The sequence below is a fragment of the Seriola dumerili genome, unplaced genomic scaffold (assembly GCF_002260705.1).
Source record: "Seriola dumerili isolate Sdu_G_001 unplaced genomic scaffold, Sdu_1.0 BDQW01000169.1, whole genome shotgun sequence".
NCBI classification, from domain to species: Eukaryota; Metazoa; Chordata; class Actinopteri; order Carangiformes; family Carangidae; genus Seriola; species Seriola dumerili.
In genome coordinates this window covers 2602317-2721666 of record NW_019174424.1, presented here as the reverse complement: position 1 = coordinate 2721666, position 119350 = coordinate 2602317, and the positions used below count along the sequence as shown (strand labels likewise).

The 119350-nt window shown below is 41.2% G+C and overlaps 5 protein-coding genes across 14 annotated transcripts; 3 read left to right on the top strand and 2 right to left on the bottom strand.

Annotated features, from left to right (window-relative positions):
• Positions 1–3270: 3270 nt before the first annotated feature.
• On the top strand, positions 3271–31435 carry sun1 (Sad1 and UNC84 domain containing 1). 7 transcript variants are annotated; one of them, XM_022752484.1, is made up of 24 exons: positions 3271–3407; positions 8626–8746; positions 9197–9294; positions 19548–19742; positions 19924–20171; positions 21012–21275; positions 21452–21586; positions 21951–22079; positions 22895–22978; positions 23915–24025; positions 24194–24313; positions 24467–24560; positions 24767–24825; positions 25677–25873; positions 26071–26346; positions 26459–26551; positions 26925–27016; positions 27157–27301; positions 27426–27752; positions 27909–27993; positions 28795–28910; positions 29136–29303; positions 29408–29500; positions 29603–31435. In XM_022752484.1, exons 2-24 carry the CDS (start codon positions 8735–8737, stop codon positions 29717–29719), a joined length of 3258 nt encoding a protein of 1085 aa, XP_022608205.1. In that variant the 5' UTR covers positions 3271–3407; positions 8626–8734; the 3' UTR covers positions 29720–31435. The 7 variants fall into 7 exon arrangements, with proteins under 7 accessions (XP_022608205.1, XP_022608211.1, XP_022608208.1 ...); XM_022752490.1 differs by lacking the exon at positions 9197–9294; XM_022752487.1 differs by lacking the exon at positions 21951–22079.
• Positions 31436–32831: 1396 nt separating this feature from the next.
• Positions 32832–47043, top strand: iqck (IQ motif containing K). Of its 2 annotated transcripts, XM_022752628.1 has the most exons (9): positions 32832–32895; positions 32984–33111; positions 33187–33337; positions 33685–33782; positions 34620–34672; positions 34822–34899; positions 35203–35287; positions 41355–41466; positions 45984–47043. In XM_022752628.1, exons 1-9 carry the CDS (start codon positions 32844–32846, stop codon positions 46148–46150), a joined length of 924 nt encoding a protein of 307 aa, XP_022608349.1. In that variant the 5' UTR covers positions 32832–32843; the 3' UTR covers positions 46151–47043. The 2 variants fall into 2 exon arrangements, with proteins under 2 accessions (XP_022608349.1, XP_022608350.1); XM_022752629.1 differs by lacking the exon at positions 41355–41466 and having other exon boundaries at positions 45984–46073.
• Positions 47044–50541: 3498 nt separating this feature from the next.
• Positions 50542–64434, bottom strand: gprc5b (G protein-coupled receptor class C group 5 member B). 2 transcript variants are annotated; one of them, XM_022752542.1, is made up of 4 exons: positions 63824–64434; positions 54305–55336; positions 53946–54091; positions 50542–52209 (listed from the first exon to the last, which is right to left on the bottom strand). In XM_022752542.1, exons 2-4 carry the CDS (start codon positions 55332–55334, stop codon positions 52165–52167), a joined length of 1221 nt encoding a protein of 406 aa, XP_022608263.1. In that variant the 5' UTR covers positions 55335–55336; positions 63824–64434; the 3' UTR covers positions 50542–52164. The 2 variants fall into 2 exon arrangements, with proteins under 2 accessions (XP_022608263.1, XP_022608264.1); XM_022752543.1 differs by having other exon boundaries at positions 53970–54091.
• A 7853-nt stretch (positions 64435–72287) lies between these two features.
• Positions 72288–78593, bottom strand: LOC111227083 (coagulation factor X-like). 2 transcript variants are annotated; one of them, XM_022752472.1, is made up of 9 exons: positions 78420–78593; positions 76557–76701; positions 75613–75767; positions 75450–75474; positions 75259–75372; positions 75027–75161; positions 74827–74942; positions 74562–74679; positions 72288–73267 (listed from the first exon to the last, which is right to left on the bottom strand). In XM_022752472.1, exons 2-9 carry the CDS (start codon positions 76633–76635, stop codon positions 72732–72734), a joined length of 1278 nt encoding a protein of 425 aa, XP_022608193.1. In that variant the 5' UTR covers positions 76636–76701; positions 78420–78593; the 3' UTR covers positions 72288–72731. The 2 variants fall into 2 exon arrangements, with proteins under 2 accessions (XP_022608193.1, XP_022608192.1); XM_022752471.1 differs by having other exon boundaries at positions 78447–78593.
• A 6190-nt stretch (positions 78594–84783) lies between these two features.
• Positions 84784–97224, top strand: gpr139 (G protein-coupled receptor 139). The gene is made up of 2 exons (XM_022752674.1): positions 84784–84931; positions 96230–97224. The coding sequence occupies exons 1-2, from the start codon at positions 84784–84786 to the stop codon at positions 97222–97224; spliced, it is 1143 nt and encodes a 380-aa protein (XP_022608395.1).
• The last annotated feature ends 22126 nt before the right edge of the window (positions 97225–119350 follow it).

Below are 119350 nucleotides of genomic sequence, written 5' to 3'. Positions count from 1 at the left end.
AGTTTGTAAGGAAACAAGAGCGAATAGTGAAGGATGAAATGGTGACAAAAATGGCACGAGATCTTTGTTGAACAGTTACCTCACCATTTCGGTCTTAAATCACCTAATTTGTGAAAGATTTAATAGGTAAGGCTTCATGTTCACGCCCCCTATTTAGCATTTTATACATAGCATATTATTTAATTTCACGATGTAGTTGTACGCAGCTACGGGCACATTTCTAAATGTTTGTTAATCTACAGTTTGTCAACAATTATGACTTCTCTAATTAAAATAGATTTTGTTTTACTATATCATTATCTGTTTATACACTAGCTTTAATTTATTAGTGCTCACGGGAGGAGTTATACATAAATAAATACTTTACCACGACTACATTATAACGTGTTATAAACCATTTATGTGTTTATATACTGCTTACTACTACTATACCGGTTTTTACCATCGAAAGGATAGTTAAATATTGTTCATTACAAGTTTAATCCATAAGGACCATAAAAAAATATGTGAGGGGCCACTCCCTGTGCATTGTTTAGTATTCTGGAATTTCACATGGCCCTAGTCCTACTGATTAAACCCAAATTAATTTAAGGATTTGCAAATTCAAGTCACTAATGCTTGCCTTCAGAGTAACTTCTGGGTCTGCACCCATGTATTTGAAATCAATAATACAGCCTTATGTTTCTCCTTGGCCACTGCTTTCCTCCAAGGAATGTTGTCTGGCATTGCCATTCCTGCACACAAGGCATCCATAGTCCAGACTGTTCTCATTTGTGGTTCCCCAATGGTGGAACAAGCTACTGAATGCTATCAGAGCAGGGGCGTTCCTCTATCTTCAAGAATCTCTTGAATACTCATCCCTTCTGAGAGCACCTCCTCTCCTAACACCCTTAACACCCTAACATGTCTAACTAGCACTTACTATGCACTTTAGGTGCGCTTCTTTACTTGATCTCCTTGCACTTATTAAATAGATGGAGTACTTACAAGTTCCAGTTGGTGGGTTTAGGGGACAAGGGGGATCAGTTGAGAATTGGAATTGGACACAGTGTATTCAACAAATGGAAAATATTTTCTCTGAATAATTCTAAAATGAAGTATAGCGAGTCTGAAGCTTATCTCGCTGATTTTACACTGCAGAAAGTTGAGGCCATGTGCAGTTCTACAGGCTGTAATGGGTACAATGTACCGTCCAGGTTTTCAATAAAATGCTTTTCTATCTTTCCATAATATCTTTATTATAATGACACATAACATAGTGACATCATGACAACTAGCCATCACACATTCCAACAGTGGCAAGCAAAATTAAAGTTGCTGCTTTCATAACTCATCTCTTGAGTGCACAGGTGAACCTGAATATGTAGGCTTAGCAATGCGCACATTTTCCTTGTTGTCCTGAAGCAGATCGTGAATGTCACTTTCTGTGAAAGTGGTTTTGGAATCCTGTCACAAAAGTTAAACAGTGTTAGTTGTCATAGGATAGGTTGTCAATTTATTCTAATTACATAGATAATACTTTCTCAATCTGCAATATACCCACAGCCTACCTGAAAAGACTGGCGTTTCACCCCTACACATGCTGTGGACTGCTCATAACACAGGACTATGTCCAGATTCTTTGGTTCTTTATTCACCAAAGCTGCATGGAACTGGTCATAATGAGAATCTGAATGGGAATTCACGAAAAAAAGGTTCATTAAACTGTAAAAATTCAATCACTGTGCAAATTCATTGTTATTTCATCCTGACCTTACCTAACAAGTGAATGCAAGAAGAAATCAGTTTGTCGTTAGAGATATGGTCATGTTTGTAGGACAGCAGTTTCTCACACACACCCCCACTGATGAGGTTCTTAGCTACTGTCTGTCTGCTCTCAGCTGGGACTTCCTTCATGGCTTTCTCAATCTCTGAAGGGCAGTATGCATGTGTTGTTATTTACTTTCTATGTCTTGAAGAAAATACAAAGTCATATGAGAAACATTGAATTATAAAAAGTGATAATTTGGTCTTGATCATTTTTAAACCATTGCTTTTAAGGCAAGCTGTTATCCACCATACCTTGTGCTGCTGTTAGACAACTCTCACAATAAGTATCTGTTAAAAAGAAAACAGTCAAAAGGCTAGAGCCACTATCCAACAGAGTCCAAGACTAGCCAAACTACAAATACTATCATGACTGGTTAAACCAAGTTAACCGAAGTGTAATGTTTCATGTACTTACAGCGATTCATGTCTTCAGGTTGCACAGGAAGAAGATAGCACATATACATTACAAAAATTAAGAATTTCATAGTTAGTAACTGAAGATCAAACATGTAGCTACACTGTGAACCTACAGGGCTCTCACTCTAAAAAGAGATGAATAGTCAGAGCAGTTAGCTGTGCACAAGCTAAATCATCTTCCCTTTCACATAAGGTGGTCACGTGATCTCAGGGACAATAGGATCACATCACCATCATTCCACAAATGACAGGTGTCCTGTTTTTCAGGTTTTCTCTGACCGTCTAAAAATATTGCTCAGAGACTGAGTTGCTTTTGGTCTTTGAACAGGGGTCTCAAAATACTGTGAACTCAAAGTCTTGACAGAGACATGAAACAAGTACACGCAGACTTCAGAGAAGCAGTATTTTTAGTGTTAGTGTGTGTGTGTGTGGGGGGGGGGCACATATAGTCGTTAATCCAGGTGAAATAAGCAAAACCAATTAAATAAGTGGAAAACAGATGAAAGACAAAGAAGGGGCACAAAGTAGGCTACAAATAAAATACACATTAATGCAATGTAAATTGGAAAGCACATTTTATTATTAAAAAAAGTATGAATATTTTCATTCTACGATGTTTATTTCTTTACATACATTAAAAAGTGAGACCAAAGCTTTCCTTGGTAATTATTAGTCTTTGCAATTAAAATGCCAGTGTATAATTTTGTAGGAGCCTATATAAATTAGCCCACTGCATCTCTTACTGAACACCCTGAAAGATTCTTATGCAAAAAAGGAGGCAGTAATTTAGTGAGTAAATTGAGTGATTGACTGATAAGGTAATTAGTTGCGCGGCTCCTAGTGTTTTAGTCTTCATTTATTCAGTTAGTTGTTGTTTATGTCAGTGGCCACTAAGCGATGCTGTTCTATATAGAAAGCCAGTTTGGTTTCAAGGCGTTGCGACTGGTCCCATATTTGGTCATTTTTACCAAATAAGGACTGACGCATGTGACGTTGGGGTCGCAACGGAAAATATGACTGTGTGCGGGAAAGGCGAACGTTGGAGCAAGGTCCTCTTTTCAGGGAAGTAAATGTGCAACTGTTTGTGAAGCTTTAACCAACTGGATGTACCTATCTACTTGATAAACCAATCTGACAGTCTCCGGCGTTTACCCGCATTAATCCGCAGTCAGAGTCAACATGTGAGTAGTTTAAACTTCTGCATTGATAACTCAATTAAATTCACGTGTGCTATCCTGAACTGTCATGAAAAGCTGCTACAACTTCTTAGGTTTCCTGATTATATCTTTAACGTTTTGGTCTATGATGCCGTATTTTTTTTTTTCGTTGAGCACGTGTTGTGTCTTCCTAGGGTTTTTGTACAGTAGGTCCAAGTCTTATCTGCAGAGGTTGTACTGATAAGAAGCATATGAACATACAGGAAAGCATTTAGACAAGGCTAGAGATTGAATCCAGCTTTTGTTTTTCCTGACCGGTGCAGTAGCAAGACGCTAGGTAGGCTAATTTCTTTCTATCTATAATGGTCTCTTTTAGAGAGAAAGACTAGTTGAACACACTACTTTCACTAACTGTATTAATAATGTGGAGGGTTATTATTTGAGCTGACGCCTCTTGCCTGTTGTGGTTATTTCCTTGAGCTCTACATCAGAGAGGGGAGAGCATCCATGCGAAGCTTGCATACTTCCTTTTTTGTTTAAATCTGTCACACAAACTTTGTGCTTCAGGGCAGCCTATTTTATTTATTTATTTTTTTACTTAAACGTGTACTTGCCTATGTGTAAACTGTGATTATAAATGTCTTGCATACATTTATGGCATTATCTAGCTACCGTCTTGCATGTGCAAAAAGTTTTCTCCAGGGTCCAAGGTCCTTGGCTGTTAAAGACATAGAGTGACTGGCTTTAAGAAATGCATGATGGATACTGAATGAAAAAGTGTTGCTGGGGCTCTTATCTTGGCTGAGACACAGGGTGTGAGCCTTTTTTATATACAGCCTATGGGTGTGAACAATCCTGTTGTTTACTCTCTGGCACAGGGATAGCCCGCCTTCTGCCACTGACGTCCAAAGGTTGCAGTGGGATTGGATCCAAAGTCTGTCTAAATCTAGTGTCCAGACTTCTGTCCAGCAGGTGGCGCCTCACCCAATACCTTATTTGCTCTCATCAGTTCAATTATAGAATTCAGATTCATGCCTGTGTGTGAAAAAAAATTCCTCCTTCAGCTGCAGAGAGGTCAGAGGTCGGTTGCAAATCAGTGCCCCTGGTGCTGACAGGATTCAGATCGGAGACATCCAGTTTTAAGCTGTTTTGCCATCCTGCTGCACACCACCCATGTATAAATATCATAGGACATTGTCGAGCCCTCTAAGGAAACTTTACTTAACTTGACTTGTCATGTTCCTCTGACAGTGGTCTTTCTCTTTTCCTGTGAATTGTCTGGGTAGTTTCTTTTTTCCCCAGTATTTGTTTGTTACAGGCCAAATAAAGAAGTAATAAGGGTCTTAGCAGTGTGATTATTCTCGATCCGGATTTGATTGTAAAGGAGATTGTTTGATTTGGCAAAATGATTAACCTTTTGGTTGTGATACAATTTGAATCTGTCTGCAGTGCTCTAGTAAATATTTGTTTACACATTGTCTGTGTGAGTTATCAGTGAATGGTGTTATGCCAGCAGCTGTCTGTTAATATTTTCAGTTCCTTTCATCTTTTGGCCAAATATGAAGCACTGTGTTGAAGAGGGGGGAAAAAAGCTTTGGGCACAGCTTGTACTGTAGCCAAGAAGTGCTGAGGGAAATGTGTTGCTCTTGTCAGTGTTAATATAAGATCTCTTATGTTTTTGTGGGTTCAGTTTGCGGCCTCTACCACAAACACTTTTATTGAGTTATGAACATTCAACCATTTATTCACATTCCATACGTCTGACATGTCCATGATATCAAGCACCATTGATCAGCATGTCATATCAGTGGTTGGTATATGAGCTGTGCTTTGTTGGCATCATTGCATTGTCTTTGCTGCTTCTACCCTTTGCGTATCCTTAAACAGAAAGGGTAAACTCTTTATCTACTCCAGAAGCAGAGTTTAGGGCCAATACGTCATACATTTTCAGGTTTCCAACAGGCAATTTCTCAAAGTGATAGTTGCTTTATCGACAAAAACAGGAAGGGTTATTCTGCTTTATCTAAGTTATCACACGCTGTGGTCTACTGCCTTTCTCTAGCAATACAAGGAAATCCCGAAATACACTTACAACACTGCAGACTTTTTTGAGTAATCAGCAGTACATTACCCGCTGTTAGGTTAATTAACACATTTTTGTGAGTTCATACATCTTTCATTGTGTTGTTTCATAATGACTGAACTATTAGAGAGGACCCTAATAACTTTTTCTGTTACATTAGTGCAATGGTTTATTGTTTGTAACAATGTTGCAACAATACTGACTAATTTTTCCCTCTTACTGCAGTCTTAGATTGGAGCCAAGTATGTCTCAGTGTTTAATGGGGCACAAACTACACAGGGCAGAGCTAAAACTAAGGCCTTGTCCTGTTTTACTTTAATTCTATTAGGCCAATTTATTTATTTGGCTGAAAACCTGGGGGTTGAGGGACCAGAGGGAGTTTATATTCTACAACTGAAACTTAAAAATTTGAACATGGTGGGTCCCCACCGTGTTCAAGTTTGGTGGGTCCCCACTGTGTTCAAGTTTTTAAGTTTCAGTTGCAGAATATAAACTCCCTTCAGGTAGGGGTTTTATAGAAAATTATGAAACAAACAAATAATTGAAGATTTAGTTAGTAATTATAGAAATGTATTTAATAAATAATGTGATTGGGTGCCTTCACGTTCTCACAGGTAGAAGAAATAGATTGGTAAAAGAAATAAATTGGTGAGCTGTATCAGCTACTTACTTACATGCCATAATCATCATAATAATATCATTAATTAGGTTGTTGTTGTTTTTTTGGTTAGAGATGTGATGCAGGGACGTTCAGTATGAGTTCAACGTCAACTTAAACAATAGTGTGATTCCTCTCAATGCACGGAGCCCCAGCAGCTGTCCAGTGCATGCGGTTACAACAGTGTTGCTTTCCTCCAATAGATTTAAAGTGTGCGCCCTAGCCGACAATAGAGGGCCTGGAAGTGGGAGGATCAGATCGGCAGCGATCCTTCTGGCTTTGTTACGCCCGGGAAGCCATTTTGGAAATCTGCTTGTTGTGCACTAGCATAACATTCACTAGCTACTTGCAAACTTTTTTGTCTTTCTACTAGAATAATAACGTTTAGGATCTGTTGGTCCACAGGAATAAACAACCATTGGGTTTCCGTGCGTCGGGATGCTGGCGGAAGTTTGCGCATCTTCCGTGACAATAATGTGTGGATGTTGTTCATTAGGATTACGCTCTTAAAGAATAACAACATACATGGACTCTAACCACGCGGGCAAGTTGACATAGCCTACTACTATAAATAACATCCTATAGGTTAATGTAGGGGTAATTCTATGTAGTGATTGTGTCATTTCCTTTAATTTTGATATATTTTGTCCTTGCTGAGCTCCTTTACCCACAGCTGTTTTGGCAGCGAACGCTTTCTCAGGCCTTATTTTCAACAGTGATTTTTTACATAACCACACATTTAATATGTTATCCGTCATTTATAGATACCGGGGACTGTGTGTTTTAACTTATAAATGCTGAATGCACCTGTTATGATAAGAAATGTGAATAGTGCGTCGTTGCACAAGCCTGTAAGTCAGTGCTTTCATGAGTGACGGCGTTGACTAAATACATGGTGTCTAAATTTAGCACTGGGCAGTGTGAGAATGTAACGACTTATATGTCATTTGGCCGGACAGTATGTGCAGTTATTATTAAACTAAATATGTGTTTCAAACAGCACCGGTCTGAAACACTGTTTTGACAGTAGGAGTACTATTAGTCGCAGGACTCCGTTGTTTGCGCTGTTCGTCGCAGGTAGTTTGCGTAAAGGAGCCAGCAAAGACGTGCGAGGTGAAATACAGGACTGTAAAATGTGTCACTGTGTAGCATGTGTAGACTGTAGGTGTGTGTGTTTGTGGGGATGTCCTCATGGTCTGTTATTGTTCAAGCTTTCTCCTGAATGATGAGCTCAAGCGTCAAATGCCATATTATAACTAAAAAAGATCCAGTCACATGCTGAAATAAAAGCTGGAGAACACAGATAGCAATTCATTGAGTACATGTGGTCGGACTGCAGTTTAATTAGGCTGATGGTTAGGAGTGCTCTCCCTTATTCTCAGTCCATCCTGCAGCAGTTCTAGCTCAGCTGATGCACAGTAGGAGGTTGGTATTTAATTTTGGAGTGCCCACATTGAGCGATTGCATCATGATTCATTGCACCAGTTGACAAGTCAAAAAAACTAATCCTGGCTGAATTAAAGCAGTGCCCATGGCTTTTGGATATTTGTTTATGCTTATCCCTCTTTTCGGCTGGATGCGGATTTGAAACATGATTAAGATTATTATGGAGATTTCTGTGGTGGATTTTAGGAAAAGCCATCTGTTTTTTTGTGCCGCGCGGTCTTTGCATCCTCCCTCTGTTTGATTGAATAGCTGTGAAGAAGTTGAAGCTGAAGTTCGTTTTTGCTCATGATATGTTAGATATCATAGTGTGGTTTTACATGGTTTCATTGTTTACAGCTTGTTAGGACCAGAAATGTAAAATCAGTCAGCCATAGTTATTTCATGCTTAATGTTATGTAGAGCAAGGGTTAAACCTTTTTCATAAGAACTGACTATAATCACCTCATTTCAACCTGCATTTCCACAGCTGACTTTTGGCAATATTGACTGCTAATATACACTCAGTTGCCAGTTGAACTGTATGATTTTGGAGGATGTAGTTTGTTGTGTTGTTGAACTGTAGAGCATTACACAGAGAGGTGTTTCTGTTGTTCAGCCTACCTTCACTGATGTAAAAAGGGAAAGCTAAATAATAGAAACTGCTGTCACTGTAACTAACGGTATAATTCAACAGCACCACAAACTACAGCCTCAAAACGCGGTATGAAGTTGAATCAGCACCTCTGTAACAGTTTCAACAGAAACTGGGCATTATAACTTTCATGAAGGTAGGATTATTTCAGGAGTTTTATTTGACTGTACTAGGTTTAGCTAGGCGTGCCTAATAAACTGAGTGTATCATGGTAACATAGTATTTGCATAGTCTGGAGATTTTTTCCCGCCCATTACCTAAAACTCAGCCCCACCCCTAGCTGTTTTACTTGGTTTCATAATACTGCCTTTTCTGTGTGTGGAGCTTATCCAAGCGTCACTGTAGGAGTAGCTGTCCCTGTGAGGAGTCTGCTTAATACAAAGGCAAGAGAGGATCGTCACTGTCTCTTTCCTTTCTCTACCAGCCATTCCTGTCAGTTGCCGCCTGTTTGCCGACCAGGGGAGAAGAGACGAGTCATTCATTACAGCTCCAGTGGCGTCTGTGGCCTCCGTCAACTACCAACCAGAGCAAACATGCAGGAAGAGGTCGGCCAGCTCTTGTCCACAGTAGCATTGTTGTGTTCCTGGGGAAAAGGAATGTCCAGAGTCCAGCGGCTCTCGTCAGGGCCTGCAGGCGCTGGGCTTTCTGACATGGTTGTACAGCATAGCAGTAACTGGTGTTTGTGTTTTTTTTTTTGGAGAGCAGCCCAGTGAAAAGCGCTAGAATTGATTTGGGAAGAGGCAGGGAATTTTCCAGTGCTGTATTGCATTTAATGTGTAGATGCGGCTCTGAATCTGTTTTTAAGATGCAGTTATAGTGGCAGAACTTGAGCTCATTATTAGAACTAATTTGTCTGCAAGAGACAGGCTGAACAAGGCAGTGCATGCATTGTTGTGAGTGTGTATGGAAGTTAGTTTGTGCTTGTTACCCCCCCCCTTTCCACCATGTCAGCATTGGCTTAAAGAGTTCTGTCCCTTACATCCTGACTCTTGCAGTCTAAACAAAGAAGAATGACCATGGATTTTTCACAACTGCACACATATACGCCGCCACAGTGTGCTCCAGAGAACACCGGCTATACCTACTCTCTCAGGTGAGACCTCAGTGCTGTGCTGCTGTACACTTGCTGCAGCATCCAACAGTCAAGCCTATGCCAGTTCAGTTACACCCTATTTGTCATTTATGACCCCAGGCAGTTCATAGCATTAACTCAAAATGAGGCTTTGGAAGTTTGGCATCAACCTGCTACTTCATTTTCCATTTGCTCTTGTCTTGTTTATGCTGTTGAACACTGTTAACCTGAACTGCTATTATAATAACTGGTCACTTTACTCATGTCATTATGAAGGTATCATATAATGAAAGCCAAATTATTCCAAATGTTGTTTTACATTCACTATTTTTGTGTTGGTTTGTTTGCTGTTTAAAGACAATATCTTTAAGAGCAATGACTCGACTATATTCTTTTAGGATGCAGCGTTCTTTGATAGTCGAGCCTCCTTTCTCTCAGCTGACTCAGAGCTGCAATTATATAGATTAGATTTACCGTTAAATTGGCAAGAGGCTGCAAATACTGTTACAGCATGAGATTACTTTAGTCAGATTCCATTGTTATTTTTTTTTACTTTTAGAGCTTTTGTAAATCAGTTTAGTCTCCTCCAAAAAAAATCATGTGGTTGTGGTTTTGATGAGTCAGCCTCATGATTTAGTTGGTGTGTGTGTTTCTATGCTTAGAGGGGAATTGGGGAGGCTTGCACAGGGTAAAATAAAAAAAGCATGTACCCTAGATTGCTTTATACATACTTTTACTACATTGTAGAATCGAGTTGCCTTAGCTAACTTCTACTTTTTTGCAGCCTTTGAGGATTTAAAGGCGTCACGATCAGTTTTGGATTGAACATAATTTCTATAACAATAGCCCCTCCCGTTTTGCTACTCATCTACGCATTGTTTCTTGTTTCTCCTCGTCACTGCAACTCATACTGTAGGTGTGGCCGACACTTCATCAGGAAGGTCTGTGCGTGTGGAGGAATGTTGTTGTCTCCAGTGCTGTCACTCTTGATGCCGGCAGCTTTCAGTACAGAGAAAGGCATTTGGGTGTGTAGGTCAGGAAATTAAGTATCACCTTGCCCTGTTTAACTCACTTTCTAACTTTAGGGAAAGGAAGAGTTATTGCGTACTTTCACTTAAACCATCGTTTAAGTGAAAGTATGCATGTGTCTTGTAAAAAAAGAAAAGAAAAATCAAGTTTGAACAGAGCCCTGTCATTAGGTTTACAGCTGTGTCTTGCAGAAATGCAGAGCACATTGTGAAAACTGCAGTCAGTACTTTTTGCTCTTTCCCATCCAGCTGAGTTCAGGCCGCAGTCTCTTTAAGTAATTATGTGTCATATTATGTGACAGTTGTACACATTATTTATAGGTTGTGGGAATGGTATTGATGCACAGTGGCCTGCCTGGCCTGTTGGGCATTTTCATGTTGATGTAGAATAGCAGGTAATATAGTAGCGACTGAGGTCGATGTTGTATCACAATATAAATGGCAAAAAAATTACAACTTCATCTCCTCATGATTTCAGGTCAGCTTTGTAGCAAAGTGCATTCCAGCTATGTGAAATCCAGTCTTAGTAACTAGTCTTATGAGTCACACTGGACTGAGGCACAGTGAGATGAAAGCACAAAAGCTTGTTTGACACCCGGCTGGAATCTACCAGGTAGACTGAAAGGCTGGAACAAGCTAATCGTGTTCCTTTGAATGCAGTCAGCTGAGAAGCTATTAATGAACCTCACAGTCACAACGGTGGCCCTGATCCCAGGATTAGACTAATAGTTTACGCTTCTTGACTAGCTAGTTGAGAGATCTGTGTTTTTTATTAGCCTGCGTCTATTGCAGCTGAAAGGCTAATGAATTATCAACTCTCACGAGAAACAAACTTGTTGAACTTCAAATAAGTTGAAGAAGACATTTACATGTCTTTGTCTCATCTTATATTCTAAGTAAATGTAGTTGTATTTGCTTCTTGTTCAAAGCTCAGAAATATCAACCCTTCAGAATCTGACAGCTGATTGTGTTGAGACTAAAGAGGGTGTCTGCATACTATATGTGTGTATGGCCCACAGTGGATCCAAGTGAGCCTGCAGAGACGGGGGGCGTCAGGTGACAGAAACCGTTGGCCCATCTGTTGTCAAAACTCAAAAGAGCAGTGACAAGTTTTGTGGCATTGAATGGTCAAAGAGAAAGAGGGAGAGGAGGCCAGCCAATCATGTTCTGTTTCCATCTACACTCAGAGCTCTTTGGAGACTCCCACACCCCAGGGAGAGGCCGTTACAACCCAGGCCACCAACATGAAGTTAATATAATTAGTACTGTAAATACAGCCACAGAGATGCTTTTATTTATTTGTATCCCTATACGGTTTATTTTAGTGAAGAAGAAAGGAGAGTTCTGTGCACTCACTTCCTTACAGCTGCTCTCACTCTAGTTTCTATAAGTCTGATTCAGTGGTTTCAGTAAGGGAGGCTGCAAGGTTTCACCCCACATTCTCTTATAGCCTATTTTTGGTAGATAGAAGGTAGATTCAAGAAGTACGGCCTTGTTGTTTGATCATTAGGTTTTGGAATGTTAGTCGGACAAAACAAGCAAATTCAAAGTGTCACAATGGGCTCAGAGAAACGAAATAGCATTTTAATCCACTATTAACATTTCCTAGACTAACGATTAATAGAGAAAATAATCTGCACATTAAATGATAATAAAAATAATCAATTGCTTTTTTTTCCACAAAATACAGCTTCATTGAGGGGAAAAATAAAAATTAATTTCTTAGTGAAGCTATTTAGACAAAACTACAACCTATCAACCGAGAAAAACCCTCAGAGAAGAAGGTGGATTGATGTGCCTGAAACACCGTCAATGCAAAAAAAAATATCTAGAATTTAGAGAAGTACTGCATTGATCAAGATTTGTGATTTTTGCATCCCAAAGTGATGCAGTGGTTCTTTACACTCTGCAGTTGAATATTGAGATGTAGGCTGAGTACACCTATGTCCTCACAGAAAGCAGGCATGTGTGTGCTGTGTATTGACTCACACAGATCCTTCATATTTTATGATTGAGGAAGTGGGTCATTGGAGCTCAGGCCTCTGGTTGGAGTGTATTTCCCCCACAAGTGATTGCTGAACTGTGACAGTAGTAAGCAGCAGCAGTGATCGAGTTACTTTATGTGGCTGACTGAACAGCAGCAGCTGATAACTCATGTAAGAATTTTTTTTTTTATTATTGCACAAAAGCAAAAAAGTAGAAGACGTATAAACTCAACCTCCTCACCCTGAGGAGCTTTCACATTTGTATATGCTGGTCATGCTCTACAAGACAAGGTTCAGGGATGCAACCAAAGCAGGCCTGAGCTGAGTGCCAACTGAATAGCTGTTGTTCACGGTGCTGTCGCAGTTGTTTTGACATCTGGTCTGGGTGTGTTGCAGTACATGCACCACTGGTCAAGTGCCAAGCAAATGACAGCAGCTGGATTTTGGACAGTTGTCCATAGTTATTCCTTGTGAGGGTTAAAGTCCCAACAATGCAGGTGTTTCTATAACTGCTCTACTTTTCAAGCTGTCAGTACTACAATGAAAGGATTGTTGGCAAATTATAAAAAAAAAAAACAGACTCCTTGCATGCATACGGCATGTGCTGACTGTATTGTACATGTCGGAAACATTTCTGTTTCTGTATTAGCCAGGACTGTGTTTTTTTGTGTTACAGCATCTGTCTGTTGGAAGTGGTACAGTATACATGTACAGCTTCTGCTACTGATCACAGCTTCTCTCAAGCCAGAGGGCTGTTTAGTGTGGTTTCCATAGCAACCACAGCATCATGAAACAGCACACTATAGTGCCATAGTGTGGCCATCACAGAGATAGAGTGGGGCAGAAGGGAAGTGCTGTCTGTGGGAGGGAAAATGAGGGTGGGCTGGAACGATCCTAGTGACAGTGCCAAATCCTATCCACCCAGAGATGGTTGGATGGAAATTCGAAGGCACTCCACTTGGTCCCAAACTCCCAGTTCCTGGCCTCTGGTAAATATAGGCCTCAGCATCTCAAGGGAAAGAAGACTCTACTCTCTCTACTCTGTAGCAGTCGAAGGAAACAGGAAGACAGTTTGTGGTACGTTTGTGCTCTGATCTGGTATTTTCCTCAGAGATTTCCAGAGGCTCTCGCAGCTGAATTTCAAAAAAACACTGAGCACAGTATAATTTCAGTAAAGGCAGTGTGGTCCCAGTGTCCTAGGACGGAGATGTAAATCAATTGTTGATAATAGGTGAGCAAAATACTCAGTGCGCCTCAGCGAAATTACAGCATCCCAAGTCTCTAAAATTATTTGTTGTTGGCACTGATCTAACCCGTGAAGATTTAGATAAAGAGCCGGTGCCTCACATTTGCTTGTGCCTGCACTATTTTCCATTCTGTGCTGTGTATTAGATGCAGGACAAAAACAATGTTGTTGTGATTGGATTATGGAGCCAACCAAACAAATTCCATTTTATGAGATAGCAGTTAGTGACTCCCTGGTAGAAAATATAAATGTGATTAAAGAGCTGATGTCTGACTCCAGGCTGTTCACATTTGGATGTGTAAAATGTTGTAGTATATAAATGGTTTGTGTTTTAATCCGTTGAACAAAGACGTGCAGTACACACTGGCTAACCAACAAATGTTTCTCAGTAACTTGGCAGTTTTTGCTCCATTGGCAACAACAACATCACCCCCTGTTTTTCTTTTTTCTTTTTTTGTGCATGTGAGGGTAAACGTTTATTTGCAAGCATTCAACCTGGCTTTTGTAACCACGCTTCTGGTTTTGAAGCTTTGTGAGGCACTTGTGTTCCTAATTGCACTCACTACAATAGACTTGCATCCCAGAACTGCAGACTGGGCCCTGTTGAGATCAGTTTCTATGTATGTGAATGTGAATTAACAGAAAGGCATTGTTATATCTTCATTTTGACTGTTGAATTTTTTTTTTTAATTTGTCAAACCTTCATAAAGTTATTAGAGCTGAAATGATTAGTTGATTACCATAAAATCATTTTAACTAAAACTGTTTTAATTGATCAAACAAATGTTTCCTAGTTCCAGATTAGCCCTAGTAGTTATGCTTCCAACATATTAGAGGTAAGGCATATCTGGACCAGCAAGCCAAAGAGAAATATTTCTTATGAATCTAAATGTCATGTTGACATGTTCAAATGCAAACCACATCTGCTGTGTAGATGTTAAAGAACTAGATCATTGTCCTTGCATGTAAACCTGATGTTTCATTGTGTCAATTATGATGGAATCTCAATTTTTTTTTTTTTTGCATACGCTATGCAAAGCAGGCAGTAGGTGGGTGGATGGCAGTTCCCTTTTGTGGCAGCAAATCAAACTGGAAGTGTTCTGCTCACAAGAAGCGTTGTTACTAGAGTTACTTGTTCTTTGTCATGGAGGGATTTGTCTTCAGTGGCACTCTGGGTAGATTTGAAAGAAATGATGACAATCCGGTTTTGCCTCAGCCGTTTTGGCACCTGCTGTGAACCCCACGTTACTGTAAAAATCGTTTCTTATTGTCTTCAGGGTACGAAATCCTGAGGAACTACTAAAGAGCAGAAGCTGAATTGATGGTGCTTTCACCCCAGGGGCAGATACTTTCTCAATGATTTGAACACATTCATCATTGTTGCCTTTACAACTGGATGAATGGCTGAGATCCAATGACTGCATCTGGAGGCCGTCTGCAAGATCTTATTCCATTCCAGTTGTGCATGTGCACTTTGAAGTGATGTAAATTTTTTTGTAAGTCTGACATAGATCATATCTGGCATAAATGAGACTTACTTTCATACTTGTTTGTAAAGTTTACCTGATCATATTTTATTATCCTTGATTAATCTTCCTATTATTTCCATTATTAATTTATTGGTTTATAAAATGTTATAAAATAGTGATAATTGCTCGTCACAATTTCCGATTTAAAATGACTGATTTTGACTGACCAACTGTCCAAAACAGTTCAGTTCAGTTTCAGTTTGCTATCTTAGAAGAAGATCAAATATAGAGCAAATATAATCGATTAATTGACTAAATGTTTTACAGCTTTCAATTATAGTAATTAGTTATAGGTAGGTTATGAAGTGCACTTGAATCTCAGTACTTTGCTGTTTATTGCAGGTCACGTATTGTAACAATGTTGTATCTAATGTGTGTGAAATATCAAAAAACAAAACATAAGCTGCCAACATGTAGAGTTCTATCTGATCTGATGCTTTGTGTACTTGTGCGTTGTAAGAAAGCCGGCTGCGCCCACTGAATGTGGGAAGAGTATCAAAGCTTTAGTGTTATGTAAGGAGAGCTTCCAGGAAGCTGAAAGTCAGGATGGAAGGGTCTTCTTTCCCTATACACTGTCTGTCTTTTTATCTGTCTTCTCCTCGCACTTCTGAAAGCGTAGTGTCCATCTCTATTTATATCATTGATGTGGGCCGTGAGAGCCACCTGCAAGAGTGGAGCACAGATCAATTTGAATGCCCAGAACAACTGAAAAGAGTTAGGAAACTAATTAATCGTCGTTTACTGCTCCTGAGACAGACTGGGATCTGCCCACTCATTGTCATGCCTCCACACCGCCAACAGCCAGGGCCAGAGGCATTATGTGTTGGTGTTGTCGGTCCGTCCATACGTCTGTTGTGAACGCGATATTTCAGTTCTGGCTAGAGGGAATTTCTTCAAGTTCAAGGTACAAATGTCCATTTGGACTTGGGGATGAACTGATTATAATTTGGTGGTCAAAGGTCAAGGTCACTGTGACCTCAAGATATGTTTTTGGCCACAACTATATTATTATAATATTATGACACAATATATCATTTTTCCTATCAGACATGTTAAAGTGATAATATTTTATATCCAAAGGTCAAAGGTAAACTTCACTGTGACATCATAATATTCTGCAAAAGCTCTTTTGGTCATTATTAAATGCTGTAACTCAGGAAGGGGAGATTGTGACCATATTTCCTGCAACTTGGTTGTTTGGCAGAGGCATACAACTGCAAGACAGTAATTCTAGTTAAACATTGATTTAGTCTGTTAAAGGATCACATGGTTGCCAGCACCGTGAAATACAGATGGAGGATTGGTGGTTGTATAGTTGAAATAAAGATCTATGTGATTCTGTGTGAGGTGTCAGGCAGGGCAGAAAGTTACATTAGACAGGTGTTTTCCTTAACACACACACACACACACACACACACACACACACACACACACACACACACACCCTGCCCTTCCCTGGACAGGGCTTCAACGCCCCAGGCACTCGGTGTCTCAGGGTAATGTCAGTGACATTACCAATGAATGCTGAGTATTATGTTCTGGTACGATTGTGTGTTTGTTTGTATACACAGGAAGCCATTGCACAGTGAAGTTGGTTTTGGCTCAGGATGTAAACTGGGTGCAATCTTTATTAACTGTAGTTACTCAGCAGTGTTCCCTGCAGCTGTGTATTGTAACCCAAAGGTTTTTTCTTAAGATTTTGTTTTGTAGCACTCTCATTGTCAGCTGGACTCACTGGATATTTTACACTTTTCACTTGACACTCACTTGGAAACTTTAACAGTGTTTTTATAGCATCTAAACCTGCTTTGTAAAAGACATGGGAATCTCACTTTCTACGTGAGACCTTTAACTGCTTTTTGACTCATTTGGCTATTTTATAATATTTGAATTTCAAATAAGTTGAGCAATGTGATGTGATGGAAAATTGATTGTCCTGTTGATATCTGGCCCACCTGTGTTTAGCAACACTGCTTTGTTTTCTCACTCGTTTGCTCAGACTTTGTCCTCAAGGGTCCCCATGTTTTCTCCTGCAGGGAGTGGCAGTGACTTCACTTCACGTTAAACGCCCTCTGGTTCTGCTGTGAACTGGCAGTGTGTTCCTCTCAGTACATATCAAGATGCATCGTCTACAGTTTGCTACCTTTGTAACAGTTGCCTTAAATCTCGCATTTTACTTAATAGTTTAATTGTACATAAATTAAAATTTGATGTTTATCTGTGAGTAAAGCAGCATGAGTCGGCATTACTTTCGTTACACTGCTCCTGCAGGTAGCGCTAATGTCAGTGTCATTTACTGCCTCCTAGTTTGGTGGCGACATAGATATATCGTATGGTAACGCTGCATGTTTACAGTCCTTCTGGATGAGATTTTCTTTTTTTTCAGGGACTGACTGTTAGCTCCAAGATATGTGACTGAGAACCCTCTGGAGAAGAGTGTGTCACACACAGACACCAATACATATACACACACCCAAGCACAGAGCAAGAGTTTCATAGTAAATGGAACTGCAAAATCTTTTTGATTTTATAGGTTTGTAGATCAACGGAAAATTGTCAACTATTTTGATTATCAAATAATTGTTTTTGTCATTTGTTCACCAAAAAGGTCGAACATTTGCTGAGCACAGCTTTTGAAATGTAAAGATTCAATGCTATTTTTTTTTTTTTTTTTTTTTTTTTTTTTGTCATACATGAGCACAGTCAGATAAAAGACAGTCAAGACATCACCTTGGACTGTGGGAACTTTTCTAGGCATTTCCATTATTTTTTGACATTTTATGGGCCGAACAAGTTATTGATTACGGTAATCAAGAAAATGATTGGCAAATGAATCAATTATGATAATTGTTGGTTGCCATTTCAATTTTTAAAGCAATGAAGCCATATCACTGTTGACTGTTGTATTGGTTTTCCAGTACGCAGTGATTAATCTTGCAACTCCAAGGTATTAGTTTTATTTTTGGGGGACAGACAGACATCAGTAAAGGGTTGTGTTAAACTGTTAAGGTGATGATAATCTATTAGCTTTGAAATAAATAGAGGTATTGTGATTGTAGCTTAAACAGCAGATATTCTACATAAATACACATGATAAGAAGGGCTGGTACGTTTCCATTCACACTCCTCGCGGAGCAGTAGACGCTACCTCTGCTCGTCAGACCCACAGGATGCAGAGGGAAAGGTGCTGCCCTGGTCATGGTTTCAGAGAAGTGCCAGTTGGAGCAGGAGGCAGAGCAAGGACAAAAGCACATAATTGGCTCTCGGTGGGAGTGTGTAATCCTCAGGGTTTAGAGCCGGAGGGAGGGCCAGAGAGCAACATGCACAGTACGTGTACACATGGACACATGCATGTACATACTGCTGCCCGTGCTCAATCTAGAGTTTGTCCTTTGTGCAAGACTCTGCCTTGATGTACTACTGACAAGGGACTCTGTGCTTGTGCCTTAAACCAAACAACTCTTGTTTAAACAAGGATGTTCCCCGCTTTCCACAACAGGAAGTTTGTTCTCTGTCCTCCAGTGACAGATAAAGTGCTCTGCCCCTCCCCTTCATCCACCCTCCCCTGCATGTCTAGAGTTATTCTGCTTGACCTAGTTGAACGACAAGCTGACATGCGTACACAGCCTGCAAAGAAAGTGCAGCATGGTCAGGTCATTTCAGTTCAGTTTGTCATATGATAAGTCATCACACATCACCAATATTGTAACCTGGGAGTGAACACAACTGAATAAGAAAAAAAGAGATTGACTTTGCAAACTTTTACCTGCTTGTCCACAGCAGGGAAAGGAGGCAGAATATGTCTTTTTTTACATCAACAGAGCAGGACATTAGAAATATTTTCTATAACAGCTCCAATGTATTTCACAGTTGCTGCCCTGTCGCCTGTTAGTCATGTTGGCCCGCTCTGCCAGGTGGGTGTGGCCCTGTGAGTCACAGCTGCACAACGCATGGCAAAGTCAAAATTTACAACAGTCATGGTGTGTTTCCACTTACGGTTGGCTTTGGATTGCAGTGAGTGGAGTAGGTTCTTTTTTTCTTTCAGCCTTGCATGCTTTGGGGTGTTTATGTGACTCGTTTTTCCAATTTGACTGTCAGAGACACAGTGTACTTTTTTTTTTTTTTATTGTTTTCTCCCTTCCTTGTTACTGACTCACTTCCTGTCAGGCCCACTGCTAGTCCGCTCCTGTGTTTTGTTTGTTTTTATTTAAAAAAAAAAAAAAAAAAAAAAACACACACACACATCAGAAAAAGTACAGGATATCCCCATTCAGTATTGATTTGAGGTTGAAATTCGCTTGAGGCCTGTTTGTTGTCTCAAAATGGATTTCCGTGCAGCAGACATTAAAAACTTACCCCACCCAGTGATTAACTATGTTGCAATGCCTCCTCTTATCAAACTTTTTTTTTTTCTCTTCATCTTCTATCCCTCACTTTCTACCTTTCCTGCTCTTTCTACTCCATTACTCCCTCCTGTATCTCTCAGCTCCAGCTACTCCACAGCGGCGTTAGAGTTTGAGAAGGAGCACCAGATTGCTCCTGTGTACGAATCGCCCAGGATGTCACGGCGGAGCCTGCGTCTGCAGACCAGTGCCGGTCACTATGGCAACGAGAGCCTGGCTGATTACTCCCAGAACCACAGCAACAGCAGCGGCTACACCAGCACCAGGCGAGAGACACGGTGAGACATGCAATGGGTACTAACGCACTCGGCTGGCCAGAGAGTATCAGTAAATGTCTGCATTCTTATTTATTTGCGTCTCTTTGAACTTGAGTCTAAACATCATTCTACTCGTCTCAACCCGCCTCTGTCACACAACGAAACTCACATCTCTATTCGTGTGCCGTCTCTGCTCTCCCAGGACACTGCGGAGCAGAAAGCAGCCATCCAGCTCACTGTCTTTATCCCTGAGCCAAGTCGCCACTCCAAGGAAAACCCTCTCCTTCTCAGCTGTTAATACTCCGATTAACAATAGCAGCAGCGTTCAGGAAAGCAACACAGTGTCTGATGGCTCCCTGCACAGCTCCATCCTGGACCAGACCCAACTGAGACAACGCACCATCACTACAACCACCACCACCACTTCCATGTCTGTGGATGGACACTGGGGTCAGTGGAATAATATAGATTCCATCTCAAATGACCCATTAATGATTTTGCAAAATGCTGATGTTATTTGAGCATCTTTGAGCATTGACTTGATGGGATTGAGAGAAACATAAGCTGCATATCCTGCCTGTTTTAGCTGACTCATATGTTACTGTAAAGTGTTATGTAGTGAATAAACTATTCTGTTATTCTTGGTTATTATTGAATTATTTTAAGGGTCTCAGTTCCCCTACATTTCTGAGGGATGTTTTGTATTTTTTGATTTAGCAGCTGTAGTTACTAGTTACTTTTGCAGATGATTTTAAAACCTATAACGATGATATAGTGCATTGTTGTACAGTAAATGAAACCACCAAACAACACATAAAATAGCTCTACCAGCTTACATGTTACTGCATCAATAAAAATCTAGTAGTACATAATGCAACACTGAAAGCCCATTTTGGCTTTATAGTGAGTAATTATACAGTGGGACCCAAAAGTCTGACTATACTTTATACTTGTTCTTTAGATATTAGAACATTTTTCCAACAATATTTGCAAACTTTTGCTGAAGTAAGATTATCACTTAGTCTTTGTTCGTAATAGTAACAATGGTACAATTTAAAAAAAAAAAAAAAAAAAAAAAAAAAAAACACTTTTACCTAAGTAAAAGATCTTGATACTTATTCCACCACTGTAGATAATGTCTGCTGCTCATTGTAACTCCAGCAGAGTATTCCAAGCAAAGCAATAGCATAGTTAGTAATATCTTTGCATTCATTTTCTATGCATTTAACCACTTCCTTGTGTTTTGATGAATGGCTCTTATTTATCTGTGTACATGCTGTTCTCCCTCAGGGAGGAGCTCCACCGCTGACCACAGTTCATCAAATGTCAACGGTGACGCCAGTGTGTCAAAGTCCCACACCTCGCTCGCCAATGGTTACATCTGCAAAGACTGCTCTTTACACTCTCAGGAGATGGACTCATTTATTACACGGTCTTCATCATCAACATCATCATCATCTCAGGCTGCAGAAGCGTCCACTGGTGCCCTCTCCTCATCATCTTCACCTTTCACAAGTATATACTCCAGAGACAGGAGTCAGAGGAACAAGACAGGTGAGAAGCGTGAAGTTGGACTGAAATGTCATACTGGAATTGCAGACTGTTGTTCTTTTTAACGTTTGTCCTTCTGTATGCTAAAATTATGGGAACTCAATGATTGAAAACCAGTATGTCCATATCTTACTCCAGCTGTGATAATGAGAATATAATTAGTAGTGGTCTCTCTCCAGGTGTCCTGGTGTCTATGTCTAACACGTGTATACGCTACAGCAAACGAGCCCTGGCCCCCATAGTGTCCTTAGTCACCCTGGTCTTCAACAATGTGCTCTGGCTGGGTTCAAGGGCCAAGAGCCCTCCAGGAAAAGGTATACAACAAGAGATGTTCTTTGCTTGTCATCCAATACCTGTCATTCTCCCAGATTTCAGACTCATCTCTTTTTTTTCCAGCTATTTGTAAATCTTCAGCAGGCTTCTCATCATCATTCTTAATGTTTCTGCTTGGGTCTATTTCTATTTCACATGTAACCTTATTACCTTTTCTCTTATTGGGCTTTCCATGGCTTCCTGTCGTTTTTCTCTCAGGGTCTCTTCAGGAGATTTTAGGAGGATTTTTCTGTCATCCACTTCACTTTCCCCTCATCCTATCCCCAATTTTTATTTGTACTTCTTTGTGCCATGCCTCAAGTGTGCGTTTTGACTAACAGTATGTGTGGACGGCTGTGTCACCAGGTGTTGTTGCTTCGATGTCGGACTCGATGAGACAAGCGGTGTCCTCCAGTTTGTCCCAACTGTGGCTGTTAAAGCAGACCACTCTCCACAGGATGATGGGCCACAGGGCTAATGGCTATGAAGGAGAAGGTACCAGGCGTTTCTTCAAAGGGCAAAGATCACGGGTCACAGCTCCTGACCTCCTCTCCTGCTCTTCTATTAATAAACTTTGTTGTTACCATTTTCTCTCCTCCTTGAGCACTTACTTTTTTGTTTAAGGAGGCACGAGTCTGACATTGGGATAAATATGTAGGCTTTCTTTTAAAGAGGAACTGACTGTGAAGGGTCACTTCATCTCTCTGTTTCTCTCTGTCCATCTAGCCTTTACTTTCACACAAAGCTTTCTATTCCTGAAGGAGGAAGTGTACTAGAGATGAAATAAAAACTGCACCGCCCAAAACACCATTTCCTGAAATTGGACAAAACTGTCAGATGATAAGTTGCATTTTGGTACAAGTCCTTGAGCTCTTATGAGGTTGTGAAGAGGAACTGTGCACGTAAATGACACCTCAAACAGAACTAGAAAGATTACTCAGATGTGGTGTACACTGGGTAAACAAAAGTCAAGTTTTGGCTAATATGCACCTATTTCCATGTCCCACAGTGTTTGACAGCAGGTCAGTTTTATTTCTAGTACACTGCTGATTTCAGCTGGTTCCTTTCACAGCTGCAGAAGAATTGTATCAACTCTGTAGCATGAGGTTTCACTGCAGTTCTTTATTCTTGTTTCTAGCAGTTGTGTGTTTATCCTGTCAAGTGTTTTCATTCTCCTGTATTCTCATTTTCTTCATGAAGAAACAGTTGTGCCGTTACTCTCCTCTTTTATCCATCACTCATTTTATCATAACCTTTCACACGCAACATGTTTTTGTTATGTAAATAAATGTATTGTATGTATGTTGCAGCTCATTCAAGTTTCTGTGGGAGCATGAATGTGAAGGATCTGGTGACTGAAGATACATCACATCTTAATCTCAATGGTTCCCTGTGTAAGCAGACGCACACACAAGCCACACACATGTTCTCTCTTTCTCTCTGTACTTGTGTTCTTGTTGTAGCCGTGATTGACAGAGTTAATAATATGCGTGACCCGTGTGAGGAGAAGCGAGCAGAGGTTGTGTGAACTGCTTTGACTAGTCAGCAGCATGTTGACCGTCGTGACCTGTAAATGATTTTCTTTCGCTCAAGTTTGTCGCCAGTTTAGCACCAAGACTTAAACTACTGGGGAATTATTCCAGACCTGAAGAACTGCTTGCTTTTAGTCTGTTGTAGTTTTTTGCAGTTGCTGTACAAACAAAATAAAAACGGATAATAGAAATGACACAGCTATGACAGAAGAAGTCAAGTAACTTTTACAGTGGACCCAAATTAATAATAAATATATATATATATATATATAATGGATATATATATAATATATAATGGAAATGAAATAAAGGGAAAAATAACACACAATATGAACAGAGCAATGCAGCTCCAGTCAGCTGACAATAAAGTCTGACAATAGAGTTCACTTTTTCCCACTCTGAACAAAGCCAGTGTCACATTTGAATAATGAGGCCAGAAACTGAGCAGTTAAAGTGCAGAGGAAAAAACAAGAAAGGCATTTGTCAGTCAGTAGAGACAGCTGTGGAATGACAACAGGGATGAGGGCTTTTCATCAAGCTTTGCATGGTGTGCCATCACACATATTGCAAAATGGTGCAATGTGCGTGCAAGTGGCCCGCTTGTGTTTTTTCTTTTTTCATTGCACACATATAATTTGTTGTATTGGTTTGGAGTCATTTCAGTTTACTCTCTTTTGATCATTTGTAGAATTTTGTTACTTAGTTTTTTATTCTTCTAATATGTTCACAAATTATTTCACACGTCCTTTGTTTTTGTGTTTTCTGTTTGCTTGCCACCCATCATTTTGGCATACACAGGTGATGACTGTAAAGGGAAGCAGTATTCTGAGACACACACCATCCTCCTCACACAGTCCTCCAGGCCTCAACGCCTAGCGGGGGCACTGTGGAGCGTCCTAGCTTATGCAGGTTAACCACCACTTCTCTTAATGATGCTAACAGTCTGTTATAGAAATATACTGTTACAAGGATAAGTGTAGTACTGATAAGCTTATAACTCAACCCTTTTTAATAGGTATAAACCACTCGTGCTGCAACTCATCAGTTTGAATTTTTTCTCCTCATTTTGTCTTCCAGGTTACTGCCTCCTCCAGCCAGGTTACTGTGTGGTGAGAGCAGGCAAAGCTTTGGGATCAGGGGCTGGGACAATGGCAAAGAAGCTGCTTTCACTGTTCTGGATGCTCCTTGCAGCTCCAGGTTAGTGACACTCTTTTCTCACCTTCTTAGAAAAATGCCTTTTCTGCTTCTTTCTTGGGCGACATGGTCTGATTGTGTTCTCATTCTTGGACTGAATGTGTTTTCTTTTTTTTTGTTTTTTGTTTTTTTTTTATATTTTTTCAATCTGCCCAGTGAAGGCAGGCAGGGGACTTCTGTGGTTTCTTGCAACAGGATGGTACCAGCTGGTGTCTCTCATGTGTCTCCTCAACGTCTTCTTTCTGACACGGTAAGAGTCCTTCCTCCACTTTTCTTATGAGCAGGAGGGTGTTGCAACACACAGAAGAGAGATATAGATATTTTTAATGACTAAGTGGTTTCAAAAATATGAAAGCTGCTATAATTGATGATTTCATAACAACACTTTGTTAAGTGACAACATAACAGTCTATAAGGGGTCTTAATCAATCTAACCAGTGTGTGACTGTCTTTTAGATGCCTTCCCAAACTCTGGAAGCTCCTGCTGCTCCTGTTGCCTCTTCTGTTCCTCCTTGGTGAGTTTATAAGAACTCAGCAGTGCTCCTTTGCTTCAAAAATCAGTCTGTAGGGAGGCAGTAGATGTTACAACCAGCACGCATCCCTAGAGTATCGTGCAAATCCAGTACTAGATTCAGGTCAGCCTTTCTGGGCTTCTAGTGAGTTACTCCATTCTGTGATTCAGCCCTGCTCACACACATTTACACACCAAACACATGCATTTCTTCTTTGTTTACCATGTTGCTCCACTCTACACACAGCATCTATTGTTGCATGGGTCACTCCGAAGTTGTTCTTCCTGATGTTCTTTCCTTTTTTCTTTTCTTTTTCTTTTTCTTTTTTTTTTTTTTTTTTTTTTTTTTTTTTTTTTTTTTTTCATTTTCATTTTTTTTTTTTTTTTTTGGGTGGTGGGGGTTCCTTTATCTGATTCAAGGGTCAAAGGACAGCGGATGTTGTAAGCTGTACACATTGTAAAGCCACTTGAGGGAAACCTGTTTTTTATGATATTGGACTACATACATAAAATTTGACATGACTTGATTTTGACTTGGTAAACGACTTACATACTGGTCCCTTGAATCTTGATTTTTATTTTCCACTTTTCACCATGACAGTATCACAGTGTATACAGTAAATTTTGCATGTGCTTGTTCCAGTACATGTAAATGTAAATACCCTAGATATTTGTGTGTTATTTTATACAGATTTACCCACAATTCAGCCTGTTTGGTATCTATGATCTTCACTAGAATTTACATTTACATTTCTGAAGGGTCTGATAAAAGTTTATATATATTATGAGTTTTTTATGATTGACCAACCAACAGTGAGTGAGGTTTAACCTCCACTATCTATTGTTTATATGCAGCTCTATGGTTGTGGGGTCCGTCCACTGCTGCCCTGCTTGCCTACCTCCCAGCCATAAACCTAACTGAGTGGCGTCCTGCGTCTCCCTTTGCCCTCCTGTCTGACTTGGTGCCAGCTTCGGCTCCAGTTCCTGCCTCTGTCCCCACACCAGAGACTCCACTGGAGCCGACCCCAGCCACCCCAGTCTCACAGGCACCAGTAAGTTAAATGACAAAGTATTATTATAAATCAATGAGTGAATGTGAGTATAATGTGAATGACCACATTACATGAACTATCTTTTTCTATTTTCAACTGAAGACTTTTTTTTTTTAATGACCATAATGCTTTTGCCGTGATTACAAATGATTACAAATCCTCTCTGTTCACTCCGTCATTCTTCTCCTCCGCCTCAGCCGATCCTTCCACCAGTGGCAGTCTCCACTGTGGACTTGGAGCGTCTTGAACGCGTGGAACGCCAGCTAGCCCTCCTTTGGGAGCGAGTCCAACAGGGTGATGAAAAGCAGGAGCAGCGTCATGGGGACGTTCTTGGTCTCTACAGCACCCTGAGGGAGCAGCTACACACTCAGACCGACAGGGAGAGCCTGGGATTGTGGGTGTCCTCCCTGCTGGAACAGAGGCTGGGTGTGCTGCGTGGAGAGCTGGAACAGGAGAACACACACAGGGCACAGGTAGGAGAAGAAGGACACCTGTTGGTTCTGAAAGTTTAAGGGCTGAGTTACAAGAGCACGCCTTTGCTTAAGATGCATCTCACTGTTTTCTCTTCATCCCTGGTTCATGCAGAGCGCAGAGAAGCAGAAACATCAGCAAGAGAGTCAGGCAGCACGGCTGGCTGATTTAGAATTGCTGCTGAACACTCTGGCAGTCAAGACTGAGGTACATACATCAGATTCACAACTTTTACACTGAAAAATCATGCCTGCAGAATGCATGAGGAAATGTGGGAAGATGGCTTTTTTAAAATTTATTTTTTGTTAGTTATTTTGTTATTTTAACAGACTAAGCGCCCATTGATTAACATCACAGTAAATGTGCCAAGTCTGTATACAAAGAAACAGCTGTGCTACATCAAATGTTTATTTTAAGTGGAGTCATTGTGAAGGCTGACTAGACAAAGCAACTTTTCCTTCTTGAGACAATAGTGTCTCATGTTCATCTGTCAGTGGGTTTTTTTCTGAAATTATGAAAGTGAAAGTTTCCCTTTTTTGTGTTTATCTTCAGTAATGCTTATCCATGATCTGTGTTGTAGGAGATGCAGCAGAAGCAGCAGCACTATGAGCACGAGAAGGCGGAAAAAGAGAAAGAGGTTGTCATTTCAGCAGCAGACTCAGCTCCTGTCAGGTACAAAAACAAGAGAAATAAATAAACTGTCCACTTCACATTTGGACTGATTTTTTTGTTTTTCCAATTTGCTAATCACATTTTGTTAAGCAAGTCCTTCAAGATTATGGTAGCTCACGTGGATTCTGTCTTTCATTCAGTATTGGTGTAAAGCAGGAGGACCATGATGCTCTGCTAGCAGAGGTGAAGAGACTTGAGCTGGAGCTGAGTAAAGTCAGACAGGACCTGCAGGGTGTTGTGGGATGCAAGGGCAAGTGTGAGCAGCTGGATACGCTGCAGGAAGCGGTAAGAAACACAAATAATGACTCCTGTAATGTCAACTTAATCTGCCACTAACTGCAAAGTTTTTCATACATCCAGTTTCAATTAAATTTCTTTTCTTCGCTATATTTCTGTACCTCTTTTCCAGATAACAGCACAGGTGTCCTCACAGGTATCCTCACAGGTGCGTAAGGAGTTGCAGGTTCTGTTCTTTGGCAGTGGTGGGTCAGGAGAGGAGCAGGGAGAGGTGCCTGAGTCTCTGATCTACTGGCTGTCCCAGCGCTACGTCAGCGCACCTGACCTGCAGGCGTCCCTGGCCTCACTGGAGCTGAGCATCCTGAGAAACGTGTCCCTGCAGCTGGAGCTCAACCGAGCCCAGACCCTGGGTGAGGCCGAGTCTCAAGCCAAGACCATCATTAACACAGTAACTGGGACTGTCCAGCATACTGCCTCTGCTGAGGGACTGACAGAAGAGGTAATGAATGTATTCTTCCTACTGTCAGCATCATTATCACTGCAGACCTCTATCTTAATCACATAATCTATGATGAGCTCTTTAAAAGTGTTGGTTTTCCATGTGTTTGAGGCTGTTATTTAATCTCCAACTCTTGTGTTGTGGTCTCTACCCCAGCAAGTGAAGCTGATCATCCAGAACGCTTTGAGGCTCTACTCCCAGGATCGAACAGGCCTGGTGGACTACGCCCTGGAGTCTGGTGGTAAGAAGGAAGCCTTGCATTGATTTCAGGGCCTGTCCATCCTGGGCCGTCATACAAGTCAATGTGTAGAAGGGATTAGCAAACTAGCTGTTCCATAACTCAGTACTGTGCTACACAACAAGGGGTGCAGGCATTAGCCAGGCTCTAGGACAGCTGGGTATTAATGGGAAAAGCTCAGGGTCCATTGTCATGTCTGTCACTGAGCAGTCTGTTGACCTACATGGGAGATTGAGTTCACAACAAGTTATGACATGGAACGTAACCCTAACCCATGACCACCTTGGTTTCATTTCATGTCCCTCTCACCCATCCCCTTTATTTCCTGTCACATCACGTAAATAAAGTGCATCATCAGCATCAGAATAACTCGCTGCACGTTCACCAGCGGGTGCAGGGTTTCCCTCAGGCAACTGCTTAGCAGAAGGATTGGTGGTCCAACTCATAATCACACAATAAAATAAAATGTTGTTCTGAGTAAGTACTACAAAGTGTACATAATATGTTATCAATCAATCATGTGGGAAACCCTGGAGTGTATGTTTCTCTGTGAAACTAGACAGTTAAAGGAGAAATTAAGGTGGCCAGTTCTATAGCTAAATAAATTCCCAAAGTTGTCCTGCAGCTGCCTTGAAAAGTGGAGCGGTACACTACACACACACACACACACACACACACACACACACACACACACACACACCCAAATAGCGTTTTGATCTTGCCTTCAACTGATTAGTGACTCTGGAAATGAACATTTTACTTTTCAGCATAATAAGAGTTTTCTGTTTCCCTCTGTGTTTACAGGTGGCAGCATCCTTAGTACCCGGTGCTCTGAGACGTATGAGACAAAGACAGCCCTCATGAGTCTGTTTGGTCTGCCACTCTGGTACTTCTCCCAGTCTCCACGTGTTGTCATCCAGGTGAGCCTCATCACAAGATAATCCAAGAGATATCACAATGGGAAAGACGTTAGATCTTGAGTGGGGAGACATCTTATGTCACTGATGAACTGGATTACTTGTTTAAATATTATCATTTAATGGTAGGTGGGAAGTAAAACTAATTCATAAGAAACCTTAGTCACAAGTCTTGGCAACTATTAAATGACTCATTTTGGCATTTGTCACCTCACTTCCCTTCTCCAGCCCGACGTGTACCCGGGTAACTGCTGGGCGTTTAAAGGCTCTCAGGGCTATCTGGTGATCCGACTGTCCCTGAGGATCTTGCCTACATCCTTCTGCGTGGAGCACATCCCCAAGGCCTTGTCCCCAACTGGAAATATCACCAGTGCCCCTCGCAACTTCACTGTTTTTGTAAGAAACATAGTGGCATGACACCTTACAGCCGGACACTTTCTAATTCAAAGCAAGCATCAATGATTAATGTCTCTTTTCACTGGATGTTTGTTTATATTCAGGGTCTAGATGATGAGTACCAAGAAGAAGGGAAGCTGCTGGGACAGTACATATACCAGGAAGATGGGGAATCACTGCAAACTTTCCCTGTTACGGTAACTGTAGAGGCACCTCCTAACCTATTGGAGATAAAGTTTCATCAGTTCAGTTCGATTTCCACGACCATGTGTTAAATATTTTCCCCTCTTCTCTTTCAGGAAGAGAATGACAAGGCCTTTCAGATCATTGAGGTGCGGGTGCTGTCTAACTGGGGTCACCCAGAGTACACCTGCCTGTACCGCTTCAGAGTACATGGAGAACCTCGGCCCCTGTGACACAACCACTACCATGCCGCTCATATATGACATATCACCCTATCTGTACATAGCTCTTGCCAACTTCTTAAAAATGGAGGGGACTTGGTTCTACTTTGTGGACGTTTTTGTATGTGGATGTTTTTGTATGAAAGCCATGAAGAGACGGAAGTTTTGGATTGTTAAAGGAATGTGCCCAGACTGAATCACGAACATGTTTTGTAATCTTGAAAGAATCACGGGAAAGTCTGTATGCGGACTGTCGATGTCACAGAAGAAGAACAGAACCACGGAAGAAGCTAAAAGTACCAGTCCCCTTTTTGTAAAAGGCCTCTTGCACTGAATTAGCCCGTGAGGGCGCCAGGTTCCACTGAGCGGACATATCCATCCCCCTCTTGGCACGTTCCACTTCTACAGGAAGGTGGATGCTTGAAATGGGGGATTAAAGACTCATCTACACCATTTCCTCACACACTATCTCAGTCTGATTTGGTTTTTGTTATTAATCATCTGTATTTATCTTTATTTTCCTGGTAGAGACTACAGTACTATTTTCAGGATTGAAGCCACAGCACCTTTTTCTGTGACGCTGTCCAGGCATGTTACTCCCTTTGTTGCTGTCAGGTGTCTGCAGTGACCTTAACTGAGCTTTGTGACGGCCTGCTGGACTGGAGGACACTCACAGGAGGTTTATACTGGACATATACGGTTCACAACATTCAAGGCTTGGCATCATGCATCCACATAGCCATAACTAAGGTTTTTTTTTTTTTTGGAACTGAACATGCTGCCTATGGACAAGCTCTGAATGTTTTCTCAATTGGAGGCTTGATGCAAGTCATCCTTCAACTACACCGCCACACTATATAACCACTGACCCACTGACCTGCACTCTGTGTTGAGAATATTAGGAGGCTCTTCTCTATGTACATTAGACAAAATATGTGTATGGTTAGGGATGGACTCCAGGATTAACACTAGCATGTGACTCTTCCAGAACCATTACTGTTTAACTTTTACATGCATCATGGATTTACATGGAGCTTTGAGTCCTGTGCCTGGATCTCAAATTATAAATCAATGTTGAAAACTAAATATAACTTCTCCTGTAGACAAGAGTGTGATTTTTCTTTTCCGTTTCTATCAAGAGGAGACTCTCTGTGTCCTTCTAGCTCAGTTATAAACGTCCTCATGTGGGCTCCCTCTATTCTGAAACCCTGAAGGAATGTAATCTGTATATTTTATTGTTGATAGCTGGTCCTTTATAATATCTGCTTTTATCAGTGTTGCTTTATAAAAAAAAATCATTCTGTCATTATCATCATTATTGTTGTATTACTACTTTTATTTCTACTGTTACTCATTTGCTTTTTTTGTTTTGTTTTGGGGGGGGTTATAATGTCAGCGGATGCACTGCAACAACTTGTTAGAGAAATGTTTGGCACAGGTCTTCACAATTTGTTTAAACATTGGGGTGTTCGTAGTCACCTATTTTAGTTGCAAATATGGGAAAGTCTAACATGTTATGTATAAAAAAATGTTCTTCACAATCTTATTTATTAACAAGTCGGTTAGTTCCTACAAGATATGAGTTACTGCAATGTATATTTTGTGAAAAGCTGTTCAGTGCATTTTGGAACCATCTTGGGACTTTTTTTTAAGATAAATGGCTATTTTTGTTCAGTCATAAGATGACTTAACTGCTTTGGAATATATTCCAATAAAGACTTTAATTTTGAAGAACCTCCTCTAAATAATGTAATCATGGCTAGAGAATATTACCATGCCATTATCATCGTTTGCTTTAATATATTTTTAGAAAAAAATCCATTTACCTTGCGATACTGGTGTTTGTTGTCATCGGTGGCTGATCCTTCATTTAGAACCATCAGTAACAGATCTGACTTAACCTTTTTCCCCGATAGAGAGCAAGAGTATCAGGAAAATATTTTGATCTAAAGTACAACAGCCAACAAAAATACAATATGACAAACACTTGTGTATTTAAAAAGAAATGCTAAAACACATGAACTAATCCTTAATTTATCCCAGAAATCACAACATACTCCTTGAATTTAGATTAGGGCAGAAACCTTAAACTTAAAATTTAGAGATCCGTCATAGTAGCCAGAGAGCCTATAATTTGTTAATTAATTTGAAATGGTGAAAATCAAACACTAATTTGAAAAGCCCTTAGTTAAGAAAAGGACAATGTAAGGGGTAGACATAGTCATGTAAGAGTTTCTAGTGCAGTAAATGTTCATTTAGAATGTGTATCTCTTTGTTTAATTGAGTTAAGTAAAAGTAGAAATGCCAAAATTTTAAAATTCTTTGTTAAAAGTCCTGAATTCAAAATCTTACCTAGTACATAAAAGTACATATCAAAAAATGTACTTAAATGTACTTACTATACTGTCAAAAGTAACTTATATAAAATATATACATATAAACTAAAAATATTAAATAAAAGTAGTGTAGTACAAAGTACAAAATTTTAGTTTCTTTTCAACACTGGTATTTAATATTAAGAAGCCTAATTAATTGGTTAAAGTGAGGCAAATGTAGTGCTAAATGTAATTATACTGTGTCGATGTGTGTGCCTTTTACTCATTTATGTAACCATAATTCAGGTCCTGCATCGATCTCAAAGGTTTAACATACAGTATCGATGGTTACCTGCTGCTCTCTACTGGCGAATACGGGAAATACAGAATTAACGGACTAGTGCTCGTTATATTTTTTTTCCACATAGGAAACGGCTCAAAAGGGGAATTTGTTCCAACATTAAAAAGCTCAGGAGAAAAAAACACGACTTTATTAATGTGGCCGCGGATATAAAGCAGTTAGAATGCGGTACCCATCACCCACCATTAACAGCATCAGTAGGCTATTAAGAAAAACTACCGCTCAGGTATGTTTTATTAAGCAACTAGTAACGCTATAATAATCATTACACCAAGAGTATAAGAAGAAGGTGTGACTATATCATTTGTCTGTTCATTTTCCCTTTATTATTTCCCTGTCCAACTCATAGTTTTCTCCAATTGTTTTAACTTTACACCGGAAATTAGTTGCCAAGGATGCATAACTACTTCCTTGGCAACCAACGAGTCATTGACGACCTCTGGAGAAAACGAGCAGAACAATGGCGAAGATAATCGGTGACAAAAAATCCCTTTGGCAACAAGTGTGTGAAGGTAAGATCATAATTGCTCTATCTGTTTAAACTTTTGTGAATTGAAAAATAATCAAGCTAATTTCTTTTGTTTAATGTGTTTTTTGGAGAGTATGAAGCTGAGCAGCCTAGTCCTCCCAGTGCTGTGTGGACAGATAGCAGCTCAGTGAGCACCCAGTTCTCCCAGTACAGCGCCAGTACACACTCCCCAGTCTTCTATGGACTCACCACAGCCAAGGTTAGCTGTACAAATCTGCCACATCGGTCTGCTGCATGTTTTCAAAGTAATTATGACAGTCTCTTGTTTCATTAGGTGTCTGTGGATGATGAACCTCTGAGAGACTTTGACCCACTTCTTTCCCACCCTGCTCTTGCTGCCTACTCTGTGTTGGCAAAACCCCCTCCACCAAGCCAGAAGTGCCCATCAGCAGCTCAAAGTACATCGCCTCCACAAATCCATGAATGTAAGACCCATGAATCTAAGGAGGGCCTAGTGCAAAATTGGTGTTCGGCTCCACTATATTGAACTTTAATTAATTCCTCAGACCCCCAGAAATGAAAAGTACCGTAGGGCTGAAATGATTATCAGATCAACAGAAAATCAATTATTTGTTCACTGGTACCAGCTTCTCAAATGTGAATGTTTACAGTTTCACAGTTCTATTGTAGTGAACTCAGCATTTTTGTTTTCTTTAACTGTTAGTAAGACAAAATGATTTAATGGAATATTAATTTTACACAAATAATTGTGGCATCCTCATTCATATATAGTATGTCTGTCTGTGTGGGTGTGTTTCTGTGTTTGTGTTAGGTCCTGTCACCAGTTTTATGGAGAGGAATTTGTTTCCAGTGTTGTTGCCTGGACTGGAGGCTTTGCTGAGAGACGCTCAGAAACACGGCTGTTTCCAGGTCTAAATTTCATCTGATCAACATCCAACTAATTATGAAACGACAGGCAACTGTTGAAATGAAAACAGATTGATTTAAAACCTGAAATCAAAGGAATTAGTGTGTTTGGTGGGATTGTAGGATAAAAATGGTCAAATTTGCTCTATGATGCCTATGTATGTTTACTTAAGTACAGTGCTTAAGTACAAATTTGATGTACTATTCTACAACAGTGGAAAAACTACCTGCCATTCAATTGAACAACTTCACTGAATTGAACAATTAAATGGCAGCAGATCTATTGGTCCTCATTGACACCCAGTACCCAAGTATTGTGATTAAGTACAGTTTTTAGGAACTTGTACTTAACTGGAGTATTTCTATTTTCTCCTGCTTTATATTTTATTCTGTCCACTACAAATTATTGCTTTTCTTCACCACATTCTTTTCACAGCTGTATTTATTAGTTACTTTGCAGATTAAGATATATATGATCATTTTATGAAATATGTTGTAATATACTAGATTACCAAATAATACATGAAGTAATTTAAATTTGCTTCACCTCAACCAACTATAGACAATAAAATGCTTACACATACGCATCAGTAATATAATCCAATATAATATTATAGTACAATAATATAACACTTGCACTGACTGTTGAGTTTTAATTATACATTTGTCCTTGCTTTTACTTAAGTGAGATTTTGAATGCAGGGCTTACTCACTTGAACTGGAGTATTTTTACATTGTTATTTACAGTTGTACTTTTACTAATGAAATTTGTACAAGTAGTGCTGAATACTTCTTCGTCTGCATGTTACATAGCATTGATTACTTTCCTTTGTGTTGCAGAGGAAAATGACAACATTTAACCCATGTGACTTCCTAACTGAGTGGCTATACAAGTAAGGCCTTCAACTCTCTCAACAACTCTCTTTTCACTCCACAGTACTCACCTCATCCCATAAACTCTCTCAAATGTCATATTGTAAGGGTTGTGTGTGAAAAATTGTGAGTGTGTCATGTGTTTTCATCCTCTCTCACTCTTCCTCAGCCACAACCCCCGCAGGCAAGGACAGGTGGCAGTGAACTTCCATAACATCCCCTTTGTCAAGGACTGGCTCAGCATGCAGTGAGTGTCTCATCAAACTGTCACCTGTCCCACACACATACTACAGTGGTTACCTGCAAAATCATTTGTTTGTCAAGAAATGAAACTATGCTTTATTTGAAATTTTGTCTTGTCACCAGGTTCCTCTCCAATCTCCAGTTTCTAAAGTGTTAAACAAAATTAATTTCATGGAAATTAATTATGCAAAGACCAGTTTTAAGCTATGACATGCACAGATACATGCTGTGAGTTTGCATGTTGCCATGCTGCCTTTCTTGTCTCTTGTCACACATTTTCTCTTTTTCTCTCTCTCTCTATCTGAAGTCCCAGACGTCCCATCCCCCTGTTTCTATTGCTGAGTGAAGATCAGGCTGCTCTGCTCATCCAGGCTTTCTGGAGGGGATACAAGGTACACTGGACATGACTGGAAGCAAAATCATGTTTACAGGCTTTCTGTCTAACACTTTATAAAAGTACTGGAACAAGGAATGCAGACAGAGTTAATAGAAACTTGATTGCAGGGGTGTGAAAGGAGTTGTTAAATAAAGAAAATACCCTTGAAAGAAATCTGGGAAGAGAATGCCAATGTTATTTAAACCTTGATGCCAATAACATTACAATGTTTTTGAAACTACACTTCACATATATACATATTACTTTAGCTATGCTTGCCTGGGCTAGTGTGTCCTGTCCACTCTAATTACCACCTCCCAAACTTTTAAAATTGATTTTAAGAAGTTACACTCTAAAAAAAAAAAAAAGAGGTTTTTAAGGTCAAAAGTTTGAAGGAAACCTGCAATTACCCAACACGCCACAGTAAGTCTGTCTGCGTGTGTGTGTGTGTGCGTGTGTGTGTGTGTATGGGCCAGTTATGATACAATAGGCGTCCTCCTGTGTGTGCATTGGCCCACAGTGCAATCTTGTTGTATAATTCCATCTCACTGAAAAGCCCCTCTTCCACGGGGACTGCAGTTTCATTCAGCAGCTTGATTATGTCATCAGTGATGCCGGGCTTTAATTCCCTCCTGTGTGGGCGTTGTGGTCTGAAGTGTTCTGTACTGTGATATAAATAGACATACACAGACACTACCAGGGGCAAACAGCCACAGTTTCTCCACACACAGATAACTCAGTCTTCTATTGTGTAAGGATGCAAGCAGGGGTCATGTTGTTGTTTGTCTCACCAGAAGCTCTTATTTTTTGCTTATCCTTCCTGCTTGTGGGAGGATTCAGCTTCAGTCTTTCAACAAACCATTGAGAGGGAAAGATGCCAGCTGTGCTGTCACGTACAATTACATTCTGTTTGAATGAAAATATGTTTTTGCATGCAATTGAATTTGTGGGTGTGTGTATTAAAAGATGGACTGAATGTGTGTACACGTGTATCCAGATTTGGAGCATGTGTACACCAGCAGAGGGCAACACCTCCTCTCTTTTTTCTGTAACAACACAAAACTCTAATTGACCTGTGCTCACATGAGGTGGCAGCAGCGAGCCAGCTGCCCATCACTTCTCACTGTGTTTGCTCTGAACTGAGAGTGAGCTTCAGTAGGGCCACTGATGGCACTGTAGCCAGGCACCCCAAGGGATTTAGAAGAAGAGAGACACAGCCAGGAAGAGATGGAAAGTAAATAAAGAGAGAATGGGAGGATATATCTGGAAGGATAAAGCTCAGGCTGTATATGGAACATTTTTGGATGGATGGATGGATGGATGGATGACAAGAAGGGAGGAAAGGCAAGATGATGTTGTAGAGTGGCTTTGGATTAGGAATGGGGCAAGATGAAATGCAGTATTGGGTAGGAATAGGGAGAGAGATGGAGGATGAAGCTTCTGGGAGACACAGACAGGCTGTGAACGCAGCACAATCAGGGTCCTAAGTTGAGGCTTGGCCTCTTAGACACACTGAGGATCATGACTTATTTAAGGTACACAGGGAGGAGTTATTTTGGGTAGGCACTGAAGCAAGGTCCTGACAGGCGTTATAGTGTCACGGCTGCTGTTACCTTGGCTCTAGAAAAACAACAGTTTAACAGCACAGTGGGCAGCAGACCAGAGACAAGGACATCAGCACAAACAGTCAGTTGTGCAACACTGATGCGCTTTAAAACCTCGTGTGTGTATAACATTGTTTGTTTCTGCGTGTGTCTATTGCCATGAGAATGTGTACATGCATGTTTGCAAACAGCATGTGACGATTCAGTATTGTCATTTATTTTCTCCCATTATAAATGCATTCTGATCAAACTCTCAATTCATTATACTGCAGTTCCTGGATCTCACATCTATGTGAACAATAACAAACTATATTTCCCCATAATCTGTCCCAGTGTGATGTTTTTAAGTACTTGAGAATATCTTCGAGGGTTTTATGTGAGTATAATAGGATTATTATGGGTTACTGCTGTAGAAAAACACCCTAGAAAAAAACCCATTTGACTCAATGATGAATATGAGTTTTCTATGTGGTTTTTATTGAGATAATGCCTTGATAATTATGCTGATATAAAAATGTATCCAACATTGCACACCTTCCTTTATCAATATACTCTGTTCTCTTCACCCCCCTCCACACACCCTCGTTTTCCCCCTCACTCTTACACATTCTGCTGTTATATAACCTGCCTGACGCAGCGCTGACTGCAGAGTGTGTGTGTGTGTGTGTATGTGTGTGTGTTAGAAAGACAGACAGACTGAGGGCCAGGAGGCAGGGAGAGAGGAGAGTATTTTCATAGATTGGAGTTTTAGTGCTCCATTATTAATCTCTTTCATCAAAACATTTTGAGGAGTGGAGATGAGCAGCAGCAGAGATAATACACACAGACACACACACTGACTCACATCTATGACCCAGACAATATGATTGTCTGTTGTTTCACTCACGTAGAACTATAAAGAGCTGCTAGGCCTAAACATATTACATAATCTTCTTTACACTGTGTGCCTTAGCCCAACTCTAATCCATTCATCCATGCCTGCTAGTGTAATGCACACATACAGTACGTACGTGCACACAGACACACACCACTGATCACTAAGACTTCTCAGGCTCTCTCAGGTTTAGTCAGCTGAGTTAGAGTAATGTGGTAGCAGTGTAATAAATAAGAATTACACTTAGGTTGTCAATATTAGGGGGTTGTGGTCAGGTAGAGAAGCAGACATCTTAATCATTTCCAACGTCTCCATTTGCAGATTTATTAACTGTGCACACACTGTGGTTAGCCACATCCTGGCTATAGTCTACCCTTACGTAGCATGAAAACTTAAAGGAAGAGTGTGACATTTTCAGAAATATGCTAATTCACTTTCTGGCAGAGCGTTAAATGAGAAGGTTGATACCACTCTCATCTTCATCCTGTAAATACAAAGCTATAGCTAGCAATGGCTAAATGACAAACCTTTGCTCTAAAGGTTAAGTAGTTTTCATTTTTATGATCATTTCTGTGAACTGCTTGTACATTTTATTCTGACTAGCATTCAGTTTGTCTTAGATCTGGGTTAAACTTAGGGACTGATGTAGATTTTCTCACCTGAAATTGATCCTTTGTTTCTAAAGGTAACTACTGTATATAATGCACAATAAATGATAAGTTGTTTTTAAATTTCATTTGTTAAGTCATTTAGACTGAAGTGTCGGTCCTGTTACAGTCCCAACATGTCTGGGAAAAGTACTCTTGGACTCGCCAGCCTGTTTATTGTTAAGAAGTGGGGCACTGAGAGTACTGAGTGGTATTCCACTTGACATAAACTAATAAAGCTGGTTGAAAGAATCACAGACACACACACACACACACACACGCACAAACACACACGCGCACACACACACACACACACACACACACACACACACACACACACACACACACACACACACATACACACTCTGAGCTGTATAGTCAGCTCAACAGTAGAAGTAGGTCCTTGATTCCAGCTGAATGATTCGAGCGCAGAGATAGACGAATGGTTTGGATTCAGGTCCAGTGTTAAGTCAGTGATGGGTCACGAGCAGTGACACTCATGCAGAAAATATGTCACAGGCACTCAGGACATCCAGTAGCCGGTGGCTCTGCTTCGTCCTCCCTCCTGCTGCAGAGAGAATGTAGGGGCAGAAATATGGATTGGTCATAGCATGAGGGGCCTACACAGGTAGCCCTGTTATATCCACCTCCATCTGAAATATATAGACTATGTTCTATCTTATTTACCTTTAAGTGTTCTTACAAAGAACAGTATGGTCACAGTGCAACCACTTACTGTGTCTGAGTCTACAGAGGCACAAATCAGATCACAGGATGCTTGGCCAGTTAAGCCTTGATGAAGCATCGGTCAACAAAAAGATGATGGATGGTTGGGTGGATGGATGTGGAGGGTAACTGGAGTAGACTATGGTGGCTGTGTCTTTATGCAGCCTGTCAGTATGGTTGGTGATGCAACAGCAGCCAGTCCCTCCGAACAGAAGCCATTGTGCTGCTGCAGAGTGTGAGACTGGGAGAGGAGTTCAGTCTCACAGCCAGCTTTGCACAAAAAGGAAGGCAGCTTGAAAGGCTGTGCAGTGGGATGTGTGTGAGAGAGGGTGAGGAGGGCATACTGTGCACAGTTTGTGTTTCCGTGTGGTTGTTGAGTGTAGGGGGTTCTGCTTGCGGTGCTGATGGTGTGGGCTTTGAGAGATAGAGCAGGATGGAGCCCCTCTCTTAAATGTTTTGTGCTGCTGTGTGGTTTTTCAGCACGTGTGCATTTGCTTGTGGTTGTGCTTTTGCATGTCAAATAATGCGTGTGAACGCATGCAGCCTTGCAATGTCTTGCTAATTTTTCCTGATCACTCTAATCCCAACCTTCATGCATAGACACAGCAGGAGAGGACTGACTCACGTGTACACTGAAACATGACTCTATCACATGTGCATTGACATTGATGATTATAGCAACAAGCTATTGTGTTATCAAAGGGTAATTAGTGATTTGCATTAGGAAGAATGAAGAAAAATATAAATTTGTGTTATAAATTAGGTTCAAATGTATTCATTCTCACACACAGCGTAAATACACATAGAGTCTTAGACCCGCTTCATGCACACAGTCAAAACAATACCTCACCCCTGCTAATCAGTTGTGCTGATGCACACAGACAGGCTTCAAAATGCTCACACACACACACACTCAGCTCAGCTCTTTGTCTCCTGCTGTCACACACAAACTGTCAGTGTCCTGTAGAAAGCTTGTATATTCACAAAGCCAGCTTTTGAAGAACTGAGAAAAACTGTTTTTGTCTTTATGAGTGTGACATATTATAAAGCATTGTCAGAGGGGTCCCACGGGTACAGCCGTCAAATATTTCTGTCATTTAAGCAATGCTGACAGCAACAGAATTAAAACTGGAGGTTTGAGGTTTTTGCAGCACACCAACGAAAGTGACACAGAGTACAAAATGGCCACACAGACACGCACAAACGATGGTGAGTAAACACGACAGACTCTAGCTCCCCCACCAATGCTGACCCTCACCCCTCATTTCCATTTCTATGGTTTGCTCCCATCAGCAAAGGGGCTGTTGCAGCGCTGTGACACCCGGTGAATTAACTATTGGATCTCACCATTCCTCAGCCCACTACCAGGCATATATAACAGGCCCACTTTCATATCCACTGCTAATAGCAACACTATTGTCCCCACACAAGCAGGCACTCATGGGAGAGTGTTGGAGAGGGAGGAGCAGGAGGAAAACAAGGAGGAGAGGTGGGAGAGAGTACTGAGGAGAGAGGTGGATGGAGTGGGATGAAGCATTGATGTGCTGGAGAACAAGAGAATGAGGTGTTTGTATAAGAGACAGTATCTGAGGAGAGGCACACCTGGGTAGTGAAGGAGAAGAGAGGAAAGGAGGGAAAAGAGGAGGAAAGGGAAAAGTAAGGAAAAGGAGGCCCAGTTAGTGGTAAGCAGGGAGATAATGAAGGGAAAGGAAAGTGAGCTCTTCAGGGATATTTTTTATTAATCTAAAACAGCAAGTTTGTCTAGCAATCTCTCAGGAAAGCCAGAAGCCCACACACAAACACACACAACAACTACAGGGAGTTCGTCTGATAACAAAAGAGCCAAATACAGATTGAACAGGGAAAAGAAAGAGACAACTTATTGACAATTAGACTACGCAGATCTGAATTTCACCAATTTACCCACCTACAACACATTCTGCAAACCTCAGATCCTCAGGCAAAGAGGTCCAAAGCTGAGGGGCCCTGACAGCAATAGCCTGCTCACCTGTAGTGTTTGAACACAACAACGATGATGCAACATCTAATGGCATGTTGATGAAGTTGTTTCACCTCATTTAGACAATACTGGTGGTGTACAAGTACTGGTCAGTTTGAAACTTAATTAAGTTATTGATGATGTTCGCTTATCCGATTTCATCCATGTGCTGACTTTGCATGTGTACTGTGCGTGTGTGTGTGTGTGTGTGTGCACGTGCATGTGTGTTATAGATCAGGGCTCGCCCAGATGTGCAGGAACTACGTCAGTGGCAAAAAAAACTGAGAGAGAACCACAACATTGCCAAAACAGTCGAACAGTTCTGGGCCCAACAAGAGAGCCGAGGTGAGAGAGCGTGCGCGCGCACACACACACACACACACTCACATGGTAGCACTAAATACCAGGCCTCAGGCTTGCAACACAATAGCATTGATCTTGAATTTTCCCCTGGTGGCCAATGACAGCTGCTGATAAGCAGGCAGGATGCCAACACACTTTTTTGTCACGGACTAGAATGCATAAATATCAACCTACACAGTACTACACACATTTCCACAAATACACACTTATATCAGCTCGTGCACAGTACAGTCTCAGACACACACACATGCATAGAAACTGATACAGTATTCATCTCAGCGTGGCTTTGAAGTTAAAGCAGAGAGATGAGGATTCTGGGAGCACTGACACAGAGAGAGAATGAGGCCAGTGACAGATAGAGAAAGAGCCAAGGAGAGAGACTATGAGGAAGAGAGAGAAGATTGCAAGTGAAGGAGAGAAAGAAAATATCTGCAGGGCTCAGGGTGTGTTTGTGTGACAGAGATAGAGCAGAGGATCAGGGCTGGGGATACATGTGAAGAAAGAGACGAGCTTCAGAGCGAAGAGTATGGGAGATGAAGACAGAAGAGTGAGTGTGTGTGTGTGTGTTGTGGGTGTACTCTGTGCTCACATGAAGGACGGAGTGGAAGGACAGCTGAGAATGCAGATCCATGTCCAGTGTGACTGACCTGCATTAAAGCTCAAAGAGAGAGACAGAAATTTGTCCTTGAACACACACACACACACACACACACACACACACACACACACACACACACACAGTGGTACAATGTGCAAGTGATACCCAAGTACCCCATAGCAAATGAAAGCACACACAGCAAAATTTTGATTTTAATATAAACCACAGAAAACACACTCAAATATGATTACAGATTGTTGTGATGCTGATTATAGCTCAGGGGATTGCAATGTCAGTCCATCTATCTTTAGTCTGTTGGCCTTCCACTTTTGGTTCAGACTGAAACATCTCAACAACTCTTGAATTAAATTTTGTACGGAATGTTTTGGTCTCCAGAGGATGAATCTATTGGTTTATTGGTCTTTCTGTGAAATCTCAGCACCAGGATTTATTGTCATCTGTTGGGTGATGTACCCACTTTTCCTTTAGCGCCATCATCAGGTCAACATTTTTATTTATCCAATACTTTGATTTTGACAAAATACCCGCAAAACTAGCTAAAAAACCAACATTCACGTCAGCTTCAATTGTATGCATTTTGCAATGCTAGCATTAGCATTCAGCTCAACACACTGCTGTACCTATGCCCAAGTAGCAACAATCTCACAGAGACACTAGCATGGTTGTAGACTCTGTCTTGATACCTAACATATGTAAATGTAATAAACTTATACCAGAAGAACTGTAAGGCCATGAGACCTCACTTATGAGACCTTATTTGAAAGGTAACATTTTCTAGTTTCTGAAAATGTGCTTGTTTTGCATGTGACTACAGCACAACCAAAACTACATCAGCTCATAAATGGTATTTATTAGTATTTTTCAGTCCTCGTCTCTAAAAGAGTCATATTACATATTTACCAACAGGATATACTTTATACAAGAACAATGAAAAAGCTCCACAATACTTCTACATCTTGTCAAAAACTGCTGTGTGAAGTTCCAATGCCTGTAGGCCTATTAATTTAGTTTAGTAGGCCTTTATAGTTAATTTTTTCACTGGCACCGATAAACCGCTCTAAAAGGAAAACTGGGAGAAATGTGCTTAACTCTTTAATATAAAATAGAAAACATACTGAAGCATTTTGATGCCATTTAAAACAGAGCTGATCCTTGTCTCAGGCTGCAGGCTGTCAGCTGCTCTCACACCTCCCACATCCTATTGGTCTTGCCTCTGAAGTGCCCACCCCCTTAGTTTGCGCTGATCGGTCGGTGGAGACGTCTATCTACAAGCTATTGGTTATGCGCTGTCTTCCCCCTACCCAGAGTAGAATAGATTAATAGATAATAATTAATATTGAATAGATTCAAGGGCTCTGCCCCTACCCCCCTGAAGTGAAATCTGATTGGATCTTTACAGGAAGGCCTCCATTTTGAAGCCAGAAAGCTAATAAACCATAGCAGACCCGCTAACACAGCCACAGATGAACCTGGATGGAGAGAGAGGGAGAGAGGAGAAGTGATACAAATCGCAGATACAAATCGCTCGGTCGTCTACTTTGGACTTTTCGTGATGACATTCATAACCTAGAATACTTGATTTTTGTGATCTGTGGACCCTTAAGGACTAAAGGAATAAATACAATGGAGGAGTGGAGAGAGAATCGGAGTTCTACACGTGGAAATGGTAGGTAGTCACCACGTTCCCTGGTATTGAATGCTGGTAGATATTGATACATCATATTTATGTGCTTATGGTTAGAGCAAAATGAACTGAATATTTGAATTCTATAGATTCTAACGATCTAACGAGGTACAGCCTCTCTATGTTGACAAACGTTTAAGCATTTACTCCTTCAGAACACGTTCAGAACCTTCTAATGGGCCCCTGGACGGGCCGGCGGGCCGTATGACGTTATTCCCAACTAACAACTACAGTAGTCATTTCAGATATCTTAGCTTAATCTTTATGTTTTATTAAAGCATGTTTTACTACTTTCCGCTAAAAAAAAAAAAAAAAAATCTTATATTGTTTGCCCTGCCACATTGGGGCAATCAGATGACTGCTTTATTAAACAATAATAAGTAGTCCTGTAGGTGTAGTTATGATGACATTGGCTTTAATGCAAAGTGTATTTTAGCTGATCTGATAGGACTGTAGTGGTACAACAAAACCACACTGCATTATACTACCATGATACCAAGGCAATGTGGATGGACATGCTACAACCAGAGGATAGGCTGTATATTAATGTGCATACAGCTGATGACAAACACGCACACCCACACTCCAGCATGCACATCCAAGCTTGTCATGGTAGCAACTCTGTTTTTGGTGCTCGCAAACAAAGAATGACACCATCATACATGCGGGTTTGTTTCCACACTGACACATTCCACACAACAAAGGCGTTCACTGCAGCCGTGGCAGACCGACGAACATTCTTCCACTGGGGTGCCACAGTCACACAGTGCTGCTGCTGCTATCTACTGCTACCGATACTGCACCACTACTGCTGACCTGACATTCTAGCATGGAGCCTGGGGATGTGTGTGTGTGTGTGTGTGTGTGTGTGTGTGTGTGTGTGTGTGTGTGTGTGTGTGTGTGTGTGTGTGTGTCTTTGTTTGTTTGTTTATTTGTTTGTAAGAGAGTGTGTGAGTGTACAAGACAGTCTACCCAGACTGTGTCCTGAATAGAAGCCATTTTCTGACCTCTTCAACAGAATCTGAAATGGATGAGGATGGGAGAGAACCAGAAATGTGTGAGACAGAAGCAGGGAGGGAGGGGGAGGGATTGGTGCTGAAGTTGCAGTTTGTTTGCTGGTTTTGCCTCTTGTTGTTTTGGATGTAATGAAGCAAGCACTGCCCTCCAGCACTGACAGACAAATGACCCATGTTTGGAACTGAGACAGAGGTAGAGAGAGGGTGAGTTTAGGGGCGGCCCCTTTTTGCTGTATACAGGCTCTTTAAGTTGATCCAGCAACAGCTGCACTTGTCTCATTTGACCCAAAGAGATAGCATGTGATACCTCTTCTGCCATTTCACGTTTCACAGTCTGAAATTGGAATTAGTTGGAGATGGAGAGAAGAACAATAAGGCTAAGAGCAAAGTAAGAGAGCAGATGCACGATGATACTTCGAGGTCAAAAGGTCACGGCTCATTGGACAGGTGCAGATCTCAGCAGCTCATGAATCACCGTGCGACTGTCCTTGACTGTAGCCTGACATTTTGGATGTTTACCATCAGTGCAAACTCTGTCCAAACAGAGTAGTTAGCTAGAACAGAACAGTTTTCCTCATAGTGGTAATGAAAATAATGAGTCAGAGTACTTTCATCATAAAGTCATGTTGCTGCCCATAGTATATCAAGAAATAAAACATTTACATAAATGTGTCAGTTACATTTAATTATTAACTCGTCTGGCACAAGTTGCATTTGAAATATCTTCTTCCTTTATTATGAAGATCCCCAACTCCATGTTTATGAAGAGCACATTATTGGTATTTGAAATAATAAATATAGCAAATCAAATTTCACTACTGTTATTTATAATCTGTTAGTGGTTCTTGTCATGGTATAAATGACCAAATCTAGCAGTTTATTCATCATAGCTTCATGTCCATAAAGTCAAAGTCATTGCCTTTTACTGGCCCAGCCCAGGCCTCATTAAAATATTGTTTCCTGTCAATCATAATTGGAATTAACTAAAATGATTTGTTGCTATATCTCATTACAACATCCATACCAGAAACAGAAGGTTGTGTAAAACAAAGTCGAGGACAGAAAAATTCTCATGGGTATGTTATGGTAGAACATTTAAGAATATGTCTGACACTTTAGTGAGCTTTTAATTTTTTAAAAACCTTTTCATATTAAGGATGCAGTTCTTGTTTTTCTCCAGTGGGCTCAGCTATGACAGATATTCCAGAAAGCCCCCAGCCTGGTAACTCTGATGTGTCGATCCAAGTGGTTTCCCCCACCCCCCAGAGCACCATGGTCCACACCCCTACCACCCAGACGACCCCTGAGGCTGGTGAGTGGCTGACCTCCAGCCTGTGCAGCATGTAGGAAATGGCCTGCGCACCACTACTGAATAATATCCTGGCTGAAGCCAAGCCTGGTGACAAATCCCTGACTGCAGCGTCGCCGTCATTACCAGGACCTCACAAACCGAGCTAGACTGGTGGTACTTTTAACTGAATTCAGTATCTCTGTGTACAAGGTTTTTCTGGTTTTAAAGGCTATTACACTCTGTTAGGTTGATGTCAAACTGACCAATGTGATCAGTCAAACATGCCATTAAAAACGCCTGTAATCAGCTGGGTATGATCAGGCAGGGATTTATTGTCTGAGATCTGTGTGTAATTAGTTGATTGCTTTCACTGCCTTTTTGATGGATCACTTCCTTTCACGAGTCTCACCCAACCAATAAACACCATATAGTACAGTTCACATATTTTACTGTCAGGAGTGAAACCTCTTGTAACAGACTTAATGTTTTCCTCTGCACCTCAGCTCACTGGAAGATAACCAGTCATATTTCCTCGACTTGTCATTTCCTTTTTCTTTAGCAGTACATATCTCTCCACAAAAAAGGTCATAGCTTTTCCATTCAAGTCAGGAACTGAGGCCGAAGTGAAAGGTGACTGACTGTATGGGGCAGCACTTTCTCTCCTGTTTATCAGAAAATGAAATTCTCTGTCAGGGAAACAGAGAAGGAAAAAAGTGTTCACACATTGGTGACAACTACACAAAATAACAATAACAAAAAGAAATGATGTGATAATAAAAGTGATAATAACCCTGTTATATAGCTCATCTTCAGTAATGCAATTTGAACATTATGCCCTATTTTATTAGTGCATACTGTATATATCTTGGAAAAGCTGCTAAATGTCACAGATGAAAAAGCAAAACACATAGTTAGCAATTTTGTTTACCTGTTACCATTAAATGAACATTTCCACCATATGGACTTTTGGTAAGATATGAAAGTTGTGTGATAATTTGTGGCATAAATCACCCTTGCTCAGTCTGGCACCTTCAGCTGGATGCAGAGATGAAACATTTTAAATGTCACGGATCAGCCGTTGAAGGTTTCATGAAATTCGATTTGCAAAAATATCCTGGATAAAAAGACTGCACGTTGCTCAACTGACTCTGCAGTTCTTTGCTCTCCTTCATGCGAACTTAAAAGGCTGTGCAGGTTGTAATTGTCTTTTCCTGACTGTGTGTCAATTAAACTGAGGGAATAAAGTGCACTCCTGGAATATTTCCATCACTCCTTGAACCCAGCGTACCTGAGAGGATACTTCTGGTTTCCTCTCCAGTGACTGCACAACAGTGAGGCGGCGGTCTTGTGATGGATGGCTTTCCCGACCATCCCAGTCACTGATGCACACCGCCTCACAGTGAGGTATGAGGAGGGTCATGTATCACCCTTTGCAGGTATGTGGATGCCTGGGAGACAGCTGCCACTGGGTGAGGTGATAAAATAGACCATTTCATTCTGGGGACATCTGATAGTGCTGCCAGCTCCACAGAGTCTGGCAGCAATGGGCCTGACTGAAACTGGATCACACAGCAGCAGGAAAGAGTGGGCACCAGGCTGTCAGGGCAAAGCCAGATAACAACTGGTTCTGTGCTGCCATTCCCGGCTGAAGGTGAAAGTGTAGAATACAACTGTGTTTACACATAGAGATCCTGAGTGAAACTGAGGCATTTCAGGTCTGTGGGGGCTTTGAGTACACTGATTATAAATGATACTAAACATTGTGCTGAATATTGTTCAAATCCCTAAAACACATAGGATCTTATTGGTCTATATTAAAGGCAGTTCACAACAAGTCTTAAGTATATGAGCTGCTGACTTGATCTGAAAATGGCCCAGTAGAATTACTACATGAATTGCTGTATGATATATTGTACTGTTGCTCTCTTACTCTTAATAAACTCCCAAACTGCATCCTTTGAGGAAAACAGTCAACATTTTGGGAAATACTCTTACTCACTTTGTTACTGAGAGTTAGATGAGAAGATACTCAAATATCTGTACGCTAAAAGAGAGGTTACTGTGAGCAGCTGGTTAGCTTAGCTTAGCATAAATACCAGAAAGCCTGGCTCTGTCTGAAGTTAACAAAATCGGCCTACCAGCACCTTTAAAGCTAGAGCACCAGTAAAACTCCAGTCTATTTTTTCACTTGCCAAGAAGTAGTCCAGCACATAACACCCCAGTTTTTGTGCTAAGCTAAGCTAACCAACAATTCATACTTTATATTTACCAGACGGGAAAGTGATATCAATCTTCTCATCTAACTCTCAGTAAGAAAGTGAATAGCACATTTCCAGAAAGTGAACTACAAATAGATTACATATAGATTAGAGTACACAATGATGTTTGTTTCAAAATATAATGAGGATTTTTGCATTGATTTTTTTTTTTAATTCATGGTGATTTTGACTAAAACCCAAAGTTTATTCTTCAGATGTCATATTATCACAACAGTTGTTTAGAAAAACAAATATAAAGGATTCTTATAAAAAATCTTTATTGTATACGTTCTGGCAAAGTCAGTATTCGACTCTTATTTTGATGCTCATCAGTATAATCCTATTTCACTACTTGGGAAAAAAAAAGACCCCAGCACATCCAATTAAAATTAACTACAAACATGACACTTTTATTGAACTTTTTTCCTGAATCAGTTACAGAAACAAGAGAGTTAACTGTTTTTTTTTCTTTTTCTAATCAGGGGAATCAAGTTCTATACATAGGCATGCTGCGTCACTGCACAGTCTCAGCTGTGAAAACCAATATCACCCCTGTCAGCTGCCCCGCTGGAACAGTCTGAGGGCAAGACAAATCAGGCGAGGACAGGCAAGGACATGTCAAACCAAGGGAGGATAGGTGTTCAAACGGGCTGCCCAGGGATGACAAACTTAACATATAGAAGTTTTGTGCAAATTTCACCACAGTTTATTTGATTTTAAACACAGAGACGATATCAGTCGGAAGATTCTCTTTTTTTCCCCTCGAGTCTTCAAACTAATAGAGGAAGTTATTATTAGGTCCAGTGATGTTGGCATTTTGTTCCTGTATTGGACCATTTTCACCTGACGTTAATCTCTTTGCCTCTCAAGAACCAGCTCTCTTTTGTGTTTAAGAAAGCACAGACATTAAGTGTGTCATCTGATATACACTGAAATTATGATTGCTGTCACATGACCTTTACATAAATAGAGTTAGTATTCAAAAGTACGTCTGAGAAAGGTCTTACATGTAGAAATGGTGATAAGCATGCACAGATAGGTAGTCGACAAGTGCAAAATCTACGTAGTCACATGTTATTCTTTTTTTTTTTTGTACTCCACGTTGAGTGAAAACATCACAAGAATTGAAACCTCCCCCCCTCCAGGGCTTTGTTTCATTACTGCTGACCATCCAAAACCCTCAGGTCAGTTCTTCTTCATGGGCCACAACTCATGGTTCCAGGGCCCAAAGCCTGTTTCTGACCTGGGTCGGCCCAAACAAAGAGCTCTCGCTGGCTTGCTGGTACCAGTCTATTTTAGAGTAGCCAGTGGGTAAGACATAAACATACAGCAGCAGTGAAGGGTTGATCCTTAATCTTTTCTTAGTCAGGGGTTTCTGTAAGACCAGGGGTCACCAGAATGACTATTGGTGGGCTGCTGTAAATTAATTTATTCTGCCCTCCCTGCTCTGTTGTTATAACTGTATGGCAGAATAAGTCACTGTTTACGGCATGAAGTGCCAAAAATTATCCAAAGCCAGTGTCATTTTTCTGAAAAAATAAAAATAAGTATGTATCCCCGTGACTGTTACAGCAAAGAGTGGACCACTGTTTTGACTGAGAATACTGCGCAGGAGGTACAAACAATATAAATCCCTCTAAATGACAAATCATATAATTTCCTTGAACATTAATCAAACAAAAAAATAAAAGCATATCTAGTGTTGGCAAAACATTTCCAAAATTCTAGTTAAAAAAAAAAAGACACCAGCAAGAGAAAAATGAAAGCATGATGTAACAACAAGCAAATGTATGAACACAAAGCAAACCAGTTAAAAAAATATCCCCAGATAAAAACGTTTTGCAGTAGTCAGTTCTCCAGTGAGTCATATGACACTGGTGTCTAAATTCAGCCTACAGTTTTAAAAAAAAGTAAACAAGCAAGCAAAGCTTTACAGCACTACTATGTACACAGCTTCTCGGGTGAAAGAGAGAGCTGGTGTCACGATGAAGGGAAAGGGTGTGAAACGGAGACTCCAGTGAAACAAGAGTCCCTCTTGGCACAGGGACTTGAGCTATAGCCGACCATGGAGAGACAGGAGGAGGAGGAGGAGGAGGAGGGAGAGACGCTTCACCAGATAAAGACGACAACCACACAGAGCAGAGCAGCACAGCCGCCCCCCCCGCCCCCGCCCCCCCAACACACACACATCAAACACAAAAACACACACAGTCAGACCAGGGAGCCATTTTCTCACACAGATCGGAGGCCGACTGAGGGAAGTCACAGAGATTTCACTGTCGCATGGACTCCCGCCGGACCGTCTCTCACTCTCTCGCTCTTCCCACCCCCACCACCCCCTTTCTCTCTTCTCCTCCTCTTACATTTCATCTCCTTCTTTCTACCTTGCACTGTAAATCTGATCTTTCTAAGGCTCTAGGACATCTCCACACAGCAGCCACAGCTCTATATATAGTCTGTCACTCACAGATTGACTACTGTGTCTACATCAGTGTTGCTCCTGCAGTTCTGTGCCTCGCTGGGAAGTTGTGTGTGGGAATATTTAGCACCAGAAAGCAACCTTGACTTTGAATTTTCCCCGACAACTCTCGACACGCATAAAATCACAACACTCACGTACGCACACATAAACACAGACAGAGGAACTAAGAACGGGAGACCATTTCATTTCCTCGCTCTGTTTCCTGCTGATATAAAGTGACAGTTTCTCCTGGCTGGTTCAAACCGCCAGTGGCCACCGGAGATGTGGGGAGAGCAGCACAGCAGTCTGACCTAGATTCATGAACCAGCGCCTCCCCGTTGATGACTGACGCCCTCCTTGTCCAATCAGAATCCACTCTACTCCATCGCATATCTAACAGCAGTTCATTAGCAGCTTGTAATCCCTCTGCTCAGGTGCTCCAGGCTGCTTTTGTTGTGTCTGTGTCACTGGGAACTTCTTTTCCCACCGCAGTTCAGGGTTTCACAGTTTGTTTTCACAAAGTGTCCATGCAGGTGGGAGGATGAGGCAAGGTGAGAGGAGTTATGTGTTATATTCACAGCGAAGTGCAGACCAGAGACAGAGATAGCGAAGGAGGAAAAAGGCTGGGGAGGAGGGAGGGGGTAACAGTCTGGAGAGAGAAGGTTTGTTGGAGTGGTAGAGTTGAGATGGAGGAACACACACACACTCTTTCCTCTCACATACTGTACATACACACCCACAGAGGCTGGATTCTTTTTAAGCGGGCGGTGCTCAAGCTGTACAGTTGCCCGTGTGCTTTGTCTTCACCTTGGCTGTGGATGGATGGAGGACAGAGCCAAATGTGTCCACATGAGCGCCAGCATTGTGAGGAGCAGCAGAAAAGACATCCTGACTGACAGGAGGAGAGATAGAGCAGGAAAAAGCAAAAGATTTCACAGTTTTCGAGGATGATTACAGTGCTGCAGTCTCAGGGGAGCAAATCAAATAAAAAGAAGAATACTGCATGGCGATATCTTTAGATCTGAGTCAGCGTGTGTTTTGATTTGCTACTTGCTGGTCACACTTTGAGTTTTTGAACCCTTCTACAGAGATTTGAGTGCACGCACACTTTAGCTCTGTCCTCCATGCCCTACTTTCTCTCAGTCTCACACACACTCATACAGCATAATAGTTAATTGGCACACAGTCAGTGTTAAAGTCTGTACACGGAGTGGAAGGGCCCTGTTGGCGTCCATGTTGTAAGTCCAATCCAACCAGGCGGTCCCCTCATCCCAGACCCCTCCCTCCTCGCCCTCTCCATCCTCTTCTTCTCTTCATTTTCTACTACACGTCCTCTTTCCAGTCCTCTCTCTCACCACAGCTGCCTCCCCGTGTAGGTTGGAGGGGCAGAGGGCACCTGTAGAAGGAAAAAATAAGTTTGTAAACGATATGGACAGCATCGTATATTCAGACATGCATCTTTACATGCATGCGAAACCGTAGCTGCGAGGCTCCCATGTACACTTTTTACTCATGTTTGTCTACAAATCTCTTGGCAAAGACAAAATACGTCTCTGACTGCAAGGGCATAATTTGCACTGCAATGTACTTTTCAAAATCCTATTTTTTGCCCCCGTCACTATTAAGGTCACAATTTTATTTACTTGCTCTCTGCACAGGATCTTCAGACTTCTCAAACTGCCAAAATCCAGAGGAGAAAAGGAGAGAAAAATGTGATGTTTATTAAGGTCGCTCTCAAGTGTCACTGCGTGAGTGATTAGTGGACATTTTCTTGTCCCGGGTTTCTCCTCTCAGGCTACAAAGAGGCCACTGCTCGACCCCCTGATTGGTGGAAGTTGTACCTGCGGCCAGAGTGACTTCTTTCTTGAAATTAGACCACCGTTAATTTGGAAAACCTGATAACGCATTCCGTTGTAATATATTGTATCATTTGCTCGATTGATTTGACTCAAAATGGCATTCACACATTCACAGTTTGTTTGTTTTTGAAGAATCTCTGACTTTATGAAACCAAACCTTCACCCCATTCTACCCTTGTTTACTTTAACATAAACAGTCTCTCATCATCTGGCGGTGGTCTGTCCCAGATTTTACACTTTGGAGAAGCAGTATGTAATTATAAGGCTCCGCAAAACTGGATATAATACCTGCCCAGACTCTCACCATTTTTGAACCCAAGTTAAAATGTTTTATGCTCTCCATTCCATGTTAAAGCAGTAGTTAATAGTTGGGAGCAGAGCTTACCCTTAGCTTAGTATTTACCGTACAGACAAGAGAGCGGTACCGCTCTTCTCATCTAAAGTGAAGGTTTGATTAAAAGTCTAACCATTCTGTTAACTCAATGTTACAAACACACTGCAGTCCTGCATTGTCTAACAGTTAATTCTCTGCGCTTTCATCTTTTTCATTAGTTTTATAAAAGCTCAATGTCTCATTTAATATCTTATACAAAGCACTTTGTTTTAAATATGCAGTATAAATAAGCTCACCTTTCCTTTCAAATGGAGGCACAAAAACATTGTTCGTGCACACTGATGATATTCTATGCAGAGCAGCTTAAGGAGAACTCTGTATTTCCTTTGTCGGCTACATCAGCTACAATCTCTAGGAATAGTGACTACAAATGATCTTTCAGTCAGCAGAGTGTTGATTCAGCATTTTACCCGCCAGAGATGTGTGGATGGGGGTGGGGTGGGGGGGGGCGCTGTGCTGTCGTGGGGCTTAATTCATAACACAGTGGCTGGAAAGTGGTTCACCTGTGCCAGCCAGAGTGCCCATTCATCCTGCATAATGAAGGGCGTGACAGGCCCGGCAGACAGTCGCATCACTCAGTGGACAGATAGCATCGCGGCTTATTTACACACACAGGAACACATGGACGTTCTCTTGCACTCACCCGTACATAAATCAATATCAGATGAATGACCGTTTGTGACAAACCCATCCATGCATGTGTCCACGAAATACAATACACACAGGCACGTGAACATACACTCACAAACTGATACTGCACGCAAACACTCACACCTCTCCCTCATTCTTGTGCAATGGCGTACGGTCTAGAACGCACAAATGTGCATGCAGTCTTGTTGGCATGGTCGAATGAGAGAGCGGCGTGTAAGCGGCGTGTACCTGTGACTGGGAGGATGTACTCACCGCTCCCCCGTTCAGGATCATGGTCATCTCGGTGGGCTGGTAGACGTTGCTGCGGAAAGGAGCGCTGGGCCTGGCGCCGGTGTTACTGTTGTGTTGCCCGGCGCCACCACCGCTCCTCAAGCCTGGCATGGAATAGACAGAGTGGCAGACAGAGATGACTCACCATATCACTCTTGAAGAAAGAAACACTTGCTGTGTAATCCTGCCCCACATACATTTCCTCCTGTACTTATTTCTGGCCTGGTGTTCTATTACTCACTTTGGCCTATATTCCTCCTGCAGCCTGTCTGCACATATTACACCTGTCTGCTTTAACACATTGGACTGCACTGTACCTGCAGTGTTCTCGTCGTTGTATCCGTAGCCTTGGTTCTCCACAAACTGCCTGTGAGAGAGAGGGATGTCTTCATCGAAGCTGGTCTCCCTCATCCGTGTTGAGTTCTGGGAGGTGTCGAAGTAATCAGGGGCAGTGGGCTGTGGCGGGGGTCTCAGGCAGATGTGGGATTCAGGAATGGCATGGAAGATCAGCAGCAGCCAGCCCTGAGCCACTAAAGCGATGGCCAGTGCCGGGTCATTCCAGTCCGGGGCCCTCCCCAGCCAGTCATTGCCGTACAGATAGAAGCCCACCCAGGCCACCCACAGCAGCAGCGACAGCAGGCAGGTCACCAGCAGCCAGACGGCATTGCAGCGCCACTGACGTGTCTTCCCACATAAGGCCAGGGAGGCGGCAGTCAGCGCGGCTATAAGGAGAGCTAGCACGTAGCTGCAAGCTAGTGAGAAGTCCAGAGGCAGGTACTGACAGGCGGCTCGTCCCTCCCGCAGCACGGTCAGAAGTAGCCACTCTGCAGCAATGATACCCTGCACAGCACTCAAACCCAGCGCCAGGCCTGTGAGGGCACAGCCACCAGGGCTCCGCCGCTCCCGGCCCAGCCTGCGCAGACGGACACCCTGCACCAGCAAGCAGGAGAAGCAGACGGCAAACAGGAGACCCCACAGGGCCCTGCGGAGCAGACATAACGACTCATCCTGCTCGATCAGGTAAGCAAAGCTCAGGCCGAACAAGCCAAGGATGCCAAGGAGCAGCAGGAGGATGGGTCCCACGCCGCTCCGCTTCTCAGCCTCACTGATGTGGCGTAAACGGCACACCAGGACTAGGGCTAGTAAGATGGCAGCCAGCGCACCACCGGCAGCCACAGACTCGACAGCTACACCCCATATGGAGTCCAGGTCGCAGAGGAGGGTGTAGGGACGCATGAGGCCCCAGCCACAGCCTCTTGGGAGAGCCTCAGAGTCCTCGGCATCCTGACTGCTGGCACGGTGAGCAACAGTCAGCAGTAGCAGGAGGAGGACCGGGAGGAACGCCATCTCTGAGAGAGCAACAGAACAGAGGACAGAGAGAGAGATGATGAAGAGAGCGAGGAGCAAAGATGGAACAAATGGAGGGAGTCAAAGAAATGGAGTAAAAGGGGAGAGAGAAAAAGAAAAAGAGTGAGTCATTCTGGTCATAAATGTTTGGAAGGCTACAGAGGTGAGCGCTCAGTCATTCCCACAGCAATCATCCGGCCTGCGAGTGACAATACAGACAATCAGCCACTGCTGTGTTGCAGAGAGGAAACAAAGGACAGTAGTTCATGCAGGGTGAATGACTGAAGCCTTCCCAAACACAAAACACACACACACACACACACACACAAACACACACACACACACACACACAAATCCTGTTTCACCAAGAGCAGCCTATAGTCCTGCCTGTTTTGAAGCTTTTAAAGGCTTCAAGGTTTCACATGGCAGAAAAAATACCCCGAAACCCAGAAAAGCCCAGATCAGCTGCCTTCAGTTCATTCACAAAGCAGTGAGGTCACAGCACCCACAACGCTTCCAAAGAGATTTTCAGGTGTATTATTTGTCCGGTCTCGTCCAGTGAGCCGGCTGCCAGAGCTCTGACAGGAAAGCTGCAACGTCATGCATATTTTAATGAAAAAAAAACAAAAAACAAACAGAGATACAGAGAAAGGAACTAGTGTGTACAAGCAGTTTGACTCACTATCGGGCATCTAAGGGCGTCTAGCAAGGCTTGAGACGATGCATAATACACTGTACACAAATACACAGTGCCTCCAGTGCAACGTACAAACACTCGTGTACTTTTGAGAGAAATGTCCCAGCAAAAAAGCAACAGCATGCGTGCCAAATCGATGCTGTCTCAGTCTACCTTTTTCTTTATTCATGACAACTGTCAGATAGCCAAACACCCACACACACACACACACACACACACACACACACCCACAGATACACAGTCTTTCGTTCCATTGAGGTCTTTGCAGAAATGATCAGTGCCGTCGTTTCACCTGACAAGCTGTGTGTTTTATGGGGGGATGATCTGTATTTAAAGCCACCACAAACACACACGCGCGCGCACACACACACACACACACATACTACAACACATCTTGCCAGGTTACTGTCAACTGTCTCTCTCCTACATCTCTAAGCTTTCAGAAATTCTTTCCAAGCTGGCTCAGACATTAGTGTATTAAACAATGCAACACACACACACACACACACACTTTTCCATCAGGCTTGAAGCCACATGGACTGTTTATTTCAGAGGAATACAGTCTCGCTGTAGTTTTGACATTAAAAAATCTCCCGGTGTCCACAAATAGATTGTACCACAATATTTACATACCACATAAAAGACAGTGGATATCTCCAGCTTCATATTCTCTCTCTCTCTCTCTGCCAGTAAGTCAGTGGTTGTTACATGGTCAGGCCATCAGGGAAGAGTGCAAGGTTTAAATACACATCAGCCAGGGCTAAAGGTCACACACAGTCCTTCCAGCATGAAGCTTATTAAATGGGCCAGACAGCCAGAGGAGACAGACCCTAGATACTTAGATTTATTTTATCATGAGGAAAATAGGGACAGAAGTGGGAGGAGGTCCAGTGGATCTACAAATCTAAATATACTAGACTTCAGCTGCTTTTGATAGTTTGATTTGTCCTTTTGACTTGTAACAATGTATCGTATTACAAAATGAAAACTGTGTGAAAGTGTGACAGGAGCATGGGACTCTAAAGAGGATGTCACCTGAATCTGCAGCTTCACTCGGCTCATTGTTCAGCTGTCCATCAACCACTTTGCTGTTCTGCTTCACCGCTCTCATAGTTGTTTCCTGCTGCAGCAGGCAGCAGTTTTCAGTGAAAAATCTCTAAAACCTACTGTACACTACCTGCTCAGCATCAAATGATTGACAGACACAGTTAGCAACTAGCTAGTGAACGTGTTTCCCTCAGGAGATGGTAGAGACCAAAAACAGAGTTTAAATGAGAGGGAATTTTGGTCTTTATTCAGCACGTGGCCAGATATATGACTCCATACCTGCTGGATGTGTATAGCAGCAGATGCTTGCTAACATACTCACAAGACCAACTTAAAGGGTGAAGATAAAACCTGTTTTCAGTGCCCCCAAGCATGCAAAAAAAAATCTATTATCACAAATTCAAACATTATTTTGGCACAATGTGGCTCCAATCAGGCAATCTTTTTTTTTTCATCATCATTTTGCATATGAAAATGATTGATCTAACATTTGGCTCACATCCAATAAGACAATATGAATTCAAAGACTGGCAACCATCCAGTGGGAATTGTTGGGTCTCTGTAACTAATATTGTAAAGAGTATGGTCTTCACCTGCCCTATTTTTAAAAATGCCTTGAGCTAACTTCTGTTATTTGGCGCTATATAAATAAAAATCGACTCGACTTGACATCCGAATGGCTTCTACGTCAATTTTAAATCAAGGCAAGTGGTTTAATTCATCCCCAAATGTAGACAGATACACTGCCGATCCACTGGTCCATCCATTTATTCACATGCCTTTGATGTGTCTTTCTTCATATCCATTTAAAAAATAAATATTTCAGGCTGCAGTTGTTTACAACTTGTGAAATATCATTATTTATTTCTTTGAGCCCCAAGAGGGTCAAACAGTGAAAGAAAGATGCATGTGTGCATATATATGCATCTTTATTCATTTTTACACACACACACACACACACACAATCTACGTGGTTCGTGCATATTTATTTGTTTGGAGCTCTTTCATGTATCCCCTCAGAGATGATTTACACCCTCCAAAATTCTTCACGCCTCCTCATTACTAAAATTCTTCACACCCTCATTTCCTGCCATTATTTCAGGCTGTTGTTTCCTGTCATCCCCTTCCCTTCTTCTCGCAGCAGCTCACAGCCGCTGGTTATTATTGGTCTAAGTTAACATCAATCAGTGCTTACAGAGGGATGAGTCACCAAAAAACACATGCAAAAAAAAACACAGTGCTGGAGCTTTACGCACACACACGCACGACATCCTACCAAAATGCATGCTTGTTTAAGTGGCACAAAGACAAACACACACACACACACTCACACACACACACACACACACACAGATGAACTGCACAACCTTCCACACTTCCTGGTTCTGCCAGTTCCTCGCAAGGTTAGAGGCAAGCCTTCCTTTGCTGAAATCAGTTTTTATGTGAATGTTTNGACATCCTACCAAAATGCATGCTTGTTTAAGTGGCACAAAAACAAATACACACACACACACACACACACACACACACGCTCCTGAGCTTACTAACATCATATTTTTTTTCTATAGAGCTCCTAATAACCATGGGTACACCCCATCACTAAATGACAGGAATAAAACAAAAGGGAGAGGAGACAAAGAGAGAAAGACTCACTCATCCTCATCAAGCGGAGCAGATTAACTACTCCTCCGCCTTTTTTTTTTTACTTTCCTTTTTGTCTTTCTTTGTCGCCTTCTTTGTCATTTTCTAGTGATAGAGCCTGTAAAACCACATAGTAGAGACAAGTGAACATTCTCAGTTAGAGACAAGGAGAGACTGGAGGGTTGTGTCCTGCACACTAGTGACTTTTTCACTCCCTCACCCAGTCACTCCCTCTTGCACAGATGGTTGCCCTGGCTGCTTTTTTGAGTGTGACTTGGCAGACTGGTAAGCTGAAAGCTGAAGGATGCACACAGAGGGCTGCCAGTGGCCACGTGTGGTCACATGCACACAGTCAGCCAGACATGCGTGTGCAAAATCACAACCGCTCGTGCAAACGTGCGCGACGTACAGTACATAACGCACACCTACAGCACACATGCCACACACTGGAGTCCTCTTCCCTGCATCTCACTAATGAGTCATGTGAAAAGAGAGAGAAAGAGTGCCCCTGGCCTTCCGCTTTGTGCAGCATAGAGGATGCTGCCGCCGTCTTATCCTCCCTACACCCCCCCACCCCCAGATTTCTAGACATGTTTCCCTGTCTGTCACTCCCGCTGTATGCAGCCATTTCTGTCCTCTCCTCCATTTAAAATCCTCTATTCTCTTGGATTTCAATGCCACCTCTCCTCCAGAGCAGCCGGAGCGGTCTCGTCTCTCTGCTACATTTGAAGATGTGCTGTGAAAGATGAGTCCCACACATCTCCTCTCCCCACATTTTCTCCCCCCCCCCCTCGTCTAATCCCAAACACACCCCTTTCCCCTTCCATTTTGGCTTCTCCTTCCTCCTTTCTTGTGCCCCTTCCTCCTCCTCTCTCACCCCCACCCCCTTCCCTTTATTCTTGCTGTGTATCTTATGTAACCGGGGGAGGGATCCAGCTCCTGCCAGTTCTGCTGAATGGCTTCTGTTTCTCCGGCATCATCTTCCTCAGTGCCAAGCAGCCTGCTGGCACTCAAAGGTCCATCTTAGTTTTGTATTCTGCATATAGCCGAGTTACATGCACTCATGCTGCACGTGTCACTCTCACACACGTATGCACAGACTGGCACAATGCCCATGTGCACCGGCTCTATTTGCATGTAAATATAACATTCAGTTTGGTGGCATGTATTATGCATGTGTGTGTGAAGGCACCACATTCTCACACAAAGCTGAACGTGGCAAGTATGCAGCATGCATTCCTTATGGCACTGCTGTTAACACACAACAGGAACACAGGCGTGAGAGTGCAAATGTGCAGCACTGCAGTCATTCAAATGTGCTCCAGGCTGGATAGGCAGGGATCTGTACAATTACAACCTCCTACACTTATCAGACGTAACACACAAGCAGATGCTGTCTAATTACCGTGGTGATAATTGGGAGGATTATTGCATTTTGACGACTCGCTTCAGTTCTCATTTTTTCTCTCCTACTGTTTGATTTGGATTTCTGGGGACGATAATGGAGAAAGTGTGTGTGTGTGTGTGTGTGTGTGTGTGTGTGTGTGTGTGTGTGTGTGTGTGTGTGTGTGTGTGAGAGAGAGAGTCTATATGAGAGTTTATGCTGGCATTTGTGCTGACATCTGCTTTCTGATGACGCCTTTTTGTGACTTATCCACGTCTTCTGTAATACTAACAGACATTTCCTTCTCTGACAGTGCACACATTTACATCTTACATCAGTAGCAGGGCTTACTTACCGCCTTAGATATCAGTCATAAATTAACCCGAGTCTGTCTAGAAGTCCCTTCTCACAGTATGAGATTTACCTTGGATTAAAAGCACGTCTCTGCTTCAAAATAAGCTTGTATGCTCTAATAGCTAAATTGTTTGTTGGAGCTATTGCAGACCGGTCTTTTAAACTTTTTTTTAATGCTTTTATAACATCTGTCTCAAGCTCTTCCTGTGAGAATAATTGGCTTGAAATCGCTTCCAGAGTTAGTCTGGTCTGAATCAGCATTTTAAGAGGAGATGAAATACAGGGCCAATAAAGGTAGCTGTCTTACCTGAGGTATTAGATATGTTACATATACAGTATACAGTATGTCTTTATTCATTTCTTATTTGTGTTTTTCTTTGACCAGCTGACCATGCCTCCTTTAAATGAACAATATCTGACATCAGCCTGGCTTTTTAAGATTCATCTTAAAACCATTTCTCTGGTTGAGAAAAATGCAGTTTTGGTGTGGATGGAGGGCTTCACCTGAGGAAAGAAAAGATTTTTTAAAGTTAACCTGGCATAATGTTGATATACTCTTATCCAGAACAGATAGGAGGTCTTTTTCTCACTCAAGGACACTTTGACAGGACACATGGTTGGTGTAAACCCTGCACTTGTGACTTTCCAGAGATAGCCTTACAGATGGTGCATTCAGCAGTCGGAGACCTCCTACGCAGAAAATCACAGCAGCTTGGCCAATTTACATGAGATTTCCAGGTCTGCATTTTGAGAACGATATTTCTAGCACAACAAACCTGACATCACAGCTACTCACACACGACGTGAACTTTTGATACTTTTCTGTGCATAGATTTACACACAAAAACACAGCTACAGTAAGTTGGACCTTAAGTATGCCATCTTTTTTTTTTACCTGCATCAAGGGAGTTATGTTTTGGTCGTGATTGTTTATTTGTCAAATTACAGAAAAAGTAGTGAACCGATTTGCACTGAACTTGGTGGAGGGATGGAACATGGACCAAGGAAGAAGCCCTTACATTTTTGGGACATCCAGGTTATAAATCTGATGGATTTAAGATATCAGACAGATGTGTTTTGTTTTTTTCTTGAACAAATGCAAAGGAATGCATTTAACTCACTACTGAAACTTTAACTAAAACAACCATGAAGTGCACTTTTTCGCCAGTCTCTGCACATCTCTAACCCTCCAGAGTGATGCCAGCAATCCCTCACAGCTGGTAGTGACAGATAAAAAGATGGGGGGGTGAAGAAGAAGAATGAGGGGGAGAGAGGAACTAAACGTCACTGTATGACGTGTGGATGTGCTGAAATATTGAAAAGGTGGTTTTAGGAAAAAAATAGACTCACAGACACAGAAGGGGGAAGACGGTTGGAGAGGAAATAAAATAAAAATATACTGAATGGCTTGACTAAAGAGGAGTTCCATTCACTGCATCAGCCTCCTGGGTGTCATCATGAAGAAATTGACAGAGGAAGTATTTTCCCCAGCCTCTTCAGACATCCCTGGCCGTCCTAATTAGGCCTCATTACCATGTGACTGGGCTCACAGCAAGACCGTATGCTAATTGACTTGGCAATTAACAGTGCCAATGTTTAATCCCACCCCACACACACCTCCCTGCACTCCCTTTTTCTTTCTACATCAACAACCGACGAGGTGATCGGTCAGATGTGAAGGCATCCCGAGCCCAAAAATGCAACCTGAAACCAGAGACACAAACCTCCAGTGTCATGTGTTCTGCCTCCAGTGATATCAATAAACGAAGTGATGGGATGAAGGGGTGATCACAGGAGCACAGAGAGATCAGATTTGGTTAGAGAGTGTGATAGTGATCAGAGGAGCGAGAGAAACAAGGAACAGCCGGATGTGCGCAGGAAGAATTGGAGCGAGTCTTGTGCCTGGAGCATGTGTGCATGTGTGTGTGTGTGCGTATTTGTGTGTGTGTGTGTGTGTGTGTGTGTGTGTGTGTGCGCGTGTGCGGGGAGTGGGGGGGGGGCATGAACACAAATGCACATATGAAAGGAGAAGCAGGGAAGTTTCCATGTATGTGAAATCTGCACTCCAGCTCATAGACTCAGCTGTGTCATGTGTACATAAAGAGGCCACACACACACACACACACACACACACAATCATCGAAACACGGTACATATGGCATCAGCCCCGAGGAGATACTGTAGCATCCTCTTTTCCCCAAAGGAAGCTAACTAACTCATGAAAGCGCAGCCTGAGAATAAACAGCTCCATTCTGCTGAATATTGATTAATGATGGAAAACAGAACACTCCAAAATAGGCCTGGGAGCTTTCAGAGTACACAAACGCTGCACTGACAGTAGCTCAAGGCACATGTATCATCTATCTATTGACCAATCCATACATTGACATCCATTTCCATACTAACTTCCTTTGTCTAATTGGACCCAAGTGGGCATTTAAGTGCAATTTCTTGCCGAGTTGGACCAACCTGTCGGGGGCCTTGCTTGTGGTGTATAAGGATAATACGGGAGGGACACGTCTCCTACAGGGGACACCCTTGGCTTTAGCTGACCTAAGGAGCAGCTTAATGCCAACACACATGTGGAGAATGCTCTTTTTTCTTTTCTTTTTTCAGCACCCCCCACCCCCTTCTCTTAAACAATACCGGCCACATGGGAGGGTCCCTGGGGAGTTCCAGAAGAGTGTGTTTGTTTGAGGCAGCAGCAGTAAGACCATTGTTGCTGAGGAGTGTGTGTGTGTGTGTGTGTGTGTGTGTGTGTGTGTGTGTGTGTGTGTGTGTGTGTGTGTGAAAGAGAGAGAGATCCAAAAATAGAGAATGACATCTAACCTCTAAACTAAAGAAAGAAAGAGTGATTGACACTCCTAAAATATCCCAATGTATTGTGGGATGAAAATGGAGGCGCAGTCACGAAAAGGGACCAACCTTTTCATCCTCGTGAGAAAAATGTGCCACAGCCAATCAGTCGTTTCACACAGGTCAAAGTCCTCCATAGACTTGTCTATAGTTTAAGCTTAACACGGTTTTGTCAAATGCTGCTTGAGGTCAAGGCCATGTGTGCCAAACGCTGAGCGTAAATGTCGTAAATGTATATTAATGCAACATGTATACAACAGTGCGTGCACCCCCCCCCCTTCACACTTCACACACCTATGCATTTGGTGCATCGACATCGCATTTCTCCCAGAGCTGTCAGTGATGCAACTTCCACCTCGGTGGTGATAAGCCCCCGAAACAGCCACACATCACAACACAAACCGAGAGATGCATTCACATTCACACACACGTCCACAAGGATACCACACTCCCCAGCCCCCCATTCCTATTAATCAATATCCTGTGGGCTACACGATGAGCAGCACGTACCTTTATCGATGTAAACAAATCCGATCGAGAACGAAGGCAGGTGCACAGTTGTCAGGTATAATGGGAGAAAGAATTTTTTTAAAATGTCACATTTCGGAATGAGCTCCGCTCGCCGTGTTTGCGTATTCTCTCTCCATCCACATGGACTTGTACGCGATCAGAGCAGATGATTCCTCCTGCTCCAGGTTTCAAACCAGAGGAACCCGGTTCTTCAGCCCGTGTCCGCTGTCCTCAAAGGCGGAATCGGCATGAATTCCCAGTCCTGATCAGTCCAAACAGGAGAGACGAAAAGCACCGGGGTGTCAGGATTAAAACGTGGAGGAGATTCTTTATCGTTTTCCCCTAAATCCTTTGTTCAGCGGTGCGCATCTTTTACTTTGACTGCACCACTGAGGGAGCAGTCATCAAAACAAATAAAACACACAGTTAGCTGGAAATCCTGTGATGTGCACAAACGGTGCCTCCAAACCTGCCGGATCCCCTTCGCCTGCTACTGGGCTGATTATGCCGCTGAACGCCCGCGTTGACGCTCACTGCTCCCCGCTGCACATATCCCGACTGAATGCATCACCAAAACTGCGCTCCGCATAACGTGCGTAATGGTAATCCCTCTCCGCACACACACACACACACACACACACACACAAGCTCACACACACGCACACACATAGCCTACACACATTACACACAGAGAAAGTGACAGCTCTCCAGAGCCGCCACAGTCCCCACTGACTCCTCTCTGTCCTCCCTCCCTTTACCGTAACTGTTTTACTCTCCGATAAATTAATTGGTGCCTGACAGGGAGGGGGGGACACTTTATTAAATCCTTTTAGACGTAGGCTACAGCGTCTCTCTCTCACACACACGCGCAAACACACACACCTATTGTCTTGATGTCTCTGTCATGGACTGTTCACACAATCTGGACTTGTAAAATGCTGCTCCTGCTTAATTCCAGCTGTTTTTTACTCGTTCAGTGCGCTAAGTCATAGAAAAATTGCCAATATCAAGTCAAAGTAGACTATTGAGACCCAATTTCCGGTTGCATCTTTCAGAATAAAGTTCTTAGGATTTTGTTAACGCCAGTCTACAGCGAAAACACGCCACCTCATTGTGAAAAAGTGAATACAGATCTGCTGCCCATAATGGCAAGTTGAATAAATGCAATGGTAAATGGCCTGCATTTATGTAGCAATTTTAACACTTTACAATTTCACACACACACACACACACACACACACACACACACACACACACACACACACACACACACACACACACACACACACACAGGGAGCTACCATGCCAAACCACTGGATGTGCTGTCATACTAGTGCATTTTGAGTATATTCAGCAAAGTCCCACTGTCATATTATTCTTTCTTACTTTGTAGGGTAATTGTTTGTTTGGATAGCCTAACCCTAACCCTAATCCATTTCCTGCCTCTCTTCTTCCAAGTCTTGACTCTCTTATTTTGAAAGAAGTGTAGCCTCTTTTCCGGAGTTGCGTTGCTAATCTCCAGGTACTTGACACAGCTACAAACTGCCATGATGCTTATTATTTCTCTCCCTAGTCACATGCTTGTCGCCTCAGCTGCTCCAGTCCATCTACCAGGGAGGCTTTCAATGGAAGAGACCTCCCCCAAGCCCCCCACTCCACCCCAACCCCACCCCACCCCCAGGACTTCCATCCTGCCTTCACCCTGGTGCATGATGTGAGCTGGTGGAAGTGATTAGTGGCAATGTTGTCACAGTTTCTCACAGGCTTCCAAAACTGTTTTCCACTGCAGTCTCAGACAAGCAGGAGCACAGCATGGCAGCCATGACACCTCTGACCAGGTGATCAAAACAGCTGCCAGGGTGCTGTTGGTCTAAAATATTATCAGACACTAGAGCTGCAAACCTCTCTCTCCATCCACTCACAGTTAGGTCTTATTTTATGGGAATGCAAATGATCCAGTGATTTGGATGTGTTTGTTTGTGCATTAATGATATTGAGCCACATCCTGCTGCAACATGAAGGAGACACTGGAAACCAGCAACCACACTCTCACACCCACATTTTGCCTGGGATTGCACTGCGTCTTTAGTTTCCCCTTTTCACACACTCAGAGACGCATAAATACATGCAAAGTGAGATGACATGCCGGCTCTGGGCAGTAAGGAGGCGTATCATATGGAGTGGCAGCTGAGGTTGTGAGACTAATCTGACAGGTGCAGGCTGGGAGAGTGACAGCATGGGAAGAGGGGGAGGAGGAGGAGGAGGAGGAGGGGGAGGAGGAGGAGGGGTCATTGCTTCAAAACAGGACAACTGAGGAGATTAATGGTTCTCTCACTTTATCAGCAGATTGATGAGTAGAATCATGCTATAGCTCTCGTCTGTATTGTTGATATGTAGCTGTGGCCAGACGCTAGTTACCTTAGCATTAAGACTGGAAACAGCTCCAGCCTGGCTCTGTCCAAAGGTAATAAAATCCACCAACCAGCATCTCTGACGCTCAGTAATTAACATTTTATATCTCTCATTTATTTAATCCGTACAAACACGAAAATGTGAATATCACACATTGTTGGGGGTTATGTGCTGCACTATTTCTTTGGCCTGGTGTAGTAGCCTTACTTCCTGGGTTTTACACCGAGCCAATAAACAGTCCAGCAGATAATCCACACATTAAACCACAGCATGTCATTTATACAGCTCAGTTTGAATATTAAACAAACAACATATAGCATGTTAATAAATTGGCTTTAGAGTGATGTTAAGTAGGTTTTGTTATTGTTGTTTCTCCCTGTTTCCACTCTTTATGCCAAGGTAAGCTAACTGGTCGCTGGCTTTAGCTACATATTTATGGTATGGATGTGAGAATTGTGTCTCTCCTTCTCATCTAACTCAGCAAGAAAGCCAGTTAGTGTATTTCCCAAAATGTCAAACAATTCCTTTAATGTCCATATACACATATATTATACATTATACTTTACTGCCATTATCAGCTTGAGGCTCAGCTCAAAGCAATCAGTGGAGGACTCCTGCTTCAGTATTTATAGAGGGTGACAACGTAACGCTGGATCAGTATTATTATGTGTGGAGCTCAGTCACTGACTAATATAGTTTTACAGACAGGCAGTACACTAACTTTGGCTCTGTCTGATGAGTTATTGTCCATTAATGAGGAGAGCACATGCTCTTCATGTGTCATGTTACTACAGAGCGCCACAGACCGTCTGTCATGTTTCCGTTTGGTTTGTGAACTATACTGTATATGTTGAGTATGAAGACTTTCTTTAAATCTCTGTCTCTTTCCATCAGTGTTTTTCTCTCCATAATTTTGTAACCTCCATGTGTTTTTTTTCTGCTATGTTCTTTCTTTCCTCTCTCTCTCATCGTTCCCTCATTACATGCCTACTTGCTGCCCAGAGGTTGCCTCATCTTGTTAAGTCCCTGCTTGGCTCCACACAATGAACCAAACAGTGACAGCAGGGTGGCTGACATACAGGCCACATGCTGCATCTGTTTCCAGAGACAAGCATCAGGATGAGAGCCTGTGACCTCACAGGATGTATTAACTATGACAGGATGCAGGTGTCCAAAATTAGCAGGAAGAGAGTCTAATTTTAAAGAGCATTTTGTTTCCAGATACACATCCCATTTCAGACAGGCTCCAACTGATCTTACAGAACACAGGATGTAAAGTGTGATGGCTGTCTTGTTTGGTGAGGGGTCACAAAAGTCACATGAACAATTATTTTGTACATTAATATCACAAATACTGACATGCATCACATTTGATTCAAATATTGATTTGTAGTCATCTCTCAGTCATGACAGCACAGTCCACATTATGAGTCCATGTAAACATAAACCCCCACTTAAAGGGGCACACCACCAATTTAAACATCAAGATGAATTTATACAAACATCAAGATGAGACGGAAAGGAAAGCAAACTTTTCTTTTGTGTTATGTATTAATCTGACCGCTGGACCATTTCTGCATGTTCATTTGCCCCAAACACCCAATGTTTCAACTGCACAGATATTAGCTGTAAGCTAACTACCTCAGCTCAGTTCTTTCTGTCATTGCCTCAGGTCTTCCTATAGTTTTCCTCTCATCTCAGTTTATTTATGAAGCAGATTCCTAAAGTTCCAGAATGAGCACAATTTTTTTTTCCTCAAGTTGACACACCTTTGCCTCAATTTTGCTAATTTGTGCCGAATCACAGCACTGACCATGTGTGGTCAGTCTGAACACACCTTGAGAAAATAACTCAAGGGACATCACTTGAGTGAATGCATCTAAAGCTTGGAGACTGCAAATTTTGAACAGAAAGCCTGCTTTAGAAAAATAATGTGGAATTAGAAAGATACAGTAGTTTACTCATAAAGAGGGATTTTAACAAAAATATTCTGCCAAGTTGAATTATGGGAAGTGTGGGATCCAGTTTAGTCAATACTTGGGACTAAAACTTAAGATATCTCAGCATCTGCTGCTTTGATGTCATTTCATTTCCTTCATTTGTTTCTTGTGAATTCCCCAACATCATGGAGGTGCCACACTAAAGTCTGAGTATCCCAGACATCCGTGTTTTTTTATACTTTTAATTTAAACATAGTTTATTTAACAGGCATGATATACATTAATAAACATGGTGCTGACTAGGCCACTGAGGTAATGAAGATAGATAATCCTGACCTCATCTGTTCACCACGGTGACTTAAACCCTCCGGCTGCTCAGAGTCCTGAAAACCTGCAGAGGTCATGACCTTTCAAAGTAGCATAGCCCTGGAGAAGTAGGGTTGATATTAAAGGTCATCTGAATGTGACCTTGTCAGGTCAATTTAAAACAACCTATACGTAGATTTGCATGCACTGTATCTGGAGGACAGAACAAATACACGGAAGCACAAACACACACATACAAAGCACAGAGGGCTTATCTGGCCTTTTCAAACACCACCACATGGACCATAGCGCACTTGTTTTCATTCAGTGAGCCTTGGAGACCTTTCTGTCAGCTCCTTGGGTTTCTCAATGGCTCTAAATGGGATTTAACCCTTGGAAGGTCGAGGTGAGGTCAGCGGCAGCTTCAGGATTTACCTTCTTCCTCTATCAACCAGTCACCACATGCTGAAAGCAACATATTGTTTTTAAAGCCTATCTCAAGGCTTTAAGGCCTGGTTTTGGTCAGAGGTGAAGAAGGGATACTGTTTTAACACAGATAAGATGAAGGTGGAAGTAAGACTCTGATTGACCAGCACTGATGTTTTTTAGTGCCAGTTGTTACTATTTGTGGAGTGACAACTATGGGATGGATTAGCACAAAATTTTCATCTAGTGCCTCATGAGATTAACATTTGTGGTTTTGGGTGAAATGGCTCCACAACAAGTGGATAAATTATGATTACTTATATATGTGATCAATGATCAGATATCTCGAAAAATAATTTCATTCCCATCATCCTCAGCTGTACTGTGTCTTAACGTATTCACGCAATGTCGAAAAAATGGGAACAGGGAAACCTCTAATTATTATATATTATTATAAGGATGGTTACGCTCACTCTAGCCTTGGAGTCAAACCAGATAAATATCCTAAATCAGCTACTTTTGTTATATCGCAGATTTGTAGTTGTTCATTAACAAGTGAAACCAGATACAAACAGTGTATAATTCATTTTAAAGTAGCTGAATTGATACTGGGAATATTAGATTTAATTTAGGTGTAACTTCAAAAAATATCTTGCACACCCTAAAGTTTTAGTGACAGCTGCACAGGATCAGAAAACGTACTTAATAGTGAGTTCAAGTGATACACCGTGTGCGGGATTCTTTGGTTTTCTTTTCATTTACATTGCTAGCACTCGGCTGCTTATAATTCTAGTAAGTGATATAATGTGAGTTAGGTATTAGTGCTAATCCAGCAAATGTTAGCATGATAGTATGCTAAAGTAAGTGTTAGCATTTTCGTTGTGTGCATGTTAGCATGCCGACAGAGCACCGCTGTGCCTCACAGTACGCCCTCACAGAGCTGCTAGCATGGCTTTAAACTAGTCTTGCTAAAAAACTAATATCAGAGTAAATTAGACCACAGCTGAGTTATATTTAAGTCCACAGCCTGTCTCTCTCTTTCTCCTTCAGCCACTACTTCCCTGCCCAGGCCTTAACTTCTCGAGGTCCTATGTTACCTCCACCCTCCTGCACAATTACCCAACCAAGTGGAAGCTGCTCTGCCTGGCATGGGGCAGAGTTTGAGATGGGGTGGGGTAGAGTTGGATGGAGGGGGAGAAGCTTTGCCACCCTATCTGACTGCAGAGCCCCATGTCTGTGGAGTCCTGAGGGGAGAAAAGATTGGGGGCATGGATTTTGGGAAGGGGGATTTCTAGACAAGATCATAGGCATGCCTTCACAGATAGCAGAGCGCTCATTACACTCATTCCCCAGTCAGATTTTAACTCACTCAATCTGCCTTCAACACTCAGACATACTGCTCACCCCCTGTGTGGAATCAGACACCACACAGACAGATAATCCTTTCTAAAGTCTGTCATTTGATGTCACCCCCCTCTGACTCACAAGGCACAAATAAGCATGTATGTGCTATGCATGTATGTGCAAACACACACACACACACACACACACCACACCCACACACACACACACACACACACACACACACACACACACAGAGCATAGGGAGGATTTGAGGTCACAGCATGCAACTATTTTTTGGGTTTGAGAAGAGTAAAGGATTATTGATTAAGTAGGGCAGTGGCCAGATGTACCAACACACTGTAGTAAAAATTCAACGATAGCAGCAGCAATAGTAACATTTGATTTGTGAAGAGTGAAAGCTTTGACATTGAGTGCTTTCACTTCCCTCCATCAATAATGGCCTTGCTAATGTGCCTCTCCGAGGCCTTTTCATTCATGTCTAATAGACTGTAGGTCCATCAGTGTGTTCACACAATAGATGATTTCTCTTGTGTCAACATCACAAATCCCAGGTCTCTTGGTCTGTCTCTGCTCATCGTCTACAGGCCATTTTCCATCTCTTCATCTCAGCCATTTGCTTTCTCTGCCTGTCAAACATCTCACTCGGCCTCCTTTTCCTGTCTCCAGCTATTTTTTCCCTCTCAGAATTCGTGTCATGTGCTCGTCTCCCTATTTGCTCAGATTTCAGCGAAAAGAATGAAAGCCATGCAGTGGCTGTTTGTGATGTTTGTGTGATACATTTAACAGCGTGAATTCAGCAGCTCAGTGTAGATTGAGCTTAAGTTTAGCTGAACCTTGCTTAGAATGTGTTTGTATACATAAGGCTGAGCATATAAATGGAGCTGGCAGGACCAGAGAGCAGGACCAGACTCAGGAAGGAAGGAGCTCCACTCAAATTAATCTCCACTGGACGACCCAGTAAAGGAGCAGAGCCATTTTTGGGAGCAAGGAGCCATCTCCTAGGTGAGTACCATGGCAACAGCCAACGTGGGCCCCAGCTTTCAGAGCTGTCCTTTTCACGCGCCCGATCAAAAGTGGCAGGCCAGGTTTTTTGTTATGTGGCGTCTCTTACTTTCTCTCTCTCTCATGCCCATTCTTCTGCCTCTCCTTTTCTCTCCCTGCATGACATGGTCCTGGCCTTGTTCACCAGGGAGGCTGTGAGAAAACTACAGAGGGCGAGTGTCTGTGGGAAAATGTTGCCAGACAACACAGGGGTATGTGACAGTGAGGGCGAGCAAAGATCGTCTGTGTGTGACGAACTGGGGATATACAGCTAGATTACAAAGATCATCAAGGCTAAATTTTTTTTTTCATTCATTCTTTTACTCTTTGTGCTGGAAAGTTTGCATGAATATAGATGTGATTGGTATGAACAGAAACAAAAGAGCCTTTAAATTTACAGCACCATCAGACCGGAACGACCTGCCTATCTCATTCAGATCTATCACCTCTTTTCACGACTTCGAGACTGTGTTGTTTGTTTACCTCAAACATGTTCCCTTGTTTTTTGACTCCATTTACACTTACGTTTCATTAATATTTTTGATCTTGTCTCTATTTTTAGCCATAATGGCCGCATGGTTCTAGGGATGGCAGTATCAGGCGGTCTATTGGTTGGTTGGTTCACCACTTTGGTTCAGACTGAAATATGTACACTCTTAATCTTGTTTTTTCTACTTTTTAAAGCTTATATGCTTCATTTCTCACTATTACTGGCATTGTTTTGCATAGTGTGGCAACTGTTAATTACTTCAATATCTCGTTAGTTTCACGCAGATAATGCTATTGGTAAAGACATGGTGGGTGTAGTCGGGGGTTGTGGGAAACAATCAAAAGCAGGATGGTGTATCTCAAGCTTATCATCAAATGTCAAATTTTGAAATAACATAGGACTCCAGAAAACAGCTTTTCCTTAGCATCTTCCAGAAATACTGCAGTGTAGCCTACTTCATCCACAAACAATGACAGTAAGTACATCCGGTGTGATGTTGGGATTTATTACATTCATAGAACAGTGATTACCTGGAATGTTACAATGTGCAGTAGTCACTAAAATAACATCACTCAAAGGTTATTAAAAGGTCTGTCCACATCACAAAACACATGCTGAATAATTCACTTCATCTCTCGGCCATATGGTTGGTGGATACATACAGTAAGTGCTTCTCTGTTTATGTTAACAGAGAGCCACCTTGTGGTTAAATGAGAGAAATGGAAAGCAATCACCTGGACTTAGACTATATGTTGTTAGGATAGTTTTTTCCATTCGGAGATGGGTATTATTAAAAGACAGAACGGCAAAACTAAAGACTGAGCTAGAAGTGCACACATGGAAACACTGATGTGATTTCTTACATATATATTATATACCTGCATTACTTTAAATTTGTAGCTTTCATGTTCCTCCATGACTGCTCCATCTAACGGGAGCCCATGAGCGACTGCAGCCAGCCGAGGTGGCGTGACACTTTTTGGAAGATGTAGCCTTTGCTACAGTCAGACCCTTGTGGCTGGCTCACCACCCCAGTGAGGAAGAACACCTCCCTGTACAGGGTGAGCAAGGGGCTGCCGGAGCTCATGGTGCAGTCAGCATTGGTCCGAGGAGCAGTGCAGCCCATTTTATTGGTTATCAGGTTGGGGTGAGACTCCAGACACTGAGGCAGCTGGTTGTACACCAGGTGGTTAAGGGTGAGCGGGCCCTCGAATGCTGATACCTGTTTGGGTTCTTTCCAGCCAGTGACCACAGCGGGTAACTCTCCTGTCATCAGGATGCTCTCTGCAAAGTCTCTGTCTGGCAGACAGGCAGCAACCACTTCTCTCTTAAAGGTGATGCGGTCGCGGAGCTCAACCACGGCCAAGTCATTTTCAGGACGACCCTCCACATAACGCGGGTGGACGTGGACTATTTTTATGTACAGTGTCTGCTCTCCATCTTCATAGACGGTGCTGCGCTTTCCTGAGGAGGTGCAGGTAAGATAAGACATTCAGGATAATGGTGATTATCAAACTCATGCACACATACTGACACACATACAGAGCTGCAATGATCTGTTCATTTAGTGATTAGTTGATTGACAGAAAGTTAATCTGCAGCTATTTTGATCAGTCAGATTATCGGTTTAGTAATTATTTCAGAAAAACTGCCACATTTGCTGCTTCTCAGAAGTGAACTGAATATCTTTGGATTTGAACTGTTGACAAGATGAAACAAAACATCGAAAGATGTCACTTTGGGGTCTAAGAAATTATAACAGGTATTTTTCACCCTTTCCCAACATTTTATAGACAAAATGATTAGTCAGTTGATACATTGATAATCATTCTATTCATTTTTTTGGTCACCTTTATCCAATGTACCCAATATCCCTTATAAATCCTGAACCTAAAATACTCAAATGTGAAATTCTTTATGTGAATTCAAACACACAGTTTCATGGGACACATGTTGGCTTCCATACAGTAGGTCAAAAGTTTTCTTTTTTATATTACATGAATCCCCTCATGTATAATCTCAACACTGTACACATTTGTTCTAAATTGAGAATAAATGTATACTGGAAAAATGATGAACTGTGTATTGTGAGCCCCTGGAAGTGACTTCGTGCCTGAACTCTTATTTCGTTATTTCCTGTTTTATTCTGAAATTATTTTGCATGTGTCCTGTTGTTTTTACTTCCTGCTTCCAGTGTGACTCTTTGATTACCTGCTCCGGCCTAATGTGTTGCACCTGTGTCTTGTTACCTCCCCTCCTTGTGTATTCAGTCTCTGTGCTCCCCCTCACTCTTTGTCAGTTTGTCTGCTTGTGTTTCCTGTTCAGTTCCCTTGTGCTTCCCAGAGACATCTGAGTTTGGATTGTCTGTTTTTGCATCCAGTTCTGCATCTGCCTGCTTGTCTGCCAGCTGGTGTACCTGTAAGCCTGCATTTTCATTTTCATTTCACAGGTCCTTTGTTGCAGCCTCGGCCAGCCTTTTCATTTGTGTTCCTGACTTCATTGTAACATGCTTAGAAATTTGTAATGGTGCAATGTTGCATCACCAAATTTTTGGCAGCTTGCATGATTCAGTGTGTGCACTACCTCTCCTTTTCCTTTTGTCTGCTGATTTTGTCCTATACCTATACCCAACTGCATATTATCCATCTTCCTTGCTTTGGATATGTAAATTTCTCAAGTTACATTTTAAGTAATTGGGTAACTTTTGAGTTGTTTGCTTGTTGTTGCAAAGGTGTGATTAAGTGGTTTGTCTACTCACCGACCGCCACCTGGAAGGACCTGTATTTGTTGGCGCAATGAGCTGAAGTCAAGACCAGGTTCTCCTTTAGAATGACTCCGCTGCAGAATCCAGTCGACTCTGAGCCCTTCAGTAGAGCCTGCAAACAACAAGACAAAGCTCATGATTATGGAACAAGACCCTGCATCACTGTTGGAGGGACTCGCAATAAAAAAAAAGAAAAGAAAAAGGTTTACTGTGCACACATAAGAGTACCTGTAATGTGTTACAGTGTGTGTATTACTACCTGCCAGGGACACTCTGTAGAAGTACAGCTTAGTCCCTCAAAGTTGCTGCGGGTGTTGCTGGACTGTCTGTCACCCCACCGACTCAGACTGTTCACCTTACCACAGGGGAATCTGACTGAGAGAAGAATGTAAACTGGTTACGATTACTTTTCTCTTGCTGGATCATTTCTCCCCCTCTTAACCCTCGAAACAGACGTACCTGCAGGCTCACACCTATCCCTGTTCGTCTGGCTGAGCTTCCAACCACGGGCGCAGGAACACTGGTAGGAAGTGTAGCCTGGTTTACAGAACTGGGAGCAGCCCTTGTTCTTTTCCAGGGTGCACAGCGTCTCGTCTACATCCGTGGAAACAGAGGGGAGGGTTGCAGCACTCACAGACCAGATGAAAAGTAAATCATCACACACTATGACATGCTGGCATCTTCTCCTCACCTTTTTCACAGTGGACCCCTGTGAAACCTGACTTGCAGACACAGTCGTAACCTCCCACGCTGTCTGAACACAGGGCTCCGTTCTTGCAAGGGCTCCCTGCACACTGGTCTCCGTCTAAACACAGAAAGCAAGTCTGAGAAGCTTTAATGCACGACTAAGTGACGGGAAAATCATTTTAACATTGCACTTACCAATGTAGACGGACCAGAAGATATCCTACAAGAGAAATATGCAAGTTAAGTGCGGTTGAAGTGCTGCACAGTGGTTTTCTCTGTCATTTACAAAGTGCAATCATCGAATGGAGGTGATTAAAAAAAGCAAGGGAAGACTTCATAGTGAAATCCTGGGGCTCACCGTACGATACGAGTCCTGGAAGAACTTTCTGGCCTCCTCGTAGCTGCACACCTTCTCCATGCAAGCCTGCTCCAGGCTGGAGGCAGGGTTACTGCCATCGACGGCCCTCCTCTGACGGGAGATCACCAAGTTCGCTTGCTGCTTATCCAAAAACACTGGAGAGCCAGTTAATGTCTCAGCTGGTTCATACACAACAGACTGAATTACAGACACTGATTCAAGCAGAACTCAGCTGCCTGCCAATAAACAGGCCTCAACTGGGGCAGATCACATGAGATTAACAATTATAGGCTTACATGATTGTAAAACAGGAGCATTCAAATTTTAGTAGCATTGAGAGGTGTTTTTTTTTTGGTTTTTTTTTTTCCAGAGATTCAGATTTATTGCTTCAGGTCACTAAATGTGAAGTTTTGCTGCTTTTCTCTGCTTAACATTTTAAAACGAATATATTCAGGTTTTGGACAGCTGGTTGAACAAAACAAATTTTGAAAAAGAAATTGTGATTGACATTTTTCATTCTTTTGTGACATCTTATAAATCCATTAATGAAGGTTATCAGATCATTAGCTGCAGCATTGCTTAATGAATATAACATACAGTGTTCATCATGAAGATATCAAGTAAAATTTAAAATTACAACCTTCCCTATCCAGTATTTACCTTGTATGACTCTGCCTTGAAATACGGGCACAGATAAATACAACTGCAACCAATGAACAAAACTAAATTATCTTGATTGATTGTAAAGCTCCTGTTTGATCCAATCAATACTTTCTTTTCCTCTTGTGCAGAGGAAACACTGACATTTCATACTCAGCATGCTTCCATCTTGACCTCCTTAAATTCCTCACTTCTTTTTTTTTTTCTCTCTCTCTACAGCTCAGACTCTACACCATTGTTCTTGAGCTCTGCAGTCTCATCTGCCTCTATGCCGGCCTTCTCACCTGTCTGGGGGGTCTGGATGGCTGCCACGGCCCCCGCAAGCAGACACAACAGAGCGGCAGATGTGGAGGAGGAGCCCATGGTGACAGTGAAGTGTGACCCAGATCTGAGTCAAGTTGTGGGTGGAGCAGGGATCAATGTGTACTCCTGGAAAAAGACATGCAGATTTCAGAGGAAGAAGAGAAACAAGTGAGTGTTATTTAGTATCTTACAAGGTTGCAATATTAATGAAGTATGACCACACATGAAACGCAATGACACAGAACTGGTTCAGTCATATGGATCCTAATTGCGTCGCACACACAGAATCAGGAGATTAGAGCTTTTGATCGATGTATAATTTGTGAAAGGTTGTGTAATGATTAAATCCAATGCAGACCATAACGCGCCTAAAGTACCACTACCAAGACCATACTCGTATTTCAAAAGGTTTAATGACATCCTCCCTAATGCATTCATCAGCAGAGGCACTGGATACTAATATATCAATATTACTGTCTCCTAGACTTATACCAGCTTCACAGATGCTACTGTCTTCTGCAGAAAAAAGAGAAGGTCTATAGCCACTGAATTTGAGGTGAGCACTAGTATATGACAATATAATTCAATAATAAAGGTCAGGTCGATCATTTAGCATGTCAATTTATTTGCATGCTCTACTAGATAATCTCATCGTACAATACTATACCAAATACTATCCCTACTCCACCATCACACATTAACAAGCTCTTTACTTCATTCAATTCCACTTGTCCTCTGGAAAAGTGCAGCATGTCTGGACCAAAATGCATTTCTAAACTGCTTATTAACACTGACAACTGCAGACTTACTATGGTATAAACGTTTTTAATTGATACTATATATTTTGTAATAAAGAAACCTCTCACCATCATGATTTCACATTTACTGTATTCTCTCTACATCTGTCCTGTTTCAAGGTAACAAGCTTCTATTCTGTTTAAGAATCTCTTGCATCAGTAGGCTTTTCGCATTTTTTAATAAGTCATGGGGTTTTCCTTTTGTAAATGTTGTATAACATTAATAATAGGTAATTAACAATCACCTGCAATTGTACATGTTTCTGAATCTAGTAGTGCAATCCATCAAGTCTGCACTTTTAAATAAAAGTTACTAATGGATGTTCTGCAGCCCTTTTGAAAAGTAGGTGGTCAAACAGTCCATTGAAGGGTCTCCCTAATGAATTTCAGAACTAAAAACACGCAAGGATTTTCCACAATCTAGCAACTCAGAAGTTTTAATTAAAAATATTAATAACAGCCAACTCTTAAATGGTGCCTTATCAGAAAATATTGCCCAAATGGAGCTAAATCACGATTATTCTTTTTTTGTTTGTGTTTAATAGGAATGATCTCAGTAACTGACTTCATTGTGCTTTATCATCGGTGACTGCGCAGTTTTTCTGTACATCGTTGTTGCTGCAGTATCATCGGGCCTTCCAGACTGTTTATTAACCTGACTGTAAACAACTGTTGTTGTGTATTGTTGTTCCGTGACTGACTCTTAGATAATGTTGCATTGGCAGTCAGCTCAACGCAGTAGCTACGATGTTTTCTTCAGGTTAAAGGAAAGCCTGCGCTGTGGGGCTCTGCAGCCACATAGCATTAGCTCACGCTGTGTTACAAAACAAAGATGGAGCCATCATCTGTGGCACACCTTCTGTGCTGCTTTTAGAAACACGGTGCCGCGTGTCTACGAGCTGCTGCGACGTTACATGCACGAAAACATTGAAATTATATAATTCAATCCGACACTGTATCAGGGCGGGTCACCTCAGCAGACCAACATGGGACTGTGCACGGTCCGAAATAACAAGCAGAACAGCAGCAGTGATGTTTGGTACCTACCGCTCCGGACAGAACCACAGTACCAACCTGGCTTGGTCCCTTTCCTGGTCCCGGAACACACCGCAGCCTCCTGGACGGATTCGGCCTGTCGCTCGAAAGTAACGGATGATGATCACATCCAAGCCTTCCCACTCACACTCTCTCTCTGTTTACCGTTTGTAACCGGTGTACTTACAAAAGTGAGCCGCCTGAGGACGCTGTAGGACTGAGGACAGACTCTTACTGCGTATTACAGTATGTTGGCCTGCAGGACCAGACACACAGGGACTAACACGCTTTGTTATCAAGACCCTATAGGACACGTGAAAGGTGAGTTAAACAGCCATGATGTAAAAGTAGTAAGTAAAAACCGGGGACAGGGGAAACAAACCAAAATGCTTAAATAGGAAATGCATATTTGAATGGTATAGTTATACTTGAAATACATACTGTACGTAGTTAAATGTGTATACTTTAGTAAAACAGGAAAAAAAAAAGAAGTTAAAATGAAGTTTAAACATGGGTTATACCTTTTTAAGGCTATACTCAAACATTTCAGTGTTTATTTTCACCAGATGGTTAAACATAGAGGAACGGGGAGAATATTTATTGCACAAAATAATGTGGTATTTTGTGACTTTTCTTATGACAGACACTTTCACCTCTCAGGCCTGTAAAAATCCTTCCAATTTTATAAAAAAAAAAAAAAAAAAAAAAAAAAAAAATCTACATTTGGGGGGGGGGGGTCTTTGGTTGAACTGCTCACAACCAGTGTAAGTGTGAAACTAGCTTCTTCGCTGTGACCACTGTTAACATGTTTTTATGCAGAAATATATGCATACATTATGTAGAAGGAAAACCAATGATACATGCAGACATCACTGTTATTGTCCCCAGCTGTGTGATGTGATGGGAATCAGGAACTCCTCTGATTTGCACACTTGATCAAACAAAATGGGATGCTATCCGCTGAGATCAATAAGAGAAGCCTAACTGCAAACAAACACACGCCAGTCTAGACAACAGCAAACAGCCAATGTCCAAATTGGGGCTCTACATAAATCGGCTAAAGCAGACAAGTGAAAATCAAAGTGGACAGGAGGATTAGATGGAAATTGTTGAGGAACTGAGAGCAGAGATGCTGTGAAGTTTTGGGCAAAGTGCAGAATAAGTAACAGTCAAAACCAACAACAAACAACAACCAACAACCAAAACATTTAGATCATTCAGGAGGAGTTATGAGTAAGTATTTAGAGTTGTTGCATATTTCATACAAAAATTTATTAGTGATTCTTGGAAGCAATGATGCGCGCGCACACACACAAAATGAGCGGCCTAAACCAGGCTATCAAGGCTACGCTTTCCAAAACCAAAGTCGCTCCTCGGTGGCCTTATTTCAATGGGATTGTTTGTGAGAGCAATGTAATTTGCAGACAGGGCCGTGGGGCTTTAGTCTCAGCTGCAGTCGTGTTAACTGTCTCCATTTCCCAAGTCTAATAACGGAGGTTTTATAAGAGCCTGCTCAGACCAGCTGGTCCCTGGTGCTGGACAGGGGCAGGAACTGGACTGCCCAGTCCAGGGAGACTTACCCTGGGGTGGGGAGAGTGGAGAAAGAGCCTGTCCCAGCCTGTAGAGCAGCAGTTAGATATGTAAATTAGTAGGATTGTGTTAATTTCCCCTCTGATGGTGTGTGGTCTGAGGTGAAATCCAAAGTTGTTAAAAGTTCATGCATGTGTTCATACGTGTGCATGTTATATGTAGACTTTGCACATGTACTGTATGTGAGCATGCCACTGTGTTCAGTACTGTACATGCTGGCTTGCAAACAGCACAAGTAAAAAGTTCCCTCAATCATCCATCCATCTTTCTCTCAGTAATGTTTTATTCAACATCCCGCTCTTGTATTGTCTCTCTCTCTCTCTCACTCTCTCTCTCTTTTTTTTTTTTTGCTGTTGCTCCCATTTCTTCCCACTCCTCATTATTCTTTGAATGCTGCCTCAAAATTGAAAGAGAGCAGGAGGGAAAGAGCAGCACAGCTCTCACGTGTGACCTCGCTGACCCATTCTGCTTCAAATCTAGGGTCCAATTTTACAGGCAGACTAAACAAACAGCTCAGCCATCACAGAAGGCATTCATAATTAATGCCACCTGATACTTGACAAGTTTCTGATGGATTTAACAGGCTGGAGACGAAATCCCTGGGACTCCCTGTATGCCGGAGTCTCGACAAGTCTCTCTGTTTCATCACTTGTTTCCACGTTTTAGCCATGCTAGCCGCATGCAGTTAAGGTTGGCAATGTCTATCAGTCTATCGAGCATAACCTGACCCTTAGTCTTGTTCCCCAATCAGTGCCATTCTTAGTGTTACATCCAGATATTCTCATATACAAGGATCACACACAATTAACTGCAGGATTAAACAGCTTCAGTGCCAACTAGATCCGCTTTGTTCTGCTTAGTAACAAACCATTAATGTCAACATGGCACACATACAAATCAGTTAACATTTCTGTGGTGTTTGAAGCAATAACACGTGTTTGCTTTTGCACGTTTGTGCATGTCCACATGTGATAGTTCAGTTCAGTGAGGACCTGACAGTGTGAGGTCCCCAGACAATGTGTAATGATGATGTAATGGATTAATAACACACAAACACAGACACTCTTAGATGCACGCGCGCACGCACACACACACTAATGACCTGCATAGACCTTTCCTACCTCTGACCTCATACAAACATATCACTGCAGGAAGTAATGAGGTCAGGTGGATGTATGACCACAATACATAACAACCATAACCTGCCCTGGTTTGGTTCTGAGGAGTGACATCACATTATACTTGCACATCAGAAATACTCTCACATATGTACAGTATCTGTTGCCCGATATTGAATCCAGCTGCAAACATCAACCTACACACAACACAATCATGCTTATATCAAAGCACCAGTAGATTGCCTGTAATCGAGTTTGTGTGACAAGGACCTATGATGATGATGTATTAAGTACTGGAGAGCAGACAGGCACTAACCCTGTGGGGGTCTTTCACAGCTACGCTAGCTACTCTTGAAGAATCACCGTCCTCTGTCCCACATTTCTCCATGATCAATTCACGTCAGCAGGCCATATTTTATTTAACACTTAATCGTGGCGCTCCCCTCCCTGCGTCCCCCGCAACTCATTTGTTCACATGTAGGAGAAAAGAATCAAGAGCATGTGATTGCCCCTTTTCTCGCCTATCCTCACTCCTTCCCGCTTTTCTTTCACTTTCCTCCTTCTGATCCAAGAAGCATTCTGCAGAAACAGGTCAGCCATTATTGGACAGTCTTGTTATTAATTCCTCTTTTCATATCTGATGGGTAGAGGAGGCTTGGGATGCTATAGCTGAAGCTCCAAGCAGGTTTTTAGACGCTCCTGATCTTCTTTTGTAATCCTTCGCTTTCCACAAACTCAGTGACTCTTGAGTTCTTTTCTTCCACAAAATACCCCGTCTTTTTTCTCTTTCTTTGTGTAAAATTCTTAAAGCTAGTCTGCCCTAAGGTCCTTGTCGTAGCCACATGTTCCACCTTTGAGATGATATATAGTATCTCACTCAGCAAACAGAGTAAAGCAGAGCACAGTGTGGTTCTGTTTGCTCAGACCTGTGGAGTGGTGGCTTAGGGCCTGATTGTGCTGAAGAGGCACAGGGAGAGCAGAGACACAGCTGACAGCGCTTTAAATGGACATGATGTTTCAATGTACTCATGCCATACCTCTTCTTATGTCGGCTTTCTACGCATACAGCAACTCCAGAAGCCCAAAGGAGTCTATAAATCATTCATAGTGAGAATAATGGGTAATATCCATTCACAGTATCTACTACATGCTCTAAAAACCACAATACCCCTCATGGTTTGAAAGTTTTTCCTGAATCATATCTATGATGATAAACAAAATTTCCTATACTAAGAAAGAACACATAAAAATACAGAAAGAAGTTTTGGGGGAGAAAAACACTGTAGTAGGTTAGATGATTGAGGAGAAAAACTACCAATACAACAGTGTAAAAATACTCCACTACAAGTAAAAGTCCTGTATAGTCAAGTAAATGTACACAAGCAAAATGTAATTAAAATATCAATAGTAAAGCAGAACAATGGTTCCTGTGAGGGTTTTTATCAAGAAATAACATATCATAGTTGAATTATTACCGTAAGTATGAGCAGCATTTTAATGCTGTAGCCAATAGACAAGCTAAATTGAATTACTTTATATACTGTTGGTGAATTTTAGAGAAAGCTGAGCCATTAAAATAATACTGAACGGGATAATTAAATAAGCAAAAGGCCATTTTGGCCTATATAGTTTCCAGACATTGGTGCCTTTTGACCTTTTCTTTTAAACATTTAAGTAGAGAATTCATTTTTACTACATTATGCAATTTGTTATGATTATGATATTATTAACTATAAATTCAATATGATTGTTCTTCAAGATGACTCCTGACCAGATAGATTTGAAAGAAAAGAAATCTATATATATGGATTTGGAGCTCAGCCAAACATGCAAGGAAGGCTTGTATTATGTCACAAGCATAAAATAGACCATTGCTGTTCACATTTTCTGAGAGCTCCAGTGTGATCATTCAACTAGGGGAGGTTATTTTCAAGTTTTAAATGGTTGAGGATGGAAAGGCATTGATCTTTTAATGAATTTTACATTGCATCTGGATTGAGAGATAATGAAATTAAAAAATGATGCAGTAACAGCACCATAGAAGTTAGCTGCAGAACCAGTGCTGAGGATGCAAGAGCGTGTTGTAGCATAGGGACCAGGAGTACAGAGAGCTGTGGAACAACCGCTTTATGGGCCGTTATAAGCATATCCACCACCTTAAAGACAGTTGGAAGAGAAACTAGAGAGTACCTGGTCTAAGGTGTGAGCTGTAGAATATGTGGGCCTTTTAACGGATTGAATGAGTTTAAGAATCTTTTAAGATCTTAAAAAACACCCTGTCGTATTTAGGTATGACAATAGATAAAAGCTCATAAAATGTAAATTAAATTAATAAATAGGTCCCACAACTGCTTGCTAGTATTGTGTGTTGATTCCCCAAACAGTTTCAGCTACATTGCTCTTACCCTTCATTAGGATGGTGAAAGCGTTGTACTGTAGCTGAAAATGTCTGGGGAATAAATATAATTATTACAAAAATATTATTTTACAGACTTGGACATTGATTGTTCTTATGCTTACAAAGGTCTGCAACCATCTGTGTGTTTTCTTCGAATTAGCTGTTACATTTTGTATCTTAAATGAATTGTAAAAACTGGCATATGAATCTATAAAGAAAATCATTGTCAGCTGCAGCCCTGCTGCTGCAGTGTCAAAGCAAGTGATAAACCAGAGACTGGAGTGTGTCTCAAAAAGGAATAATTGTGCTTTTCTGTGTCTGCCTTGTGCTCATTAGCACATTTTATCTTGAGATTCAGACAGTTCACACTGCATGGCAAATGAGATTGAGTCCTAATCCCCCACTCCCACACACACCTACCACACGTCTCCAATCACATGTATTCATACTGTATGTGAGGTTCATGATATGCAAATATTCTTGTTAATTTGTGCTAGAATTCGCAGGCTTGTGCATTCATTTGTGGATATATGGTCAAAAGCAATAGTGAAGTGAGTGAATAAAGACACTAAAGAGACACACCGACAGATGAAAACAACATGGCAAGGGCAAACACACTGTCCTTTTTCACAGTCAGCTTAACGCTCCATTTATATTTTCTCATCCGTCTTGTCATCGGTTTTATTGGTTCAGTGTTGTTAAACGGGAACATGTTACCCCTGTTTCTCTCTCTGGGTATCCCTCCACCTTCCCTCAGCCTCCCTCCTGCCGGCTCCCGTCTCCATCTCTCTCCCTCACTTTCTGCTCTCTACAGTACCCTTCCGCTCCATCTACCTTCCTTCTTTCCCTCCCTCTTTCCTCCTTCCCCCGCTGCGCTCTCGACTCGCTCTCATTCCCCCTCGCTCACACACTCAGGCAGCATCCTCCCCTCTCCACTTCTACCTTCACACTCACCTCTCCGCGCCTCCCTCTCTGCTCCTCTCGCCTCCTTCCTTTCCGCCACATCCTAACACATATCACCTCTCATATCTCCCTGTCTGTTGTCTCCCTCTCCATCCACACTCTCTCCTCCATCTATTCCCATTCCTCCCTCCTTCTCACACACTCAACCTTGCTGTCTCGCGCAAACGCACGCGTGTACACACTCATGCTGATTGGCACCCAAGGACAGAGCACCCTATCTCCCAAACCGGCTACCAGGCAGTTTGCTTGCGTGGCCAGGCTTCTTGACACTGAGCACAGCTGAGGAAGAGGACGAGGACGGGGGGCCATGGAACACAGCCACATCTTCCCTGTTTTTTCCCCAAATGGGAGCACCTGGAGCCCAGGGCAGCACCCCTCTGAGGTTGCACAGGGATGCCCTCTCGGACCACTGCCTGTCATCTACTACAGCGTCCTGCTCTGTCTCGGCCTGCCAGGTAAGAGATGTATTTTATGTGTGTGTGTCTACCCACATGCACATCTTATTCAGTGTTAATTTGCTCATATTTCCAATGAGAGCCTGCATCAGTGGGGTGCAGGAGTTACGCTTTGCATCTTGATTTGTTGTGCACTTGTCTGCAGCTCTGAGTGAGTACATTTCTTGCACAGCTGCTCCTGAGTGCCACACTTTGCACACACACTGTTGATTTGTCATTGTGACCTTGTGGCAATCACTTGTGCATGCATATGTTTTTTGTATGCATGTGTTTGTGCCTGTGTATGTCTGTTTGGTGTTCGTACGTTTGTCTCCTTAGTTGGAAATATTCAAGCACCATTCAATAAAGAAGAAAACGCAGCAACAGTATGTGCAGTATGTATATCTGATTATTGACCCATGGTTGTTTCTCAAAAAAATACACAAAACAAGAAGGTGCATCTTCTTTTGGTGAACCTGGAGTTGTAATATATTATGTAAGCAATGACTCATGTTTGACCTCGGGGGCAAGTGTGTCTTACATGACCCCTGTTGATGACCTGAATTAATGACACTTCCTTATTGTGTCTTTACCATTGACTGATTAATCCCTTCACAGTCACTGTCACACCCATTTACCTCCACCGTCCCACTGTGTGATCTATCGGCGCTGACCTAGTCTCACACTGGGAAGCAAAGTGGTGTGTGTACACACTGTATGTGTCTGTGTGAGAGTGTGCATTTAAAAAAAAAAAAAAAAAAAAAAAAAAAGAGGGAGAGACAGACAGGAAACCTGGAGGTCAGATGAAAGAGGAAAAGCGCTGATGCCTAATCAGAGATTGGGGTTCAGATGTTCAAAGCTCTCTGGACTGTCAGATACACATCCAGCCTGCTTCAGCCCATCACCAAAATGCTAGACTCATTCTGTGGTCTAACAGCTGGAAGGATAATTCAAGGGCTTTTCTATTAAACTCCAGATTTGAAGGAGTGATATTTTAAGTTTAACGAGAAATGAAACTAAAGTATAATGCTTTTGATCTAACATTTACTGTATTATTTATGCTTTTACACAAGTCAAAAACAATAGTGAAGTTCAGCTCTGAACCCCTTTTCTTTGACAAAGTCTGGGAATGAGATTTTATCGACAACCTAAGCTGTTCTGGTTAAAAACAAATCTGCAGTGAAAAGCTTTTTGTATGCCAAGACTGCAGCTGCACCACAGATTTGCAGTCTTGTAAAAGTAAAAGTCTCTCCTTCTGATCAAATCTCGTCTAATTTATCTCTCCTGGAAGTCAAGTCTTGCACGGGCAATTCTCTGTGCTGTCATTTAAAGTTTCACCTGAGTTTTATTTGATTCTGCTGCTGAGTCGTCTCAACAAATGGGATAAAGGCTGCTTGTTTAATCAGTAAGTAACAATAACCTGAGACTGTAATGCAATCTTACAATAGTTGTCTGAATTAATGGCAGAGTTGAGCGCAGCGGGCTGATACTTGGCAGCAGCGAGTTCGACTTATTCAATCATTATGACACAGCTCATTCCACTCAAGGCGAATCATGAATGTTTCATGAGCGCGGCATGTGTGAGTAGTAGCAGCGTGGCCTACAGACCCACACATATTTAACGCTCTGGATGGATCAGAGGCTGTTACCTTGATTACCAGACAGTGTTTCATGCTTAAACAGCAACAGGGCTTCACATGTGCACATCTCTGACAGGCTTTGACCATTAGGCTGCAGACAGAGAACAGGTCACATCAAGATCACAGCTTTGAGGGTGAAAAGCGAGATGAAGGAAGGTGATGGGGAAAAAAGGATTACACAAGTCAAGTGGTGAGAAAAGATTACAGTGTGACCTCGCGGAATGATGAACCGAAAGCTGTGCACAGTAAGGAGTTGAACAAGGAGGAGACTGGAGTAGAGGGAAGACAAGGGCACCCAGCAGAAGAAGAGGAAGAAGAGTGGAGTTAGGAGAGAGCCAGATTAATAACAGCAGAGCCAGTGAAGTAGCACCTCTGAGCCCTGAGTGGGGAGGCTACAGACGACAGAGCCGAGACGAATTGCCACATTTTTAATTAATCGCTAACTCGCGCCTTTCCTCTCTCTGCTCACTACACCACACTGCTCGAGACAGGACAGACGTGTGCTGGCATAGCAAACAGCACAGTGAAGGAGTCGGCCCTCTGCCTCAGTCTTTGACATGCTGGGCTTACAGAAATGAAGCCTGCTCTATGTACAGTACAGTTTGCCTCAAAGCTCTCGCTGCTAAGATGCAAAGAGTACAGCTGTCAGCTGAGGAGCGATGCTGCCGCCCTGTTCACACCTGGCATTAACTTCGAGTGATCCGATTTCAAGTGGACAGCTCTAAGTACAGATGTGAACACACCCAAGATACATTGAGGGCACATTTTAATATTTGATCACTCAGACCATAATCGGAGGCGGTCTGGGCTGCATAAGGCCACATTTTTGTACCACTATGCGACAACAGGCAACAACAGGCAAAATGGATTCTGGTGGATGGAGTACACAGGAATAACACTGTCTGAAATTTTCGAAAAGCCCATAAAGATATATTACAAGGGCGCCAAACATCTTGGGCGATTTGGGTTGCCAAGGAATACCCCCAGTCTGTTGTTTTGATTGCACTGCTGCCTCCCACTGGTTAAAAACAATAACGCATTTGGTCTTTGCAAACAGAATTGATGTACGTAGATGATGTACTTAGAACGGGGAGGTGAAGTGAGCATGTGGAGACGCATTCTAATGTCAAGTGTGAACTGACGTACTTAGAGCTGTCCACTTGTGATCAGATCACCCGAGACGCATTAATGTTAAGTTTGAACAGGGCATGTGTGAGGTAGCTGGATGTTCCAGGGAAGCTGCTCTGAATATCTCGGCCAAGATAGATGCGTTCATACATTATTGTTCGAGTCACATTTCTCCACACAGCGTATCTAGAATTCTTTGAAACACAGACCGTCTTCTAATGTTACTTCAAAACCTCATTACGGTGTAAAGGCAAATGTTCTGTGTTGCTTTGTGATGCTCTGTCAAGTACCGTCAAACAAAGATACACCAGCATTTAAGCATTCATGTGGATATGAGGTAGTCAGTCTACTCAATGTCACAGCTGAACAGTGGTGGAAGAATTATTCAGAATATTTCCCTAAATATTTTTATTGAATATTTTATAACATAATCATGTGTTTTACATGCAAATTATAATCTGCAGATTAACCAAAACCCCTATCTTTAAAGTAAAAGTAGGGGAGTAAGAATTACAATATATACATATTTTCACAAAAGGAAGCTTGTTTTTGACCTTGGACACAAGAAAGACAAGAGCACCATTTCAGTAACAGCTCAGACTGTTCATATTCATGGGACAAAGATTTCTAGCAAAATGAGGAAGGTAGTGTGAAATGAGTCGGGCTTCTGCATTCAAATGTAGCACACATTTGACATGGGGTTGTGTGAGGTAGTCATATATATATAGTTGTATATAGTATATATATACACAACTATATAGTTGTGTGTATATATAGATATATACATTACCTGCAGTAGATTCTAATCAGCGCGTTTCTAGTTAGGAAAGCCGACTGGGGTCACCGGCAGAGTGATGTGTTGCTGTGCACTGGGCCACCAGAAAAAAACGTGTTATAGACAGGTTTAAAAACGCCCACTGAAAAAATCTAATATCCCTTTTTAAATGTACACTTCAGGTAGAATATTTTCAGCGGTTTATCTTTCCGTAAAAACAGCACTTTCCTTTGGCACTACATTTTTCCTACGCACTAGTGCAACAGATCAGAAAACATCTTTTTGCATCGCTCTAGGGGGCAGGTACAAACAACTTATTTAGTCGTAACTTGGTAGATTTGTCAAATTGTGTGCGGCAGTATTCTTTTCATTAGCTTTTTCTGAGCTTTCAACCAAATGAAAGTGGCTCAGGTGTCCTCATGTGACATAAATGTGGAAAACTAACACTTGACAACAAGCGTTTGAAAGGAGGGGAGATGTGTGCACATTCTGTGAGCACAAACACTCACATGTTGGGGTCTGTGTTTTAATTTGAGTCCTGCAAGGCTCTCAGAGGATCTCTCCTCCACCTGTGCACAAACACAGTATGTTGGTGTGTTCCTTTCATCTTCCTTGAAGCATCTCTGTTTGTGTGGCTGTTCAACAGTCAGCGATGTGACTAGAAGCACGTGCAAATTGGAAAACATCTCCTCCCACTTCCACTTATCCACCCACCCAAGGGGAAAAGGTCAGGGATGTTCGGCGCTAACAACCCTCTGTTCCATGTCGCAGTGTAGGCCAGGTGTCAACCCTACTTAATAAAGAGATGGGCCCCATCGATTTTCAGTTTGGACTATTGATCTGTCAATCTGCACCAGCTACAAGGCATCTGCGGTGGGATGGAGGCTTGTTAATAGATACTATCACTCTAAAAGTGGAGTTTAAGTTTAGGGAGTTGTACACTGGATGAGGAGGAGAAGATATGAAGGTTTGTGTTGAAGCATGGGCAAAGTGGAGAAAAGACAGAGGATATTCAGTGAATCGAAGGGAGGGAGGTTGAGATTTTGGGCTCTGGTTTGTCTCCAGTCTGCAGGTTGGGAAAGGAGAGGAAGGGAGGGAGGGATGTGGTGAACATGTCAGCTTGTCATGGGGGAGACGAGCCAGAGAGGGCGCGGGAGGACAGAGGACGCAAAAGAGGAGGGAGGTGTTGTTTGAGGCAATAAATCAGAGATGTTGTTGATGCAGTGACGGAGCTGACAACAAAATGCTTTCACTGCAGCTGAAAACCCAAATCCCTGTATGTTTGGCGTTGTTTGGAAAACAATGATATATCAATCTGAGGATAATTACAGCGCTGTGATCCGAATGTCGTTTCAGTTTTTCATTTTCCTCCTCATCTTCCCTCCATTCACTCTCCTCCCCGTCTTTTCTCTGCATTTCCTCCATTGCTCTCTCTTATCACTTAAACTAAATTCCACCGTTGATGTTTTTTCATAGCTGAAACCTCACAAAAATCATTTGGAGGGGATCCAAGGGCATGTTGAAATTTGTTGCACTGTTTACAAAGCCTTAAAACATAATAAGCAGGTTTTGTCATGCAGTCAATGCTTCATCTCAGGCGGCAGGGTTAGCCTTGATGTAAGGACAGTCATCTCCACCAAACTTTGACTCGCTGTGGTCTGTCTTTAAAATGAATGGCTGTAAAGGTGAGAAGACAGCTGAGCACTGCAGTAGCATCAATATCATTAACAGCAGCAGGGCCTCTTTCTCTTAATATGCCCATTAAACCTAAATAATCTGTTACAATATATCTCTTTCTCTCTTGTGCTCATTTTTTCTCTTGCTCCATTTTCTTTATTGCGTCTTTCTTTTTCTTATGAGTTTCTCCTACCCTTCCCCATTTATTCCCAGATCTCAAATTAAACTTATGCTCACAATAAAATGGTGTTTTATTGATGGGATCATATTTGCATCCCATCACAAGCCTGCTCCTCTTCAATGCAAATTAATGAGGATCAAAAGGAGTTTGCTTCATGACATCATTATCATTTTTATTATTCAAAACAGAACTCACAGCTCAAAGAAAGTCAGAAAAAAATTGATTTTTATCTTCTTTAATGTATGTTTTTTTTTTTTTGTAGTGAGGATGTGCTCTTGGTTTTTGTTCAGGGGAATTAAGGAATCGCCGTTCTTTATGTCCAGTCTGACACTTAGAGAAGACAAAAGGGAAATGGTTGTCATCAGGAACAAAGTGCCTGTGACCTTTGAAGCAAGCTTTGATATTCACCCCCTCTTCCTTTCCTCCCACCGCCTCACCACTCTCCCCTATACCTCCCTCTCTGTCTCATTCTGTCTTTCCGTCTAATCTTCTCCTCCATTCACACTCAATCACCTGCGCTCTCTCTCTCTCTCTCTCTTTTTTAACTCTCTGTGACCTTCCTCAGACCACACTTTCCTTTCCCCCTCCGTCTATTTCCTTATCCAGATAAGCCGTCAAAGCCAAACCTCAATTTCCTCCAAATGACATGAAAAAAAAAATCCTTAATTGCAAATCCCTCTTTCCTTTTATTTTTGGGCTATAATTTCCTCTTTACAATGTTCTGTCTGTGCTGTATGAGGCCCATGAGGAAACCTAATGACAAGTGGCAGCATCTCATGTTTTGCCACCGGTTTTCAGGGGTTAAGCTGCGCAGTGTCGTTTGTCGACAGCCTGTCTGAACGTGTCCCTTTAGTGGTGGGATGAGTCAGCCTCGTTACACACCTCAGGGAGCACGCTGTGCCTTCTCCTTTTCCCGCTAAACAACGTCAATGGCCCTCTCCCTCATTACATTAGACAAGCAGCGGGGTGAGCGGAGACACAAAAGCACTCCCACACAAATAGACAGAAGGGGTCACCCATGCAAACACACACAGACACACACACACACACAAATGCGAGCAAACAGACAAACACACAGCAGCTCATTATGTGTCCTTCAGGTCATTCTAATCCCCTCTCAGCTGGAGACACTTATTTTTCTATTCAAAGAGAAAAAGAAAAGATGGGGAATTGTGTCTCCGCCTGAATGTCCAGGTGTGAGATGCAAATGTCTCTGTATGCATGCATGGATGACTGTGTGTGTGTGTGTGTGTGTGTGTGTGTGTGTGTCTGTGTCTCTTTCTTCTTCATGTCCCTTTTCTGTGCGTGCATCTGTCCAACTCATCTGTCCCCGTCCCAGCTGCGACGAGCCCCGCATGTGCCACCTCATACCCGCAGAATGCCGAGCAGATCCATTCGCCTCCAGCCCAACCCCCCCACCCCAGCCCCAGAGACGAGGTAAAGAGCAGGAGTCAATTGAAATGAATGGGCAACCCAGTGCAAGCTGGCTAGAGCTAAATGGAAATGTCAAGCTTGCCACAGATCCCTTTTGTTTGTCTGTAGAAGGGCCCGTCTCACTGGGGAGCCCAAACAGAATAATACCCAGCCACCGACTGTCAGCACCTCACTGTTTCATTTCATGTCACTCCTCTAAGCGTAGCAGTATATGGACAGGGAAAGAGAGAAAGTAAGAGAATCGACGGGCAGAGGTACAATAGAAAAAGCGAGGATATGGACTAAGGGTGTCATCTGTTGTACAGGAATTTTAATGGGTCTCTATTAGGAAATTTTTGAGCAACTCAGACCTTAGAAGGAGCCTTTTCCTCATACAAACAGCCACTGATAAGATCCCATCTCTGGTGTGAGCCTACAGGTGAACAGACCACACACTGACCTCTGTGACAGGCTGCTTGATGGAAAATTACATGTACTGAGAGTCAGTATTACCAAAGACAAAAGTGGTGTCTGGCAGTCATTCCAATGGACAGACCAAGCTTTTTGACTTTTTTTTATTTTTTATTCCACAATGACCTTTCACAGGGATGTATGGATATAGTCAGACATGTCAGCCTATTATTTTCTGGATTAATTCTGAAAAATATACCCATTAGAGTTTCTAAAATAATATCTTCAAATATCTTGTTTAGTCGTACCAACAATCCAGAACCCAAAATCTGCTTAAATAATAATTACTATCATTTGTGGTAGAGAAAAGTAGCTGGGACAAGCAAATGTTTGGAATTTTAATGTGAGAGATAGTTTTGATAATCAGGTAATCTTTTCAGTCATTTTTTAACACTTGTTGCCATGTAATTCAGATCGAACTCAGAGAAAACACAAAACAATAAATAAGAAATGATAAGTAAAAAAAAAAAGTAGGCCTAGCAGTTATTTTGTAGTAGCAGACAAAATGTATTAATGACTGTTTTTATAGAGAGAATAGGAGAATCTCAAGGTTACAGAGGTCTGATACACCCAGATTTTTTATTTTATTTCCAAACATGTATTCATGTCCAACTAACGCTAACTCAAGTGACATCACTTGAAGACATTTATCAGACAGCGCCCTGTGGAGCCACGTATTTATGTCCTTACATGTGCAGCAGTAGTCCCCAAAACCTTTAAACAGGCTTTGATGTGTAAAATTGGTGGAGATCCCCCCCCAACTCTAGTATTTTTATGATTGAATACAGTGCTTGAACTAATCCTACTGTATCATTTAAGTAATGATTCTGCAATTATTTACACTGGGGATTATTATAAACCTCATAATTGTTATTGAGAAGATCCATTTCTTTAAATCCTGGGTTATTCTGGATCATTTTATGATCATGGCTCAAACTGACAACTGAAAAAGAAGAAACAACACACAGACAGTGGATGAAAGCAGCTGAGCTAAAGAATCAATAACACAGTAAACCAAGACTCAACATGAAAGCAATCCAACTTGTCTTTGCAGAGGTTAGTGTGATGTACAAGCAGGGGTGGCTGTGATGGGGAGGGGGGTGCAATCCAGCAGCCCTACATGTACACATATATTGGCTTGTCGGGTCTTGTAAACTGCTTTGACATTTCATTTATGGTTATTGATAGATCATATGTTAATGAATTGGTGCATCCCTAATGATCTGTGTGTTAGTGTGTGCATGTGCAGACATGTCTTACTGTGTGTCTGTGTCTTCTGCTGCACATCCTCCAGTCTGGCAAGGACATCTTTAGTCATTATCTGGAGCCGGCTTTGTAATTTGTAATCAGCTGATAGTGGCTGAGGCTGTGAAGTGTGATGTACCAGACTCCAAGCTGCCATACCTAATCCAATCCCAGATCTATTACTGCAGAGGGAGACAGGACCACAGAACACACACACACACACACACACGCTCGCGCTATATGGACAGTGATGGCTGCTAAGTGCATTGATGTCTCAGTGACGCTGTGAAGCAAATCAGTGTCAGAGGCATCTTCGTCTGAGGGAACAGATTGGACATGGCTTCATGCTGCACCAGTGACTTCCACTAAATAAGGCTGGTTAGCAACAGTAAAGGACAGATGCCGATGATTGTTGTGTGTATTTGATATGTATTAGTTTAGATAATTGAACTAGTTATATGAAATAGGAATCTTCTAAATTGGAAAAGTATTGATTTTCTCCAATAATGCCTCTGAATTTTACACTATATGGCACATGTATTGAATCAAATTCTTAATGTTCTTACACAGCAGTCACTAGCACACTAGTCTCCTTTAAGAAATAGAAGTCCAAATACGCTTTTCCACCTAAGAAAAGAATCTGCATATTGTTGCTGTTAACATGCAGAAATTAAGGAAAACTATTTCGAGCACTGAAAATCAGTCCTGACCTTGGGATCGATATGTGTGACAAAGTCATCACAACTTAAGGTCCACTTTTGAGTTTTCCCTGAACTTCAACTGCAAAGGGGCTGCTGCGCTGATGGGAGCATGTTGCTTCAGGTACTGTGACATGAGCTCAGTTTGAGGAATAGCACCAAAACAGGGCACAACCATTTATAATATTATGAGGGATGATTTTCCAATTCAGGAAAGTTATCCAGGCAGCAATCATTTTATCTTTTGTTCTGACAATTTTGAGATATACTAGAAATACTTTTCTGGCCCAAAGCATTGGTACCCTCTCTGTGCCAACAGTGTGGCCTTATTCAAATAAATGGGGCAGCTGTTTCTTTTTCATGCGGAGATAATGTTGATCTAAACCCGCGCTTACTGTGTGTTTATCCACAAATGGAACCTCATTCCTACCTAGAATGTGGATCATGAGATAACAAGTGGTTGTGGATGGAAGATCGTTGATCGTAAAGATCAAGGAGGCCATTCACATAATGCACCAGAGGCCATCTTTGAACCAAGACAGGGATTACGACCGCCTGTTATTACGGCACCAATGTTCCCACCTCAGACGATGAAAACTGTGACATGTTAGTTAAAACTCTGAAAGAGCTTGCAAGTCGTTCATGAGTTGAGATTGTTTTTTTCCCAAAACAATGTTTTATAAGGCAAATGGGTAGAAATCCCCCTCCCTACTTGGAGGTAAATGTTCTCACTGGACAGAAATGACAAGGTGCATTCAGTATCTCCATCAAAATTTGGAACATATAGTATTATATTTTGTGATAATGACGGTTCAGTTGGATTTAACTTATTTTAATATTTGTCTCAAGCTTTTGTCATTCCATTAATACTACAGTGTAAACAAAGCCTGGACCTTGCTCTCGGCTTGAACATGCTCACAACCTGTAAACGCAACTGTCTGAGATGATGGGAATAACCTGAGAACAATATGCACATGTGGTGACTGGGGGAAATGGGGAACAGAATAGGACAAGAAAGAAAGAAAGAAAGACTTGTAATGAGCTTGTTCAACTCAATTGTCAAACTGCAGTCCCATGTGAGAGGAAGAAAGCTATGCTCCTCCTGAATAATGCAGACATGCACAGGTCATGCTTTGGTAAAAGCAGCAGTGGAATAAGTCACATCCAGGCCTTTGTGTTAAAAAAAAAATAGAATACTTCTTCCCCTCCTGGGCTATTTACCTGTTCTGTGCAAGAAAGTGAGATGGAATAAATAAACCTAAGGTGGCCAGGGTAACATTTATTTTGTCAGTGTGGAAGAAAAACAACAGTGCATGTTGGGGATATGGAGTAAAAATTTTAAAAGTGATGCAGGTGGGGAGTTGGGATGTCCTTGTGCTTTGTTTTAGGAACTAAATTGCTGGCAGAATGGTGGCTGGCAGTAGTGAACTCAGCAGATTGCCAAGGCTGTGATTCTGCACGTTGCCCCCCTGTTTTTGTTGTGGCTTTACTCTTTATTAGAGATAACAAGTTGGCCAAAGGCAGAGGCAGGTGCTGCTTGAATTACACAGCAGGTGTAGATGAGGGGGAAAAGGGAATAGAGTGTTAAATAGGGGGTGGATTACTCGGTAGCAGAGCTGGGTGAACATGGCAAATACTGTCCAGGGATGATAAGAGATTGGAACAAAATTGCATACAGTGCTACCACACCTTCAGTTTAAGCCCAAAGAGCTCACCCAGTGTGCCCTTATACCTGGTTAGTACCATGGTGGCGCTGCTGATTGTGCTTTTCCCCCCTTTTTTCTGTTTGTTTATTGCATTGTGCTTGTGTTAACACCTATAGTATATGTCTTGTCCACTGCATTGCTATCGCTCTCAACTGTATCTCTGTTTCTGTCCTGTTTGTTGCTGGCTGGATGAATGTTGCACCTTTTCAATTACCTGCCCACTAACACTCAATTTCTCTGTTTCCCTCCCTGCCCTAACCTGTGCCCTTTCCTTTTCCAATCTCATCATACTTTTTCCTTTTCCATCATTTTACAATTTCCTCTGTCTATCAACTTTGAATCATCTCCACGCTTTCTTCTTCACCATCCCTCCTCCTCCTCCCAGCTAATATCCTGACAGTGGTCATCCTGTCCCAGCTGGTGCTGCGTCGTCAGAAGTCCTCCTACAACTATCTCCTGGCTCTGGCAGCCGCCGACATCCTAGTCCTACTCCTGATTGTTTTTGTCGACTTTATATTGGAGGATTTTATTTTGGCTACGCCGCTGCCTCCATCATTAAACAGTGCAGTCCAGGTCCTGGAGTTCTCCTCCATTCACACTTCCATCTGGATCACCGTGCCTCTCACCATTGACCGCTACATCGCTGTTTGCCATCCGCTGCGCTACCACACAGTCTCCTACCCAGCGCGCACACGAAGGGTGATATTTGCCGTGTATATTGGGTGCTTACTCTCTGCAGCTCCTTATTATTGGTGGCCTGAGCTGTGGCACAGCCTGCCAGGAATGGGCAGTGGAGGAGGAGGAGGAGCAGGAGGAGGGGAGAGCAACAGGAGAACCGTGGCCCAGCATGTCCTGGTGTGGGCCCACTGTGCCACTGTCTACCTCCTCCCATGCACCGTCTTCTTCTCCCTTAATGCTGTTATCGTGCGCAAACTACGCAGGCGCCGCAGCTGTTTCCGTCTCCGCGGCTACTCCACCGGCAAGACCACCGCCATTCTCCTGGCCATCACCTCCATTTTCGCAGTTTTGTGGGCACCTCGCACCCTCATGATACTCTACCACTTCTACTCCCCTCCTCCAGCCTCACAAGGCGCCGGCCGACTGCTCCACATGCTCACTGATCTGGCTAACATGCTGGCGTTGCTCAACACTGGCGTCAACTTTTTCCTCTACTGTTTCATCAGCAAGCGTTTCCGGGGCATGGCGGCCAACGTGCTGCGAGCGCTGGTCCACTGCCGGAAGCAGCCACCGCCGTTCTACGCCAGCCACAATTTCTCCATCACAAGCAGCCCCTGGATCTCACCAGCCAACTCCCACTGCATCAAGATGTTGGTTTACCAGTATGACAAAAATGGGAAGCCCATCTGTATTTCCTCTTGAGTCCTCAGCCACCAGCAGCTGCCCCCACCCTCAGTCCTGGGGGATCATATTTGGGCTTTGTCTCCGTGGCAACTAGCTTTGCCCGCATGGGACTCTTTGAGGTTTTGAAATGTCAACACGCCCGGAGAGCACAGAGGTGACAGTTTAGCTAGCTCTGAGCGATAACAAAGTGATAGGCTAGTAAAGTGGAAAAGCAAACAGCAGATGCGTGCAGGCCTCTCATGTTCAATAAAGTATTCACAAAGCAGCGACCAGCATCAAATAGATGTTGATTGTTTCCTCCATGCAAAAAAATAAAGCTACTGTAAGTGACTGACTGCAGCTTGGGTGAGCGACCGATGAAAAGGATATCACCGCCATCTATCACGACTTTTATGAACCACCGTTTGTAACAGCGCTAGAGAATAAACTGACCATTAGATGAATCCTCGGTGAAGCATCAAACGCCTTGGTTTCTTTATGGACGCTCTCTGTTGTACACTGCCGCCAACGCTGAAGAGCTTTGAACAGCTGCATCTTCGCTCCGTTGGCAGTCATTTCCTCAAAGCAGAGATCCAGTCAGAGTCTGGGCACTAAACATCTCACCTCAAGGGGGGATTCACTCAGGCAGAGCCACTGACAACATGTCCACTGCCCATAGCTCTGACTGTCTCTCACGCAATGTAAAACAGCGCCGTCATTTCCACTTTAATATGCAGAGGACTCTCAAAGGCATGTTACATGGGGCTTTTATAAAATGAACAGCCCTAGTTCACCCTGGCAGTGCAGGTCACCTACGAGTCGGCACTCGCTATGGAAGACCAAGTTATGCCACATCCAAGCTCACAGGTTGTTGTAGGATGAGTAGGTGCTCTGCTTGTTTGTCAAATATTTATTAATGGTAGACTTGACTGTTATTGTAGCCTCACAAAAGTACAAGACAAAAAATATGACTAGGGGTCAGTTATGGCTCCAAGGTGTCATTAATCTAGTAATCACATTTCCAATATTAGGAAGAGGAAATTTCTGCTATTAGTAGATAGTCCTCTATTAACTATTAATGGTCCTTGATGACTTACTGTTAGCCATTATCTGGATGAATATAATGAATGTAAATGAACATCTCTTTAACCCTTTAGCTTTTTGTGAGACTGAGGATGAGAGAGAGACAGAGAGGACAGAAGAATCTGCTCTGATCCCGATGGTTTGTTTCCCCCCGTCCAAGGTTTTCTGTCCCATGTAGCGAATCTGGTCTCAGGGCCACAGTGGCACATTGCAGCTCTACTTGTTCTGCTGCTGCTGGTTGATAGCAGTTCAGTAACATTTTACAACGAAACACAGTCACATACATCAACTCTGTCTCAGTGTAGCCCGAGTCCTGCCTAGTAACACACACACACCTTGAGCCTGTATTGGCCACAGACAGAGCGCACAGAGATCAGTGCACATCCATTCTGCAGACACCTTGGGGCATTAGACGTATTCATCTATCTAGCGAGAATGGAGCTGAGCCAAAGGGCAGATTCCTGCTAATACCTGCCTGGAGGGATCAGACACTTCAGGCCTTTTTTTTTTAATGGATAAGGATTTAAATCTGATGAATGTTAGGTGTGTTTGTCATACCTGATAAAGTCATGCCCTCCAAACTCATTTGACAGTCAAACATCTGAGGTACTTTAGGGGGTGACTGCCTGTGTGTCGTACTTTTTCTCATTGTAGCAACTATTTAAGCAAAAATTGGCTGTGGCTGAAAAGCTGGCCAAGGGTTTCACATTTTGGTCATTTTTCACATCAGGTATATTCACATTTAACTTGCCAGCTTCATTGCTGAGATATGGGGACATGGTGACTCGGCAAGATACGGTTCAACAACAGAGATGCCAAAAACTACACAGAGGTTTATAATACTCACTCACAGGATTTTACAACTCTAAAAAAAATTATCATGGCAGCAACAATTTTATCTTTCATCACCAGGATTGCGAGGTGAACAGGAAAAATATGGCCTTGACGTTACAAAGTAATTGACCCTTTTGCATTTCAGCAAAAGTTGATCTTGCATTCAAATTAATGAGAGGGCTGCGTTGATGCCTCATGTCAGCCAAAGTCTTTTGTTCAATGTAATTAGACCCAAATTTTATGAATATAGACCCATATTGTTTTATTTTTAACCGTCACATGTCCAACTCATCTAACTATAACATATAACTATCTTGAGATGTCCTGTGATGTGAACATTCGCAAGAAGTAAACATGAAACCCTTTCCCAGTGCTACTTTCCATCCCATATGATTTGAACATTGCAATAGTACATATTTTAAAGGTTATAAAACAATACAGTTAAACTAGTTAATTAAGAAATTCTCTTTCTACAATTGTAGACTACCGTCCCCTCTCACAAACAGGTGAAGTTGAGACCAAAACCTCCATTTCTTTTCGTGTCTGTATACATGTTGTAGACATTCTCAGCAATTAAATTGGTGGGTGACTTGGATCAAATAGGAATTTTGATCAAAACTACTGAACCCAGGTTGTTAATGTAAAAATTGAAACATGAAATTTCCTTCAAATTTCAGTCAGAGCTCAAAAACTGTTTTATTGCAAGTACTGTATTTGTACAATTTCTAGCTGTTGGGTTATGTGATAGTCGTTCCAATTTCTTTTCCAATCAAACCAGAGTAAACCTAATTCTGCAACTGCCAAACTCCCCATTTTTCAGTTCAGTTGTGCGCCCAGGCCATAACTGGCTCCTCCACTCTCAATTCCCATTTCTTTGTTCCTCACAAATTGATTTTCAAAACTGCTCAGTGAAGGAGGCAGTGCCAATTGCCACCTGCTCCTCACCTTCTTCACTTTGGTAACCTCCCACTCATCCCTCTTTTCCTCCCACTTTATGTCAAATCCACTTGCTCAAAGTTAATTTCACAAGTGTCCTCTTTACTCATTAACTGATTACCTCAGAGTTGTTTGTGCTACATGTGCATACTGAGCATATTGCTCCATCATTTCTTATCAGAAAATTGATCCATGCTCCTGGGGAGCTGGAGCTGAAGTCGGTGGATGTCGGGCCTTATTTGATGGAGATGAACAGCCAAAGGGTTGATAACCAGTAATCATTCAGAAAGTTCCTTGACCCCCCCCCACCCCCCAATCCATCAAAGTCATACTCCGCAGGACATTACATTTCATTTAATGTAAAGCCATTAAAATTTATGCTTTAATACTTATCAATATTATGTAATGATCAAAACTGATCATAAAAAAGTAAGATCGCAAAGAGAAAAAACAAAAGGTTTTGGCTTCAGCCTGAGGAGCTCATGCCATATCCATGACATTCAATTCATGTGTTAACCCCATCCAGTGTTTCAGCCATGTTAATGTGACATTTGTGTGAAAGCCAGTGCCTCATTCCCACGGCCTCCAGGGAATGAGGCAGGCATGCTGGGAAACCAAAGCAGAGGGATGAGTCGAGGGATGAGTCGGGGGATGGGTTGGGGGGGTGGTGGTGTCACATGCAGGTGTCCCTTCGTTTCCCACGTGAGGCACTTGGAAACAGGAGGGGAGGGTGTGTGTGAGGGGGGTTGTTGCCAAGAAATCTTCCCATTATGAGAGAAAAATGCCTAGGATCCATATTTTCTTCAGTCAGATATTAAAAAGATAACCAAACATAAATCAATCAGAGGGGAAAATTGTATTTTCTCTCTCACACATCCTGCTCTGCTCAGTTTCCTCTCTGTCTCTCTCTACCTGCTTAGCTCCAGTGTGTGTGTGTGTGTGTGTGTGTGTGTGTGTGTGTGTGTGTGTACATAAAGCCTGTGTTAGACAGAAAGAAGCTTTAAAAAAGTGTTTGTGCCATAGGACCTGTAATGTATGAAATCAAATATGTATTTATACTCAATCATGATGAATATAATTACATACAGCACAGTATTATAATGATATATCCATGAATGTACAACTGACGCTTCTGGCATTTTCGTTGGTATTTTTCTGATTGTGATTTTCTACACGATGACCTTTTTTGAGCAGTCTTTTAACTCTCTCCATGGCAGTGTTTCAAAACTGTGTTTTTTGATCGTACTGGGGTGATTATAGGCTTGCATAATTCAGTTATTTCCCTCCTAATGAATGTATTGACTGTATAAAGAGTATGTATTACTGTGCTGTGAGAAAGTATGCAGAAAAGTATTGGCCAATATCAATATTTTTGATCAAAGAAATAAAGACCAGTAATGTCTAATGACTGAGATAGTGCTGCTGATGATCTGTGTCTTTTTTCCTGCATGTGAAAGACGTAGAAACAGATCCTTGACATCACTTACAATAATGTAATCAATAATACTATGTATCTTTCAAACTTCAATCAATTCAAGTTTTTAGTTTAATCCCAGCTATTGATATATATAGAGGTGAATGCTACATGTCAATTTTTGGTTAAGTGTATGTTTAAATGGTTCTCTTCCAATTAATTAATTACAATTAATTGCTAAGTAAGTTTAACCATGAGAGCTTTGTAGTTGGCACACAGAAATGTGAAATTTGTCTCCAAACAAGAAAACAATTACCATACAATAATTAATATTCCGATTAAACATTTACATTTAAATAGAGCTGCTCTTTGGATGGCTTTTCTATTTTTCATAGCAATTATACAATTCTTTCTGGGAAATTTCCTAGGAACTCATTAGTAAATTACTGATCGACTCCAAAAAGACACAAAACACCTACATAGAGACACAAAATTACCACTGCAAAGTAGGCACAAAATGTTTGAAGTTGAAAAAGATTTAATCTCTATTAATAATTAAGAGGTTTAATTTATCACAAATGTACACAAAATGAACCTACTACCAACAACATTTTGTGTCAGTGTAGGGGGGGTCTTGCTCCTCTGTAGGAGGGGGGTGAGGGCCTGTTACATGTCTGTGCCCTGGGGCTCGTTGTCTCATGGTCCGTCCACAGAAGATGAACATCGATAGATAATCATTGAGAATCAATATGTGGACGGTAACCTGACATTTAAGGATCCTAAAGCCACTGCAGAGCATTTCCAACAGTGCAGGGCATATGTTCACAAGCTTGCTGCTGCATGTGGTGGTCACAGCGTGTGTGGGTGTGTGTGAGCGTGATAACAGTTTGTTATAATTCAGGGTGATACACTGTACAATGAAGTGACAAACATGGCTTTGTTGTTCCACAGCAGCAGCTCAACTGTAACAATCCAGGTTTTAACCACAGGCTCAGAGAGGAGGGATTCAGCTGTGTGTGTGTGTGTGTGTATGTGTGTGTGTGTGCGTGTGTTCCCAATTAAAGTCTTGACAGCAGCACTGACTCAGCTGACACTTTTTCCCTGTCAAAATCCAGGATAAGTGAGAGATGGGGCGTAGTGTTCATGAGAACAAACACTCTCTCACACACACACACACACACACACACAGAAAAGAAGATGCAATTTTATTTACCTATAATCACCTCTGATTGAAGCTGAAGCAACACAAGTGTGTGTCATCTTTCAAACTCCCCCTGGTTACATCCACAGGCACAGCCAGCCAATCACTGTCTTGCTCATATTCACAGTTTACCAATATCAATACACACAACTCACCATACGCCAATCAACACCTCTCAACAAAAAAAAAACCCTGCCACATTTGGCTCACTGTTAACAGACATTTCCCTGCAGAAACATTCAAGTCAGCAGCAGCTGAAGAAAAGGATCAGTGTGTCTGTTTCAGTGAGACAAACTACGATTGGCCGCTTTGAATTAATCCACATCACCACATTGTATACGCTGAGGTCATCCACATTGTGACATGAAGTAGGCCCATCTGATAAATGTCCTGTCAGCTGTTAGCCATCTCTCATGTGAAGCTTATGCAACAGATGAGGAGAGAAAACGAGAGAATGAAGAGGGGAAGATGGAAGGACAGGGAGAAAAAACAGAGGCAGTGTGTATGTCTTCACGTGTGTGCGTGTGCATGTGCTTACTGCCAAGTCTTAAGAGTGTGTTGCTGCAGTAATAAAGATGGATGAGCCCGTCTGCTGCTGCTGTGATTGGGCTGCTGCTGGTTGTGTTGCACACGTGTGTATGAGCACATGCAAAGGTTTATTTATTTATTTATTTGCACCTCAGGCTGGTGTGTGTATCTTGGAATCACAGAAGCCGTGTGATGAGAAAGTGAAAGAAAAACATTACATCTTCTGAGAATCACTGAAAAAAAAGACATCTCTAAATCAATGTGAATGTGATGTATTATATATGTTTGTCAATATCCACAGCAGGAGCTATAAATCATACAGTGCAGGGCCAAGAGTCTGTGAGTTTTCACTCCAACCAAACACTACAACTGTCCTTTCTGTGGTCATTCCTGTTTCAGATATGTTTTAATTGAGCCACTTACTCACATGTAGATAACAGTGATTCAGTTGCTGCATAAATCATTGAATGTGTTTTAAATGTATGACAATGACAGTCACTCAGTGGTTGGTGACAAATAGAGAAAGATTAACAATAATCACACCCTGTCACCCTATTTTCACCCAGGTTCTTTGTCTATCGCTCACTCATATTCATATGATACTGTGAGATGTTGCAAAGGCATAAATAGAAATGTTCTTCTTATTCCAAGCTGCAAGGCTCTTAAGATATTGTCACTCTTAAAATGATAAAATTAACAACAGATGAGTTCCATTTAGCTGTTTCAGGCTCAGGGTCCTGGTATTGTGTATGCTGCCTTAATGTCACACTAGGTGGGTCTCCATCCACCTGCCTTTAGGCGCATTAAAAACCTCAACAGAAATCTCAAATTATCACAAAACAGATTAATGGCACACGACTGGAGAATTAGCACCACCAGCTGTTTTTCTTGATATGTCTAGCTCCTAATATTCTCGTACCAGCAGTGGATGGAAACGTGCTTTAATTTGCATTTTCTTTAGCAGATTTTCTCAAAAGTTGGTTGAAATTAGTGATACACTTGGGTGGAAACCAAGCTGCTGTCATGCCTTAATGTGACACTTGAATAAAACAGAGCCGTTGTTAATGTTATTAGTTACACCTGTGCCTTTCCAACTATGACTAGCCAACATGTCTGCTGTGAAAAAAACCAAATCAGATACCTTGCGTTTTAAAACATATGTCTTCTCTTAATGTAAGGTGTTATTTTAGTGTGTTTAGCCGCATTTTAAGAATAGGGACAGTAGTTTCCTTTCATATGTGATTATTTTTTTTCTGTGATGAGTGAGTAATGAGTTCCTGAGCTTTAATGATATTAACCGAGGATGATAAAGATCTAGTTCTGGATTATAAGACTTTTGTGGTCATTTCTAGAGCAAGAACTTGTGTGTGTGTGCATAAGATGGAATACAAACATTTAGGCTTCTACTTCCCACAAAATCCTTGAATCTTTGAATGAAATCTGTGCGATCGATGGTATCATAAGCAGCACTGAGATCAAGGGGGACCGGGATTGAGCGCTGCCCAACACCAGCCTCTCTTTTCAGGCTTCTGTGGCATGGGTTGACTGAAACCAGACTGAGGATTTTCAAAGAGTTCTTATCTGTTCACAAAAGCTGTTAGATGATTATAAGTTACTTTTTGTGGTACCGTAGTAAAAGGACGCTTTGATACCTCTGAGACTTGATCATGAAGCTTCAAACCTGGTCTAGAAAGACCTGTCGAGTTGGGTCTTCATTCTTAGTGTGATAAGTAGTGGTGGCAACCCTTGCGTATTATAATGAGTCATTTGATTTGATGCTACTGCAGAAACACAAATTTGCTTAATGGAGCATTTACAAAAACAGTGTGAGCAGAAGGTACACTCTAATGGAGGGAGAGTTAAAAAATTATTTATGGACTTGACTAAGGTTCCGGGATTATGATGATTATCATTTATGAGCTGGGTATGTAGTACGTCCATTTAACCTTGAGGAAGCATGACCAAACTGCTAATGTAAAATAAGATATATTTACAATAATAGTAACAATCCCTATAAGGCCCTGCAAAAACTACAACAGTGCGAATGTTACAGTTCACTTTTGTGTATTTGTGGTGTATTTGCAAACACACAACAGGTGTTCCAGCACATTGTTGATCCTGAAATTTTCTTCACAGAGATTGAATTCCTTGCAGAGCTGTTGTCCTGTGGTGTTGGATTGCATTATATTGTTACCGTGTCTGATTGAGATTTAAAAAAAAAATAGCAGCACTCTTTCTTGACATTCAGCTGATGAGGTTTAAGTTCTTCACTGGGAGAAGTGCAGAAATATTAACAAGAACTGATATTCAAACAAGTCTCATAATGCAGAGATCACTGACTGGCACAGCACAAGACATCAGTAACACTTTACATCTGCGAAATTATAGTTGCTAGAATGTCACACCTGAGCCTCTTTCTGACTGAGACTGCAGCTGGCGCAAAATTATGCCTTCAGAATGACAAAATTATACTCTGGGGTGATGAAGCTTCAGAGCAGTTCTTTATCTGGGGAGGTTTATATTCAGGGGCAAGGTGACTCACTCAAACAAGTCATATTGTTCCAGGTAGTATAATGAAACAGTAGCTTTTTCAACAGTAACTTCTTTAACCCCTACTCTTACTGCACAGCCAAATGGTTCAAATCCACAGAATGGAGGCTCGATTTGGGTTTGAATATTTTTCTTGACATCATGTCGTATTTGTATTCTGCCTAGTGTTGCTTGCCCTCTAAAGCTCTAAAGCCCTCTGCGCTCCCAAATATCATGTTAGCTGTGTCCCAGTTCAGGGGCCACATTAATCGCAGGCTGCATTTGAAGACCGATTGCGTCACAGGAGCGCGACTAGGCTGTCCTATTTCGAAGGCTCCTTCAAATACAGCCTTCTTTTCCTGGGCAACAGTCCGTCTTATCCCAATATTCATTGCACGCTGGTAATAAAAATGTTATGGCAGCAAACAATAAGAGAGCCCGAGGATTACACTTTTAAATGTAAGATTGGGTTTCAGCTTAGTTGAACAGCTAACGATACAACTGTTAAAACCAATGGCCTTAAAACCTCAAGTTTTTGTGAAAAAAAAGTCACATGTTGTCAAGGTTGCTAGGCGACACAGGGCAGGCAATGCTGGTGACGCAAGCAAAGTGAAAACTCTCTGTAGGCCAGACCATCTCATTTCGTTCGCAGTCTACGACGGCTACAAAGTGCCACACCTTCATCCTCCGAAGGATGTGGCCCCTGAATTGGGACACAGTCTTAAGAGCATCATTACTCTGCATTGCTTGCAATGTTGACATGCCATTTTTTGTTTTAGAGAATCAGCACTTTCCAACAAGCCCCTGTTTGAGTATGAGTCACTTACTTCAATAGATAAACTAATATGTAAAGTATACAGAAGTCTTTATTGAGTGACATATATAATTAACTGAGGTTGTGCTGATTCTGAATCTGTGTAAAACTTGGTGAAACTTTTAGAAATGACAACTTTATAAAGCAAAACACAAAGGTAGGAAAAAATGGAAAACTTTTCATGTGGGCCTCAGAGGGGTAGAGCGGTCTGAAAAGTCAGGGAATCTAACAAAGGCACTAAGTTGGCAATACTTCCTGATGACATAATAGAACTCTTTGTGTCTATTCATTTTGAAAGCACAACAGCCAATTCTGTACCAAATGCATTTGTTTTGATGTATGTTGTCATTTGATATTTTAGGAGGTATAAAAATGCCTACCAACTAAGACAAGTCAATGGCACTAATTCTTTGTTGCCACTTTTGTGCTACTTTAACAAGCAAACCTGCTGAGCTCCTCTCCTGACAATAGCTTCATGTAGCACTCATGGCTTTTATGTGATAAAGGGAGATGATGAATCCATGCTAATCCCCCTTTCATCACACCTAGTCCTTCTCCCCAGCTGCCTCGCCTCTGACTGTGAATACCTGCCTGTTTAATGTATTACCCGCCGTGCAACACCCTCTGCTTTCATCTAGCTAAACACATCACCTTGATGTTGGAGTAGTGCTTAATTCAGGATGGTTAGAGCATCAAACAAACTGCAAGTCCAAACAGCTCCAGAAACAAAAGGTCACCTGTGAAGTTGATGCCAGCAGTAGTTGGGCATTTTTGTTTTCTGTGCATGTGTGGGTGAGATATTTTGCACATGCACCTGACCACCTTTGTTAATGTTTGCATGATAAAAGATTTGTTTAAGCACTGGAGGACCACAAAGCATTGCATATTGATCAGAGGATATTCCATGTGGTGCACTGCACTAAAACAAAATGAAATACGCTCCCAAAAATGAAGACTTTCCTTTCATTGCTGCATGATTTCCTCAAAACAATCAACTGAAATATAATGAGTGTGTCGAGCAGCTGACATTAAAGCTACGACACATGGACAGAAAAAATTCTCCTTGCTTTCCTAGGGGACACATTGTGAAGTGCTGGGAAATACAAAAGGATGGTCCCAGGTTTAATGAGACAGAGAAACTCCTCATGCAGCCTGCTGTTGCCACCCCTTTTCATCCCCTCCCTTTAACCTCCCTCTCCCCCCTCTTCTTCCTCTAGTCCAAAGGTCTCTTCCAGGTCAAACTTGCACAAAGGTGCAGCAAATAATGGATGAGAATGTATTACTCTACCTTTCTTTAATGATGACCTCTCCAGCCACTCCTTCACCTCCTCCTCCTTTTTACTCTCTCCTTTCTCAAGAGCTGTCACTAATCCTGCAGCAGCTTTTAGCCCTCTCTCTCTTTAATCATAATGCAAACAGTGCATCAAAATGTGAGACCAAATGGCAGCAACAGTAATCCATCACTACTCCAGAGCTGAGAGGGAAACTGCATATCTGATGAGGAGTAGAACAACACAATACAACAACATTTTGCTGATCAGGTCCATTTTTCTTATAGGTGCTGTTTTCTAAACGGTAAACCCACTGACCCAGCTTTTGAAAATGTTCTCCTGCTTTGTAATTCGGTGACACCTCATAGATTTTGCATCTAATTGATGAAAAAGTTTGTTTTCTGATAGAATGCAGAGGCGGTGTTGATTCATTATAATTGAAAGTGGGAAACGGGCTGCAAATTCTATCACTGTCCATAATGAAGTGGATGATAAAACCAAAAACGGGATGCTGGGTTTATCATAATGTGCCGATGGAAGCAAACAGGCAAAATGTGACTCCCAAAACATGACTGGTAGTGTAAGTATGGGTGTGCATTTAATGTCATGTTGGGTTGATTAAAGGAATAGCTCTACACTTATTAATTTCTTGCCTGAATGTGGATGTTGAGGTTGATTCCACTTTCAGGTCTGTATCATATGTATGAAGCTAACTTAGCCTAGCACAAAAAAAACAAAAAACAGAGGGAGACAGTTGGCCTGGTTCTGTCCAAAGATAACAAAATCTTTCTACCAGCACAGCTAAAGCTCACTAATTCATTCTGTGCAAAAACCCAAGTGTGAAAACAACAATTCACTATTGTTCCGTGGGTTATAAACCAGACTGCTTCTTGGTTGCTCTGCTTGTTGCCTGAAAACTGGTCCTGGCCAAGAAACAATCCAGTACATAGTATTAAAAATTGTTTTTAAGCTTCTATATGGATCAAGCAAACAAGATAATGCATTAATTTGTGAAATTAAAAGGACAGCGTCAGGCTAGCTGTTTCCTATTTTCAGTCTTTATACCAAACCAAGTTAGCCACTTGCTGGCAGTAGCTTCATACTAAACTTAAGGTGGGAATGTTGAGTCTCGGTCTGTTGATGTTGACAGTCAGCAGATCAAATCATATTCTGTGTGACATGTGACAATTCTAATCTTAAATCTTCTGATCCAGTTATTCTTGTAAAGATTTTGGAAAACATTTTTGATATTTGTGACGATACATAACAAATGGAGCTGTAACCTGAAGTTAGCTTTATTTTACAAGGTTCATTCACCCCCACTTCCCTCTGTAGGCCACAGTCTGTGTTGCCAACACCTCTCCATACAGGATCTTACCTAAACATTTTTAGCCTTTTAAACACAAATTGCATTGCATATAAATAGTGCAAAGTTCTGGTTGATGTCCATGTTTATTTTGGTACAAGAACAATGGAGTTCCCATAGGATTTGTGGGGTTGTGTACTGCTAGAGCTCCAGTCATTACTGAGCAGTCACTCAGAAGTGTATTTACTCAGTCTTAAATTTTATTCTCCATCCTGACAGTAAAAGACTAACAAATCAAGTCGGTGGAAATTGGTGCAACTAATCTTTATGTCTAGTTTGTTTTTGTATGTTTTCAGCTTGTTCAGGTTTGTTTCAAGCTTTAGGTATGTGAGTATCTTCTCATCTAACAATATGCATATCCAAAATGTCAAACTCAGTAAACTTATCACTACTAACTACTAGTTATTACTACTATTAAAGAGCATCATTTGCAAAATGTAACTTGGTGCCTTCTTGGGAGGTGTGTGTGTGCAGTGTTGCAGCTAGTGGTGTTAGTGAGCTTTGAGAGGTTAAAGAGGGTTCTGACTCCATCCTCCACAGCGCCCTTTACCACCCTCCAGGGAGCTCCCTTTGAGCCTCTCGCTCTCCCCAGTCGGAGGACAGGAACCGAAAATGGCCCCCTTCATCTGGCAAAATGACAGCCACTGACAATGGGGACTATCCTATTTGACACAGGGCAGACTCCAAAGACATTTTGTTCTCCTGTGGCCAGCTGTTGGCCAAACACTCCTGTGCAACTTCAAAGAGAGGTGAACAAAGTGAGGACTGGGTGAGAGGGTGGTGGTACGTGTGTTGGGGAGGTGTGGTTATCGAGTGTGACAAGCCAAAAAGAGAAAAAAAAAAACAGGTCCCTCTCATTTTCTCATAAAACACAGCAGGCTCTGACAGTGAGGAATAGATGTCAATAATGTAACACATGGTATAATTTTGGGAGCCACACAAGAGGTGGACATGCGTCAGTTAACATAGAACCACAGGAGATTTCTGACAGTTTTCTGCTCGTCATCCCTCCTCCTCTTGCAGTGATTAGTTTTCACAATCAGCGGATGCAAATTGGAATTTGCTGACAGCTCATCAATCACATTTTGGCTGCAATCTGTTGAGCGGCTCGGCACGTGCCAGTAGACATACTATACAGTCAATTTGGTCTCAGACACTCAAATATATCTCTGCACCAGAACACATTAAGAACATTCAGTTTTCATCTGCCCTCAAGCAGGGGAGTGGGCGGCTTGTCACAAGAGTCATTTGTTCCAGGAGCCATGGAACAACTCTTACTTTCAGCCGTCTTATTTTGTTCAACAGGAAAACGATTTTAAACTACTGCATAGGCCATATTATATTTCAAACCTGTTCGGCAAACTGTAAATGATTTGTTTCACGTGCTTTTATAGTTTAACTACAAATCCATATGTGCTAATTCAGCTTAAAATGAGTAAAAAATGTATATATTATATGGATATACAGTATATGGTTATGCCAACATCACATTTTACCATTGTGGCATATTTTTTACTGTAAAAACTTAAATCAAGTTTTATATAATTTTATATAGATGACTCAAATAAAAGAAAATTCAGTGTAGTTACGTTGACACCAATTGGTTAACATTGTCTAAACCTAAATTACCTTATTGGTTTGGATTGAAAGTGACTGTTTAAGTAAATGATCTTGGATCAGTCTGTGCAGTTCACACTGTGGCAGCACATTGTGTACAATGTTTTAAAAACAAGAAACTGCTAATAATTTTATAATAATTTACAAAGTCTGATGCTGTGTCCCATTGCCATACTCCATACTAACTGTATACAGCATATACTATATACCAGTTGTCTTTTTGCAGGTTAGTATAAAACAAATATGCTGACGGACTCGGGCGTCATTCAAACTGTGACTTTAAAATGCCACAGAGAATCAAACCTGGCTATTAAACTGTCAAAAACTGTCAAACTGAGAGAGCAGAAAGTTTTTCCAAACATTTGTTTGTGTGTTTGTTTTTTGAGCTGTTCCTGGAGCTGTTTCAACACCATATACTATGATTTTTTATTTTTTCTAGCTGTCAGCAGCTCCTCCAAGGCTCTTTTGTTTGTTTGTTTGTTTATCTGTTTGTCTGTTTGTTGTTTATTTTTAATTGTTTTTTTAGAATGCAAACTGACTGATTTGACTACATTTTTTTCAGTCTCTATTCTGATGTTAACATACTCAAATCGTGCTTAGGAATTGCGTGTGTATTTGGGGCACAGCTTCAATTTGCCTGACATTTCCTGTTAGAACTGTACAGTCTGTACTGCTACACAGCATAGAACATACTGTATACAGTCAGTCAGCAGTATGGACTAAGGACACAGCAAACCTGTAAAGTTAATGCCTGTTTAACTGACAGATGTGGCTGTTTCATGTCTGTAACAGAAGATGAAGCTTGCACCAAAAACTGATGTCCTCAGATGAACATTTAGTAGCCAGCCGGACCCTGTTAGTGAAGCAGTGGGCCGACGTGCATTGCAGCAACCTGCAGTCCAGGCTGCAGTGAACTCCAGAGTACAGGGCAAGACAAGAGAGAGTTTCCACTGTGAGAGTCATAAAAATGAAAACCTGGAATACAAAAAGACAGCAGGAAAAAATGTAGATTTGATTACTGGGAATTCTTTATTGTGAGTGCCCAAATACATAAGCTGCATACACACATGCACATGCACACACACACATGCCGAGCTCACTCCTTGGTTCACTGAGTTCATTGTGTTTAGCAGTCTGGAGAGGTTGATGCAGCCTCACTGCCTCTCTCTCTCACCAAATCTTTCCCCTGTACTCAATACAAAAGAGAGTGATTAATTAGTAGGGCCGGCAGCAATAAAGGGTCCAAATAAGTTGTCATCACTGGTCCCCAGGGCGTCTCTCCTTGGTGTAGTTCAAAACAGATCACACTGCCATTTTCCTCACGAAGACCTTATGTGCTCACATATATCTAATGCTATCCTCAAAACTCAAGGGGCTAAACTTAATTTGTGGGTGGCGGTGCCAAGGCCGGCAATTCTTATCTTTGATTGAAGAAGTAATCAGTGCTGGTGGTGAAGTTCAGTCATTTAATATTCTGATCAGTCTCGGTCTTCACAGAGAAATCTTGTTCTTGACATCTAATAGCAGCACAGAGCAGAAAGGGGTCATTACTTTTAAGGAGTCATTTCATTCCGACAGCTGGGGCGTAAACTGGAAACCCCCTCTACTGGATTTCTGGAGAACTACTGCTGTGATTTCCCTCATAACAAAGCAACAGCTCTGCATCAGTTCAACTATTAAGCAGTGTCAAACTCCAGTCAGCAGGGTTCATGTTGTCTGCAAGTTGGTGTTACTGGCTGCTGCATGCAAACTGCAGCATGTTTATATTTTGTACATGTGTGCACTGGATGGTAAGACCTTCTTATTTAATACAGACATTCAGAAAAGTGCTTGTATTTGAATTGATTTTTTAACCCATGACTAAAATTTTGCTACTTTTATTAGAGAAAAGAAAAGAAAAGAGAGAAAGAGCCTCTTGAACTGCACAAACAAATCATTTGATAATTCATCACCTGTCCAATAAAGACAATTAGTGTTTTATGGCGCAATTAGGCAGAAGCAAAAAGGCTCACCATGACATCCATCATAATTAGTGACAGTGGTCCTTTAATGACAATGAGTAATATGTCAGAGTTGGAGAAGATATGTGGTGAACAGCTGGAAGACTGCTCTGCACATCAGAAAACAGCTCTATTTATGCAGTTATTACCAATACAAATGTTACTGTTATTTACAGTGAGTTGTAAAGTATTATATATAAATAACAGTTATACTGATGTTAGCACTGTGTTAGTCATTAATTTACAGTACATTTACAATATAGCATAAAAAGGTCAAAGTATGGTAAGTCATAAAAAATGTCAATACAGTAAGGCATAAAAAGTCATAGTATAGTAAGAAATAAAAAGTCATAGTATAGTAAGTCATTAAAAAGTCATAGTATAGTCATACTATGTCCTAGTATAGTATGGCATAAAAACGTCATAGGCAAAAAAATAAATCAGTATATTAAAGCATATTAAGAGTCATAGTATATTAAGACATAAAAAGTCATAAAAACCACATAGTATAGTAATGCATTAAAAAATCATGAAAATGTCATGGTATGGTAAGGCTTAAAAAGTAAAAAGAATGTCATAGTGTAGTAAGGCATAACAAAGTTAGAATTTGTTAGTATTAGGACATTGAGTTATTTTTTTCCCCCTCTTTTGCACTGCTGTTTTCCCCTCCCTCATGTTCATTTGTCCCCAAGTCTGTTGTCTGTGTCTTTGCATGTGTGTGTGTGTCTGCTGGGCATGGCTTCCTACTCCCTCCAGTCTCCACACTCACCTGTTTCTAATCATACAATCAGCTCCACAACCTGCTGCAGTATAATGGAACAGTTCAACTTACCATTCTCTGCCAGATCGTTCTTCGATCGATTCTTCAAGTGGTATTAAGACTACAGCCAGGCTCAGTTTGCTACCTGTTTGCCCTGAGTCTTTCTTAAATTTTTGTAAACCTGTAGTTTTTGTGCTTCAGATTCATACTCCTGCCATCCTGCCATGCTCAGCTCCTGTCTGTCTTGCCATCTTGGATTTTGTTTTATTTCACACCATGAACTGAAAGTGCAATAAAAGACTTGTTTTCATCACTACTCTGTGTTCTGCCTTGTGGGTTCAGATCAAATAAAAACCTTGCAAGTAAAGCATAAAAAAAGTAATGCTAGAGGCATAGAAACATCAAGGTATAGTAAGGTATAGTTAAGCATAAAAAGCATAAAAAGTCATAAAAACGAGGTAGTGTATGAAGGCAATAAAAGCCATAAATACAATATAATATAGTAAGGCATAAAATGTCAAAATATACTAAGGCATAAAAACATAAAATAAAAATCATACTATAACAAGGTAGAAAAATCTCAAAATACGTCATAATATATCAGGGACTGAAAAATGTCAAAAATCGTCATACTATATTAAAGCATAGAAACATCAAAAAAAGTCCTAGTAGAGTAAGGCAAAAAAGTTTTAGTATAGTGAGGCATAAAAACTTAAAAAAACGTCACACTATACTAAGGCATAATAACGTCAAGAAATGTCATCGTATAATAAGGCATAAATATCATAGTATAATAAAGCATAAAAAAATTTAAAAAACCTCATAGTATGGTATGGCATAAAAATGTCTAAAAATGTCATAATATGGTAAGGCATGAAACGTCATAGTATATTAAGGTAAAAAAACATAATGGTATAGTGAGGCATAAAAACACATCATGGAATAGTAAGGTATAAAAATGTCAAGAAAGGTCATAGTATGGTAAGGCATAAAATGTTATAGTATAGTGAGGCATCAAAATGTCAAAAATCATCATATGATACAAACGCATAAGGATATCAAAAAACGTGATACTATACTAAGGCATAAGAACATCAAAAAACATCACAATCAGTTTAATGAGTCATACTATACTAAGGCATGAAAACATCAAAAACATCACAATCATTTTAATGAGACATAAAAACTTTAAGCCATATCAAGGTGTAAGAACGACATACTATAGTTAGGCATTAGAATGTCAAAAAACATCATGGTATAGTATGGCATAAAACGTCGAAAAAATGTCATAGACTATTAAGGCATAAAAGGTCATGAAAACATAATACTATGGTTAGGAATACAACGACATAGTATAGTTAAGCATAAAAATGTCAAAAACATCATAGTATAGTATGGCATAAAACATCATTAAATCATCATAGAACAGTAAGGCATAAAATTGTCATGTTATAGTATTGAATAAAATATCAAAAGATCATCATAGTATATTAAGGCATAGAAGGTCTTAAAAACCTCATGGCATGGTAAGGAATACAACGACATAGTATAATATGGCATAAAAATGCCAAAAAACGTCATAGTATAGTATGGCATAAAAATTTCAAAAATGTCATAGTATAGTATGGGATAAAAATGTCAAAAAAACATTATAGTATATTAAGGCATAAAAGGTCTTAAAAACCTCATAGTATGGCAATGAATACAACGACATAGTATATTAAGGCAAAAAAATGGCAAAAAGCGTCATAGTATAGTATGGCATAAAAATTTCAAAAATGTCATAGTATAGTATGGCATAAAAATGTCAAAAAAACATTATAGTATATTAAGGCATAAAAGGTCTTAAAAACCTCATGGTATGGTAAGGAATACAATGACATAGTATAGTTAGGCATAAAAATGCCAAAAAACATCATAGTATAGTATGGCATAAAATGTGAAAAATGTCATAGTATAGTATGGCATAAAATGTAAAAAAAACATCATAGTATATTAAGGCATAATGGGTCTTAAAAACCTCATAGTATGTCAATGAATACAACGACATATTATATTAAGTCATAAAAATGTCAAAAAATGTCATAGTATAGTATGGCATAAAAATGTCAAAAAAACATCATAGTATATAAAGGCATAAAATGTCTTAAAAACCTCATAGTATGGCAATGAATACAACAATATAGTATATTAAGGCAAAAAAATGTCACAGTATAGTATGGCATAAAATGTCAAAAAAGCATCATAGTATATTAAGGCATAATGGGTCTTAAAAACCTCATAGTATGGCAATGAATACTACAATATAGTATATTAAGGCAAAAAAATGTCACAGTATAGTATGGCATAAAATGTCAAAAAAGCATCATAGTATATTAAGGCATAATGGGTCTTAAAAACCTCATAGTATGGCAATGAATACTACAATATAGTATATTAAGGCAAAAAAATGTCACAGTATAGTATGGCATAAAATGTAAAAAAAACATCATAGTATATTAAGGCATAATGGGTCTTAAAAACCTCATAGTATGTCAATGAATACAACGACATATTATATTAAGTCATAAAAATGTCAAAAAATGTCATAGTATAGTATGGCATAAAATGTGAAAAATGTCATAGTATAGTATGGCATAAAATGTCAAAAAAAAACATCATACTATATTAAGGCATAAAAGGTCTTAAAAACATCATTGTATGGTAAGGAATACAACGACATAGTATAGTTAGGCATAAAAATGCCAAAAAACATGATAGTATAGTATGGCATAAAATGTCAAAAAAAAACATCATACTATATTAAGGCATAAAAGGTCTTAAAAACCTCATAGTATGGCAATGAATACAAAGACATAGTATAGTAAGTCATAAAAAATGTCAAAAAATGTTATAGTATATAGTATGGCAAAAAATGGCAAAAAACATCATAGTACAGTAAGGCATAAAACAACATAGTATAGTATGGCATAAAACGTCAAAAAAAACATCATAGTATATTAAGGTGTTAAAGGTCACAAAAACTTCGTAGTATAGTATGAAATATAACGACACTGTATAGTAAGGCATAAAAATGCTAAAAAACCTAATAGTATAGCATGGCATAAACATGTCAAAAACGTCATAGTATAGTATGGCATAAAATGTCAAAAAAAGATCATAGTATATTAAGGCATAAAAGGTCTTAAACACCTCATAGTATGGCAATGAATACAACAACATAGTATAGTAAGGCATAAAAATGCTAAAAAACCTAATAGTATAGCATGGCATAAACATGTCAAAAACGTCATAGTATAGTATGGCATAAAATGTCAAAAAAACATCATAGTATATTAAGGCATAAAAGGTCTTAAAAACCTCATAGTATGGCAATGAATACAACGACATAGTATATAAAGTCATAAAAATGTCAAAAAATGTCATAGTATATAGTATGGCAAAAAAATGGCATAAAACAACATAGTATAGTATGGCATAAAACGTCAAAAAAAACATCATAGTATATTAAGGTGTTAAAGGTCATAAAAACTTTGTAGTATAGTATGGAATACAACGACATTGTATAGTAAGGCATAAAAATGCTGAAAAACCTCATAGTATAGCATGGCATAAAATGTCAAAAAAAAGGTCATACTATATTAAGGCATAAAAGGTCATAAAAACATCATAGTATGGTAAGGAATAAAACAACATAGTATAGTAAGGTATAGAAATGCCAAAAAACGTCATAGTATAGCATAAGAATGCCTCCTTTATTCCTTTCTCTATAAAGTGCGTGGACACTCTTTATTTGACCTCAGTCTGCAGTTACACTCTGTTGGGACTATAGCCTGAACTTTTGCAAAGATGGTATTGAAAGACACAGAGACAACTTGATCATTTTGTCAACTTTTTATTTTCATATTTCCATCACAATAGTAAGACATAAAACATCATTAAATCATCATAGTATAGAAAGGCATAAAACAACATAGTGAAGTAAGGCATATGAATGTCAAAAAACGTCATAGTATATTAAGGTATAAAAGGTGATAAAAATGTCATAGTATGGTATGGCATGGAACGACATAATATATTAAGGCATTTAAATCTCAGAAAATGTCATAGTATAGTATGGCATAAAATGTCAAAAAAACATCATAGTATATTAAGGTATAAAAGGTGATAAAAATGTCATAGTATGGTATGGCATGGAACGACATAATATATTAAGGCATTTAAATCTCAGAAAATGTCATAGTATAGTATGGCATAAAATGTCAAAAAAACATCATAGTATATTAAGGCATAAAAGGTCTTAAAAACCTCATGGTATGGTAAGGAATACAACAACATAGTATATTAAGGCAAAAAAATGGCAAAAAGCGTCATAGTATAGTATGGCATAAAAATTTCAAAATTGTCATAGTATAGTATGGCATAAAATGTCAAAAAAACATCAGACTATATTGAGGCATAAAAGGTCTTAAAAACCTCATAGTATGGAAATGAATACAACAACATAGTATATTAAGGCAAAAAAATGTCAAAAATTGTCATAGTATAATATGGCATAAAATGTGAAAAATGTCATAGTTTAGTATGGCATAAAATGTCAAAAAAACATCATAGTATATTAAGGTATAAAAGGTCTTAGAAACCTCATAGTATGGCAATGAATACAACGACATAGTATAGTTAGGCATAAAAATGCCAAAAAGCGTCATAGTATAGTATGGCATAAAAATGTGAAAAATGTCATAGTATAGTATGGCATAAAATGTCAAAAAAACATCATAGTATATTAAGGCATAAAAGGTCTTAAAAACCTCATGGTATGGTAAGGAATACAACAACATAGTATATTAAGGCAAAAAATGGCAAAAAGCATCATAGTATAGTATGGCATAAAAATTTCAAAATTGTCATAGTATAGTATGGCATAAAAATGTCAAAAAAACATCATAGTATATTAAGGCATAAAAGGTCATAAAAAATTTGTAGTATAGTATGGAATACAACGACATTGTATAGACATAAAAATGCCAAAAAGCGTCATAGTATAGTATGGCATAAAAATGTCAAAAATATCATAGTATAGTGTGGCATAAAAATGTAAAAAAAACATCATAGTATATTAAGGCATAAAAGGCCTTAAAAGCCTCATAGTATGGCAATGAATATAACAACATAGTATAGTATGGCATAAGAATGTAAAAAAATGTCATAGTATAGTATGGCATAAAATGTCAAAAAAACATCATAGTATATTAAGGCATAAAAGGCCTTAAAAGCCTCATAGTATGGCAATGAATATAACAACATAGTATAGTATGGCATAAGAATGTAAAAAAATGTCATAGTATAGTATGGCATAAGAATGTAAAAAAATGTCATAGTATAGTATGGCATAAGAATGTAAAAAAATGTCATAGTATAGTATGGCATAAGAATGTAAAAAAATGTCATAGTATAGTATGGCATAAGAATGTAAAAAAATGTCATAGTATAGTATGGCATAAAATGTCAAAAAAACATCATAGTATATTAAGGCATAAAAGGTCTTAAAAACCTCATGGTATGGTAAGGAATACAACAACATAGTATATTAAGGCAAAAAATGGCAAAAAGCATCATAGTATAGTATGGCATAAAAATTTCAAAATTGTCATAGTATAGTATGGCATAAAAATGTCAAAAAAACATCATAGTATATTAAGGCATAAAAGGTCATAAAAAATTTGTAGTATAGTATGGAATACAACGACATTGTATAGTAAGACATAAAAATGCCAAAAAGCGTCATAGTATAGTATGGCATAAAAATGTC

Bases quoted from the DNA above. Each gene is read 5' to 3' on its own strand.
- sun1 (XM_022752484.1), top strand. The intron at 9,295-19,547 runs GTGAGACCTCAG...TGTATCTCTCAG, and splicing joins GGCTATACCTACTCTCTCAG to CTCCAGCTACTCCACAGCGG. The intron at 25,874-26,070 runs GTAAGTTAAATG...CCTCCGCCTCAG, and splicing joins CCCCAGTCTCACAGGCACCA to CCGATCCTTCCACCAGTGGC.
- iqck (XM_022752628.1), top strand. From the start codon at position 32,844: ATGGCGAAGATAATCGGTGACAAAAAATCCCTTTGGCAACAAGTGTGT. The intron at 33,783-34,619 runs GTCTAAATTTCA...TTTGTGTTGCAG, and splicing joins AGAAACACGGCTGTTTCCAG to AGGAAAATGACAACATTTAA. The intron at 34,673-34,821 runs GTAAGGCCTTCA...ACTCTTCCTCAG, and splicing joins CTAACTGAGTGGCTATACAA to CCACAACCCCCGCAGGCAAG.
- gprc5b (XM_022752542.1), bottom strand. From the start codon at position 55,334: ATGGCGTTCCTCCCGGTCCTCCTCCTGCTACTGCTGACTGTTGCTCAC. The intron at 54,092-54,304 runs GTACAGTGCAGT...ATTCCATGCCAG, and splicing joins CAACGACGAGAACACTGCAG to GCTTGAGGAGCGGTGGTGGC. The intron at 52,210-53,945 runs GTACACGCCGCT...TTCCTTCTACAG, and splicing joins GTACATCCTCCCAGTCACAG to GTGCCCTCTGCCCCTCCAAC.
- LOC111227083 (XM_022752472.1), bottom strand. From the start codon at position 76,635: ATGGGCTCCTCCTCCACATCTGCCGCTCTGTTGTGTCTGCTTGCGGGG. The intron at 75,162-75,258 runs GTGAGGAGAAGA...CCACGGATGTAG, and splicing joins AGGGGTCCACTGTGAAAAAG to ACGAGACGCTGTGCACCCTG. The intron at 74,943-75,026 runs GTACGTCTGTTT...TTCTTCTCTCAG, and splicing joins GGATAGGTGTGAGCCTGCAG to TCAGATTCCCCTGTGGTAAG.
- gpr139 (XM_022752674.1), top strand. From the start codon at position 84,784: ATGGAACACAGCCACATCTTCCCTGTTTTTTCCCCAAATGGGAGCACC. The intron at 84,932-96,229 runs GTAAGAGATGTA...TCCTCCTCCCAG, and splicing joins GCTCTGTCTCGGCCTGCCAG to CTAATATCCTGACAGTGGTC.